The 141833-nt window shown below is 39.3% G+C and overlaps 11 protein-coding genes and 3 long non-coding RNA genes across 25 annotated transcripts; 10 read left to right on the top strand and 4 right to left on the bottom strand.

The window, feature by feature from the left end:
* Positions 1-594: 594 nt before the first annotated feature.
* On the bottom strand, positions 595-5601 carry LOC133717136 (uncharacterized). The gene is made up of 3 exons (XR_009849437.1): positions 2698-5601; positions 1259-1336; positions 595-957 (listed from the first exon to the last, which is right to left on the bottom strand). It is a non-coding gene; the product is annotated as an uncharacterized LOC133717136 (long non-coding RNA).
* Positions 5602-22248: 16647 nt separating this feature from the next.
* Positions 22249-26076, top strand: LOC133717269 (uncharacterized calcium-binding protein At1g02270-like). Of its 2 annotated transcripts, none has more exons than XM_062143950.1 (11): positions 22249-22513; positions 22623-22796; positions 22895-22999; positions 23119-23224; positions 23567-23787; positions 23886-23962; positions 24479-24587; positions 24694-24819; positions 25177-25287; positions 25400-25468; positions 25570-26076. In XM_062143950.1, exons 1-11 carry the CDS (start codon positions 22511-22513, stop codon positions 25798-25800), a joined length of 1332 nt encoding a protein of 443 aa, XP_061999934.1. In that variant the 5' UTR covers positions 22249-22510; the 3' UTR covers positions 25801-26076. The 2 variants fall into 2 exon arrangements, with proteins under 2 accessions (XP_061999934.1, XP_061999933.1); XM_062143949.1 differs by having other exon boundaries at positions 22255-22513; positions 25361-25468.
* A 1018-nt stretch (positions 26077-27094) lies between these two features.
* LOC133714622 (NAC domain-containing protein 96-like) lies at positions 27095-30114 on the top strand. 2 transcript variants are annotated; one of them, XM_062140782.1, is made up of 6 exons: positions 27095-27438; positions 27519-27802; positions 28339-28479; positions 28589-28909; positions 29255-29617; positions 29707-30114. In XM_062140782.1, exons 1-6 carry the CDS (start codon positions 27246-27248, stop codon positions 29947-29949), a joined length of 1545 nt encoding a protein of 514 aa, XP_061996766.1. In that variant the 5' UTR covers positions 27095-27245; the 3' UTR covers positions 29950-30114. The 2 variants fall into 2 exon arrangements, with proteins under 2 accessions (XP_061996766.1, XP_061996765.1); XM_062140781.1 differs by having other exon boundaries at positions 28580-28909.
* An 11015-nt stretch (positions 30115-41129) lies between these two features.
* On the top strand, positions 41130-43321 carry LOC133714624 (protein NTM1-like 9). Of its 3 annotated transcripts, XM_062140785.1 has the most exons (5): positions 41130-41345; positions 41461-41753; positions 41970-42101; positions 42192-42432; positions 42665-43321. In XM_062140785.1, exons 1-4 carry the CDS (start codon positions 41168-41170, stop codon positions 42417-42419), a joined length of 831 nt encoding a protein of 276 aa, XP_061996769.1. In that variant the 5' UTR covers positions 41130-41167; the 3' UTR covers positions 42420-42432; positions 42665-43321. The 3 variants fall into 3 exon arrangements, with proteins under 3 accessions (XP_061996769.1, XP_061996770.1, XP_061996768.1); XM_062140786.1 differs by having other exon boundaries at positions 41461-41693; positions 42192-43321; XM_062140784.1 differs by having other exon boundaries at positions 42192-43321.
* A 1444-nt stretch (positions 43322-44765) lies between these two features.
* Positions 44766-48180, top strand: LOC133714623 (NAC domain-containing protein 45-like). The gene is made up of 5 exons (XM_062140783.1): positions 44766-45304; positions 45399-46027; positions 46138-46395; positions 46505-47500; positions 47623-48180. Exons 1-4 carry the CDS (start codon positions 45139-45141, stop codon positions 46760-46762), a joined length of 1311 nt encoding a protein of 436 aa, XP_061996767.1. The 5' UTR covers positions 44766-45138; the 3' UTR covers positions 46763-47500; positions 47623-48180.
* A 436-nt stretch (positions 48181-48616) lies between these two features.
* LOC133714627 (uncharacterized) lies at positions 48617-51964 on the bottom strand. Of its 2 annotated transcripts, none has more exons than XR_009848756.1 (6): positions 51767-51964; positions 51594-51659; positions 51385-51479; positions 49356-49422; positions 48994-49248; positions 48617-48883 (listed from the first exon to the last, which is right to left on the bottom strand). It is a non-coding gene; the product is annotated as an uncharacterized LOC133714627 (long non-coding RNA). The 2 variants fall into 2 exon arrangements; XR_009848755.1 differs by having other exon boundaries at positions 49180-49248.
* A 989-nt stretch (positions 51965-52953) lies between these two features.
* Positions 52954-57129, top strand: LOC133714619 (NAC domain containing protein 50-like). 2 transcript variants are annotated; one of them, XM_062140774.1, is made up of 7 exons: positions 52955-53239; positions 53324-54009; positions 54116-54367; positions 54662-54772; positions 54874-55104; positions 56163-56417; positions 56508-57129. In XM_062140774.1, the coding sequence occupies exons 1-7, from the start codon at positions 53074-53076 to the stop codon at positions 56817-56819; spliced, it is 2013 nt and encodes a 670-aa protein (XP_061996758.1). In that variant the 5' UTR covers positions 52955-53073; the 3' UTR covers positions 56820-57129. The 2 variants fall into 2 exon arrangements, with proteins under 2 accessions (XP_061996757.1, XP_061996758.1); XM_062140773.1 differs by having other exon boundaries at positions 52954-54009.
* On the bottom strand, positions 55425-132831 carry LOC133714625 (large ribosomal subunit protein uL3z-like). 2 transcript variants are annotated; one of them, XR_009848754.1, is made up of 3 exons: positions 132229-132831; positions 98441-98479; positions 55425-55685 (listed from the first exon to the last, which is right to left on the bottom strand). XR_009848754.1 is itself a non-coding variant. In XM_062140787.1 (2 exons), exons 1-2 carry the CDS (start codon positions 98693-98695, stop codon positions 55554-55556), a joined length of 387 nt encoding a protein of 128 aa, XP_061996771.1. In that variant the 5' UTR covers positions 98696-98895; the 3' UTR covers positions 55425-55553. The 2 variants fall into 2 exon arrangements, 1 of the variants encoding a protein (XP_061996771.1); XM_062140787.1 differs by lacking the exon at positions 132229-132831 and having other exon boundaries at positions 98441-98895.
* On the top strand, positions 66796-74760 carry LOC133717865 (NAC domain-containing protein 1-like). Its single transcript, XM_062144610.1, has 5 exons — positions 66796-67058; positions 67550-68289; positions 68394-68649; positions 68760-68916; positions 74302-74760. Exons 1-3 carry the CDS (start codon positions 66896-66898, stop codon positions 68493-68495), a joined length of 1005 nt encoding a protein of 334 aa, XP_062000594.1. The 5' UTR covers positions 66796-66895; the 3' UTR covers positions 68496-68649; positions 68760-68916; positions 74302-74760.
* LOC133715581 (NAC domain-containing protein 71-like) lies at positions 88278-90878 on the top strand. The gene is made up of 5 exons (XM_062142118.1): positions 88278-88486; positions 88601-88893; positions 89325-89432; positions 89545-89775; positions 90074-90878. The coding sequence occupies exons 1-5, from the start codon at positions 88309-88311 to the stop codon at positions 90176-90178; spliced, it is 915 nt and encodes a 304-aa protein (XP_061998102.1). The 5' UTR covers positions 88278-88308; the 3' UTR covers positions 90179-90878.
* LOC133714621 (uncharacterized) lies at positions 96042-99991 on the top strand. Of its 2 annotated transcripts, none has more exons than XM_062140780.1 (8): positions 96042-96413; positions 96501-97216; positions 97323-97574; positions 97686-97748; positions 97930-98049; positions 98151-98387; positions 98927-99181; positions 99278-99991. In XM_062140780.1, the coding sequence occupies exons 1-8, from the start codon at positions 96251-96253 to the stop codon at positions 99464-99466; spliced, it is 1995 nt and encodes a 664-aa protein (XP_061996764.1). In that variant the 5' UTR covers positions 96042-96250; the 3' UTR covers positions 99467-99991. The 2 variants fall into 2 exon arrangements, with proteins under 2 accessions (XP_061996764.1, XP_061996762.1); XM_062140778.1 differs by having other exon boundaries at positions 98927-99190.
* LOC133713597 (uncharacterized) lies at positions 125916-127110 on the bottom strand. The gene is made up of 3 exons (XR_009848140.1): positions 126408-127110; positions 126236-126320; positions 125916-126163 (listed from the first exon to the last, which is right to left on the bottom strand). It is a non-coding gene; the product is annotated as an uncharacterized LOC133713597 (long non-coding RNA).
* Positions 129655-133806, top strand: LOC133714620 (NAC domain containing protein 50-like). 3 transcript variants are annotated; one of them, XM_062140776.1, is made up of 7 exons: positions 129658-129952; positions 130037-130749; positions 130855-131070; positions 131365-131475; positions 131577-131813; positions 132838-133092; positions 133183-133806. In XM_062140776.1, the coding sequence occupies exons 1-7, from the start codon at positions 129787-129789 to the stop codon at positions 133489-133491; spliced, it is 2007 nt and encodes a 668-aa protein (XP_061996760.1). In that variant the 5' UTR covers positions 129658-129786; the 3' UTR covers positions 133492-133806. The 3 variants fall into 3 exon arrangements, with proteins under 3 accessions (XP_061996761.1, XP_061996760.1, XP_061996759.1); XM_062140775.1 differs by having other exon boundaries at positions 129658-130749; XM_062140777.1 differs by lacking the exon at positions 132838-133092 and having other exon boundaries at positions 129655-130749.
* Positions 133807-135355: 1549 nt separating this feature from the next.
* Positions 135356-139103, top strand: LOC133715899 (NAC domain-containing protein 101-like). Of its 2 annotated transcripts, XR_009849264.1 has the most exons (5): positions 135356-135650; positions 136145-136884; positions 136986-137228; positions 137339-138455; positions 138578-139103. XR_009849264.1 is itself a non-coding variant. In XM_062142589.1 (4 exons), the coding sequence occupies exons 1-4, from the start codon at positions 135398-135400 to the stop codon at positions 137639-137641; spliced, it is 1539 nt and encodes a 512-aa protein (XP_061998573.1). In that variant the 5' UTR covers positions 135356-135397; the 3' UTR covers positions 137642-139103. The 2 variants fall into 2 exon arrangements, 1 of the variants encoding a protein (XP_061998573.1); XM_062142589.1 differs by having other exon boundaries at positions 137339-139103.
* Positions 139104-141833: the final 2730 nt, after the last annotated feature.

The following is a 141833-nucleotide window of genomic DNA, read 5'->3' as shown; positions in this document are numbered from 1 at the left end:
TTAAACATACAATTTCACTACCACCACAATGCACATACCCACCATGAGCTTAGATTTCCTTGTAAACTTAAGTTTGTGTTTGTACATTTGCATATTCTAGTTCTCCTTAGGTTAACACCCTAGCTAATGAAATATCTAATTCTCGTGAGTTCGGCAACATTTCTTAAATCTCTATACTATTACTCGTACTCCTTATACTTAAGGTGGCTTCACTATTAACATATTTATGTCATATGTCAACAGATTTGAGAATTTCTGATACTGAAGTTGGTGTACACTAGAAAGAAAATAGGACAAATCTCGGTCACACGAGTGACGAGTCTGCCTCTAAAATCTTAATTAATGTTGTTTGCAGATAGTGATGTGGTAATAATTAATAACACTGTTGGATACTGAAGTTCTCTGTATCTCCAAATCTCACACGTTTCCTCCAGTATTATATTAACTTGGGCTTGTTCTTTTTCTGTCTGTATTTCTTTTGTCTTCCACATATATAGGCAACCAAAAATTGAAGCCGGACTATGAGAAGAGAAGAGATAGTGGAAGACGCCAAGAAAATGACGCTCCCTTTGAAAGCGCCAAGCAGCACATAAGTGATTAAAAATTTGCAACTAATCATTGGTCATGGATTACATAGAGAATATACATCAGACAAACAAAAGATAGTTATGAATAGTTATGAATAGCAGAAGAGATCAGTAGAGATGCTGGCCTACTTTGTTAATTTCAGTCTATGGACTATTTATATGTCACTCTTGCTTAATCAGACCTGGCCAACTATATCTGCATAGTAGTTGAGTGATTGAACAGAGTGTACGAGTCTGGTTCAGGATCAACAAGGAGCCAATTGACAATTTCTGTTAATTCGGGATCATCAGCTGCAATCGAAGAGTATAAGCAATTACAGTCACTATTAGGCGATGGCTCCCTTGCAAGCACTTCGGTGGAGGAAAAGTCCTGTTGTGAACAATAATGAGAAGAAGATTAAATCATTTTAAGAGCACATATGTGTGTTTGAGGGATTGCATGTGATGATTGATGTGAGACGGTACCCACTATGTATGCTTGCTTTCACAATCTGAACTTTTCGAGTTCAGATGGGTTTTGCAAATATGATATGTTTTTAGACATGAATGGTATGAATTGGTGAAATGAAATTGCATACTGCTATGTTCAACAATTCTTTAAATCAAACAAAATAACTAAATTCCTTGGTGAGAAAAGCTTTAGAGATAATATCTATGCTGGTGATTCTCACCTGTTGAATGTCCTTCGTATCAGACTTGGCCTCCTTGTCATCAGCATTGTTCCTTAGCTTGCACAAAACCACGTCCCCCTACATGATTAACTTGTAATTCACTATGGGATTCAAAGTAACAGCAATAAAAGATTACATAAACAAGTAAGCTACCTAGTATTTTGTTCAAAATGTAAACAAGTAATGACATGCATGGGAGCAATTTTGTGGATTGACTATCGACAAACAACGTTTTGACATAAAACGCTTATCCTTAATATGTCAGTGTACAAATTGAGAAACACAATGTATGTTTCTAGGTTATAATGAAGTTTAACACAATTTATTTCGTTATTGTTGGGATCTATAGCTTGATGCAAAGCATGAACGAATAAACTTAGCCACATCGAATACAATTGAATACAATTGGTAGTAGAGAGTCATGATATTATGTCGGGATGTTCTCTAGGTGCCTATTATAATCAGGGGTTTAGGCTCAATGTCCCCCCCTCCCCTCCTCCTTGTATTCGACAGTTTCATTAATCAAGGCTTGAGGGCAGCTGCATGATACGCTCAAAGCAAGCGCATAATTTAACCCTGAAAACATCGTTAGTAGTATAAGCAAATAGGGATCGTTCTATTCCGGGGATTGAGGGTACACCTGTCATTGTCAAACAATTAAACAATTAAAATTAAAACAAAGTATAATATTCACACATATACATCACTATTTACGAATTCAAAGGGGAGTTTTTTTTGGTTTTGGTTTTCGAAAAATAAACTAAGTTAAGAAAACAAATAAAACATAAGTAAACGAATGGAATGAGAAAACAAAGATCAAAACCGAAAATCATGATTAAAATCGATTCAAACTCTAACATTGTTCATCAAAGTCATGCAAGAGGAGTTGATCATGTGAAACGTTAAAAGCAAACAATTTCCCATATTTTACTTTTCAATGCTAATTAATCTAAGTGAAAGCACAAAGACTAATCCTATCAAACATGCATTCAAGCCCTAGAAAGCTAGTCAATCATAACATGTTCAACGCAATAAGCATCTAGAAAGGCTATCAACTCAAGTGTGCAACTTAGTATGAAAAAGTCCACCTAATTGCAATTCTCTTTGATTAAATCCGATTTTTGCACAAAACCTTTACTACTTTTCGATTTAAGAACACAAAACCAAAAAGTTGATTCATGTTCTTAAATTTGTAGCACCAATCATATAAAAACCCTAAAAGTTTCGAACCATTTAAGATTAAAATACAAAAGATATCTATCATGCAAATTTAATCAAACACTCACACAAAAGCAACAATGAATCGCAATATATGAATCTGAAAATTCTCAATTAATCATAAAAATTCCAGAAATAATACTTTGTTCAAACATATATGTCAACTAGTTCATAACCAACGAAATTCAAAGCAAAGGTTACAAAGGAGAATTGGATTACACCGTGGATGAAGATGAGATGGATGATTCACGTTGTGGATTCTTGAAACTCGAAAGCAAGCTTCAAGGATGGCTATGGATGGAAGTGCTCACGGCTTCTCTTCTTTGGCCTTGCTTGAACTCATGGAGATGACTAAACTTGAAACTAGAGGATGGAAAGGAAAATGGAAAGGAAATGGAGAGACAAAGAAGATGGATTAATGGATGAAGGAATGTTTGGGAAAATGGAAAGGAAATGGAAAGACAAAGAAAATGGAATGGATGAAGGAATGTTTAGAGTGAGAGGAGAAGGTGTTTATATAGGGAAGAAAAAGAAGAGTGAAATGATAAATGGAAGAAAAATAATGAAAGTGGTTTGTAAAATATGGAAAAGATGGAGTAATGATGAAATGAAAGCAAGGCATGAAGGTGTAGAAGTATGGAAGTGATGATGATCTATTGGAGCAGAAAAATATATCCAAGGAAAAAGAGAAAAGCATCTAGCTTTCTTCATGTGGGTAGGAAACATGAACATGTGATGTTGAGCTGTTTTTTAGATCAGTTTCTGCCCCTTTATTCCTTCAATTATTTCTCCAACAAGCATTCCCAATTTCACTATGACCTCTTCATAAAAAATGTTCCATTATGAGTGTAGATCACCCTGGTAAAATTTCAGATTTTTATTCCATGTGGTTGGGCCGAAAATGCTGCTGGACCTCTTACAGGTCCAGTTTTCCAGTTTTGCTTCTGTAGAAAATTGGGCTGATTGTTTGAAGGCCTTCCACTCAACAAAAGTTCTTGCACTCTTCATAAGAAATGATCCTTGGGCTGTCTAGAATGGATCTGGAAATTTTCAGCTCATTTGAAGTTCATTTGGTCCGGCGGCCGCTCCTTCTTCCTTGCTTGGCTTGGTTTCTCCTAGCCGGAGTAGGAAAATGTGTAAAATTGACATTTTAGTACATTTCCATTTTTCTCCACCATTTATAGGTAAGTGTGGACCTAATGCTTATTTCACCATCATTTACTCCAATGTACCTAAGAAAATAGAAATTGAGTTAAAAATCGATTCGTTAAGGAATTAACTAAGCAAAATGTGAGGAATTAACTATTAAAATACCACATTAAAATGCTCCTATCAAATTCCCCCACACTTAGCTTTTGCTAGTCCCTTAGCAAAATCAAAAACTAACAAACCAAAAAGACTATGACACAAAACAAAGAAACCAACGAAAAAAATGACTAAGTATGGAAACAAAAACACAAAGACTCAAAGAAACCAAAAACGTAAAACACAAAGCAAAACACAAAGAAAAAAAAAACGTCACACATAAAAGAGTAAATTCAAAGACAAAGACCAAGATGTTGACATCACAAAGACCTCTATTGCCCTTTAACATATTGTCTCAGAAATCTCTTACTTTCACAACACCAAGATTAGCACTCAACCAAGAATCAATGTTAAGCATTCGAGAGTTAATTAAAACATATGATCCACACATACACAAGTAGGACTTGGTTGTAACAATGGTGATTGGGGTTTAGCTTAGCATGCTTCAGACAAGTATGATTCATATCCTCACAAGGTATATCCACTCTTTCTTCTCTCAGATCAAGGCAATGCTTAAAAGCTTATAATCACTCATTTATATGTGAGAGAACATATTTTAAGGCAGTCAAATAGCTCACATATATACGAAACGAAAAGCACTTTGTGAATATAATTTTTTTTCAAAAGATCTCATGAAGGATATCAACTACTTGCACGAATGGACCCAAGCCATAGGTTCAACTCTTGTAACTCATCTCCACATCAAAGGCTGTCCCATCTTAAGGATCAAGAAGGTCCTCTCAAAGGTTGTAATGGGGCTAAGGCTCAAGGTTTAAAGAAATGAAAGGTAAGGATTATCAAAGTGTCCTAAAAACCTAGTAGAGCTCATATGAATGTAGAGATCTCGAAATATTTCACCAAGGCATTGCAAAAACGTCACTTCTCCATAGAGGTAATATAAGAGGGCCAAATGTCTTCATGTTGGGCCCAATCTTCAATATAAACTTCCCTTGAACTCTAGTGAAATGGACAAAGGCCAAATTTTTCTGTAGTGGGCCTTCAATTCAAAGCAAACTCCAAAATCACTAAGTATGGGGGATGAAAGTCCATAAACATATATTTTTTTTCTTTCTTTTTCTTTTTAGCCGTACACAATTTTTCTCTTTTCTTTTCATTTTTCACGGCTTCAACATATCTTTTTCTTTATGGACAAGTCTATCCCCACACTTGAACTTTCACCTCTTCTCAATCTTCATCCTTAGCACCAAACCCATGTAGTATGTCTCAAAAGATAGCTCCACTAAGTCCTTAGAACAAAGGGTAGGGTTGTAACTATACTAAGCTTCATGGTTAAGGATTTTAAGGGTGATGAACGAAAAGGCTTAATGTAGGCTCAAAGGGGCTTATCTAGGGGGGTCCCACGACGGGCACAAATGGGGACACAAGTTTATTTGGCAATGGTGGTAATTCCTAGAGAACCTCTATCCCTTCCAGAATCAGGGCCATGTATTGATATCACGTCTCAACAAGCACAAGAGCGAATTCTAGCATTCTCTAGTCCATTAAACTTAATCTATGGCAAGCAGTCAATCAAGATGAAAGAATAATGAGATCATCAAAACATCGCCAAGAAATTAAGAATATATTTTTCATTTCACTCCAAGAAAAAGGGACATGGTTCAATTATCTCACATGGGCTTTATGAATCACAACTCATCTTAACATGCTCATATTCTGTACCAAGGTCATGCAATCCATATCCACTACAAGGCACACATTTTTCATATATCTCAATTAACCAAAGAATACCATGTTTAAAATCATCTCAATGTTGTGATCCTCTTTTAGTCATGATTTCAGAGATATAGAATCATCCCAGACAGTTGAAAGGCATCCTAAGACTCAAAACAAAACAAACAAACTAAAGAACAAAGATAAACAAAAACCAAAACATGAATATAAAACCTAAAACAAAGTTAACGATTTTTTTTTTTTTTTTTTTTTTTAATTTAATTTTTTTTTTTTAATTTTCTGATTTTTCTGATTTTTTATTTTGTTTTCTTTTTATGACAAAAACTAACTACAAGCATTAATCCTTCCCCCCACACTTAAATCATACATTGTCCTCAATGTTAAACAAGTTAGAGCATGCAATGAACAATTATCATGTGAATGGAATGATTAACTCAAGAAAACCTAAAAACAAAAACTAAAAACGCAAATAACAAAGATACAATCAGAAAATAGTAATAGAGGAGATAGAGTTTAAGAGAGCAAATCTGCGTTGATGGCTCCTCCACAGCTACGGTTGAGATGGGTTGCCTCCCATGCAGCGCTTAATGTTTAAAGTCTTTCAGCCTAGACTTGTACCTCCATTTACTCCTTTGGAGGAGCGGTATGCGGGCGAGTGGCAGCCTTCTTGCTGGTTTCAGCCTTCGGAGGAGGGTTCTGATGGAGTGACATAAATAAAAAAAAACGGGGGAGGCAAGGTTCGAAACCTTAACCTGCTACACGAAACCTTTGTCCCCAACCACTGGAGCACAAGCTGTGCTTAATATAATGTGTACAAATTTTATACTTATTATGTCATAAACGAACATAATAAAAATAAACGAGAGGCGAGGTTCGAACCTCAGACCTCTTGTACACGAACTTTACACTCAACCACTCGAGCACGGCTGCTCACGTTATTATCCATACCAATCCTTTTATTTAAACCAACTGTTTCAACTGTTTCAACAATTCGGCACAAAACATCCAAGACTGTTGCAGAAACCCAGCCCAACTCATCCAAAACTGTTTCAGAAACTCGGCCCATCATGTCCAAAACTGTTTCTGAAACTCAGCCCATCAGGTCCAAAACTGTTTCTGAAACTCGGCCCATCAGGCCTCCACCCACAGCTACAGTGATGCCTTGATCCGAGACAGGCCCAAGTACGGCCCACTTGTGTCACGGCTTATCCCTTCCGTGATTTACGGCAGTCAAATCTGCTTTCGGCTACAGCTGTCTGCCACAGCGCCTCGAGATTCCCTCGGTCCCCTTACACGCTCTCCACGCGCCAACAACTTTTCCGGGTTTCAGGGCGACTTTAATCCAACGCGTAGAATGAATCACAGGAATCGTCCATCCAACGGTGGAGATCTGCTCACCTCGCTCTATAAATAGGTGCATTCTGAGGGCGCAACTGTTCACTCCAAAGGAACGAAAATCTCTCCTGAGTTCCAGCCCCTCTCTCCCAACTCTTCAGCTTTTCCTCTTCTTTCAAAACTCAAAATATTTCTTCTTCGATTCAATCCTTCTCTTCTGATCTTCTCTCCCATCTAGTTGATTCAATCCCATCTTTCCTCTGAACTTTCAGATCTCCAACACACCATCATCATCCTTAATCCCTTTAACAACAACTCCTTCAAACACTTGACAACTTTACTCTTCGATCTTCACATCCCCTCAACCCATCACCATGGAACCACGAACTCTGCAACTGATGGAGCTACAAACCCAGCAACAAATCGAGGATGGAGGAAACAACCAAGCAGCCGGGAGTAGTGCCAACACAGATTTCTGGCGAAGCCGTGCCAGGTGGGTTCCTACTCCAGATCAAATAAGGATCCTCAAGGATCTTTACTACGACAAGGGAGTTAAGCGCCCAACTACAGAGCATATTCACGAGATCTGTCTCCAGCTGAACCAGTATGGACATGTTGAGGGCAAGAACATTTATTTTTGGTTCCAGAATGTCAGGGCTCGAGAGAAGCAGATGAAGAGGTGCAATCAGGCTGCTCAAGTGCCCATGGGAACTAGTTCTCCTGGTACTGGTGGATCCATTGATCTCAATTTTGGGTCCACTGGTTCTACTGGTGCTGGTGGATCCATCGACATCAATTTTGGGCCAGCTGGTGGATCCATTGACATCAATTTTGGGTCCACTAGTTCTACTGATGATGGTAGATCCATTAATCTCAACTTTGGTTCCACCGATTCTACTGGTAATGAATGATTTCTTGATTTAAAATTTGTTTCATATTCTTCCTCACACTTCAACACTAATACCAGTACAACTCTTTTGGCACAACAGGAGGACAAACATCCCAGCAACAACGAGGAGGAGATCACCAGGAGATTGAAACCCTTCCATTGTTCCCCATGCATGGTGAGGACATCTTGGGCATCATGAAGACTACTTCCGAGGGAGGTAGCGGTTATGGCGGTGGCTCTCACATTTCCCTTGAGCTCAGCCTCAACTCCTACAGAGATGCAGACATGGCTTAGTATAGAGTATTATTATTATTATTATTATTATTTTTTTTATTTTTTTTATTATTATTATTATTATTATTTATTTATTTATTTTTTTTTTTTTTGTAAATAGCTGAAATTAATAAGACTGAATGAATGCATTTTTTTTTTTTTTATTATTATTATTTTTTTTTTAATTTTTTTTATTATTATTATTATTATTTTTTTTTTTGTAAAAAGCTGAATTTAATAAGACTGAATGAATGCATTTTATTTTATTTTTATTTTTATTTTATTTTTATTTATTTTTATTTTTTTTTATTATTATTAAAAATATAGGACTCAAAAATATTTATAGGACACAAAATGAAAGACAAAAATATTTATAGGATTCAAAATGAAAGACAAAAATATAAATCCCTTCCCCCACACTTAAATATTGCATTATCCTCAATGTAATCAATTAAAAGCATGCAATGAAATAAGTAAGCATATAGTGATGGAATTTACGAAAATAACTACTAAAACAAAAAGAAAATGGAGGAGTAAAAGGGGAAGAGAAAGCAAATCTGATTATATTCTGAATTGGGTTGCCTCCCAAGCAGCGCTTGTATTTTACGTCTTGCAGCCAGACGGTACCTACATTAAATAAAGTTAGTAACTTAATATTAACAAAGAAATACAAAAAAAAAATAAACAAGTAACTATGAATTACAAACTACAAGTATAATTAACAAGTATTTTGTACATATGACACAAGTTAAGTACACAAGTGAGTATAAAACGTAAAAAGTATTTTTACAAGTATAAAGTGTGAAACAACAAAATAATTTACACGTAAAGAGTATGCACAAGTATTTCTTTTGTTATAAACGTTATTGATATCAAATATAATTCCAAGCGGTAAATCAAGTGGACGTGCGGCCCAAGTATAGTCGTCTAGACACAAAGTCCCTCCTACATCCGTTGGGCAACCTTACTGAAATGGCCAGGTAGGGGAGGGTGAACACGAGAGGAAAAATCCATTTTGGCATGAGCTAAGCCCATTTATAAGCACTTCTGGATTCAAAAACCCGTCATGAACGTTATCCCCTTCCTAGACACCATCTCACATAGGATATTCTTACTAGGATGTAAAAGGTCCTAAGTGTGTTAGACAGTTCAATGAATGTTAATAAAGGCCGCCCTCAACCTTAAGGGACCTGAACTAGGTACCAATAAGGGGTTTAGGCCAATATTAATAAACACGACTTCACCTATTCCTTCTTTAATTTACAACTCACAATTAAACTCGTATTCAACAATAAAAAAAAACAACCTAGTTAATTTAAACTAAGTATCAAACAGTTTATATACAACAATTATAAACAAAAACAAGTGATTTTTCAATTCCCCGGCAACGGCGCCAAAAATTGATACGCTCAAAGCAAGCGCATAATTTAACCCTGAAAACATCGTTAGTAGTATAAGCAAATAGGGATCGTTCTATTCCGGGGATTGAGGGTACACCTGTCATTGTCAAACAATTAAACAATTAAAATTAAAACAAAGTATAATATTCACACATATACATCACTATTTACGAATTCAAAGGGGAGTTTTTTTTGGTTTTGGTTTTCGAAAAATAAACTAAGTTAAGAAAACAAATAAAACATAAGTAAACGAATGGAATGAGAAAACAAAGATCAAAACCGAAAATCATGATTAAAATCGATTCAAACTCTAACATTGTTCATCAAAGTCATGCAAGAGGAGTTGATCATGTGAAACGTTAAAAGCAAACAATTTCCCATATTTTACTTTTCAATGCTAATTAATCTAAGTGAAAGCACAAAGACTAATCCTATCAAACATGCATTCAAGCCCTAGAAAGCTAGTCAATCATAACATGTTCAACGCAATAAGCATCTAGAAAGGCTATCAACTCAAGTGTGCAACTTAGTATGAAAAAGTCCACCTAATTGCAATTCTCTTTGATTAAATCCGATTTTTGCACAAAACCTTTACTACTTTTCGATTTAAGAACACAAAACCAAAAAGTTGATTCATGTTCTTAAATTTGTAGCACCAATCATATAAAAACCCTAAAAGTTTCGAACCATTTAAGATTAAAATACAAAAGATATCTATCATGCAAATTTAATCAAACACTCACACAAAAGCAACAATGAATCGCAATATATGAATCTGAAAATTCTCAATTAATCATAAAAATTCCAGAAATAATACTTTGTTCAAACATATATGTCAACTAGTTCATAACCAACGAAATTCAAAGCAAAGGTTACAAAGGAGAATTGGATTACACCGTGGATGAAGATGAGATGGATGATTCACGTTGTGGATTCTTGAAACTCGAAAGCAAGCTTCAAGGATGGCTATGGATGGAAGTGCTCACGGCTTCTCTTCTTTGGCCTTGCTTGAACTCATGGAGATGACTAAACTTGAAACTAGAGGATGGAAAGGAAAATGGAAAGGAAATGGAGAGACAAAGAAGATGGATTAATGGATGAAGGAATGTTTGGGAAAATGGAAAGGAAATGGAAAGACAAAGAAAATGGAATGGATGAAGGAATGTTTAGAGTGAGAGGAGAAGGTGTTTATATAGGGAAGAAAAAGAAGAGTGAAATGATAAATGGAAGAAAAATAATGAAAGTGGTTTGTAAAATATGGAAAAGATGGAGTAATGATGAAATGAAAGCAAGGCATGAAGGTGTAGAAGTATGGAAGTGATGATGATCTATTGGAGCAGAAAAATATATCCAAGGAAAAAGAGAAAAGCATCTAGCTTTCTTCATGTGGGTAGGAAACATGAACATGTGATGTTGAGCTGTTTTTTAGATCAGTTTCTGCCCCTTTATTCCTTCAATTATTTCTCCAACAAGCATTCCCAATTTCACTATGACCTCTTCATAAAAAATGTTCCATTATGAGTGTAGATCACCCTGGTAAAATTTCAGATTTTTATTCCATGTGGTTGGGCCGAAAATGCTGCTGGACCTCTTACAGGTCCAGTTTTCCAGTTTTGCTTCTGTAGAAAATTGGGCTGATTGTTTGAAGGCCTTCCACTCAACAAAAGTTCTTGCACTCTTCATAAGAAATGATCCTTGGGCTGTCTAGAATGGATCTGGAAATTTTCAGCTCATTTGAAGTTCATTTGGTCCGGCGGCCGCTCCTTCTTCCTTGCTTGGCTTGGTTTCTCCTAGCCGGAGTAGGAAAATGTGTAAAATTGACATTTTAGTACATTTCCATTTTTCTCCACCATTTATAGGTAAGTGTGGACCTAATGCTTATTTCACCATCATTTACTCCAATGTACCTAAGAAAATAGAAATTGAGTTAAAAATCGATTCGTTAAGGAATTAACTAAGCAAAATGTGAGGAATTAACTATTAAAATACCACATTAAAATGCTCCTATCACTGCACCAGCCCTTTATTCAAAAAAAAAAAAACTTAGCCACATCGAACATCGAATACACAATGTTCTCCCATACTAGAAAGCCTTTTGAGAAGAGAGAGAAATTATTTATGATAATTTTTAATATATATATATATATATATATATTTTTTTTTTTTCTCAAGTTGGACAAATATATATAGTGCCCTTTTAATGAGAGATCCCTTTTCTTGGCCAATTTGAGGAATCGTTCATTAAACTCACTTTTCGATCACATATCCACATCTCAACCGTTCAGTTTTTACGTCTATATGAGTAGATCACCTCTGCAAATTTTCAGCCAAATTGATAATCATTAAGGCATTTATAACTGCAATTTACAATTATAAACATGAACGGTTCAGGTTGGACAGATTCGGTTTGTCCATTGATTTAATCTAGTCTAATATCTTAACGATCATAAATTTGGCTGAAAATTTGCATGAATAATCTATACATTAGGACCTAAAAATTGAACGGTCGAGATGCCGAAATACGATCAAACAGTGGATCCCACAAGGAATCCCTTAAAATGGCTAAAAGAAGAATCCCTTAGTGGAAAGACTATATATATATATACAAGGCCCTTCTAGTGAGGGATCCCTTTTTTGGTCTTTTCTAGGGATAAGGCATTAGACCAACTTTTCGATTATATTTTTAGCATCTCAACCGTTCAGTTTTTAGGTCATAATGTGTAGATTACTTCTGCAAATTTTCAGTCAAATCGGTGATCGTTAAGGTATCAAACTAGATTAAATCAATGAACGAACCAAATCTGTCGATCATATATATATAGAGGGCCCTTCTAGTGAGGGATCCTTTTTTTTTTGTTGTCTTTTTTAGGGATAGGGCATTAGACCAAATCTGTCGATTATATTTTGGCATCTTAACCGTTCAGTTTTTAGGTTCTAATGTGTAGATCATCTGCAAATTTTCAGTCAAATTGATTATCGTTAAGGCATTCAAAAATGTGATTTACAATTATATGTATGAACGGTTCAGGTTGGACAGATTCTGTTCGTCCATTGATTTAATCTAGTTCGATACCTTAACGATCACCAATTTGACTGAAAATTTGCAGAGGTGATCTACACATTAGGACCTAAAAACTGAACAGTTGAGATTATAAAATGTAATCGAAAAGTTGGTCTAATGCCCTATCCCTAGAAAAAAAAAACCAAAAAAGGGATTCCTTAGTGGAAGGCCCCTATATATATATATATATATATATACAGATCCTATCCAGAGCGATGCCTCGCTCTGAAATTTCAGAGTGAGGTTAGGGTTTATGGTCACTTTTCGGTCTCATATCCACATCTCGACCGTTTAGTTTTTAGGTACTAATGATAGATCATCTCTGCAAAATTTCAGCCAAATTGATGATCTATAAGGTATCTAACTCGTTCAAACCAATAGACGAACTAAATCTGTCCAACCTGGACCATACTAGCTTTAAGGCAGTTATCAATGCCTTAACGACCATCAATTTAACTGAAATTTTGCAAAGATGATCTATACATTAGTACCTAAAAACTGAACGGTAGAGATGTGGATATGCGACCGAAAAGTGACCCTAAACCCTAACCTCACTCTGAAATTTCAGAGCGAGGTATCGCTCTGGATAGGATCTGTATATATATATATATATATATATCCTATCTAGGGCGGAACTCCGCTTTGAAATTAAAGTGCGCATTTAGAGTTTATGGTTACTTTTCGGTCGCATATCCACATCTCGACCTTTCAGTTTTAGGTACTAATGCAGAGATTTTTGGTCGCATATCTACATCTCGACCGTTCAGTTTTTAGGTACTAATGTATAGATCATCTCTGCAAATTTTCAGTCAAATTGATGATTGTTAAGGCATTGATAACTGCCTTAAAGCTACTACAGTTCAGGTTGGACAAATTCAGTTCGTCCATTGGTTTAAGTGAGTTAGATAACTTAACGATCATCAATTTGGCTGAAAATTTGCAGAGATGATCTATACATTGGTACCTAAAAACTGAACGATCGAGATGTGGTTATGCGACCGAAAAGTAACCCTAAACTCTAAATGCGCACTTTAATTTCAAAGCGGAACTCCGCTCTGGATAAGATCTAATATATATATAACAACAACAACAAAAACAACAACATACTTAAGTGGAAGCAATATAAGTGTGCAAACAATTTTGGAAAGAGTGATCACCTGGTTCTTAGCACGAGAAAGAAGGGAATACTCATGCATCACCCAGCTCGTTTTAATCTGGCCACCCAAGTAGAATGTCAAAAGCTTCCTCTTCCCAATCACAGATTCCGAGTTATGCTCTTTGGTTAATTACATCACGCTCGTTACCATTGGACTTCCATGCACCTTCCTTTGTGGCTCTACTAATGTTCTTGGTGTTCTTGTACCGATTGAGTTGAGTAAAAAAGAACCACTCCTCGTTTGACTTGCTACGTGATTTTGCTGTGCACAAAAGCATTTTAGCAATCTACACATCCACCCTCATTGAAATGCATATTACAAGAAAAATATAAAAATAAAATATATCAATGTATTATTTACCTGGTAATTCCCAAGGTTCATACTTGTAGAAATCAATTTCAGAAATGATGGAATCAACTTGTTAGCTTCCAAAATCTAATAAGGGTCCTTGACCCAAAGCACCAAAATTGATCAAAATTAACCCACTTACCCCAACAACAGATTTTTATTCCCATTAACACAATTTAAACTAAATTGACATTTTTGCCCTCAACCTAATTAAAAAACTACATCCATGCCATTTAATTCCTCTCTCTCCTCTCTAACACCGGTCACGAGTCACGACTCACTCTCTCACGCTCAAGGACCAGATCAACCTCATCATCGTCGTCGCCGTCTTCGCTGTTGTCGCCGTCGTCGTCGTTTCCGGTCACCAAAACCAACCCTCCTTCACTTCTCTCTCCTCTCTCTCTCTCTCTCTCTCTCTCTCTCTCTCTCTCTCTCTCACACACACACACACAGAGATCCGATTGGGGAGCAGTATTGCCGTCACCTTCTTCTTCCTCAGCGGCGGAGCCACTCTCCACGGGCTGCTGACCTCCTCCGACACCGCCACGACGACGACGACGTTGATCTGGTGCGCCAATGGCAAAGGACAACGTTGATCTGGTGCCACCACGACGACGACGTTGACAATCTCCGATCCGATTGGGAATAGAGCGCAGGGTCAGGAGGTTATCTCCGGCGAAAGAGTTCGCCTCGATTCGACTGCAGCCCGCCGCAGATCAGAGATTGTCGACTGCAGCCTACCGCAGATCAGGGACACTCGCCTCTATTCAACTGCAGCCTCGGCGAACAACCACGATTTGGTGCCCAGAGTTTTTCTCTGGGTGCCCAAATCAATTTCTATCTTTCTTTGTTTTGGTTTTTTTTTTTTTTTTTTTTTTGTGTGTGTAAAATTGGGGCAAAAGGCCCAGAGTGAAAGAAAAATGAAAAAAAAAAGTTCTATTGGGGCAATAGAACTTTGCCGAAATGGGGCAGAAGAAAAGAAAAAAAAAAGTTTTAAATGTCTATTGGGGGGCAATAGACGTCTATTGGAGGGCAATAGACGTTTTTAAATTGATATAATCTCTTTATTTTTTTATTTAATTAAGGTTTTATTTGTCTAATTTAGGAAGATTAGTTCCTATGTCGGCTAACGAAAGTTCTATTAGAGGGCAATAGACGTCTATTGGGGGGCAATAGTCGTCTATTGGGGGGCAATACATGACTGATAGACGTCTATTGGGGGGCAATACATGGCTGATAGTCGTCTATTAGGGGGCAATAGAGGTCTATTGGGGGCAATAGATGTCTATTGGGGGCAAAAAAACCTTTCCGGTGAGATTTTCAGCAAATTCCGGTGGGCGGCAGCCGGTGACCGGAATCCGGCAGCCGGTTGACCGGAATCCGGCGACGGTTGACCGGAATCCGGCGAAAGTTGACCGGATTCCGGCGACTGTTGACCGGATTCCGGCGGCCGGTGACCGGATTCCGGCGGCCGGTGACCGGGCTCCGGCAAAGTCTCCCATGGTTTCTCTCTCTTCCATTTTTTTTTCTCTCTCTAAGTAACAAAGGGGTGAGGGTAAAATGGTATTTAAAAAAATTTAAAAAAAAAAAAAAATCTTAATGGGGTATTAGGGAAGACCTCCTTAGAGTGTTTTGGGTAAGAGGGAATTAAAAAAACTTAATGGGGTAAGTGGGAAAAAAATCTCTAAAAATGGTGTAAATGGACAAAAACCCATCTAATAACCCTAAATTAGTTTGGCTTTTTTCTAAAAAAAAAAATTTGGTTTTTTTTTTTTTTTTTTTTTTTTTTTTCATTTTCCCTTTTCATTACACTCATGCTTTGATTTAAACAACAATTTTTTTTTCTTCAATCAAGAACAGAAAAAATTTCATGTAATTCAATCAATAGATTTGCACATACATTCGAACAAAAGATTTGCATAACACATGTATATAAATTCAACCTTTATTGGGTTCCTGCAAATTTTGAAAATATAATGTACGTGAAAAATACATATTCATATGATTATTATATATTCTTTTGTTCATTTTTTTTCTCTTTATGTAGCGAGGGTTTAAACGTTAAAATTGAGTTTATTATTTTTTGTTTGTTTTTTCCCTAATATTTAGATTGTAGATGATAATTAATGACTGCTACTAACATGGACTTTTTTCTTACCTCTTAATTTAGACATACATATTTTCCAAATTCAATTTATTAATGCTTTTTTTTTTTTATGAAATTAATCAATATTTGGAAAGAAAATTTAATGCCTATTTCTTGACACCTAATTCAATATATTAATGCTATTTGGAAAGAAAAATTATAGGAAAGAATTTAATTAAATGAAGAAAAATATTGGTCAAATAATTTGTAGACATATCTCTAAATTAGTACATAATTAATAGTTGATATTTTTTTCATCACCTAATTAAATTCATTAATGTAATTGATTCACCCCCTAACATCTAAAAGGAAATATAAAAGGGTAAAGTTGGCGTTGCAATAATATGATGTGGCAAGATATATTATGTGGAATTAAAAAAAAATTTGCATTTGCTTACATGACATGACACCTAGGATTTGAGGCCACAAATCTTAGGCCTCATTGAGGCCCCATATCATTGCCCCTTTTTGTTTTTCGAAAGAATCCCTAGTACCAACTCACAATAAAATTTTCATAAAACATATATATATATACAGATTTTATCCAGAGCGGAGCTCCACTTTGAAATTAACGTGTGAAGTTCGAGTTTTGGGTCACTTTTCAGTCGCATATCCACATCTCGACCGTTTAGTTTTTAGGTACTAGTGTATAAATCATCTCTGCAAATTTTCAGCCAAATTGATGATCGTTAAGATATCTAACTCGCTTAAACCAATGGACGGACTGAATCTGTGAACCTGAACCGTACTCGCTTTAAGGCAATTATCAATGCCTTAACGAACATCATTTTGGCTGAAAATTTGCAGAGATGATCTATACACTAGTACCTAAAAACTGAACGGTCGAGATGTAGATATGCGACCGAAAAGTGACCCAAAACTTGAACTTCACACGTTAATTTTCAAAGCGGAGCTCTGCTCTAGATAGGATCTGTATATATATATATATATATATATATATATATATATATATATATATATATATATATATATATATATATATATATATATATATATAAACTCCCAAATTGCGCCCCAAATTGTTTTGTTCTCTCTCTCTCTCTCTCTCTCTTAATTTTCTTTAGTTTCCTATCAATTTCGTTTTTAGATCTCCATTTCATAATCAGGTTTTTAATTTGTCTTTTGTTGAAATATTTATCTGGTTTGATTTTGCACTTTTGCTTGATCCTTCTATTCTTTTTTGAGTTTAGTTTAGTTCTTTTTTCTTTTCAATTTTTTAAAAACAATTTGTTGTCGATCTTGTTCATATTTTACATTCAGCCCATAGTTTGCAAAAGATATTTCCCCACCAAGGAAATGAAATTGAACGAAGATTAAAAAATGGGAATGGATTTCAGAGTGGATGCTAGAGAAATAAAAAAGAGATAAAGAAAGATTTGATTGGACGAAGATTAAAAAAGGGGAATGGATTTCAAAATGGATGCTAGAGAAATATAAAGAAATAAAGAAAGATTTGAGAGAAAGGGACGATAGGTGTGGGGAAGTTTGACTTAGATGAACCCAGAAAGAAAAAAACCACAACCCAGATTCTCAAAATAACAATTAGAAAAAGCCAAATTATTTAAAAAAAGAAAAGAAATGCAAAATAAATTAAACATCCTACAAAGTCAAAGTAAAATATAGAAAGAAAAAAAAATGTGAGACATTTATTAGAAGGGCAGACATGGAAAAAATAGAATTAGCTATTTAATGTAATAAATATTAAATTTAAAGGGGTAGTGGAATCCACATGTCATTTATTGAGTGGGGAATGTTGAAAGGGAAAGGTAGAAAAGGAAGGTAGCTAGCATTCCTCTTCTTCGAAATAGGGAAAGTTTTGATTAGGGGTGGGCGTTTTCACCCGAGAGTCCGAGAAACCGGCTTGATCCGGACCGAAACCGACCATTCGGGTCGGTTTTCAATACTAAATTTTCCGGTTCGGGCTAAACCGAACCGATTAACCCCTCTTTCGGATCGGTCTCGGTTTCTATATTCTCCGACCCGATTAGGACCGATCCGGACCGAGAATATGTACGTGTGCACGTGTCTAATTTTTATTGGTTCTCAGACAAGCCTAAGAGCATAGCGTAGACCCTCTTGCAGGCAATCACCCAATTTCATTTAGTCTTCGACCTGAACCTGAAAACCCCATTCCAAGCCGTCCTCTTCAGTTCGAGAAAACCCCATTCCAATTTCTTCATTTCTTCTGTCCTTCTTCACTCTCGACTGAGTCGACTCTGTGTTGATCACTCTGTGTCTCGATCAATCACGGAATCACCCATGGATTCCTCCACTGGAAACACACCACAAACCCAATCTGAATCCCAATCTCAAAGCCACTCTGAACCCAATTCAAATTCCGATTCAAGTTTGCTCACTTGCTAGTTGCTGCTTTGCTTCAGTTTGGACAGTTTGTTATTTGGATTTTGGATTGCTTCATTTTGCAAGGATGTGTTTTTGGCATTTTTGCTTCAGTTTGCACTTTGTAGTTTGTACTTTGTTATTTGGAATTTTGGATAGCTTCAGTTTGCAAGGATGTGCTCATGTGCTTTTGCTTCAGTTTGCAGTTTGCACTACTTTGTAGTCTGTGAATCTGCATTCTGCAATTCTGCAGTTTGCAACTTTGCATAGTTTTGCAGATTTTCTGTTTTCACTTGTTTTGTGCAGCTCCGGCAACTTCTCTTTTGAATTAGTCATTTTTGTTTATGTACTGAGGCTTCATGTCATCATTGTCATGTGGAATTGCTTAAAATTTATATAGCAGGTTACCTAAGGTCCTAAACAGCAGTAAAAACTGAAATCTGGGAAAACAGGTTTCTTGGCCCGAAAAACCGACAGACCGGACCGATTGTGTTCGGATCGGTTTCTAATCGGTTTTGACATGTAAAAAACACCAATCCGGACCGAACCGATGGTGTCGGTTTCGAACTCGGTTTCCAACTTTTTCGGACCGGACCGATCCGAACCCAGCCCTAGTTTTGATCATGCTTATAATTCCACCAGTGGAATGATCCATATCAAACTCTGCTGCAGTTTTGGACTTGGTATTTATTTCACCTTTATGAGAAGTGGTTGAAATGTTATCAACCTTCCCATCATCTGGCTTTTTCTTTAACTTGCACAAAACCAAGTCCTCGGCCCCCTACAAGATTAAGTTGCTGTTCACTTTTAAAGTAACAGCAATGAAATATTTATGACAAAAGAAAAAATTGGCTCTGCATGATGAATATTACTAAGTTTCTGTACACACATGCCATTGCAGTGTAAACTAGAGCGCCTACGATATTGTTAGAATTAGATGGGAACAATTCTGTGTGTTGACTATTGTTGATACTCCAAACGTTTTAACATATATACAACCCTTTTTCTTAATTTAATTATCTGTGTGCAAAATGAGAAAAATGCAATTGCAAAGTATGTTCATAGGACATATTTAGACATAATGCTGACGCTTAACACAACATGTAGTCAGTATCATTGGGGTCATGTAGCTCGATGCAAAGCACGAGTGTAGAAAATAGAAGTCCCACATCAAAAGAAAACCCTTACAACATATATAAGCTAGGTGATTGACTTTTAGTGAGTAGTTCTTGTACAATCGTATTTACACTCTCATGATCTCCGACCGGTTGCACTTTAAGATGGCCAAATCTTAAATCCAAAACCAAAAACCCATTATGTGCGATTCGTTAAGTTATTTGAGTTGCATGCATCTTCAGATCTTCTATATTTCATTAAATATGCACTGTTATAATTTCAGGTGCAGTGCATATGAAGCTTAATCCTAAATGTACCTAATCAAAATTAAATTGAGGTCGATCCTCCAAGAGAATCATACCTAAAAATTAATACAAATGCTCCAAGAAAAGAAAACAGGTGGATCCATACGCTTTAAATACGTAGCGGACTAGACAAACATAAAGCATATACATTAATACAAAGCATAATGGTGGCAGATGGATACACACAGACATATGGATCGAATTGACTAGCATAAAAACTTTCCCACTTGTAGCCATAATCAACACTATCTAGATGCTACTATCTTTTGTAATATGGTCTTACATTCAAATTTGGAGGAATAAGTATGTGGATGTCTTTAAAGATTCACCATGCGGGCACTCAGAGATAAGATTTAAATTATTGATATTTATATTTTTCATCGTTTACTGATATTGAATATTAGATTTTTTTTTTTCAGAATTTTGTTTTAGTTGAATCTACATGTTTTCTCCAAACTTAATTTTTGTATAATTTTCATCAATATCTAATGTTTTCTTGATAATGTCCATTATAATCAATGTTTTCTTGGATCTTGATATTTTTTTATACTCGATATTTGCACATAGATCCTATAAGTTGGAAAAGTAATTGATCTCCCGAGCATTATTTAGAATGTTCAATCAGTCCATCAAATTGTTTAGCTACAAGCAGAATTATTGAGTGTACATATTACTTTACCAGTACCGACATCTGGATATATTCGTACAATTCGATCATTATAAACTTCTATCGAAATATGTAAGCAATCACTCCAAAATTTCTAAATATACTAACATTTTGACAAATCATGCACCAATATCATGTAAAATATAGGGTTGACGATCAATAAAGAAGTCATTGCTTTATAAGTTGTTACGCACCAGTCCAAAGACTTCACATTCTTTATGAATAATACATATACAGAATGCTCCAACTTCTGCACTACGAAATGAACTAAGAATATAATTCTTTGCATTTGTGGTATACTGCTATGTGATGCAAAAAAGGAGGCCTCCGGAATTGCCATATATAAGGGTTTAACCAAATTAACTTCGCATTTGGCAAAGAAGAAAATTTGGTGCACCGACGTACACGGTGGTCTCTTTGCTTAGTTTTTTTCCGATTAAGTTTGCGCGTTTGATCTCCAATGTCATGTGACATGCTTCTTGGCTATAGGATGTCAATCATGTGATAGAATCTGTCCGTTTTCAAACTCTCAAACTACACATAGGATGCATGGTTATGTTTCAAGATAGACACTTGCCGAAAACAAGACTACTACTTAAGACACACTTAAAAACATGTAAGTTTTTATGATAATTGGTGATGCTGGTGTTTTTTCCTGATGCTATCGGTGTCCATCAGTGGTTATGGTCATGACTCATGCGATAATGCGAGTGCCGAGCCTCGCTGGAGCCGGCCAGCAGTTATTGGAGCGGATCGTCCCTTATGTATTTATTTTCGGTCTTCAATCTAATTATTTCTCGTACTGAACTTGTTTGGAGCAAAAGATTAAAAATTCTTCGACTCTACTTCATCAATAAAGGCTTCTCAACCCATATGGGGTGGATTACTTATTGCTATTTAAAAAACAAAAAACTTACATACTTTGGGCAAGAATCATGATATGCTCTTGACCTAACTACACATGGTTTTCATTTAGGTAATCTAAGATCCTACTTTAGATTTTATTTTTCTTAATGCCAACTTGCCAAGGTATTCTTGCTACTCAAGTTTATTAGCTAGTCGTGTTACCATTTGGCACATTAGAATCAGAAAAAATCTTTTCGATAACTTTTGATGTGCAATGTTACTCAATTCATATAGCTTTCGGTGACGAACAAGTAAAAACAAGTAGGAAAGGAATCTTTTATATATAATTGCTGCGAAGATAACCTCGTCGACAATTTACTTTATTATGTAAAGCTCCTTTTAGTTGGAGTAGGAAGCAATCATGCAAAATCCTAGTATAAGTAATCAACATCATGAAATTTAAATGGCAATCATATATTGCAATACGATCAAACTAAACAACAACGTATCATTTTATTTCTTTTCTTAGTTACTCAATAATTATTTTATATTTTAGATTATAATGGTTTAGGTATCAATAAGATCTCAGAGTTAATATACGTTATAAAAAGAAAAAAAAAATTAAATTATTCGTCATACGAACTACCTCCACAACTCGTGCAACGAGTAAATCAATATTAACAGAGTCGGCGAGGTTCACGACCTTGCTTTTGATCATAGTTAGGGTTTAAGAACTAGATACTAGTCATTATATAAACAATGAAGATTGAAGATGGCAATTACAGCGTAAATCCTAGCTGTACCTTACAAACCCCTTCTCATATTCTCATCGAGTGATGATAGAAGCATAGAAGCTTCGCCTTTGGACCCTACCACCACTACAAAGACTAGATTCATTTCTATCCTTACCCTGCACGACAAAAAGTCTCAACCTTATTGTTCTAATCCCTTCTCTATAAACAAACTACATGTAAGTGATGAAATCCAAGCATTGCTTTTAAACCTCCACACCCACAACTACATCCTTAGCAAAGATTGCAACTTTTTCCAAAACCCGTCGCACTTTCTCTCATTTTTTCTCAGCAAATTTAGCGACTTTATCATCATTAAGAACAGTTGCAAGGAGTTTTAACATGGTATGTGAATAATGTCAATCTCTTTGTTTCTGTACATAGATTTGGTTCTGTTTTGTTGGGTTTGGAATCTTGGAGCTCATTTTTGAGTTATTGGGTATTTGAAACACAGGTGGCAAACCGTAGTATGAGAGACAAAGACTCCAATCCTAATGTCCATGAGAGCCTTTCAAGAAGCTTTGTATCAGTGGAGGAGCCAAAGCCAGAGACAAGGGCAGGGCCTGGCTTGATTTCTTGTACTACTTTTAATATTCTGGCTCCAATCTACAAACGACTCGACCAACAGGTCCCCAATCTCTCCCATTTTGCTTATGAATCTGTTGAGTTGCTTATTGTTTTTGATTGTGTTCTGAAGTTTTTCATTGTTCTTGTGGTATGGAACAGAATCAATTGCTTCGTGAGAGTCAATTCAGCTCATTCTGGGTGACTAGGAATCAGAAGATTTTGGATTGGTTACTGTATGAATCGTCTACTATTATATGTCTCCAGGTGATCTTTGTGTACCCTTCTGCTCTTTTGTGCTGAATTTCTGTCTAAACTGAACAAAGTGAACTTTTCAGTTTCTGTCCAACTATATGTGCTGAATAGACCCTTTTTTGTAAAATTAGGAGTTCTGGGTTGGAAATGAAGAATTTGTGAATATGTACCTGAAGAGGCTTGGTGATGCTGGCTATAGTACCTTCAAGCTTGCCCGAACTAACAACCGTGGAGATGGTATGTTACCTTTAATCGGTCCCTTCCCTCTCGGTTCAAACTTTAGACACATTGGACTTGTTTGGCATCATTCCTTTTGCTGTTAAATTTGGTAAACTTATAATCTTATTGCTTTTTCAACTTTAGTTTAGCTGTATAAGTAACGGGAAGTTCTGACCAAACATGTACATAATTGTTGACACATGTAGTTTAAGTCGATGGATTCATGTTTTATGCAGTTACATATAATTCATTTATTTCTATGATTCTTGTCATGAACTGATGACTGAAGTGAGCTCCTGTAACTCCGTTAGTACTGCTGCATGCTGTATGGGGTTGACTTGTTTTATGTGCTCCATACAGGTCTGCTGACTGCCGTTCGAAGTGATTGCTTTAGAGTTTTAAACTATCGAGAGTTGCACTTTAATGATTTAGGAGACCGTGTTGCTCAGCTATTACATGTTCAGTTAACTGCTCCATTCTCACAAATCCAGAGAGGCAACCTTCAACAAGAAATTCTTATTGTGAACACTCACTTGTTATTTCCTCATGACTCCAGTCTTTGTATTGTAAGATTGGATCAGGTATTAAAAATATATCCTTTATCATGTCAAGTTTTATGCATATCATGGTTCATTGCTGCTGTAGGCTTACCTCAGTGTCCTATCCTTTCTTTGAATAGGTTTACAAAATTTTGCAATTTGTGGAGGCTTATCAAAACGAAAACAAGCTAAACCATATGCCCATCATACTTTGTGGGTGAGTTTCGCTTGTCTTTCTCAATTAATGTTCCGTTACAAAGCTCTTCCATGTAATAACTTTAACCTGGTGAGAGGTACTACTAGTGAACCACCCACTATTGTAGATAATTGTCTCTTTTCCGATGTGGGAATTTTGCATGCCCAAGAAGTAATTGGAACCAATAGTCTGCTTTATTTTACTGTCCCAAAATCAATTTATGTACATCCACCAGGTGAGGGTGTGTTATCTTAAAAGGTCTCACTGATGAAAACTTGTACATTGTTGCCACTTTTCTGATGTGGGACTCTTGCATTCAACATATTGAATCAAACCTTTAAAATGCATATCCTTTTGAAGGTGCTAGTTTAAAGGATATACCTCTTGGTGTTGCACCAAAGACCTGGAATCAAATTCTCACCTTCACATACAAAAGAATTGTAAGATTGAGAGGTCATCTCTAGTTGTATAGCCTCTGTTGAACCAGAGAATCGAATGTTCATTCTCATTTATGTATTCATGTATTCTTTTCTGCAGTGACTGGAATGGAAGCAAGCGTGGTCATGTGTACAAGTTTCTTAGATCACAGGGGTTTGAATCAACATATGACACTGCTCATCAATATACTGACAATGATGCCCACAAGGTTGGTTTTTCTGGATATCAATTTTGAACTCATTGAATTACTTGGTTATATCTGCATAGTGCATATCATTTATACTCATTGCAGATTTCTTCTTTATTTTCTACAGTGGGTTAGCCACCGCAACCATAGGGGAAACATCTGTGGAGTCGACTTCATTTGGCTTTGTAATCCAAACAAGTCCCGTAAACCATTAAAGACCAGTTGGTGTGAAGCTGTTTTTGGAATATTAAGGGTAAGCATTTCGTTCACCCAAGTCTCTAGTGTAATATTGTACCATTCATCTTTTTTTTCCCCCATCTACTGTATAATTCCTTGGTGCATAAGATGAGAACTGATTTCATGCAAGTTGATTTAATTGAAAAATAAAATAAACAGGCAAACCAGCCAGACATATAGTGCACATGCTCTGTTCAAAATACTTCCAGAATGTTGCATTCTGGCAGATTTATAGTGCTCATAATCTGTTAAAACTGTTCCAGGATGATGCATCTGATCTTAAAATGCAAGCAAGCTTTGATGAAATGTATAGATTATCAGCCCTTCTGATCTTTCCGCATCTTATGCTGATTTATCTATTTTTTTTTTTCAGCACCAGCTTCGAAAAGCTTCGATGGCTGAAAATGATGCATTTGCCTTTTTGAAGGGCGACAACCATGGTGATTTTATTACTTCCTCTGCTTTCTGTGAAGCACTCCATCAGGTTTGCTCTATTCACTGTCACTATAATGAAGTTCAAGTAGAAAGATAAGACTTGCTTATATAAGAATTTTCAGGTTAATTTAATTGGTCATCCATCTGGACTGGGTTTCCAGGAGACGAGGGATCTCTGGATCCAAGCAGACACAGATGCAAATGGTGTCCTTGATTATGAAGAATTCAAGGTAACGTTATCATCCATAACTTCTGGGATTTTGATTTCCTATGGTTTCAGCTTTTATCTTGCATAAGCTTTGTCCTGATGTAATAGTCATTGGCATTGCAGAATATGATCTGGAGTTGTACAGGGTCAGACCAAAAGGAAAGCCTCACTGGGAGTAGAGAGGAGTCTGAGGAAGGCACCAAGGAAGCCCTTGGATTCAAGGTTAAGAATGCAGTTCTTTACCCAAGTGAGGCGGAGAGGGGAATATGGCCTGAAAGTTATACACTTTCGGATCATGCTAGACTGACTGTTGTACTTTCACCAGAAAACATGTGGTGTTGTTCTCAGTCATAAATCATTCTCAAGAGACTTGTGGATTGGTGGAACAGAAAGGGATTTGTAAATCTGTAGGAACCTTGTATAGCCGACAGAGACCAATCCCTTTCGGGCTCATGATTAAAGTGTTTCCATGAAAAAAGAAGAAAAAAAGAGTCGGTAGAGAATTTTCTTTCTGTACGAGTCTTCATTCCAATGTACTGTTTCTCGCTAGCCTTGGCCAGTTTTATTTAGGCAAGGAGTAGAAACAACTGGATTTTGAAGGACCCCTATTAAAGCATTTTTCTTCCTAAATATCCAGTTTTTGATTTGATGGTTGTTATTTACAAGTAGATTATTGATTGATGGAACAGATCACTGAAGCAACTTCCTCATGAACAAACTCTAAACTACTATTACCGGGGACAGAAGAACAGATAACGACCTTTCACCTCACTGCACTACTGCCTGTCTACTTCTTTTTGTTGCCATGCACAGAACGGTCTAAATTGAAAAATACATACCAATACTAAATCACTTGCTGTGGAGATCAAGTAAAATCACCATGGATGGTTCATCCAACAATCATTACCGATGATCATCTATCTAGATCTCAACCAAGGGTAGTGATTCACTTCAAGCATTCGCAAACAATCATTCGCTCTGTAAGTGTAGGCTAAGAGACAAGAGAGTTTTGAGGAGACTTGTTGGTGAAGAGAATTGCCGGGACACTGCTTGGGTCAAAGTTTAACTTTATATTTCGTGTCAAGTCAACTACTCATTTTTGTACGTAATCCAACTGCTACATATGATTACCGACCTGAAATGAGTATATGAATGAAATAAATGATTTTGCATACGTATCTTCCACTATCTTTACCAACACAAATCGAATCAAAATGCAAGCAGAACCCAATATAAAAAAGTTAATAAAAATAGATCAATTATCTCGTATTCCTACATACGATGTATATAACATGTATTCGACTCGGATACTTTTTTAAGAGTTTGTTCCTACTCATCTCTCTCCATTTTATGCAAGTAAACGACACTCTTTTTCCGTCTCATTTCAAAGTAGAATGAAATGTTTTGGAAGTACTGAAATAATTACATACATTTGACATGGGAATAGACTCATTCATTTGCCCAATGCATGAATCCACGCAATGCTTTCGTGGAAGAGTTAAGCTTCTGAGAAGGAACAAAGAACGCGGGAACATCCTCACTTCCAGGAAACCCCAACACCGTTAAGGCTATGGTGCGCGGGACCCACCAAACTACGAGGTAAAATAATCCAACGTAAGGCGTAAAGCCAAAGACTTTGGACCAAATATTTAACGTTTTCGTCTTCAAAGTTCAAACCCAAACCAAGCATCACAATTCTTCTGATCATCCATGACTACTGAGCTAGCTGAGTAACAGTTTCCACAGTATTTAAGAAGCTCAACATTCTCTGTTTTTTTTTTTATGAAAGCTAGCCGGTGATGGCTGCGTCATCCTCAAGACTTCGGGTGGGTTACCGATTCGACCCCAGAGAGCTTCCGGTGGGTTACCGATTCCACCCAACAGAGGAGGAGCTGGTCGGTTACTTCCTCAAGAAGAAGATACAAGGCCACGACTTCGACGACGTCATCCCGGAAATAGACATCTGCAACTACGAGCCTTGGGATTTGCCCGGTAATGAAACCGAACCCCATTTAGCTTCAATATATGTTTAATTCTGTGGAGACTGAAATTATGTAAATTGGGTTTGTCAGAGTTGTCACCGATGAGGCCGGATGATGAGGAGTGGTTCTACTTTAGTCGACCGGAGTACAAGTCCGGCAAGAAAGGGGGCCGGACCAACCGGACCACCCGTAGAGGGTTTTGGAAGATTACTGCGAAACAACCTGAAATAAAAGCTAGGGAGTCTAGGGCTGTGATTGGGAAGAAGAGGATTATGACTTTCTATACTGGGAAAGCTCGGAATGAGCAGAGGACCAGTTGGGGGATTCATGAGTACTACATACCTGAAACTCTGCTTCCTAATGCTGCTAGGCAGGTGATCACTCTGTGACATTTGCTTTTCTTTGTAATGTGATATCAATGTTGTGTTTATGTGGAAATTGAGTGATACAGTTAAGGGAATTGATAAGATTTCTTTGAGGATGGTTGGTTTTTAAGGGGTTTTGGTTTCGGATTCAAGAAATGACTCGAAATGGAACTTCTTTGGAGATAATGTGTTTTGGTTTATGTTCAACTACTAAAACCCTTTTGGGTTTTTGAATCTTTGATTGTTTAATAATGAGCAAACTCTATATGGGTTTTAAGTTCAGCACTGGAACTAAACCCAAAAGGGTTTTAAGTTCTCTTTGCTATATGATGTTAAGTTTGTGTTATAGATATGGAAATTTAGTCATACTATTTTTTGCAGCATTGTTTTCCTTGAGTTGGTTGGCTTGAAGGGGTTTTGGTTTCAGAATCAAGAACTGACTTGAAATTGAAACCCCTTTGGGGACAATGGGTTTTGGTTCAGCAACTAAACTCTTTGCGGTTTTGATTATTTACTAACACAGCCTGATGTTGTTTACTGTGTAGAGGGACTTTGTTCTCTGTCGCTTGAAGAAAAAAGATGAGAGTACTAATATTGGAGCCTATGATGAAGGTGAACCTAGCACTAACAACGCATCTGATTTTCAGAATCTCATGGAAGTTTTTGGTAGGCAAAGTATTCCAGAGGTGAGTGTTGTGCATGAGTCTTAATTTGAAGGTTTCCTAAATGACTTTCTTCATTTAATGGTGCAAAGAACAAACCTGCAACTAACACTTGCTTCTATAGGATTTGCAGATCACATTGCAGGAAAATACTCGGCGGCCTGAAGAAATTTTTGATACACTCTTTCCCTCTCTTGAGTCACCTCAATTACATAATTTCTCCTCCATGCTGGGAGACAATTTTCTGCATGCAAATGCCGTTAGTGATGACCACCTTGAGCTGCAATCTGCATTTCGACATGATGATTCGGAAGATGAGGAATTCAACGTGAACTCATATTTGGTTGACGATGGTGATTACTCCTTGGAAGAAACATCACGCACTACTCGGCTCAACCACTCAAGCGAGCCAAAGTCGGTGCTTAAGGTGTATGATGAGGGTATACATCAACAGGTAAAGAAGTACTTTCCATTGGCTATTGAAGAAGCAGTTCAGTTGGACTGCCTAATGGACTTCAGTATTTTTATCTATAGGAGGATATCAGGACTCTTTATAATGTGCTCGTCACTCACATTATTACACTTAATAATGTGTTTCTCACCCACAATATTGCATTCTCTTTCTCACCCACAATATTGCATTCTCTTAACTCTCAAGTGATATTCTCCTAAAGAAGCTGAAACTTGTGGTAAAGTCATATTTTGAGTTGTGTTTATAACTTGTGCTATAACCACTCAGGCTTTGCTTCACATTTTCGAGGCTTTGGAAACTTATTCATGTTTTAACACATTTCTTCAGAGCATGAGTTCACCTGTTGCTTCAAGCCTGCCCATACGAGATACAAATGTTATGCTTCTTAAGTTCTCGCAGAAGAATGCTTCCCCTGTCAACGTTGCAGCTAACTTACCTCGGAAAGAGCTGCAGGCTGACTTTGGCAATGATATGCTTTTGAGGACCTTGGTCACTGATAAAAGTTCTTTAAATGAAAGCGGGCGCAGGAAAGGTGGCATATTTATAACTGAAAGAGCAGAAAAACAATCAGGACCGGCAGCATTTCCTCATCAACCAGATGACTACATAACTCAGAGAAGGATGAGGCTTGCAACTGCACAATCAGATGCATCAAGTATAAAACAAGGACATAATCCACAGAAAGTCAAGGTGAGAAAATTAGAACTGCAGCTCAAAGAAGTAATTTCTTTTGAAGCTTTGAGCAAGCTATTTCAACAAACTTTGATTTCATTTTGCAGAACGAAAGCAAGTTGCCCGAGAAGCCTATGGCGCCTCCAAGCAATGATAAAGAAGAGAGTATGAAACAGAAACAAACTGGAACAACCATCAGCGATTGGAAGAGTTCGTTCATTGTCTGGAAGGAATCCCCATTAAGCCTTAGATCATATCCCCCAGTAGTATACACTTGTTACATGATAGTAGGCTTGATTTTGTTCATATTTTTTGTTGGGGAACTAATTTCATATGGGAAGTGGTACTAGACTCGCCAGAAAATAGTCGACTTTCGATTGTTCTGTCACACGTGTAGTCAACTAGTTATTCCAGTCTTACAGGGCGAACTTTTTTTAATTACGTCCCTATGGGTTAACTTTTGGAGAAAGTTTAGGGGACTTTTGTTCTTATGGATTAAGGACCCATTTCGTTTCCTGATGGAATTAGTTGAATATTACGTGTATGTGAAAGACTCTAAAAAGGAAGAAAACAGAGAAGATAGAGATGGTGGAGCTGGAGGAGAAGGTTGTCCCATTTGTGGTAACCTTGATCACTTTAACTCACAATGTCCATGGCTAGAAAATGTTCCACCAGGCGAACAAGTTGGCCCTCTCTATGACCTAGTTTGCAAGGGTTGTGGTAAGTTGGGACTTGCATGCTGTTCTGAGGACGACGTGCTGTCCTCAAGAGGTGTGGTCATTGTTATGATTTTGGTCATTAGTGGGAGGCCTGCCCCAACTACAAATATGCCCCTTACCAAGTGATCGATGACAAAATTAAGTTGTCTGTTTTCGGAGCCTCAGTACAGGCTCCAACTACGGTGTACTGAAGAAGTTACAGCTCCATTTTTTGTTTTCAAACTTAGAGCATCTACAACAGTAGAATTTATTTGTTAGTTAAATTTAGCTAAACTTGTGAAATATAGCTATTGATTTAACAATGTTGCTCCATCAATGATAGCTATTTGTAAGTGATATATTATGTTTCATCGAATCGTAAACTGACATGTGGACAAAAGAGGAGAGAGAAATATAACTTTTGCTTTAGCTATGTAGGATTCTCTAGCTAAATATAGCTAGCCAATTTAGCTAAAGTTAAATATAGCTAAGCTATAGCTAGTCTGTTGGAGTTGAATTTTGCTTCAAAAATAGTTAAATATAGCTAAAAATTAAATTTAGCTACTCTGTTGGAGATGCTCTTAAGATCCTAAATCATGTTGTTTAATTAGAAGAAGATTTAACTCACGATCTTCGTAAGTGTTAGAAGTAGGTTTCATGTGAGTCAAACTCATGATTTCCCACTTACGAAAGAAAGACTTATGCCACTAGACCAAATGTTACTAAGCCAATGAATTCATATTTTTTGTGATAAACCAAATTAATAGACAAATCAAATCTGTTTAAATTGAACTGTTCATGTTAATAATAGTAAATCAATAATTATGAATACCCGAATGACTATCAATTTAGCTGAAAATTTGCAGAAATGGTCTATACATAAGACAAAAAACTGAAGGGTCGAGATGCCGATATTGTGAGATCCCGAATTTTGAAGTTGCTCAAATTTTATTTTTGAAGTTAAAAATGAAAAGTAGTTGTTGCAATGAGTTCGCATCATTTTTTGGCTTCTCAAGTTATTTTAAAGAAATTTTTGAAGTCTACTAAGAAGGAAAATGTATGCTGACGTGGCGAGTTCCTATTAGCTATTAGGTGACATGTGGCATGTGAGTAGAGACCAGTTGGTCATGACGTCATTAGTGTGGATGGCGATGACATCAACAAGTGGATTAGTCACATGACAAGTGTCCAAATATTGGAATATTTTAATGTGTTGAAACAAGGCACCAAGTGTACACACCTTGTTGACACGTGTCAATTGGGGGGCCTATAAATGTTTGTGTTGGGACCAGCAGCTCTTTCTTAGTTTCTTTTAGGGCTGGCCTGGCGAACCGTAAAACCGAAGGAACCGCACCGAACCGCACCGAAAAACCCGGTTCGGTTCGGTTTTAGGGCATATGTATTCACATTTTTCTTGGTTCGGTTCCTGACGAAGTCTTATCGGTTCGGTTCCGGGTCTTGTTTTTAAAACCCCCTTGGAACCGAAATACATATGTCAGTGTATAAGTGGATATTAGGGCCGAGCTTATTTCTGTAAAATAGACCCATTCTCATTTGATCAGGCGCCAACATCCGATCCTATCCATTCGATCAAAAGTTCAAAACCCTAAAATTTCTCTAGTTCTCTCTATCGCTCACTGCCTCACTCTCTGTGTGTCCAACTCTCCATTCTCTAACCCAGACGACCAAGACGATCAAAACCCAGACGAGCAAGACGATCGCCCTCAAAGATCGGATGCAGCCCCGACGAGCAATACCATCGCGTCTGCGATTTGTGTTGGGCTGTTAGCCATCTGCGATTTGGTTGATGCATCCCCGTCTTCGACGTCCATCAATGTAAGTCTGGACCCCAGTCTCATGCTTTTCTTTCACTCCCTTTCTTATCCTTCTCCTTCATCTTCTTCTTCTTCTCTCTTCAAGTTTCAGTCTTTGATCTTTCAATTATTTTCCATAGCCGTTGACTTCAGGCGTTATCATGCATGGACCAATCGGTTATTGATGACATCTTCAGCCGTCTTCTTGAAGTCCAAGGCCGACCCGGAAAGCAGGTGCAGGCGTGCAGCTATCGGAGTCCGAGATCCGACAACTCTGCTTTGCCTCTAAACATATCTTCTTGCAACAACCCAATTTGTTAGAGCTTGAAGCACCCATCAAGATTTGTGGTATAAAAATTCAAACTCTGTTCTTGTTTGTTTCAAAGTTTCAATTTTTGATGGTTTTTGCTTACTGGGTTTTGTTTACTTGGTTGAATTTGGAATCCTATCATTCCTATGTGGTTAACTTGGCAACCCATTTATTCGATTTGATTAGGCAATTACTTGGTCATGGTTGGTACTTTGATAATTCACAAAGATCATATAATAATTTGCTGATACTAGTTTACCGTGGTCTAAATGGATATTATACGAGAAAAGGAACTGTAAGTTTACCATGCACTCGAGCTAGTACTAAAGTGTTAACTCAGAAAATGTCCTTTGCAATCATTATTTTCTTTCTGATACCTAATGAGATATGGATTGATCATACAAACAAAAAGCAGGTCAATGTTTGCCAAAATCTTGTTTTCTCTGAACATTCGCTTTTCTTCTGTTGTGGTTGAATATTATCATGCATTGATATCTGTTTTCTTCCTTTTAATGTCTGCATTTTTTATGAGATTAGTGCTATCTGAAGATTGCCTTTTTTTAAAAGATATGCTATATTGCTTTTGCAGAGTACTCTTGCTCTTGAGTTATACGTAGAGAACATGCTAAAGTTGGAGCGCGGTGCGCTTGGCTAAGTTGTTCGGGTCTCACAATAACTGCTGCTAGATTTGGATGTATGTATATTGAATGTTGAATTTGATTTAGTTATGAAAGAAATGTTGGCATTTATTTGTGATAACACTATCATCTGATTTCTGCAGTTGGAAATTGGATCATTGAAGAATTCTCACAAGATCATGGACTATTTCAGATGGAGCTGGAACACCTTTATCTGAATGATGGTAGTGAGGTATGACTGAGTTGGCTTAAACTAGGTAAATTGAAAACATGATGCATGTTAGCTTTGGAACTCTTTTTGAATTAAGGCTGTTTCTAAGGAACTCTTTTTGAGAAACATAGTGTGCTGTGTGGTTTTTGCTTTTTGAATTAAGGCTATTTCTCTCCTCATCAGCTTTTGGCTTTGAATTTATATTAACAACTGATTGAGTCAAAGGAAATGTAGAGGCAATTGCATTGCACTTGTTATTAGCTTCTCATTCGATGCAGGCTTGCGAAACTCATTTGATGTTTATATGGCACATTTTACTGTAATGTAGATCCAGTTGGATGTAGTTTTCTGTGCATATCAATGATTGATTTGGAGATAGACTTTCAATGATTATTTTCATATTTGAATGAATCAGTTATTATGTTTTAGTTGTATTCCAGAAGATACTACTGTTGTGGCTTTGATTTTTATATTTTCTGCTTGTTGCGATCCATACAGAAGTTGTCTCAAGTTTCAGCACTAGGAGAAGGGTAATAGATCCATACAGAAGCTCTTTAAACCCAAAAACAGTTGAAAAATTGATATGTCTACAAAATTGGTTGAAGTCTGATGCTATTATGGGGTTGGAGTACATTCCAACTATGGAGGAAATGGAGTCATACGAACAGATTGAAGCTGGTATGTATTTTTGATGTTTTTAGTTTACTGTTTTTGAATCTGGTACAACAACTTTGGGCAATTTATATGAGATTGACTGTTTTGAGTTTTGACATCGTGCAGACCATGAAAAAGAGGATAGAGAGAAAGCTGAGAAGGCCAAGAACGCTATTGCTGCTGCATCTGCATCTGCCCCAAGTGGCAAACCAACCAAGAGTTCTGAGGCTTTGGCTTCTGCCCCTACAACCAATAAGAAAAGGCATAAAAAATGATGCAATTCATCAACAATCCACTATGCATAAAGGTCTGAACATTTAGGCAGCTTTGAAGTTCAAATTTTATTTTTTAAATTATCCTAATATCATTGATTTCAGATTTGTTATTTTGTATGCAGATTTGGTATTGAATCTATTGATGGCATTGATGAAGAGGAACTGAGGAAGCCATGCTGGAAATGTTTGATTGTTTGCAGTAATGCACTTTGATGAAATATTGATCATTCATGAACTTTTTCAATTTTAGTTGGTTTGTTTCAATTTTAGATGGTTTGTTTCTGTTTGTTTCAATTTTAGTTGGTTTGTTTCAGTATTTTAGTTTGCTGCAAATTGATGCAGTTTCAATAATTTGTGTGTTTGATGGTTTAATGCTTTCATCAGTTTCATGCTTTGAGAGTTTGGGAGTTTGCTAGAAATTTCTAATTTGTTATGTTGATGTTGATTGTTGAGTTTTATGAGTGAATGGTATTTGCAATATTGAATCATTTGAATGTATGTATGGAAATCAGGAAAACTGGAAGCTGCAGACTAGAAAAGGCTGAAAAACAGTTTTTCTGTATGGAAAAACCGAGGAACCGTTAGTGGAACCGAACCGAACTTGGAACCGAAAACCGAAAAACCGACATAGGACCCGAACTGATCTTGGAACCGAGAAACCGAGAAACCGACCCGAATATGGTCGGTTCGGTTCTATATCGGTTCTTGATACAAAAAACACCATACCCGAACTGATTATGTCTTCTCGGTTCCGGTTCCGGTTTCTAGACTAGAAAGTGTAGAACCGACTCAGGCCAGCCCTAGTTTCTTTCATTTTCTCCTTTCTCTCTCTACTCTTCCCTCAATTTTTCTCACTTTAACTTTCTCTCTCTAAAACTTCAACGGATCATAACTTTTGATATGTAATTTCGATTCAGAATCTGCGAAAAGGTATGAATTCATTTTGATGCCTCTTTCTATCCATGGAGGTTTTAATTGTATCCAACTGTTATTTCTAGAAGGCTTGTTTTTTAAGAGGCTCGATTTACGATTGGTATTCTGGGAGGTGATGCGTATTGTCGAGGTGAGTGAGTTGTGTAATATGTTTCAAATATTCTTATTTGCTACAAAAATAGTGGAAAAACATAATTTTAGCTATTTACGAAATATCTTTATATTTTCAAGTGAAGCATGTCTATTTGCGAAGTATGTGGGGTTTATATATAATATGTGTTGGATCCATTATTTGACTAGTCATGGAACATGTAAACTTCTTGATTGATTATGTCAAGGTAAGGATGTGTCACACGGTGGTATAGGGCTAGAGAAAGCCATTAGGGTTCCCGTGAGGTGCACTAAATTGAAGGATGATCAATAAGAAAGGATGATGTGATGTGATGAATTGCAATGAATTGTTGTGTATACGATATACGAATTTCTAGCGTGTGTAAAATGATATGGCTTTACTGGCATATTACATGATCTACTTACTGAGCGCGTAGTTTTGATCATCCACCCATCTTTAATATTTTTTGCAGAGAAGTATTAAGAGTTTATCGAGCCGAAAATGGATTGGATGAGCCTAGACTGAAGAGCCTATAACGAAGAGTTTATTTACATTTTGTTTTGTAACACTCATACCTCAGATTTGGCGTTAGGTGGTTAAAATCCACTGACACTGAGTCTGGGGTGTGACAGATATGTGATCGAAAAGTGGGTCCTATAACTCTACAAGTAGTGGCATAGTTAGAACTTGTAATAAGAGCTAGGGGTCAAAAATTTAGTTCAACTTTCAAGTTAGAGTTTACATTTAAGTAATAAATTTATACTCAATAAAGAATGAAAGAAAAAAGAGAAAAATCTTAATTTCTTTACAAGGTGTGACTTAAATCTATAGCACATGGAGATTTTATTCAAAAACTAGATAAAAGAATAATGAAAAGCGAAAGAAATAACAAGAGCTAGAGGGGTCAACAAGAACTTCACAAACATGTTAAGCAAAAAATATAAGATGTTTATAACAGAAAAGCCTTGAAGAGGGTCAAATGACCCTCCTCGACTATAGCTAGCTACACTCATGCCTACAAAGTATCCCCTTAAAGGGAGGGTAAAGCTATGGTATGTTAACATTTCTCATACATCAACTATTTTTACCACTTTAAGGACTCATGTTACCACTTTGAGGACTAATATTACTATTTTGAGGACTCATATGTTAAACTAAGAAAATTTACCACTTTAAGGACTCATGTTACCACTTTGAGGACTAATATTACTATTTTGAGGACTCAAATTACCACTTTTAAGGCAATTGTATGCATGTCATACGTTAACATTTTGTAGAATTTTCCCCCCTTAAAATGGTTTTTTTTTTTTAAAAACAAAAAATTCTCTTGGAGGAAAGACTTTGTATTATATATAGACACACACTGACACACGTTATATGGGTATTTCTTGTAGTTTTGTTTTGCTTTAGAAAAGAATCCCTCCGTATATATAGTCACGAGTACCGTATAGTGTCTTCCATCGACTTTAGCTTCTCATGACTGATAATGTGAGACGGGGAATCAATCTAGCATATAGAAACCAACACTTTCACTGCTATAGTTCGTCAGGATTCACCAAACTATATAAACAGAAGCAGCAAAATCCAAAGTAATTAGCACGAAGGCAAAACATAGGTCGTTGATCACTTCCATTTTTGATCAACTGTGATTGAGTGTGAGAGTGAGTGAGTGAGACAGTGAGAGTAACCTCAACTCTACACATTGTCTCTTGATGAGAGCCAGAGATGGGCACAGTAGAACTTCGAGTGGGTTTCAGATTCCAGCCCACAGAAGAGGAGCTGGTCAATTACTACCTCAACAACAAGATACAAGGCCAGGACTTTAACGACATCATCCCCAAAATAGACATCTGCAGCTACGAGCATTAGGATTTGCCAGGTAACGAAGCCAGCCCCATTTTGCTTCCGTTCTCCTCCCTTTTTTTGTCTAAATGTTTAGTTTTGTCAAGATTGAAATTATGTAAACTGGGTGTGTTAGGGTTTTCATTGATAAAGTCTGATCAGGAGTGGTTCTACTTCAGTAAACCCATGATGTAGGACGAGAATGGGCCTGGTTTAGCCGGAAAGTTAGAAAAATAAAGAAGCGGCGTAGAATCAAGAAGAGTGATTGGAAAATAGGTAACTCACGCATAATGAGGTTATTAGCTGCTGGAATATTCAAGAAGATTAGGTTTTGGACTTTTCGGGTTTCTCATGCGAAAAGTCAGATTCTGGATTGTGAATCAGATTTGAGTAAATTTTGGCCAGAATGTCCGTTTGAGACGCATAGCTTTCCGGAATGGGAACGACGAGATCTTCAAGACTCACTTTTGTGAGCCCTATCAAATTTAGGCCAAAATGTATCGCCTTAATTATCCGATTCGTGATTTAGTATTTTTAGGCTAGTCTTACATTTGTTTTAGGATTCTTTTATTTTTGGGTTCTTAGTTTCCTTTTTAATTTGGATTCTTTAGGATTTCTTGTTAGATTATGATTTAGGGTTTTGGATGCCTATATAAGCACCATCATGCTATGTATGAAGATCAGTTTATCATATCAAATTTAATAAAATCTAGAGATTTTTCTCTATTTCTCTGGTGGACTCCAGAACTATGTCTTATAGGGTTTATCGCTTGTAAACCCAGGTTACTTCCGACTGAGTCAGGTGGTATCAGAGCAGGTCTTTCCTGTCTTTCTTATTTACCTCGATTATCCATGGGTGACAAACGTACTACCCCAGTTACAAGAGCGGATTTGGATGCCCTTACCGCTCAAATGACCGCTGCCGTGAACGCTCAAATGGCAGTCATGAACGCTCAAATGACAGAAGTTCGTGGGTTGTTGGAAGGAAGGAACAACAACAACTTTAGCAAAGGCGGAGAAGGACAATGTGCTAGAGCTCCACATGGTGGTGGAGGTGATATTAATTATGATTATGAGGATCTCATAGCCAAGGCTGATATTCCTTACTTTTCTGGTCACATGAACGTGGAGGATTTTTTGGATTGGCAGGTTGAAGTGGATAGATTCTTTGAGATCATGGAGGTTCCAAAACACAAGCAAGCTAAGATGGTTTCTCGGAAGCTAAAGAAGGATGCTGCTTATTGGTGGGATCAGTTGCAGAGTTCTCGTCAGAGGCAAGGAAAAGAGCGTGTTCGGACATGGCGGAAGATGAAAGGTCTTCTTAGCGAGTGATTTTTGCCTAGAGATTTTTCGATCAAGAATTACCCTCCTAAGGTTTTTGAGAAGAAGTTAAAGTCCAAAGAGTTTTCTTTGCCCGTTGAGATTAATAGTTTATCTGAAGAAATGCCAAAAGAATTTCTAATGGAAGAAGCTCCACAAGAAATCATCCATGATAACCAAGAAGAGGTTAAAGATGAAATTGTTCAGGTAGATATGGTTATTAATAATGAAGAAGTCTTGGAGCCTGAAATTAATCATTCAGAACCAGATGTCATTCAAGAATGCAACCTTGAGAGCCGAGAAGAATCTACTAAGTTTGTTTATGAAAGCCAAAATGCATATGACAGACTCATCTATGGTGTTGGGTTCATGATTGTGCCATCAGAATATGCAGAAGATCCAGCAAATAATCCACAGGTTCAAATGTCTAATTTTGTCCCAAAATTATGTCTAATGACTGATGTAGGACGAGATTTTAGCCAATTTCAACCAAAAATCTCAAAAAGAAAGAAGCGTCTTCACATTAAGAAGAATAATTTGAATATTGGATATTGGTATTCAAATAGACTTCTTAATGATGGAATTAATCATAAATGACTCTTTTGGATATATCGGGATTCTCGAGCAAAATCTTGATTGGGATTCCAAGCGTAATATTCTTTAGTATCTAGGATTTTATTTCCGATTTTTATTTAATCAGGTTTAATTAGGTTTCCCAATTTTAGTCTACAATAAATTCTTCTTTATGTTTTCTAGTTGTATTAGGTTTATGCTATGTGCCCTATATAAGGCACCTCTTAGATTGTAATTTTCATTCAAGTTATCAATAAAAAAACTAAATATTAGAGAAGTTTCTCTATGTTTCTTACGGCTGTGTCCGTAATTGCTAGTGGATTCTAGCCTATTTCATATGGCTTTCGACGCTTGACGGAGCCCCTTACTATCGTGTTCACGCTTCCCGCATCATTTGGTATCAGAGCGGGTATCGCCTGCTCCTTAGCAGACGACGATCCAAGGGAGAAGTTCACTACTACCAACCTCAACGACGCTGGTCGTAGAGTATCTATCAAAGAAAGTTTCGTTGAAGAGGAACATGCCAAGGGATTTGCCCTAGGACAACCTCATCAATCCAAAAAAAAAAAAAAAGGAGAAAAAGAGAAAAAAAGAAGAAACATGGAACGTTGGATATTCACAACACCGGATTACGACGACTTCCGAACTACATGTATCATCAAAGACAAGGTATGCTCTGTAATAATTGACAGTGGTCTACGAGAGAACTTTGTAGCAAACAAAGTTGTGGATTATTTTCAATTACCGACAGTGAAGCTGAGTGATCCATACTGGATTCCATTTGGGGAGGATGAATATGCACAAGTAACAGAGGTTTGTAAAGTTCCTGTCTCTATGGGAAAATTTTATAAAGAAGAGATTACTTGTCATGTGATTGACATGGACGACACTAATGTGTTTTTTGGAAGATGATGGCATGAAAGCGTCAAATGTGGTTATTGCAAAGACAACACATATTTATTCAGGTGGGAGTCGCACAAAATTAAAATCAAGCCTGGAAGGAAGAACATCAAGAATGACCATCCTGAGGTATGTGAAAAGGAACATGAAGAAGTTATTTTGAAGATTGAAGAGAAACTCATTAAAGACAAGGAAGCTGATTCATTCATCACATCGATATCCATGTCATGCATGCCTAATTGTGTTCAAGATCAACCCAAGGAGAAGTCAATGCCCACTCCTTTTCAAGTGGAGGAGTTCAAGTTTCAAGATGCTTATTCTAAACTTGTCTACGGTATTGGATTCATGGTGATACCTTTTAATTTCGAGAATATTGAAGTTGATAGCTTATCATGTTTTATTCCTACTAATGATCGAGCTGCATATAAGAGGAACTCGAGGTTGAGTTCTTTTCAAGTGGAGGAGACTGATGTAGGACGAGATTTTAGCCAATTTCAACCAAAAATCTCAAAAAGAAAGAAGCGTCTTCACATTAAGAAGAATAATTTGAATATTGGATATTGGTATTCAAATAGGCTTCTTAATGATGGAATTAATCATAAATTACTCTTTTGGATATATTGGGATTCTCGAGCAAAATCTTGATTGGGATTCCAAGCGTAATATTCTTTAGTATCTAGGATTTTATTTCCGATTTTTATTTAATCAGGTTTAATTAGGTTTCCCAGTTTCAGTCTACAATAAATTCTTCTTTATGTTTTCTAATTGTATTAGGTTTATGCTATGTGCCCTATATAAGGCACATTTTAGATTGTAATTTTCATTCAAGTTATCAATAAAAAAACTAAATATTAGAGAAGTTTCTGTATGTTTCTTACGGCTGTGTCCATAATTGCTAGTGGATTCTAGCTTATTTCATATGGCTTTCGACGCTTGACGGAGCCCCTTACTATCGTGTTCACGCTTTCCGCATCAATCGTCTACTATCGTGGTCAGCTGCATTTTCGTGTGAAGCAAGTCTGGAAACCCTATTGGACATTTCTCCATCCTCCAATCACAAACTCTGCAACAAATCTTTACACAGAAATGGAAAAAGGATAGATTCCTCACTTTTTGATCTAAACTTGCCAGAGGGGTTAGTCGCAATATACAAAGATGACACACAATCGGGTCGGGTCGTATGACATGTTGTGTTTACTTGAACTTCAAGACCATATATACACCTTCACTGTTCTCCTCTGCTTCTCAGAACTCACCATCGAGAGAAAGGAGATATCACAACAACAATATGAGCAGAGACAAAACGACGCCGCTTTCAGTGCCGGTAGGCTACAAGTTCCACCCCACCGAAGAGGAGCTTCTGACTCACTATTTGAAGAAGAAGATTCATGGTGGAAATGATTCCAAAATCAACCAAATCATCCCTGAAATAGACCTTCGCAAATACGCGCCGGCTGAGCTTCCTGGTAACTAAAGACTCAACCTTTCTCAATTCTAATCACTACCCATTTCTGAATATGATGCATTATGAACAGGGTTGGTTCTGATTTTCTTGTTTTTGTGTGTTGGTTTTTTGGGCAGCTTTGTTGGGGACTGAGACGGAGGCTCAGGACATGGAGTGGTTCTTCTTCACTAGAAAAGATTATAAATACAGCACCAGCTCTCGATCGAATTGGAGCACGAAGAAGGGATACCGGAAAATCACAGGCCAGGAGCGTGGGATTAAAGCTCGACTATCCAAAGCTGTGATTGGGAAGAAGAGGACTCTGACATTTTACCATGGCCGTGTGCCGAAATCGAAGAAGAGCAGCTGGGTGAGTCATGAGTACTCTCTGCCTGGAAATGAAGTGATTTCATATCAGAAACAGGCCCAGGTTGAGCTCTATTTTTGTTTCATTCACAAAGGGTTCATTGCTTTATAATGCAAATCTGTTATAGTGCTCATTGCTGTGTTCAGTCGATTAAGGTTTAGTATATCATAGATTGTCATAAATGAGTTGTGTCGTCAATGTGATCTTCATTTGCTGGTAGTTATGTAAGGGAAATTGGAACTTGCTTCTAGCCATGAACTCACCGAAAACTTAATGCAGGGCGACTTTGTTATCTGTCGCTTGAAGAATAAATCAGATAAGATGGATTTTTCAGTCAGTGACGAAGGGGAACCGGTTAGCGCGAGTCTGTACAATTGGAAAAATCAAGCTGTTGATGAAATGAATCAAGAGGTAAGAACCAACATGTTCTTTGTTGTCTTAATATGGAGCACGAGAAGTATGTTGCTGGCTTATAATTCTGAATCATGATTTTATACTCAGGCAAACGAAAATGATGAATCGTATTTTCATCAACCTCAGCCTCTGGATGACTGCTGCTCCTCAGCACTGCAGTCACCAACATCCCTAGAGCTGGAAGCTGTTCTGCAAACCAATGGCACTAATGATGATTGTAATGAGTTGCAATCACCATTTGGAGATAAAGATTATTGTCTTCTAGACTGGAATGAAGTTTCAACCTGTGATAAAGATAAGACTATATATGTATGATGTGTTTTCACTGGTAAGAAGGAACATGCTTTTTGTTGTTAAACATCTCGGCTATAAACAGAAATTGCTGATTCTTATGTTACAAGAATATCTTTCCAACCACTGATGATATAATGAACATGTCAACTACATCAAGTTGTAGATGATATATGAAATTTCATCCTGTTTGAACATCTTCTTATACTAACTCAATATGTGCATAAAAGTATGAACTAATGCTTGCTTTTTTATGATTGTCAATTCAGCAATGTGATCCGCTCGAAGAAAATCTAGATTCACTCTTTGGTCCACATCATCAGCCACAAGATTACTATCCCTCCATACTGCAGTCACCAATATACACAAAGCTGGGAAATGTTCCACATCCACTTCAGGCACAAGATTATTAGCCCTCAAAGTTGCAGTCACCAATGTACACAAAGCTGGGAAATGTTATAGATGCCAATCTGTATTATGGTGGATGCAATAATTGGCAATGCTGACCAAGATTAGTACTAGTCTGATCAAACAGCACAGACTACTTTCAAAAGTCATTGGGAAGGATCTATGATGAGGATAGTGGAGTAAGCAATGATACAAACAATAGTCCATGGACGGGCACATATTCGAAATACCCTACAATGTAGCTAATGAACTACCTGCTGGGGTATGATATTATCCTATGAAGATACAAAGATCTTCCAAGTAACACGAATTTTTAGCGTTAATTATGGTTTTGCTCTCCACACTTTGATTGTTAGGTAGAAAGGTAACGGACCTAATTCAACATTGTGAAGAGAATGTCAATGCAATAGCTAGTTGGTTATTACTAGAGCAGTGGTTATAATTATTGAACTGAAATGTATAGATGGTTGGCTGATAGGGCAGTAGTTACAAAAACATAGTGTATCAAATTGAATGGAATCATGTGAAATATTTTATCCTTATCTTGTAAAAATGTCATTGTTGATTAAGAAAAAAAAAAAAGTCTAATGGGCAGGACAAAGTGCAATATGTCAAAAGTCCAGCTCTTTATTTGGCAAAGGTTCTCTCATTTTCAGTTTAGGGCTCAGATGAAAAATTAGTATGCACTATCTAACCAATTTTAGGGATTTAGGTATTGTCATAACTACTAATACAGAACTGAAGAGAGGTATATATCACCTAAACTAAAGCTAGGAGATCCAAAACCTCTCACATCTGCTCAAGCAACGTTGATTTAAGATACCATTCCTAGTATTTTAGCCATTGTTCCACTGGTGGAATAAAGCATTATGTACAGGTGATGATGTGACTAATTTGTTCAACCCTTTAATCTATGTCTAGTTTAGCAAAAACAGAAAACAATAATTTAACATACAACTTGCCACAAAAAAAAAAAAAAATTTAATTTAACATACAATGACTTTATGAATTAAAATCTATCTTTAATCCAGCAATACTTTTTTTTTTTTTTTTTTATCGGGAGAGGTTAGCGTTGTTAGCAACACACGCACACCCATGGAGGGTATCCCAGCAAAGCTGGACTATTCCTTCCAACGCGAGGCCCACCAATAAGCAACAGGCACAAAGGCCCCGACCACCACTGGCCAGTAGACGTCACGTAGGAGAGAGGCTCGAACCCGGGTATGGGGGTTCCACACTTAGAGGTTCTACCACCCCACCATAACCTTGGTGGTTAGCAATACTTTTTCTATTGAATCTCTATTGAACAAAACGTGTTTTTATCTTTTAAGGGACATTTTTGGGTAGGGTAGCCCTATGTAGAGCTAACCAATGGGGTGCATTTGTAAGGGGTGGGAGGGGGTGTTTTGGTATTTACAATGTTAAATAGGTGGAACATATTTGCTGGCAGCCTTTTCTAAGTTTTATACTTTTACACGTCTACCATTTTCTGTCTTACTTTGTTGGTTTTCTTGATCAAAGAGTTTCAAATGTTCTTTTCTATAAGATTATATATCAATATTTCAAAAGGTGAATGTCTAAAGGGTGTGATCATACGGTGTTTATTCTGTCTTTAGAATAGATTTTTAGTGTACTTTGAGAAATGACTCTTTTTGACAACTCCTTGAAGGTTGGTCATTTTTGTATTGCTTGTTGAAACACTAATACAATTTTGACCACCTTTCCCTAAAAATAAAAATTTATATTTCGACCATGGATCACAAATTCTCATGCTTTTTTTGTGAAAAAAAAATGAATAGCCAAAGTAATTAAAAAGATGATCATATATTATTGGGTGTCTGTCTATATTATTTGGATAAAATCTTTCCTGGAAAATTTAAACTATCAATAAATAGAAGCATCGAAAGATTTACAATTACACTCTATTATGATCCACATCCATTAGCTGAGACTCTAGAACTTTCCCAACAAAATTTTCTCCAATTCTTTTTGGCCAATGTTCCTGAATAAACATTTTCCTAGTCTCAAATGGATAACTTCCGAGAGCGGGTAAAATATAAATCAGATTCCCTTAAAAAGACAAAGAAAATGCCAAAGTTAAAGCGGGATTGGTTATGAGTAGTGGGATCCCACTCAGGAGTCATGATGCAAGCCATTCCATTCATTGAGTTGAACTTGCTTGGGAAGCTCAGGACTTGAATAGCACCTCTGCTCATTGTTTACATATATAGTCTCTCTCAGCTTCCCCACCCTTTACAGCAAAACAACACAGATCAAAATTAATCAGCTACTCAGAGAGTGAGAGAGTGAGAGAGTGAGAGAGTGAGAGAGAGAGATGGACAGCAGCAGCATCCTCACAATTCCGAAGGGATTTCGATTCCATCCCACCAACGAGGAGGTGCTGAGCTACTTGGAGATGAAGAATCAGGGCAGGAATTCTGAAATCACAGCCATCATCGCCGAAATCAATGTTTGCGAGCACGAGCCTCGCGATTTACCAGGTAGATAATCTACCGATTCAAACATATGCATGTAACAAAAGCATAAATAAAATGTTGTGGAGGTCAAGGTTTGGATTGTGTTGCATTTTTGCAGCACTGGTGTTTTCACGGGCAGAACTATTGGACAGGGAGTGGTACATGAGGGCAGAGTCTTCGGACAGGCAGTGGTACTTTTACAGTCGGCGTGAATACAAGTACATCAAGAGCACTCGCTCCAACAGGACTACAAGGGAAGGGTACTGGAAGATCACAGGCAAGGAACGCGCAATCAAGGCCCCGGGCTCCAAAGGGAGAAAGAGGACCTTGACCTTCTACATTAAACGTGGAGTGCCGAAACCCCAGAAGACCAACTGGGTTCTTCATGAGCATTATCTCACCAAGGCAAATTCTGATGACCAGATAGGGGACTTTGTTCTCTGCCGCTTGAAGTACAAGTCAGACGAATCTGATCATGATAAGCAGGTCTGCGATGGAGGTGAAACTGGTACCGGTATGGCCTCCAATGTTGAAAATCAGGCTGCAGCAGAGGGTATGATTGCAGAAGCAGGAGAAAACCTGGCATTCAAGGAGCCGGGAGATGCTGTTTGGAAATTTGATGGCAATGAGCATCAACTTAAAGGCTTGCAAACTGTTCCTTGTGGTAAAGATAGGAATGATCTTCCGATCTCTGTTGAAGGTCAAACTAATAGCTGCAATTCGTCTGATTCTGATATGATTGAAGAGGTGAGAACAATTATGGTGTTTGATTTCTTTGAAATTTTCAATTTGGAGCAAGACAATTATATTGAAAATGTAACCTAACACTATCTTGTTTGTGATTCTTGATCTAACAGCAACATGATGAGCCAGAAAATCTGGACTCACTCTTTGATCAACCTCCGCCACCTCAACCGCAGTCACCAAAAAAGCTGGGCAATGTTTCACACACCACCAATGCCCATATTGATGAATGTCGCAAGAGGAAAGATCAATTTGGGGATAATAACCCTTCTCCTACTAAACAGAATCATATTTCAACCAATGACGTTGATGAACTAGCTAGCAACACTGCATCTAATTCTAAAAATCAAGCTGCAGATGTAATTCCAGAGGTGAGAATAATCATGCTCTTTAATCCTTTCTTATTTAAACAACTAAATATGCAGCAGCACCAGAATTGTATCCAAATTTAACTTTTTCTTTCTGTGATTGTTAATTCAGGGGTGTTCTCAACCAGGAGAAAATCTGGGATCTGATCCATTTCAGTCACTGGAACCACTATCAATAAACAGAGAACGGAGAGATTTTTCCCATTACAATAATTCTATTGGATGGGATTATATGCCAATTGAAGGTATTGACTCTTCTCTCGATACATTTATTGATGGATGTAGCAGTGACGGACACAACAAAGTCGCCTATGGATTGGTAAATGATTGTTCTGCATTAGCCATTGGAGCAACACTCCAATGTAGCTAATCAAAATTATTTATAGGAGAATATCAAAGGACGCCTCGGTAATAATGTGTACTCACATTATTGCTGTCGGTGATATTCTCCTACAAATGGTTCATGAAATGTTCAGATGTGTTGATTGGCATACAATCGCATCTTTTCTGCATTTCTTGTACTGGAGTCTTTGTACCTGTTTTTCTTTTCTTTTTCTTTTGGGAGTGGGGAGGCATCTCTGTGTCACAGCATCCCCCAGTGAACTTTTGGTTGAAAGAGAGACCAGCGAATGCATATGGTTCAAATGTCATCCGGAAGTCTACCCTTCTCTGAGTGTGACGAGTCCAGGCATATAAAGATGTCTTTCCTCATAAGCAGTTCCTTGGAGGTGGAGCTTCCTCTGTCAACATTACTACCTATATTCATTCCTCAGATCATCTTGTCAATTGAAGTACCAATATTCCTTTCCTCTGTCAACATTACTACCAACATCGTGTCAACTGAAGTACCAATATATGTTCCTCCTATCCATACTTTTCAAATGTCCTAAAATCAAAGGACATAACTATCCACATCCATTTCTTTAGATCCCCAATAGTGAATCCTCAGAATCATCAATAGTCGTTCATCAAACAAGTAGTCTGCAATATGTCCTTAGGATCAAAGGACATACGCAAAACCTCAATATCATCCAATAGCCAGTCATGGAGTCATACATGGGAGGTGCTCCTACAAGAATCCGACTGCAGAGCAGCATCACAAACCAAGGTGAGATAATCAATCCAAAAACACTAATGGAACCCTTTGTTTCTCAAAGTAAATACTATCTTACACTGAAGCTTTGAGGCTATTTGCTACATTTCTTAACTAAATATGTTTTGTGTTTACAGGTCAGTGAAGCTGCAGAGGCATTATATTGCCATTTATCTTGCCAGAAAAAACTGAAAGTCCTGGAAGCAGACAACAGTTTGAAGCTGGCAGCAATTTTAAAGGGTTCTTGCATTCCCCTGGATGCATCTCCTTTCAATCCGTAAAGCATATCTATCGGAAGTCATAGTTCTAGCCTTAAAGACCATTATGAGCAACGCAACTGTTGCATAGTCACTCTGATCTGGAAGCGGTGTTACATAGGACCTGCTGCAACATAGCTGCTGGAGTCTCAAAGACATATTAGTAATAATCAGACACCAGTATTCTCACTCTTCTGTCTGGTTATTAATATAGGAAGTTTTGGGGTTCCATCCACTAAAGTTACAACCATGTCCAAGATGTATGAATACAATTAAAGGTCATAGAGAGGCCTTCAGACTGAGTCTGAAACATCCCATGCCTACAACCAAAAATTGTATCGCTGTTCATATCACTCTTATTTGTATTAGCCTGATATTCTTGTACATATAGTTTATTATGAAGCTCTAATGTTTAATGGAATTCTGTGTATTTCATTCCCTCTTTCTAGTTTAACTCCCAATGTATTAAATGATGGGGTTATTGCATTCAGTCAGCAATGAACATCTGTGATAGTCTTCCATAAATTCTCAAGAAGGATAAAACTAAAATATCATCCTAGAAGAGGGAAAGTCACTATAATGGACTGGGCATTTGGATATGTCATGTCATCGCTACTTGAGCAGAAGAAACTAGGATGTATCTTGCTCATTACTAAGGTCTAAGACATCATTAGCAGCTTAAGCTTATGTTTAAAAGAATTAGATTATGCTGAAACCCAGAAAAGAAACTGAAAGCTGCAAATGTTCAATTGCAGAAAACCTAAATGGATTGATCAAACTATACAAAATTCTATTTCATAACAATGACCAAACTTGTAAGATGTTGACAACATAATGTAAAATGCTCAAAGATCAAGGAGAACTGAATGGCATGGATTCAATCAACTATATCACAAATCTATTTCTTAAAGGACGAACATTGTATATCTTTACTACATCATATTTTACAGCACTCATATTGAATACTTGTCTCACTGCCCCTGCCTTTGGAGGACATAATTAACAAAAATACTTGTTCTCAAAGAAGGACTGTCTTATAACAAACAAAAAGTGATAAAACATCTAAAAGTTCGCAAAGACTTTACAACATAAGCACTGAAGAAGGCTGCGATACATCTACTCATAGCTGACCGAGTTATCACTGTTTCACCCAAAGAAGAAAAAGAAAGATGTTCAACTGCAGTCATCATCCATAGTTGCAAATTCTTGCACATGGAGAATATAAGAAATAATACGAAAACATAGTCGTACCTAATGCACACCTTCACATCATCAAATCAAGGAAAAGTATCCATGCACATCATGAACATATTCCACAGCACTAAACTTCATGGATATATACATTTAGCAGATACCAGCAGGAACAAATAATGACCTAGATATGGAATTGAAAAATGTAAAATGATGACCAAGACTGTAAATACTTTATCATCTGACCTTTGAGTGCCACTGTGTTGGAGGATAACATAAATCAATGTTCAAAGTCATAGAAGGACATTCCCACACCTGTAGAAGGGGTTGCTTGAATCAGATACAGCCATTGAGTCTAATCAAGTATACTAAAGTAGAGTAAAAATATGCAAAAACAAAACAATTAGATTTGCAAACCATACCAGTATTGCAAATAGAAACATCTTGAAGTAACTTGAAATAAGTAGTGCCAGCAGGTCGTCTTTGTATCTATGTCAGAGTACACAGAATCATATTATATCTACATTAAAAGTTGGATTAAATTCTGTTTAGTCCTTGTACTATGACCATTTTTTCGTTTCAGTCCCTAACATTCTCAATTAATCTGAAAAGTCCCTAACGTCAAAATTTCCGTCTGATTGGTCCCTCCCGCGTCAAATTAGGAGTTGGCCTTAGGTGAAATGTCCAATATACCCCTCTGTTATTTCTTTTTCCTTTTTAATTTCTTTTTCTCCTTTTTTTTTCTTTTTCCTTTTTAATTTTTTTTTTTCTTTTTTCTTTTTTCTTTTTCCTTTTTAATGACCATCGTATCCTACTGCATCGGTAGCGCCACGTCAGCGAACCAATCCAGATCGACCCGAAACCCCAATTCTTGTTCTCCATGCCGGCGGCCCTTTTTTTTTTCTTTTTTCTTTTTCCTTTTCTTTTTTTTTTCTTTTTTCCTTTTTAATTTCTTTTTCCCTTTTTCCTTTCTTTTTTCTTTTTCCTTTTTAATGACCATCGTATCATGCTGCATCGGTAGCGCCACGTCGGCGAACCAATCCAAATCGACCCGAAACCCCAATTATTATTCTCCACGCCGGCGGCCATTTTCCTTTTCCATCACTATTCTTCTTCTTCACTTCTGGTTTTGGTCAACTTGGCCATCAAAAACCATCATTTCAACCAGACCCAAAATCCAAATCACCATTTTGAGCAAGACCCAAAAACCTCAGGGTCTGAAAAAATGGTAGTTTTCAGTGAAAAGTTTCCAGATTGAGGCTTGATGTGGAGAGAGAAAGTGAGATTTGAGTGGGAGAGAGAGAAGTAGGCTGTGAAAACAAGAGGGGAGTGGTTTAGCGGCGAATTTCAGAGCTGATTGGGATCTGCTTGTGTTTGGGAGATGGCGTCGGCGATGATGGAGGCAAGGGCGGATCCCAACAGAGGGAGATGGCTTCAGAGAAGGTGAAGAAGTGATCGATCAGCTCCTAGCCTCTTGCTTTTGCTCGATGTCCATATCTGCACCGCCAAGCTAGGTCTTTGCTGGGTTTGGTTTCAATTTCGGGAGAGAAACAGATGGATTGTGGAGTTTGATCGGAATGGGATTGGTGGGTTGAGGAATGAGAAAGTAGGCAAAATGAAAAGGAAAAAAAAAGATAAAAAAGAAATTAAAAAGGAACAAGAAAAAAAGAAGAAAAAGCAAAAAAGAAATTAAAAAGGAAAAAAAAAATTAAAAAGGAACAAGAAAAAAAGAAGAAAAAGCAAAAAAGATATTAAAAAGAAAAAAGGAAAAAAGGAAAAAAAGAAATTAAAAAGAAAAAAGAAAAAAAAAGGAGAAAAAGAAATTAAAAAGAAAAAATAAAAATAAAAGGAGAAAAAGAAATTAAAAAGGAAAAAGAAATAACATAGGGGTATATTGGACATTTTACCTAAGGCCAACTCCTAATTTGTCGCGGGAGGGACCAATCAGACGGAAATTTTGACGTTAGGGACTTTTCAGATTAATTGAGAATGTCAGGGACTGAAACGAAAAAATGATCATAGTACAAGGACTAAACATAATTTAATCCTTAAAAGTTTGTGTTATGTACGAATGGATACAAAACAAAGCCTTATCACAACATTAAAGGCAGGCTAGAAGAATACTTGTTATGATTCTTTTAAGCCATGACACTGAGTGATGATAAACCATTGTCCTTACATGTTCTATATTACTTTCCATTCAATAAACTTGAAACTATGTCCTTTTAGACTTTCCTTTTAAACCATATTGACTTAAGCCTGACCAAATTCTAAATATTTTCCAGTGGTCGCAAATCAATGATCCTAGCTAGAAGCAGTTATCCAGTTCAAACTTCTATCTTATCGAATGATTAAGCATGCATGCTTTCTGAACTAGTTTCCAAAAAGATAGGTAATAAAAGGACGCCACAATTTCAATTCATCCTGAGAAGAATTAATAGGAAACATTACCCAAGTGATCTAGGGAATGTGCTGAAAAGAGCCCTCGGAGCAAACAGAAAGGTAGATAGACACATGAAACATCCGAATACAACAACCATCAGCATCTGAAATGAAAACATTTGCGAGTTAGAAAACTAAAACACTAAAACACATGCTGCCAATAAAAATACCAACATTTTGAAATCTCCAAAGCAACGAAGCGAAGCTCATGGACAAACCTCATTGGATCTCCACCCTTTCCAGTAAGAGACTCCTATATCAAATCAATCACAATAATCTGGAATCTGGCAGTGACCAACAAAACAAAACAACAAAAGACAAACAAAAAAGTTTCAATCTTTGATGAATTTCGAAAACAAAAAGGAAAGAATAAACCAAGATAAGAACTAACCATGGGCTCGGACTCTACGTACTAGTCATCTGCAACATCCTTGGAATTACCCTATTCACAGAAGTTGAAACGAAGTCGTTCTGCCTATACATGAACAGGAAGAAACGAAACAAACCAACCCCTGCTTGGAATTGATATATAGTTGGGCTTGTCTATTGGACCAAGTCCTATTGTATAGGTGCCTGGTGATGATATAGTCCGAACTCATCTTTGGCACAAGAAAAAAATAGTGTCATACACTCATACTCAACGAGGTCCTGATTGTTAGATAAAAGCAGTTCTTTGTTAAGAAAATATAAACAAATTACAAAAATTGTCAAACAAAACAAATCAACGTGTAATGTAAAATAGGGTTTCTACTTTCTACTAGAAGTGTACTGTTCGAAGTTTTAACCTAAATATGCATGCACCTTCAGACCAAAAAAAAAAAAAAATGGATGAAATGTACCGATTTCGACTCATCTCAGACTCCTTCGAGAGGAAGGTCTTGACTACTTGTAAAGCCACGTCTCGAAACCCTATTGAACATCTCCCTTCTCCAATCACAAATCTTTACACAAAGTTGGAAAAAGTTTAGATTCCTATCTCTAAAACTGAACTAAATTGCTAAAGAAGTTTAGTCGTGAGTTCACCCAAAAAAAAAAACTTCTGAGTTTAGTCGTAACAGACAAAAATGACGCGTAGTCGGATGACATGTGGGCTTTACTTGAACTTCAAGACCATAAATACACCTTCACTTTGCTCCTCTGCTTCTCAGAGCTCACATTGAGAGAAAGGAAAGATCACGACCAATCATTTTGAATTTTACATAATCCACTTGGAAATATAAACCTATCCAGCAATATGCATTAAAAAGATTTACAATGACATAGGGAGATATGCATTAAACCTATCTATATATCATATTTTTTTATAGATGGGTTTAATGCATATTTATAAACCTATCTATAAATATGCATTACACCTATCTATATATCATGTTCCAAATCCCACTGGATCTAGAATGTTCCCAAGTTCCCAACAAAATTATCTCCAATTTTTTTGGCCAATTCCTGAATGTTCCGGGTGTTTTTTTCTCAGTAACAAACCTGGGAAAGACAAAGCAGATTCCAACGCGTTATTAGTCGTCAGTGGTAGGATCCCACTCATGATGCAATCCATATATTCCATTCAACTGAACCTGCTTGGAAACTCAGCGCTTCCAAAACCACTTGGATAAATACAACCTCACTCCTTCCTCTGCACTTCAAAATCAGCTATACTTTAAAACTGAGAGCAGAAAAACAACACTGATAAAAGTGAAAGCGATGAGCTGCGAAATTTTCCCAATTCCACCGGAATACCGATTCCGTCCCACCAAAAAGGAGCTGCTGTGTGACCACTTGGAGAAGAAGAATCAGTGCAAGGACTCCCAAAGCATGTCCATCATCCCTGTAATCGATCTGTGCAAGCACGAGCCTCATGAGCTACCAGGTGATCCATCTCAAAAACCAGAACACCATCAATTTCAATTATTATTAGTGATCCAATCATGTGTATTGTGTTGCGTTTTTGCAGGACTGGCGTTCACAGGGCTGGAAAATCTGGGGAGGAAACTTTTCTTCTTTTTCTTCTTTTGGTTTACAAGGGCAGAGTCTTGGGATAGTCAGGGCAAGTGGTACTTCTTCGCTCCGCGTGATTACAAGTACCCTAACAGCAGTACTCGCTCCAACAGGACTACAGGGGAAGGGTCCTGGAAGGTCACAGGCAAGGACAAAGACATCAAGGCCCCGGGCTCCGAAGCTGTCATTGGGAGAAAGAGGATCTTGACCTTCCAAAAACGTGGAGTGCCGAAATCCCACAAGAGCGGCTGGGTTATTCATGAGTATTATCACATTCAGCCCCATTCTGACCCTCCTAAGCAGATAGGGGACTTTGTTGTCTGTTGCTTGAAGTACAAGTCAGACAACTTTGTTGTCGGTAGCGGTAGCTGCAGTATGGTTTCCGATGTTGCAAATCAGCTGGTTGAAGAAAATTTGGCGTCCAATGAGCAGTTTAATGGCACTGATGATGAAGCTGAAACTGGTGGCGGTAGGATTACTGAAGCAGAAGAATACCTGGCATATAAGACGCTGAGAGATGAGCTTCGGATTCCCATCGGAAATCAGAATGAATTCCAAGGCTCGCAAACTGATCCTTGTAATCTTTGGACCTCTGTTGAAGGTCAAGCTGATAGAAGCAATTCGTCTCATATGATTGAAGAGGTCAGAACAAACTTTCATTTTGATTTCTGCTATGAAATTTTCAATATGAAGCTCAAGAAGTATATTGGAAATGTTAACCGACACTTTCTTGTTTGTGATCAAACAGCGACTGGATGATCCAGAAAATATGGATTCATTCTTTCATACACCTGCGCCCCCTCAACTGCATCAGCTACATCAGTCACCGATGAATACCACCAATGTCCATAATGATGAATGCCGTAAGAGGAAATATCCATTTGAAGATAATGACTCTTCTCTTACGAAGAAGAACAATATTTCAACCAATGATGGTGATGAACTAGTCAGCAACACCACATCTAATTCTGAAAACCAAGCTGCAGATGTGATCCTAGAGGTGAGAATAGGCATGCTCTTTTAACACTTACTTGAACTGCTAAACCTGCAGCAGCACAAGAGTGTACCTATCCAAACTAAACTCTTTCTTTCTGTAATTGTCAACTCTTTGTTTTCTGTGATTCTCTATTTCTCTTTTGGTTTTGTTATCGTGATGTGTTCAGTGGATTAAGGGTTTAGTATATGTTATGTGTTTGTGTGTGTCCTCAATGAAAAGATTTTCAATTGCTGGTTATTGCATAATATTATAGAGATTCCTGCTTATTAACCATGGCATCGCCTCAAATTTACGCAGGGTGACTCTGTTATCTGTCGCTTGAAGAATAAATCAGATAAGAAGGATTCTCTCGTAAGTGATGAAGGGGAACCGGATAGCACGGGTGTGTCTAATTGGAAAATTCAGGCGGTAAGAACCAACATGTTTTCTGTCTTGATATGGAGCACCAGAAGTATATCAACATTAAGATCTTGCTTGCTTATAATTCTGAATTTTGATTTTATGCTCAGGCACACAAAAATGATGAACCACTTTTTCATCTACCTCAGCCTCTGGATGACTGCTGCTCCTCTGCAGTGTGGGCATCCCTAGAGCTGGAAGCTGTTCTGCAAGCCATTGGCACTAATGATGATTGTAATAAGTTGCAATCACCATGTGGAGATATTACTTCTTGTCTAGAAGACAAGAATGAAGTTTCAACCTGTGATGAAGATGAGAATATGGATGGTGTGTTTCCACAGGTAAGAATGAATGTGCATTTTGTAGTTAAACATTTTGACTATGAAGCCCAAGAACTGTAGCAAAACGTGTTTTTTTTATTTATTTGAAAGTTGAATTTTAGTCATTTAAATTTAAAAATATCTGCTACAAAATAAAACTTGAGATATAGTTTAAAATCCTCAGTACTTGAAACAAAGATAATAACAAAACTGTTGCAACATAATCACTCTCATAGATAGACATAAATATCATGTCTAATTTTGTACATCAAGCAACAGATTCTAGGATTCTAGAGGTGAGAATGGTATGCTATATGAAATTAATCTCAACCAAGTGTAAACCAGTTACAGCCCTGGCAACTGTAAATGAAACTCTGGCAGGATGCCATGCACCAATACAAGCAACCTTATGCAGACCCCTATGGGTCTTACGGGGAAGCTGGGTGACACCCCAACGAGTAACAACACCTTCATAACCCACCCTTTGTCACACCAATGATCTCAATCATTTCATCTGTCTGGAAGACGGCATCAATAGGGATTTGCTTCTCAAAGAAGCTCTTTGCAAATTCAACATTTTGAGCAATTGTGCCACCATTCACCTGGATCTCCATCAGATGTGCTTCTTCTGCTTCAAACCCTTCATCTTCCTGATCTGAGTGTGAGCCAAAACTCGAATATCAGTAGTATATTTAATCAGTTTCTCAAACTGTCCTTCAATATTCTTCTTTCCTTCGTCAGTTTCATAGGTCTTGGAGTACTTTGCGAAAGCCTTCTTCTTGGACTTGCACCATTTCTTGTAAAACCTCCTCTTAACCTCCTCACTATAGCAAAACTTAAATCGCAAGTCACGAATATAAACAGAAATTGCTGATTCTTATGTTACAAGAATATCTTTCTAACCACTGATGATATAATGAACTTGTCAACTACATTATGTCCAAGTTATAAAATGAAGTTGTAGCAGATGATATGTGAAATCGCATCCTCTTTGAACATCTTCTTATACAAACTTATCATGCGCATAAAATGTATGAAACTATGAACTAATGCTTGCTATTTTGTGATTGTTAATTCAGCTATGTGACCCACCAGATGTAAATCAAGATTCACTTTTGCGTCCACTTCAGCCACAAGACTACTGCCCCTCCATACTGCAGTCACCAATATACCCAAAGCTGGGAAATGTTCCAGATGCCAATCTCTGTTTTAGTGAATGCAATGATTGGCAATCTGCATTTAAGAAAAAAAATTCAACCAATGAAGTTGACATACCAATTAGACATATCATGTCTAATTTTGAACATCAAGCTACAGATTCTAGGATTCTAGAGGTGAGAATGGTATGCTATATGAAATTAATCTCAACCAAGTGTGTTCAAGTTTCAAACTAAATGCTTGTTTGTTTATGATTCTTAATCCAGGTGCATCGTCAATCCAAAGAAAATATGGAGTCAGCGTTTTATCCATTTCAACCACAAGATCCAACTCTGCATTCAATGATATACACAATACCTGGAGATGATCTGCATAATATTGAATGCAATGAGTTGCAATTTTACTCTTCTGATCAAACAGCTCAGACTCCCTCCATAAACTCCAACCTACCGAAGTCATTGGGAAGGGTCTACCCTAGGGATAGTGGAGTAAGCAGCTATGATACAAACATTGAAGTAGCCCATGGATGGGAACAACATACATCTACATTAGCTATTGGAAACCCTCCAATAATGTAGCTAATGAACTACAAGAGGTCTGATATTATTGTCCAAGGGTATGGCAATCTTCCAAGTAACACGAACTTTTTTAGCATATTGATGGTTTGCTCTCCCTACTCAAATTGTTCGGTAAGTGGTCACGGACCTCATAAAGAGAAATGTCACCAAATTAATAGCTAGTTGGGTTATTGTTGTAGTAGTAGTTACAGTTACTAAAATGTAATAACTGGTTGGTTGATGGAGTAGTAGTTACAAATGTGTATGATTGTTATTGTTTAGAACCTTGTAAGTAATTTATCAAGCTTAATGGAATCTTGTGTATCATTTCCTCCCATTTTTCATTTGAGGGATCAATAACAAAGACAATAATTCACTATAAGGCTGAGTTGGGCGATTTGGGTATTTCATGGCTACAGAACAAAACAATCTAAAAGGACATGTAACCTCTTAATGGCCATCTGCTCAAGGAAGCTTAAAACCAATATATAAACTGAAAGCTGAATATTTTCCCAAAAAAAAAAAAAAAAGCTGATTGGATTGATTTAACCAACATAAGTAGATAAATTCTGCCAAACATCTTACATGTTCACAACAATTTACATTCCCGGCCACTGCCTCTGAAAATAAGTTGAACTAGAGTTGAGCAAAAATGTTGCCTTTGAATACAAATAGAGAATTTGACAAGCAACATTACTGATTTAAGATAGTGCTTTTGCCCTCTTTTACTCCACTGGTGGTATATAAAGCCATCCAGATTCCCAGACTGATGATCACTTTGTTCAACCCTTTAATATGTGTTTGGTGTAGCACAAACGTAAAACAATAATTAAACGTACAAAGATTGTATCTATTTCTTTCTTCTTCTTCTTTTTTTATAGAAAAATGTTAGTTCAACCATAAAACAACATAACAACTCATCCATGGGGGCTGACAAAAAGATTCTCTACCTAAGTGATCTCATCTTTTTCTAAATGAGACTTAGAGCAACCATCTACTCCATGTATGATTTAAAATCCAAGTCATAAAAAATGGAGAACATGATGAATGGCTAACTTTCATGCATGTAGTAATAGTGTATAGAGATTGTCGGAATCGCTGAAAAACAACACAAAATCATAGGGAGAATAATTAGTTTTTGAGGCTCGATATGTTGTCATCACCGTTGTATGGACGATCTATGAGCATGGTTAGGCTCGCGTTGGCAAGAGTGACACAACGACACTGGGTTGCTTGTTTCTGTGCCTCTCTTTGGTTTATTTGGCAAACAAGGAATAAGGTGAGATATGATGACATTACTCCAGATGTTGCTATGGCTTGCAGGTTAATTAATGGCCATGTTTATGCTTCTAGTCGCATAGCTACTGGACATATGTTTGACAACATACAGGAGCTTTGTGTCTTGAAGAGGTTTGGAGTTACTTGTAGACCGCGTTGTGCCCCAAAAGTTTACGAGGTGAATTGGCAACCACCCATTATTGGTTGGTTCAAAGTTAACACGGATGGTGCCTGGAAGAGAGGGGAGGATCATTCAGGTTATGGTGGAGTTTTTTGTGATTTCCATGGGGAGGTTGTCGGTGCTTTTTCATCATCCCTTGACATTCCTAGTTCCATTGCTGCGGAGGTTATGGCAGTGATCAAGGCAATCGAGCTTGCATGGATTCGGGATTGGAAACATATTTGGTTTGAAGTTGATTCGTCCCTAAACTCTCCCCAAATGGTACCTTGGCAATTACATGTGGCATGAAAGTATTGTGTGCATTGCATTTCAATGATGCAATTTCGTTGTTCACATATATTTTGTGAAGGAAACTAGGTGGCTGATGCATTGGCCAATTTTGGCGCTTCAGGTACGGGCTTTACTTGGTTTGATTCATCTCCAAGCTTGGTTAATCAATTTTCGTTTTAGATGATTTCTTTTGTTTTGGAAGGCAGGATGTTGTCTGTTATTCTTCATCAGTAGTACTTTATTTCTGGAATGTGTAGAATATGTCTTCTCCTCTTACTTGTATTTCCCTTTATTTTTAATAAATCTTTTTCCTCGCATTTGCGAGGTTTGATTAAAAAAAATAATACATATTGCGTGGTCGAATTTAACTTCAAAACGAGTTAGTGACTTTTGGATCGTGTAGTAACTTTTTTAGATAGCAGCAAGTTTTCTAGAGAATGACATTAATTTTCTGGAGGCATTTATATTTTTCGTAAATAATGAAAATTGAAATTATGTGACTTTTTTTTTTTTTTGTGAAAGCATTATGTGACAATTTTATAAACAATGAAATTTCTTCCTAATAATAAACAAAATGACTTTATATGTAATTATTATTTTTATATAAAAATAGTTTCTTACACACTTTAAACGCCATACACTGGAAATATAAAAGATTTACAGTGAATAAAACTTTGATCCACTAAGCTGAGACTCGAATAGAAACTAAAATATCTCCAATGTATTTCCAAAAAAAAAAAAAAAAAAAAATTTCTCCAATTATTTTGGTAAATGTTCCTGAATGTTCCCAGTCTCAAATGAGAACGTCTTCCGTGCTCGGAGCATGCGGTGCTCGAAGTTTTGGGGTCCACCTACGTGATTTCCACGTGACTGTTTATTAAAACAAAATGCATATAGGAAAGGTTTAGCCGGTTAGTCGGTTCCCAGTTCCAAGTTTTACAGAGACTGGGTTTTGTGTGTGGGGAATGAAATTAATGCAGACCATGGTGAATTGATTTATGAATTTATCTAGGTAGAAATGGATCTTGGATTGAGTTCTCTTGCGAGTGTTCATCACCATGCTCCTCACCGTCAGTATAACCATATATCTCCATTCTTCCAAACTCATTTTCACCGTCAGCTGCAGAATTCAACCGGGATTTGACCGACTCAATCACTCTGATCTTGAATTTTCACACCAAATTCAATTCCCTATTCAATATTTGACCTGCAAATCGAATTTCGAACAGGCAGAGGGAGAGAGGGTGGCAGAAGGGAGAGAGAAAGTCAGAAAACTAAACGTAGATCGATGCTGCCAAGCTTGTTTAATCAACTTTTGTTTGATTGATCCGTTGTCCATGATCTCCGATAATGCTCTGGGTCTTTTCATTTAGAGCAAACTTTTTCTTGTTTTCTATTATTTTGTTGGAATTAATTATAAGTTACTATTAATTGCAGAGGGTTGAATTTGCCGAAGGTTGAAATTGGAGGGGAGGCTTTGAAATCTATGTTTTTAATTCTCTTAATTCTTGCTCTTGATGCTTCTCGGAGATTCGAGAAATCGGGAAGGTCTAGAAAACCGTTTGGAGGCCAACGTGGTTCAGGTAATTATAATAAACAACCATGGCGGCATGGCCGATGGTGGACATTTCCTTCACAGAGTCATGTCATACCTCGTCAATGAGCTTCTGGTCGATAGCCTCGCCAACAGCAGATCATTCCATGGGTTTGCTCTGAGGACATCAAAGCAGATGGATGAGCTTTCAAATTTGGTTGCCAAGAAGAAGGAACAACTTGCCGAGCAGATGAAGGATATCTCCAGTGTGGTTGTCATCACACCATCTGTATACATCCTTCTTGATACGCTGTCTTTGAGAGCTATTGAGAGAAAATAGTGTTTCTGAGCTGGGTTTCTTTTTTTCTTTTTTCTTTTTTCTTTTTTTGTTGCAAAGTGTGCTTCTAATTGCACATTAGTTTGTTACTAAACCACCTTGTATACTTGAGTAGTTTATGACCTCCCTCTCGAGTTCCACAAAACAAAAAATTTAAAACAATCTCTTGCTCTTGATCTTACTTTTCCGAGCCATTTGTTGTTTCTGAAATCTCAATTAGTATCTTTTAATAGATATTCATTAAATTTAGGTTAAAGAGTTACTTAAGAGAAAAAATAAAATAAACTGTTATAATTTAGAACTTTGCATTGGGTCTATTGCAAAGTAAACAAGACTTTGGACACTGACTATTGGAAGCAAAAATTAATTACATTATTTTAGGCTTTCTATCCAAAATTGATCCAATTTGGTATATGTTTCGACCCTGATCTCCTAGGTCAACCGAAAGTCTTTATAGCCATATTTTTATTAACTAGACACTTCAAATGGCAAGATCGTTAACGGATACAAGGCTTAAAAAAATTACCGTTGGATGTGAGCATTATATAATTTTAGGCTTCTAGTGCAAAATTGATATGATTTCATATATGTTTCGAACCTGATCCCCTAGATCAACCAAATAAGGCTTTATAACCCTATTTTTTATTAACTACACCCTTCAAAAGACAAGACCATTAATGGAAAATAATGGATATGAGAATTACATTATTTTAGACTTCCTATCAAGATCCAATTTCATATATGATTCAACCCCATTTATAACCCTATTTTTATTAATTACACCCTTCAAATGGCAATACCGTCAACTAAAACAAGGCTTGGGACACTGACTGTTGGATGTAAAAATTACATTATTTTCAATTTCGATTTTTTGGATCGTACAAAATTCTTATATGTCTACTAATTTTTTGGTACAACTAGTTTATTAGTTGTAATGAAAAGTATATCTTCCATGAGCAACAATGTGTAGGAAATAGAATTTATCAAAATTGACCGTATGATGTTATCATGATAAGAAGGAATGGTTATGGTCAAAATTTCAGCTATTTTCGTCGTCGTTAGGGTCTCGATCTAGTAGGTCAATCCTAAACCTTAAATACCACATTAAACTAATATGCTCATAACCGCTCACTCGTAACTTATTTTTTCAATCTGTCAGCTCTCATGCTCTCGTGGGTAGGAGCTATATCAACTAATGTAAAAATTTTGGCTTTAGGGAAGTAAAAGCTTTTAAAGGGTTGACCAGTTCATTTCATGTCGAAATGAAGGCGGATCGGGTTAATTTTTTTACACAATACCTATTAATACACTATAAATAGATGGGTAATGTCAAATTTATTGATTTCTAATTTTAATTTTTTTGTATTGCACAAAATTCTTATATGTCTACTAATGTGGTATAAAGTATACCTTCTATGAGCAACGATGTGTAGGAAATAGAATTTATTAAAATCGACCGTAGGATGTTATCATGATAAGAAGGAATGGTTATGGTCAAAATTTCAGCTATTTTCGTCACCGTTAGGGTCTCGATCTATTAGGTCAACCCTAAACCCTAAGTACCACGTATAACTAATATGCTCATAACCGCTCACTTGCAACCTCTTTTTTCAATCTGTCACCTCTCACACTCTCGTCTCTATGAGCTATACCAACTAATGTAAAAATTTCAGAAAGTTTATCTACTCGTGATTAAGCTCCCCTTAGGGAGTTATATGTGCATAAATGTTTGACCGCTTTATTTGACATCTAAATGACAGCGGATATGCTTAAATTTTTTATACAGTATCTATTAATACACTATAAGTAGATGGGTAATGTCAAATTTATCGATTTCCAGTTTCAATTTTTTGGATCGCATGAAATCCTTTTATGTCTACTAATGCAGTTTAACTTTGTTTATTAGTTGTATAGAAAAATATACCTTCCATGAGGAACAACATGGAGGAAATACAATTTATCAAAACCGACCGTTGGATGTTATCATGATAAGAAGAAATGATTATGGTCAAAATTTCAGCTATTTTTTGTTGTCATTTGGGTCTCGATCTATTAGGTCAACCATAAACCCTAAATACCACATAAAACTAATATGCTCATAACAGCTCACTCACAACCTCTTTTTTCGATTTGTTAGCTCGCACACTCTCCTGGGTATGAGCTATATCAACTATTGTAAAAATTTTGAGAAATTTATCTCATCGTGATTTAGTTCCCCTTAGGGAACTATAAGCGTATAAATGCTTGATCGCTTTGTTTAATGTCAAAATGACTATGGATCAGGTTAACTTTTTTACATAGTACCTATGAATATGCTATAAATAGATTAGTAATTTTAAATTTATCGATTTTCAATTATAAATTTTTAAATCGCACAAAATCCTTACATGCCTATTAATGTGGTCTAACTTGTTTATTAGTTGTATAAGAAAATATGCTTTCCATAAGCAACAAGGTAGGGGAAATAGAATTTACCAAAATCGACCATTGGATGTTAACATAGTAAGAAGAAATGGTTATGGTCAAAATTTAAGCTATTTTCATCGTCATTTGGGTCTAGATCTACTAAGCCAACCCTAAACTCTAAATACCACATAAAACTAATATATCCATAACCGTTCGCATATTTTAAATCCTAATTCTGCCCTTGTATAAATAGTTTTTTTCATTTTCATGGATTATATTTTCTCAAAACTTGATTATCAGAAAAGAGAAAATAAAATTTAATGATAAAAAAGTTCTTATATTTTAATATTTAATTATTTATTAATTCAACTACCCTAACCCCTCGAGACCCAAAAAAAAAAAAGAAGCAAAGAGCTGCCTGAATCCCTTTCGTCTTCTTTACATCTCCATCACCCTTCTACTTTAGTTTTTTTCGTTCTCTCCAGTTCACCCTCACAGATGCTGCATCTTCTAGTTTACTTTTATAATAAAACCTAACCCCAACTCCATCTCAACTTCCTACGACGTCGAAGAAGACGGTCTTATTTGATTTTGTGAGGTTGGAGACCGTTTGGCTTGGACTTTAGACATCGCCGGCGGCGTTAATCGAGGTAGAAGAGGGTAGATTCCGGGATCTTTTCGGGGGTGATATAGATGGATTAGCCATCAGTTGAGTTTGAAGGGAGAGAGGTTTTTCGCCTTTGGTGGTATTTGAGAGGTAGAAAAATGCTCTACAAAAAAAGTGTTGTAATAGAGAAACAAATTCTCTGCCTAGCTCCTCTCTCCCCAACTCTGCCACGACAACAACAAACCCAATTCGCAGAGAATTAGAATCTGAAATCTTGGATCAATAGTAGGGAACTCATATCCAACAATAATCACATGAGCAGCTCCTAGTCCATTTGATCAATTTTATTCCATAACTCGTCTCACACCTTTTGAGATCTATCTCTTGCACTGAATTTCTGTTTTCAACCCACACCAATACTGGTTATCTAATTTCTTTATAGGGAAAATCGTCCAAACAGTGTCTGAACTTTTCCAGACTATTAATTTTCATACCTATACTTTGAAAAACATTAAAATGGTACCTGACGATTTAAGCCCGACTCAATTTCCATACCTAACAACAGTAAAAACGTTAACTCCGTTAACTTTTGAGGGGTAAAATCGGTACTTCATATATTTTGGTACAGTAAATCAATTTTAAATACAATGAAAATCCAAAATAATCTCAAAATTTTGATGTTGCGGAGACTCGAACCCATCCCAACATATATGCAAACCAAAGCCCCAACCACCAGAATACTTGCACAGTATTAGAATAAGGCAACCAAAAATTGTATATGTATATCATTTTTTTTAAAAAACACTTTCTCTTTGACCATTTTGTATCTTCCTTCTCGTACGTGTTTTGCAGTCTCTGAAAGTATCTCTCTCTCTCCTCCTCCTTCATTCTAGATCTCCAGCCACAAAGTTTCTTACCATTAATTGGAGAAGGAACACATGTACATCCATTTCAACTCTTCGATCCAAAACCAGTTCTTTCCAACACCATAAATCAACAACAATAACAAATCCTTGACAATTGGATTCTTCAACAAAAACCCAAAACTCTTCATTGATCTAACCACACCCAAAGTACGACGAGATCGGCGCCGCGCCGGAGGAGCGCGCGCATGGCATCACCATCAACACCGCAAAGCTCGTGAAGCCCTGAATCCAGTGGCCGGAGCACCAATCTCAGCTTGCAAAGCCCAAACCCGACTCCACCACTCTTCTTCTTCTTCCCAACCCAACAATCCCAGCCCCACTGCTTCACGAATACATCAATCCACACACCTCCGGTCAGAGAGAGAGAATTAGAGAGACCATCTTCTTGATTAAATTGTCCTTGTCCTCGTCCTCGTCCTCTGGCTGCTGCTGCGTTTCGAAGGCCAGACCACTTCTCCCTTCAAGGCCACAGCACACCAGCCCACCACCGTCCCACCACCAAGACCAACGCATCGCCGCCGCAACCAGAACCCAACCGCCAACGAAACAAACAACGTTGACAGAGAAAAGCAATCCCCACCCCTCCAAACCCGAACCCGACCACCCACACCATGAAGATCGGTGCCAGACGCCGTCAGCAACTCCGACCAAACCCCGAACAGAACTCATCCCCCACGACCTCCATCTCTATCCACGCAAGCCCAACAAACCAGCGCCAAAACACGCGCCACCGCACTGCTACGACACCGGAGACTAACCGCCGCCAACAACATGCCCACCACCCATCCTCCCCACGAATCCACACCGGTCCAGCCAACCAAAACTAGTCCCAGAACAGGCCGAAGAGAGCCAACCCAGATCGGAACGATCCGGAGAGAGCAGATCTGCACCACTATGACGACGACGCACCCCCCAAAACAGCAACCTTCCATCCTTGCCATGCCATGGAATTGCACGATCACCGAGCCACACCACCACTGAACTGGACCACCATCGATCTGGACCTCCACCGATCAGGGCCCTCCCAGACCGGCAAGACACTAAAAACGAAGAAAACTAAGAACACTAAGAAAACAAAGACCCGATAAAAATGCTTTACTGTGTTTTGGTGATTTCTATTGGGATTCTTGTACCCTGTGTTTTCTTGACGAATGTAAGTGAGTCAAGGAAAGACTAATGGAGGGAGTCTGCTTTAAAAGGTTGAATTTTTTTCAATCAAACCAGCACACTCTGGATTTGATATGGTTTGACCGTTTGAGCGTGGTGGGGTGATCTGGAGTTAATTGTGTTAAGTTAATCGTCAGGTTTAATTTATGACATATTGATTGAAAAAAGAGAATGATTAATTGCCAACAATTGTTGACTCAGTGGCTGAGATATGAGAAGTGAATTATTCTGCCCGAGTTCGAACCATTGCAAGCTCATTTTTTTTATTTCTCTATATATTTATCAGGTTTGGAGAAGATGAATAGTAAAATGACGAAAATATCCTTCAAAAGTTAACGGAGTTAACGTTTTTACTGTTGTTAGGTATGGAAATTGGGTCGGGCTTAAATCGTCAGGTACCATTTTGATATTTTTCAAAGTATAGGTATGAAAATTAATAGTCTGGAAAAGTTCAGATACTGTTTGGACGATTTTCCCTTCTTTATATTCATGAGCTAATGATTCGTGAATCTTCCTCTCATCTAATATTGTGTTTTTCATGTGGAACAATTCAGTAAATTTGGTCTATTTAAGAGGAAAAATTAAATGAATAAAAAATTTGTTGGCAAAATAAAGATCAAAGGATCGTTGGCTCTGCTCTGATTCGACTCTGTTGGAGTGTCTTCGATGGAGTATTCAACCTTGATTGTTTCGATGGATGGTGATATCACCACGACACCACTGACACAAGGGAGGTGAGCAAATTCATTTCCTCCTTCACTGTGTGTGTTGCGTAGACAAATTGATTCGACTGCCACCAGTAAATTTCCGTGTGTGTTGGTTGTATAATTTTATTACTGACTCACTTTTGCAGTAAAACAATCAAGTCCATGTGAAAAGTATGTGGGACCGGTGTAGTGTTATTAAACTTCTTTAGCAGGTTACCAGTTTATCAAAATATGTGGCCATGATTACACAATCAAAACTGACCATTAGATTGGCTGCTTATGTGGCCGAGCACTCCATGCTTGGAGCATGGAAGAATTTTCGGTTTCAAATGGATAAACAAAGAACGAAAGAAGGCCAGCAAGGCACTAAAGGCTGAACTTCCATGAGCAGGTAACGATAAATCTGGTTCCCTTGAAGAGACAAAGAAAAAGTTAAAACTCCTCAAAAAAAAAAATGTTAAAACTAAAAACTAACGCCTGATTGGTTGTCACTCGTTACTGGTGGGATCAGATTCCCACTAATGATGCAAGTCATTCCATACAGTTGAACTTGCTTCCGAAGCTCAGGACTTTCAGTTCAAAGCACTAGACGTGAAGTCACGTACATACAACCTCACTCTTTCCTCTGCACTTCAGAGCAAAAAAAAAAACACCGATCAAAATCAGCTATTCAGAGTGAAAGAGATGAGCTGCAGCGACTTCACAGTTCCGCCGGGATACCGATTCCATCCCACCGACGAGAAGCTGCTTAGTGACTTGGAGAAGAAGAATCAGTGCAAGGACTCCGAGATCACCACCATCAGCCCTGAAATCGATGTGTGCAAGCACGAGCCTCGCGAGTTACCAGGTAAACCATCTCCGGAACATTATTTTTGAAATGAATTGAGCTGATATAATTTTTTTGCCTGATGGAGTTGTCATTATTTGAAATGAATTATTGACGTCATTTTTTATTCCCCATGAGAATTGTGCTTGTAAACTAGGGGTTCTCTGGTTGTCCAACTAATTTCAAATCTTCAAATGTTCTCAAGTACTATAGATTACTAGGTCTGGAACTTGCATTGTTGTTTTATGAGATTTGATATGAAGTTATTAGCAATTTGAAGCAGTTACTGACTAACTGGAATCTTGCTAGTATCTTGAACTTGTGAGGTTTAGGTATTGTTGAGTTCCTGGTCATTACAATGGAGGGGAGAGAGTAAGAGACAGGAGAGAGAGGGATAGGGTTAAAATACTGATGATGCAAAGCCAAGTTTTTATCTTTGTGTAGGTGAAAGTAGAGTTTATCTATTAATGATCTGGACGAACAGTCATGTGTATTGTGTTGCATTTTTGCAGAACTGACATTCACAAGGGCGCAAAATCTGGGCAGGAAGTTTTTCTCTTTTTTCTTCTTCTGGTTTGCATGGGCAGAGTCTTGGGACAGTCAGGGCAAGTGGTACTTCTTCACTCCGCGTGAATACAAGTACAATAACAGCAGACGCTCCAACAGGACTACAGGGGAAGGGTTCTGGAAGATCACAGGCAAGGACCGCGACATCAAGGCCCCTGGCTCCAAAGCTGTGATTGGGAGAAAGAGGACCTTGACCTTCTACAAACGTGGAGTGCCGAAACCCCAGAAGACTGGCTGGGTCATTCATGAGTTTTATCTCATTGAGGCACATTCTAATCCTCCTAAGCAGATAGGGGACTTTGTTGTCTGTTGCTTGAAGTATAAGTCAGACAACTCTGATCATGATAAGGATGCCCCATTCTTCGATCGAGGTAGCACTAGCTGCAGTATGGCCTCCAATGTTGAAAATCAAGCTGAAGAAAATTGGGCATTAATTGAGCAGGTTAATGTTGTTCCAATTCACAATGGAAATGATGATGAAGCTCAAACTGGTGGTGGTATTATTACACAAGAAGAGGAATACCTGGCTTTAAAGGAACTGCAAGATGCTCTTCAGATTCCCATTGGCAATCCTCATGAATTCCAAGGCACGCAAACTGATCCTTGTCGTATAGATAAGAATGATCTTTCGACCTCTGTTGAAGGCCGACCTGATAAAAGCATTTCGTCTGATGTGATTGAAGAGGTGAGAACAAACTTGCATTTGACTTTTCTATGAAATTTTCAATATGGAGAACAAAAATTATATTGAAAATGTTACCTCACACTTTCTTGTTTGTGATCAAACAGCCACTAGATAACCCAGAAAATCTGGATTCACTCTTTGATCCGCTTGCGCTGCCTCAACTGCATCAGCTACATCGATCAGTCACCAATGTATACGACCAATGACCATAATGTTGAATGTCGTAAGAGGACATATCCATTTGAGGATAATGACCCTTCACTAACGAAGAAGAATAGTATTTCAACCAATGATGATGACGAATTAGTTAACAACACCGCATCTAGTTCAGAAAATCAAGCTTCAAATATGATTCCAGAGGTGAGAATAAGCATGCTCTTTTAAAACCTTTTTATTTGAATTTCTAAATATGCTGCAGCAAAAGAAGTGTATCCAAACTTAACTCTTTATTTCTGTAATTGTTAATTCAGAGATATTCTCAACCAGGAGCAAATCTGGGATCAGACTATGATTCATTTCTGCCAAAGGATTACGTTTATACACTACCATCAATAAACGGAGGACCGGGAGATTTTCCCCATGACAATAATTTTATTGAGTGGGATGATTTGCCATCCTTATACGAAGGTATGGACTATTCTCCCGCAAAGTTCTCACATACAGTTATTGATGGTGGTAGAGGAGTAACCAGTGACGGAAACACGGAAGTAGTAGATGGATCGGTATTATTCTGCATTAGCCATTGGAGCGATGCTCCAGTGTAGCTAATGAAGAGAAATTGAAAATTGCTGATTGAAGTTGATTTTTTTTAAATCATTACAGAAGAGAACACATAAATACTCCTAGCTGCTATCATACAATAAGATCACATATGATTGTTAAGAGAGATGTCAGATGTGCAGTTCAATATGTGGTTGTGCTTGGTCTTCTTGGCATGCAATGTAGCAACAAGCTTTGTCTATTGTACTTGGGTGAGAGAGCACGAGTTGTCCCTAATTGTCTTGTGCTGGAGTGTTTCTCTTGTGCAGCCTTGTAATCTTATGTTTTTCTTCTGATAATGATTTCATCTTATCATCCCCCCGCAAGCTGATGCGCGATGTGAAGCAATCAGCTTGGAAGTTAGATGACGAGAACTATGCCTTGGAAGACTGTGTGAAGTATGTTGGCTAAGTTTGGCATAGAGTTTTGAACAAAGCAAAAAAGAGCAGAAAACAAAAGCATGGAACAGAGAGACTAATCCAAGGTTAGCAAGAGAAGAGCAGGATACAAAGTCCTGACAAGAAAGGAAGAGAGAGTTTGCAAGCATGGGAAAAGGAAACTGTAAATAAAGGAAATAGAGGATGTGAGGAGAAAGAGGGAATAGAGATTTAAAAACACAGAAGATGAGAAAGGAGATGGACTTGATTATATAGAAGATGAGTAATGTTTTTGTTCTTTTGGGGTGACGAAGAAGTGACTGCCATGGTAGGTATGAGAAGAAAACCATGAGTGAGCAGGATGAAGAGAAGAAGAAAGAGATGGAGAAGCTTTTAAAAGAGAGGTAGAAGAAAATGGATATAAGATTGCTGAACAAGATGATGAAGGAAACTCATAACTAGGTGAAGATCGAGGAAACATAGGAGAAGCAAATACGAAGTAGAAGATAGATGCCGTTGCAGAAGAGAGGCTAATGAAGAAGATAGATATGCAACGACGCTGTGCAATCGAAAAGTGAAACTAGGTCACTATTGTTATGCAGTGCGAGGTAGAAGAGAGAGCATTAGGAGAAGATCGTTCTCTGGAATATGGGGAGCGCTTGGATGCAAAAAAGAAGAGCTTGATCAGCAGGAAACAACAAACTGTTGCCAATGAGGGGTATGAGAGGCTTCAGGAGAGAGAATAATAGGTTGAGAGGAGGAGGACCCCTTGGAGGGGATTAGAGAGCTGTTAAGCAAGAGTCTAAATGAATAGGATTTTCTTTTGTAGAGAGATGAAAAAGAGGTAGCTTGTAGGAGCAGAGGGAGTAAGAGAGCAAATGAACAGAGAGATCGGTTTGCTATTCTCCAAACAACAACCTAAGCTTAATTGGAAGGAAGCTATGGAGGAGAAGGGATGTCGGGATACGGTGGGGAATTGAAACATGGTGCTTCTGCCATGATGGTGCTAGAAAAGATATCAAGGGAAAAGGGAATTGAGACTGAAAATTAAGTGAAAATTAAAGATCTTAACTTGAGGACATAATAAGAATGTGAAGAAGAAAGTAAACTGACTTGAATTGAAAATTGAACTAAGAAGAAGGATTCAGAGTGCTGCAATCGGTTTTAGACCCGTGGGTGTATGAAGAAATTTACTCTATACACCCAGGGAGAGTTTTGGAGTTCATAGGATCAAGAGCTGTTAGGCAGATTGCTCTGATACCATGAAGAGAAATTGAAAATTGCTGATTGAAGTTGATTTTTTAAAAATCATTACAGAAGAGAACGTATAAATACTCCTAGCTGCTATCATACAATAAGATCACATGTGATTGTTAAGAGATATGTCAGATGTGCAGTTCAATATGTGGTTGTGCTTGGTCTTCTTGGTCTGCAATGTAGCAACAAGCTTTGTCTATTGTACTTGGGTGAGAGAGCACGAGTTGTCCCTAATTGTCTTGTGCTGGAGTGTTTTGTTCTCTTGTGCAGCCTTGTAATCTTATGCTTTTCTTCAATCAACCTTTATTTATAGGAGAATATCAAAAGGACGCCTCAGTGATAATGCGTCTCTAACTCACATTATTACAGTCGGTGATATTCTCCTGCAAATGATTCAATGATCTCCGAGTTATATGAACCGCTCAGCTGTGTTGATTGGCATAGAATCACAGCTATTCCGCATTTCTTGTACTGGTGGCTTTGGAAACTTCTTAATCGTTTTGGCATTCAATTACAACTTAGGACAGCTGCAATTATTTTGTACCTGTTTTTCTTTTCTTTTTCTCTTGGGAGCGGGGGAGGCATGGTGTCACAGCATCCCCCAGTGAACTTTTGGTTGAAAGAGAGACCCGCTAATGCATATGGTTCAAATGCCATCTGGAAGTCTACCCTTCTCTGAATGTGACGAGTCCAGGCATATAAAGATGTCTTTTCTCATAAGCAGTTCATTGCACTACTAGAAAACAGGCCAGAGGGCACCGACTTGGGCACACCGATTTGGGTTGGTGCTCTTAGATAATAGTATGACACGGTCGAGAGTAAACGGTGTATTGCTCTGGAGATGTCACTGAACTTCAGTGCCCATATACTCTATTTCAATATATTACTTTTTTTTGGTCTGATATTTCAATATAATACTTTAGTTTTTGGTACAATTTTGACATAATAATCGATAAGTTGCGTGTGTGGCACACTTTCTGTTGCTGGTATTTACCATTTTGACCCCGACGTCAGTTAAAAGGACTGAATTTGACGTGGGTGAGTGAGTCTGTAGAAAAGAGCTTTCAAAACTCAAATAATTCCTTGGCCTTTCCCTCCCTCATCGTCTCCATTTCTTCTTCTATCTGAAATGATGTACGGATGCCGAATCCGCTATCACCTTAGATATGGTTGCGACACCGCCTACACCAATGGCTCGAGGGTGAGCCGATCTACAAAACCCATATGGTCGTGCCACTATCCATCGCCGTTGCCAAAGTTCATCACATCACACTCGCCGATCCGGATCCACATGAATGTGCTCCGAAGTTCATTGTCTCGATGGTAACGGAGTAAGACCGGTTATGTGTATGTTTTCTCCATGCCTTAACAAATTTCTCTGTTTTATGCGAATTTCTTCGTTTGACCCATATGTGGTGATTTTGCAGATATAGAGTAAAATAACAACCAAGGTAGTACAAGCATTGTTTTTCCAGTGGCTATTTTTAATCAGGCATTCACATTTTCTAGTGTGATACATAAAGGTAAACATAATCTAGCAAAGCAATTGATAAACGACCCAGCAATTTATAAAACTTGTATTCAGCGTTGATGCATTAAATCTGCACGTCGAGGATTTTTCTGAATCCATAGAATAGAGTCAACTGTGCAAGTTGAGTTCAATGTTTTTGCAATGCAGGAAACACAGTTTGAAGCCGCTGCATCCAAAGTTTATGAGTCATATTTGAAGAGGTATGCTGCCAAAAATTTATATATTTCGTTTATCATGTTTTCAACATCTAAGTTTTATCTAAGTGTGCGAGCAGAGTTTAAGAACATGGGGTGTTAGAGGTTCCAGCAATAGGAGCCAATGTGAAGTCACTAAATTCTCAATTTTTGGCAATTTTCTGTCCTTGGGCATTGTGTTGTGTAGTTACCCATGGATATATCTAGGAATGTAATGATCTATATGCTTGGTGGGAGCTGGTTTCAATGCCACTATGTCTTTTAACGTTTTGGGATTCTTCTATCTATTCCTATTGTTATGAAATTGTCTGATTATTATTTGGGTTCAATTTTATTTCATACCCTGATTTCACAACAGTTTTGTTATTACCAGCTAAACGGAGATTTTAGTTTTTGGTTTACTTTGTTTGAATATTCAATATTCTGCGACATAGTAGTCCCATAGAAGGTTTTTGAGTAGTGTAGTTCAATTTGTATTGATTTACCCAGATACCTTTTGATCTCCCAATTACCAAATTCTAACAAGTACTCCTTTAATATTGAAAGGGTTAAAGTTTCTTCACTTCCTATCGTACCCTACGATGATGCAGATGAATTTTATCAAGTAATCATATAGTAGAATGTTATTGTGTGCTCTTTGTTGCTACAAAACTGTGTCCTTTTAAAATGTCTCCTATCCTTTAAGCTTTTGGATTTCTGGTATACATAATTATGACCTTGGAATTTCTTTTTTAGCTCTTCACTCTTTTTTGGCTTTGTTTTTGACAAGCTTATAAAGAACTTTGCTATTGCAACCAAACCAGAAAAAGAGTGAATAAAGATGGGGAGGTTGTAGGGTTATAGCTTAGTTAAAGCTTGAACACAACACTAGATTAATTGTTAACTTTTCACTCTTCTGGAATCATAGGTTCATATATTTGAAAAAAGAATGGTTTCTATATGAAACCATGTTCATGTTGTAGTCGGCTAATTGTTGTTCATATTGTTACCAACTCTTTCCTCTGATGACATCTATTATCATTTGTTCTTTTTTCTATGTTATCCAGTATGGTCTAGTAATATTCAATTTTGCCTACCCTCTACTTAATCACCTGCTACAATCTGATGCTTATTTCACTGTATGCAGAGTGAGCTTGAAGATTATTCGAGGACATAAAGCCCCACTATACGGCTCCAAAATATTTGCATTGAGCGTGTTGTACTGGGTCGAGAACATATAGATGCCAAGTGTAACCATCTATTATTGATTTGATGTAAACTTATGGTTTCAATACAGTACTTGAACAGCAATACGTTTGCAGATATTCAATGGATAATTCATAGTTTAGTTATTACATTTTGATGGAATGCAAATCATTTTGTGAATTGTGAGCCAGGAAAGAAATGTAAAGCTCTTGTTTGGTGCCAAATTGGCGCTACTTTTTTAAAAACAGTACGAGTAATTTAGACACCGTTCTAATAGCTGCCAGTTAATGATATAATTGGTGTGAAAGAGGTGGCAAATGACAAGACATAATTGATGTGACAGATTGTTTGTCAAGTTAAAAGTTTTGCCACCGATTACTTATTGGTGTTCTATGCTGCATTAGAAACTGGAGCAATGGGGACTGACATTGGATGGGTGGCCGCATGGTGGCTAATGAAGAAAACAGTGGCCTATGCACCATTAAGCACCCTTAACTGATGGTGTCCTATAGCCAATTTTGTGGTAGTGTTGGAGGTGGAGCTTCCTCTGTCAGCACTACTACCTATATTCATTCCTCAGATCGTCTTGTCAATAGAATTACCAATATTCCTTCCTCTGATCAAGCATCGTACAGTAAATAAAATCTTTACACTAAAGCTTTGAAGCTATTTGCTATATTCCTCAACTAAATCTGGAATCTGTTTATAGGTTGGTGAAGCTGCAGAGGCATTATATTGCTGTTTACTGCCCCAGAAGAAACTGAAAGTCCTTGAAGCAGACAACAGTTTGAAGCTGGCAGCAATTTAAAGGATTCTTTCATTTTCCAGGATGCAACTCCTTTCAATCCGTAAAGCAGACCAAAGTCATAGTTCTAGCCTAAAAGACCACTATGAGCAACGCAACTGTTGCATAGTTAGTAATCTGGAAGCAGAGTTTCATAGGACCAGCTTCTACACGGTTGCTGGGGTCTCAAAGACATATAAGTAATAATAATCAGACAGCAGTATTCTGTATGGTTACAATCGTTTCCAAGATGTATGAATACAATTACAGGTCATAGAGAGGCCTTCAGACTGAGTCTGAAACATCCCATGCCTACAACCAAAAATTGTATCGCTGTTCATATCACTCTTGTTTGTATTACACTATTACCCTAATATTCTTGTAGATATCGTTCAATTTGAAGCTTTAATGTTTAATATAATTGAGTGTACCCTGTTTCTGTTGAACGCACAATGCATACATGCCTTTAATTCATAGGAAGGAAGAAAACTAAACATCATGAACATTATATTACACAACACTAAACTAGTTGGATATATGCATTTAGCAGATACCAAGCACAAATAGTGACGTAGATATTGAAATTGAATCTGTAAAATGATGTCCAAGACTGTTAAATACTTTATCATCTAACCTTTGAGTGCCACGGTGTTGCAGGATCATACAAATAAATCAATGATCAAAATCACAGAAGAACATTTCCAGACCAGTAAAAGGATCAGAATAGAAACAAGCATTCAATATAAGAAACCCCAAAGCTGACTTCCCAAATAAACCCTGCAAATTGTATCAACAAATCGAAATTACTCAAAAACCCATAAACAAAAATCTGTTCTACAAAACTATAAACAATGGATAATAAGCAAAACTGATTTCAGTACCTGAAAGGCGGAAGCTTGCGAGTCAAGATAGAAGAAACCAAGATAGAAGCTTACTATGGGCTCGCACTTAGCCTATTCACAGAAATTGAAATCCTTTTTTCAGCTCACTCGGTCTCTCTGCCTCACTCGCGTGCGCAAAGTTCTCTGTTACCCCCAGTTTTCTTGAAATCTTGGGTTAAACCCAAGTCTCTAGGCCCATTAATTTTCCCATTTCCATTTTCTGGCCGACTTGACCCTTATCTTACATTATTGGGTTATTGCATATTCGCCCACTATTTTTATTTTAAAAAGGATGGTTCTTCTACTATTAATAACTCATTATATATATATATTGTGTATCAAGTAAGTATTAAAATATTGTGTCAGCTCTCTGTGCGACGCCTCCAAGCCTCAGTGCACGCAAACTCTCTTGCCGTTGATCATGTGGCAAGGCAACATCCTCGTGTGGAATTGTCGAGGAATTGTTAATCAGGAAACACAAAGAGCACTTATTGATATGGTTCAAGCAAAGCGCCCTCAATTAATCTTTCTATCAGAAACCCTAGCCTCTCAGAAACTAATTGATAACATCACGGGTCGTGTAGGCTTCGTGGGAAACTTCTGTTTTCCAAAACAAAGGGATTCTCAGGGCCTAGCTCTTCTCTGGGGTCCTGAAGTGCATGTGGACTTTCGTTCTTCTTCTCCAAATCATATTGACGTCGAAGTGTGTGAGTGTGGAGCTACTGCATCTTGGCGCTTCACAGGGATCTATGGTGTTGCGTCAAGGACTGCTCGCAATCAAACTTGGTCCATGATTGAAGCCCTAGCTCAACAAAACTGCTCTTTGCCTTGGCTTATGGCAGGGGACTTCAATGAAATCATGTCCCATACTGATAAATCAGGTGGAGTTCCTCGTGCTGCAATAGCAATGAATAGGTTTTGTCAGACTATGGTCTTGGCTGGACTACTAGATATGGGTTTTGTTGGCTGCAAGTATACGTGGTCAAATAAGTTCACGAAGGAGCGCTTAGATCGTGCTTTTCAATCTGTTCAGTGGCGAGATTTATATCCTTTTAGCAGAGTCATAACTCTTCCTCCCTCGGACTCTGATCACAATCCCCTCCTTGTGGAAGTTAAAATGGAAAAAGATGCTCTTAGGAAGTATACAAGGAAATTCCGGTTCGAAGAAGGATGGTATGGAAATGAACACTGTTTTGAGATCATTCACCGAAGTTGGGCAGTACCCCTTACAGGCAATGTTCTACGCCAACTTGGCACTAAGATAAAGAACGCTGGGTCTGAACTTATGCAATGGCACAGGGTTGAGTTTCAAAAACAAAGAACTGAGCTGCATGAAATTCAAGGGAAGCTTTTTGATATTATGAAGCAACCCTATTCTCCTATGCAATATGAAGTGCAACGGAATCTCCATGTCAGGCAAAGCCAATTACTTTCACTCCAAGAAAAATATTGGAAGCAACGATCACGTGCCCTTTGATTGAAGGAGGGCGATCGTAATTCTGCGTTCTTCCATAGAAAAGCTTCCAACAGGAAATGTCGTAACACTATAAAGGGCCTTAAAGATGCTAATGGTGAATGGCAAAGTGATCAAAGAACTATCAAGCACATGCTCTTGGAATATTATCAGAAAGTTTTTGCAAATGAAGGAGTGGATGATGAGGCCATTTCAGCAGTGTTTCGTGCCACACCAATGAAGGTTACTGCCATCATGAATGCTGACCTAACTCTGCCATACTCTGATGATGAAATAAAGGCCGCCCTTTTTCAGATGCATCCCTCAAAAAGCCCAGGCCCTGATGGTATGTCTCCATTCTTTTTTCAAAAGTATTGGCATATTGTGGGACTAGATGTGTGCTTGGCCATTCGTAATTTTTTGGAGAAGGGAGAGAGTTGGGATGAGTCTAATTTCACTCATATATGTCTCATTCCAAAGATTAAAAACCCTACTGATGCTTCACATTTTCGTCCAATAGCACTTTGTAATGTGATTTACAGAATTTGCTCAAAGGTGATGGCTAATAGACTTAAAAAGTGGTTGCCTGAAATCATCTCACCTCTTCAGAGTGCCTATGTACCAGGCAGATTGATTTCAGATAACACTCTCGTAGCTACAGAAGCTGCTCATTTTATGCACAAGTTGAGAACACAAGCAGACGGTTTCTTCTCTTTGAAATTGGACATCAGCAAGGCCTATGATCGTCTCGAATGGTCTTTTTTACAGGCTATACTCACAAAGTTGGGTTTTGCTTCCAACTGGATCAGTATGATTATGAAGTGTGTTACCTCAGTTAGTTATGCTATTCTTGTGAATGGTGAAGCTACTACTACCGTGAGGCCAACAAGGGGTATAAGGCAGGGAGATCCTCTCTCACCATACTTGTTTATTCTGTGTGCTGAAGGATTATCTGCTTTAATTTCTCAAGCAGTTCAGGCTGGATCTATTCAAGGTTTGAAGATGAGTCCAGAAGCTCCTACCTTGCATCATCTCTTTTTTGCAGATGATAGTCTATTATTTGGTGCAGCTACTCCTGCAGAGTGCTCTACTTTTCGTGATATTTTAAACACTTATGAAAGAGCTTCAGGTCAAAAGGTAAATTTTCAGAAAAGCAGTGTTGTTTTTAGTAAAAATGTGCATACAGACACACAAGCTGCCCTTGCTGCTATTCTGGAGGTGAATTGTGTAGAAGAACATGATAGATATTTGGGTTTGCCATTGAGGGTTGGCAAGGCCAAAACACAACGTTTTCAATACATCAAAGAGAAGTTATCCAAGAAATTGGTTAGTTGGAAGTCCAAGATTCTAAGTTGTGCAGGAAAAGAAATACTAATAAAGGCTGTTGCTCAAACCATGCCTTTATATGCAATGAATTGCTATCTTCTTCCTAAGGGCCTCTGTGATGACATTCATCAGTTATGTGCCTCATTTTTTTGGGGAGACACAGATGAGAAGAAACATATTCATTGGAGAAGTTGGGATAACTTGTGTCTAACAAAGCATGAGGGTGGTATGGGATTCAAGAACATCTATGCCTACAACTTGGCAATGTTAGCCAAGCAAGGGTGGAGGATTATCACTAACCCTCACTCTTTAATTGCTCAAATATATAAGGCAAGATACTTTCCCAATTGTTCCTTTTGGGAAGCTGAACTAGGGGAGGCTCCTTCGTTTTCTTGGCGGAGTATACTTGAAGGACGACCGGTGTTGAAAGCGGGTACTAGGTGGAGAATTGGAGATGGTTCAAAGGTTCACATTTGGAATGATGCTTGGATTCCCAACTGTCCTTTGTATCTCATCCAAAGACCAGCAACCACTATTTTTGAAAGAGTGAGTGATCTCATTGATCATTATCATCATACATGGTGTCATTCCTCTGTTAATACTCTTTTTAGTCCCAATGTTGCTGATCACATTCTGAGCATTCCTTTGCCTCGGAATTCTATGCAAGATGTTTTAACTTGGAGCTATGAGAAAAGAGGTCTCTTCACTGTCAAAAGTGCATACTGGGTTGCAAGAGAACATGTTCTTGGTTCGGCACTAGCAACCACATCATCAGGTAACCCTTTCAAGGAACTTTGGAGAAGGCTTTGGAAGACTAAAGTTCCAGGTAAAGTTCATATTTGTGTTTGGAGAGCTTGTAACAATTTACTTCCGACACGAGAACGGCTTCTTTCTAAGGGTTATCAGGGAGATGTTCACTGTCTTCTGTGTAATCACGGCTGTGAAAACACAGCTCATCTATTCTGTAAGTGCCCTACTGCTCTTGAGATACTCTCGGCTGCACCCTTTTCTTTACAACATACACTTCTACCTAATTTAAACTTTAAGGAATGGATGTTAGAACAAGCGCTTCATCTGAAGGTGGAAGTGTTTGAGAAACTGGTCATGGTTATTTGGGGATTGTGGAAAAACCGAAATGCACAGTTGTGGGAGAATAAAATGCACACAGCAATTGATATTCAGCTTGGCTGCTTTACTTGGCTAGAGGATTTCCAGAAAGCCCGGAACCCTGCAGTACAGCCTCCAAAACGAACAGTAAAAGCATGGAAACCTGCTTCTACTCTGAAATTAAATGTTGATGGTGCCTACTTAGAGCACAGGCAAACTGGAGGTGTTGGGGGAATTTTACGTGACTCATCGGGTCACTTTATAGCTGCCTTTTCTACACCAATAATGCATATTAGCTCAGCTCTACATGTTGAGTTTCTTGCCATCAGAGAAGGAATTGACTTGGCTCAAAAGATGAAGCTACAGCAAGTTGTGATTGAAACCGACTGCTTACAAGCAGTACATGACCTCTATAGTTCAGCTCCTAACTTGTCTTCCCTTGGCAGTCTAATAGTTGACATTCAAGCTGTAATGAAGAGTACTCCGGGTGTCCAAATCAATTTTGCTCCTCGTTCTTGTAATAGAATAGCTCATAGACTTGCCAGTATGGCTTATGAATCTGCTCAAGGGACTGTGTGGTCTGAGTATATTCCAGACTGCATTCGGGACCTTGTGCAACAAGAATGTACTCCCCCTTAATCTTAAATACATTTCTTGTTTCTTGCTTCAAAAAAAAGTATTAAAATATTGTTATAAATATTATATAAATGTGGTTGTCCACTGTAAATATTTATTAGTTATGTCCTTATGATGTAAACATTACTCCTATATAAAGGGGTCTAATGAGAATGAAATACACACTTCTACCTCCTCCTACATTTTGTTTCTCTATTCTATCTCTCTCTAATTCTCTAGTTTATAACACGTTATCAGCACGAATTTGCTCTTATTTTTCTTCTTCTTCTTCTTTGAACTCCATGATGATCCGCAAGCCTTATGGTACAACATAGTTGCTTATGACCAAGGCTAATGATCTATGAGTTTTTCTTCTTTCTCTCCTAGATGAATATCAATTTTCTTTATGCGATCATTTACATATATTTGTATGTATCTTTTATATAATATAATTGTTGAAAATTTATATTTCATATACGACAATGAGAACTACATGTTCCATTGCTCAAGACTCGAGTCCTCTGACCGAGTAGTCTTAGAACCTATGGTTCTATAGACATCACACGAATGTTTTTCTTGTGTGTTCCCTATGGGATCCATTGTTCATATTTATGAACTCTTCGAAACCTTTGTTTCGTATATGAATTTATAGAACATACTGTTCTAATAATTATGGATCCTGATATATCTCATCTTTTCTCTTTGTAGAAAGATGACGCATCTAACAAAATTGGACTTTGATCCTCTTAAAATTTCGGGTAAGAACTATTTGATGCTGAAATTCACCTTATGGCTAAAAACCTTGGAAATGCCATCAAAGTTGACAATAAGTCATTTGTGCAAGATCCCGCCAAACCTATGATTTTCTTGCGTTATTATCTTGATAAGATCCTAAAAGATGATTACCTTACGGTGAAAGATCCACTTGAGATTTGGCAAGCATTGGTTGATCGATTTGCTCACCAGAAACCATTGTTCTATCTAGAGCACGATATGAATGGACGCATTTTGCTCCTTCAAAACTTTAAATTTGTCACTGATTTTCAATTCCGCTATACATATGATTACCTCCCAACTAAAATTATGTGGAGAATCTGTCAGTAAAGATAACAAGCTCAAAGTCTCTGATTTTTTTGTGGACAATGGAAAACATATTGATTACATGATCAGCGGCGGTTTTCTTGACACCGATAAATTTTAAGCCTATATTTAGGCGTTTTTTTGTCTCTATTTATTTTGTTTAGTCATTTTAAGCCTATGTTCTAGCACCGATTAAACGTAATTATGTTTTCTTATCTTCATTTGTTTAATCACATTTATTATGTTTAAATTATCTTTATTACAATTCTTTCATAACCGAATTTGTCATGAGAATTTGTTGCAAGAGTTACAATTATCATGATAATATTTTTAAAGTTATTGTTATTAATAACTCATTTTATTATCAATTTTATCACCATTCTCTGGTAATTATTGTTATAAGTAACTCATTCTATTACCATTATTCGATACTTATTATAGTTATTTATTTTATTCGATCATGATGTCTTATGATTGTTTTTGTCATATCTACCTCATATGATTATGTCGTTTGTGAAAAAATAACAAAATTATTTTTCCATCGCTAGGACTTAAACCCAGGTCTTTTTGGATGCGAACCAAATATCCTAACCAACTAGACTACAACAAATTTATGATTATTTTGTTATAATGTTATATTAATGCATGTATCAATTATTGACTCTAAAAGAGTACCCCTCTATTTTTGGCATATGGTACTCACATATTGGTATCAACAATATCAATTATATTTTCAACAAAATTGAGGTATGTATTTTCATGAGTTTGACAACTTCAATTTAATTTCCTCTTATTATCTTATCTGATAATTTAATATAAAATTGTTACTTTATAATGAGATCGAAACTACATGTTTCTTGATCCAATTACATGTGGACTTAAAATTCCTCCACTGATTGTTATACAATCAAATAGATCGAAACCTCTTGTTTCTTGATCTCCAATCATGTCAGGACCTTTGTCCCTTCTCTTTATGAGTACATGTGAACCTCTGTTCACTCCACTTTTAGAACATGCTTCTAATTGTGAAGACTCAAACCAAATATTTTGAGTATGAGGGCTATGGTCCCTAAATCTATTATTATTGGAAGTATATGCTTAATATGAACCATGTGTTCATTAATAAATTCAATTTGAACCATGAATGTTCATGATAAATATAATGACAAACATAGTTGTCTTGCATGCATATAATGCAACTATGGACATGATCCATTGCAATTGTTGATAATTTTTCACAATTGATGCTTCCAAAAGCTAAGGTAACAATCATTTCAAGAGCTGCAGATCTTGATTGATGGCCGACTCCAACTGAGCTCATATTATGTTACATATATGGAATACCATTGCATATATTGGTGATGAAATTTCCACCTACTTTATGTTGTATTAATCAACTATGAGTATACTACTGTATACTATATCATGAATTAAAAATTTCATTGAGCCAAATAAAAATTATTTTGGCGTGACCAATGTGTCTTTATTTTATCTACTATGTCATAAAGACTCATCTACATACATACTTTACATTGTTGTATAATACAACAACAGTTGCATACCTTCCTAATAAGGGCATTATAATTTATCGCATAGTTGCGAGTTGTCACTATAATGGGACAATCCTCCCGCCATTAGGGGAGAAATATCGTTTATAAAAAATGTGAATTGGTGTGAGATTTTATCTACCATATCTCATTTTAATTTTGAGAAAAAATCTCCATTCATTATCTTCTTGACCTAAAAAATGGGTTTGGGCCCGCCACCCACCAATGGATTTTCAATCCAATATTTATGAACACATATTGTGTGGTCAAATCTAATAGTCTTCCCACCGTTAGGGGGAGGAAAGACTAATGTAACGGCGCGAATTTATGTGGAATATATCCACCAAGTCCAATGTTTCAAGCTCCCTATAAGGGAAGATTATACAAACCCTACAACACTCTTCATGAGGTTATACAAAGATCCACATTCTTTAATTATTTTGTCCTTGAGAGACAACAAATGCCCTAAAAGAGGCAAGGGTACCTGATATCAACAAAGCTTATTATAGCTAATGCATGCATATATTTTGAATGTGTGATAGATCTCTAATTGATGATCATTGATGATATCTCATCTGTTGTAGCTACTAAATATCATCAAGGGTTGTATACTACCACGTTTCATTGTGTCGACAAATTATACTATTGGCCAAATTGGAAAGAGACAATTCCAATGAATTTGAATATTGTAAACGTGATGATCTATTTGGATTTTATAACCCCTAAAATACAAGAGGGTGTTCATTCCAGTGAATTAAAATCACTATGACACAAGTCTCTTTATAGAGACATGGGCTTATCATTCTTCTCCAAGCGACAACTTTTCTATAAGTACTGTGTTATATTGACGAGAGACTTATGGCATGTTGTCTTGGCTAATATGAAGATCTTAAAGGAAAATTGCTAAAAGCAAATCCCCAAATCCTATGTGTCATTATAAGCATATTGCTTAATCAAATCCTTGACCAATTCATATTGCCAAAGGCAAATCCATGAATGAATGAGCTTAAAGCTCACTCATGGAATCAAAAGTCTAAAGCTCATACATACTCATTCAATTATGGTCAAAGTGACTTATTGCCTCAATGAGTACTATGATAAGACTAAGAAATCGAATTCGAATCATACTCATAATGTTGCAACATATTCTAACTTTCGCGAAGTTATGAATTTATCTAGAGCTCATATTGAGCCTATATGAAATTATCAATTACACAAATTGATATTTATGGCTAAGTATGTCATACTTAAATTTCAATGCTCGGATAAAGGTAAATGTGTCAATTGTTGTTCATTTATATTGTTATTCTTTAACTAATATCTTTATCTATAATTTGAGCATATGAAATTGGTTCTACTCTTATCATGTCAGGTAAGATTCATGAAGAACATCATAGTTTTATTGGTAATGCCCTAACTTTTGCAGGAATTGCAATTCATGATGAGTCCCATTTATGCAAAGCACACATAGTCTCACCTATGTGATCGACACACCATATCTAATATACATGGTGCATGTATTTTATTACATACATGACTGAAGCTTGCAACAATCAGGGGGAACATTCAAAATTATGCTACCTAGGACATATGCGCGTTGTACTCTTTTTCTCCTTCGACCAGTGTTGTTTTTGTCTCACTGGGTTTTTGTTACTTGGCAAGGTTTTTGACGAGGCAACATTAAGCGCGTCCAACACCATATCATTTAGTGGTGGACATCCAAGGGGGAGTGTTATAAATATTATATAAATGTGGTTGTCCACTGTAAATATTTATTAGTTATGTCCTTATGATGTAAACATTACTCCTATATAAAGGGGTCTAATGAGAATGAAATACACACTTCTACCTCCTCCTACATTTTGTTTCTCTATTCTATCTCTCTCTAATTCTCTAGTTTATAACAAATATCAGTTTGTACATATTTATCGAAATTTTAGAAAAAGAAGATTATCAGAAAATTTTTTAATTTTTTTTTTTTAAAATTCAAGTTATTGGATTTACATATAAATATATATAAATAATAACTTCATTTACATCCAAAAAGAGCCTCTAGGTGGTTAAAAAAAACAGAAAATTACATATAAGTAACAGACCAAAGATTGAAAAACAGAAAACTCACCTTCTGTAAGTTTTATACAAATAAGGAAAAGGAGCGCAGGCCCAAAGAAAATAAAGTAGGCTTAATTCCTGATGTTTCATCCGCAATTACAAATTTGAACAATTTTTCGTTAAAATTACAATGATGCCACTATTGATAGAATAACCCAAAACAGAGATCTGATATGCAGAGTACCGTAAGCCAGCGATGAGCTCCCGCATCGTCTCCTCAAGGAGTCAAAGAAGTCCGCCTCGTCCAAGCGCTCTTATGCCTGCGACCGGAACAGAGGGATGGCGGCGTCGCTACCGATGATGATTACGTCGTTTCGGATGATTTTGAACCTGGTTGTGATATGTGAGAAGCTCTGATTGGTTTCGATCAATGAAGATCAACTGAATCGACGGCCGAGAACATCAAACCTCTGAAATCCGATGAGGAATTGGTCAGCTGCTGTTGGGCTATCACTGATGTTTAGTTTGCTGTTGATTTCGGTTAAGCACCTAATCTGCTAAATATGGGTTGAGCTCGAGTCTCTGGTGTGATTTCATGTTCAAGTTCTAGGACTAATTATTGGTTTGGGTTTCTCTACTTTTCATTGTGTTTATTCAATCTGGGTTTTGATCACTAAGAAAGGGAAGAGCGGCGGCGAAAATGCCGAGTCCACTGAGAAAGACGCCGTGCATGCCAGAACTAGGCTCGCCAAGATCAGTAACATCGGTGCAGGTTTCGAACTTCATGGCTGACTCAGACCTTGCGACTCCGGTGAATTCTGAAGAAGACGACGGAGAAAGATTTCGTCGCGGTTCCATGTGGTGATGGAATTGTAATGGAGTTCCGGATTCTGAAACCTCTGAGATCGAAGAGTGAGAGTACTGCCGGATTCGCCGAGAAATTATTAACCTTCGATTTCACTGCAGAGACCTCGGCCATACTATACTCATGATCATCCAACATTCACCGCTGTCACTGTAATCTACCACGAGATAACAAGCTGCACTATATTGAAGCTCAACAATGGAAGGCTGAAATTTCACATGGGCATTTTCTCGAACACTGGGTGTGCATGGCTACTCGTTATTATTCTTGGGCTACCTTGGCAGGTAATTAAAGAGACTAGAGCTGTGGCATTGAGTTTATAAATCTGAGACAAAGCTGCTGTAAATCGCTATGACATTGTAAGAATGATCGCAATTGGAGCAATTGGGAATGCACAATACTGCACTAGTAGTATGAGGTCATAACAGTAGCAGGATTGGACGAGTGCAGTAGCAAGATTAGGCGATGATGAGTGCAGTAGCAGAACACAAGTACAAGGGCAGTAGCAGAACTGGACGAGTATGAGTGCAGTAGCAGGATTAGGCGATGACGAGTAGCAGAACTGGACAGTATGAGTGCAGCGAGTGCAGTAGCAAGATTGGATGAGCGCAGTAGCTGAACACGAGTACAAGTGCAGTAGCAGAACTGGACGAGTATGAGTGCAGCGAGTGTAGTAGCAGGATTGGACGAGTATGAGTGCAGCGAGTGTAGTAGCAGGATTGGACGAGTATGAGTGCAGCGAGTGTAGTAGCAGAATTGGACGAGCACAGTAGCAGAATTAGGCGATGACGAGCGCAGTAGCAAAACACGAGTACAAGTGCAGTACCAGAACTGGATGAGTATGAGTGCAGTGCAGTAGCAAGATTGGACGAGTACAGTAGCAAGATTAGGTGATGACGAGTGCAGTGGCAGAACACGAGTACAAGTGCAGTAGCAGAACTTGACGAGTATGAGATTATTCTAAAAAAAAAAAAAACAAAGATAGCATAAAGGGATTAGAAGTCAAAAGAAGTAATTAAGGGTAAAAAAGTAAATTAACTCATGACATGTGGCAAGTGGAGAGAAGATTGTCCTTATTTGTAAGATTTAATCCTAATAAAGGAATTAAAAGTCAAAATAAGTAGTTAAAGGTAAAAAAGTAAATTAACTCATGACATGTGGCAAGTGGAGAGCAGATTGTCCTTGTTTGTAAGATTTAGTCCTTATGTGTTTAATTCAATCTTTAAATGATGTAATTGTTAAGTCATCTTTTGTCAATAACTTATATCTAATTTGTTATAAAAAAAAACGCTCGTCATGACTCATGGAGTCATGAATTATAATATATGATGAATATGATAGTTATAAATCTCTTAAGTTGCCGACTATTTCTTCTATAAAAGAATAGTAAGGATGAATCTAATTAGATGACTGGTCATGCACTTCTCTACATTGATTATATCCATAAACGTTATAGCTAAATTGACTGTTGCATTCATGATATTCATATGAGATCCCACTACGCTCTGTGTCTAAACTAATAGAGTTAAAATTTAAGGCAACTAAAGCAACATCAAATGGAGTCTTTGATCGTCAGTTGCATCTCTAATCCTCCTCCCATATATAATCTTCTCTTGAGCACCATGACTACCTATTTTAGCTCCGTAGTCTTCGTCTTGGGTAGCATAATCAAAATTAGTTTCACAGGTAAATTGGTTCAATCCTCCACCCATAGAATATTGCCCATATTCATGCCCTTTACCTCCACCACTTTTTCCACTTCCACCATCTTCATCATCATCTAGTGAGTGAGTTACTTTTTGAAACATGGCTCCATTAGGTTTGTTTTATTTTGCTAAGATTGCTCCAAGGGGATTTATTCTCACCCAAATTTCTCTTGAGGGGATTACTTCTTACTCAGATTCACCTTAAAGGGATTTTTCCTCACCCAGATTCCCCTTGAGAGAATTACTCCTCACCAATATATTCACCTAGAGAGAATTTATGCTCACACAGATTCGTCTTTAGATAATTACTTCTAAGTTCTCACTTATATTCACCTTCACGAGATTTCTCCTCACCAAAATTGACTTTGAAAAGATTTCGCCTCACCTAAATCTGCCTTGAGAAGTTTTACCTCGAGGCATTTTTGTCAAACAATTAAGTTGCGCCACTGCCTCTCACAAATATTTCAAGCCTTGGTATTAAGTATGTATATAGTATATTGTTATCCTAAAACATGAAAATCAAAAAACATGTGTCATAAGATCTCATATTTGAACAGTTGGGCGTATGTGGAATTCAAATAACATTTATCACAAGTTTAGGAAACATAACACAGAAGAAAAAAAGGTGAAAGTAAGGAATGGTTGCTATGACTTGGTTCAGAGTTTGCTGGGTTTATAGTTTTGTTCCATTTTAGGAATTTTGTTTTGTTTTAATAGTGAAAAACTCACAGCTTCTCTTAACAGAACCAAAATCTAACAAATCATGGCACAAGACTGGAAAGCCAAAAGAAGAGAGAGAGAGAGAGAGTAATTCCAGCTAGCTATATTCTGTATATATCAAAAATGAGTGACCGCATCAGGAAGTTTTGCTTCTCTCCAACTGTGCTTGATATCGACAAAAAGAAAGAGATCTGGTTAAATACTTAAATGAATGAAAGCACCCATTAGGAATAGAATAATGAGGACCCCACTTGGACTCCTTCCGGCAGAAGGTCTTGACTACTTGTGAAGCACGTCTGGAAATCCTATTGGACATTTCTCCATCCTCCAATCACAAACTCTGCAAACAAATCTTTACTCTTTACACACAAATGGAAAAAGTTTAGATATATTCCTCACTTTTCATATAAACTTGCTAGAGGGGTTAGTCGCAACAGACAAACATGACACGTAATAGGGTCGGGTCGTACGACATGTCGGGTTTACTTGAACTTGAAGGCCATATATACACCTTCACTCTTCTCCTCTGCTTCTCAGAGCTGACCATTGAGAGAGAAAAGAGATATATCACAACAACAATATGAGCAGAGAGAACACGACGCCGCTTTCAGTGCCGACAGGCTACAGGTTCCATCCCACCGAAGAGGAGCTTGTGAACCACTATTTGAAGAAGAAGATTCATGGTGGAAATGATTCCGAAATCAACCAAATCATCCCTGAAATCGACCTCTGCAAATACGAGCCGGCTGAGCTCCCTGGTAACTAAAGATTCAACCTTTCTCAATGTTGATCATTACCCATTTCTGAATATGATGCACTATGAACAGAGTCAGTTCTGATTTTCGTGTTCTGTGTTTTGGGCTTTTGGGCAGCTTTGTTGGGGACTGAAACAGAGGCTCATGACATGGAGTGGTTCTTCTTCACCAGAAAGACTTACAAGTACAACAAAAGCTCTCGCTCGAAGCGAACCACGAACAAGGGATACTGGAAAATCACAGGCCCGGAGCGTGGGATTAAAGCTCGACGATCCAAAGCTGTGATTGCGAAGAAGAGGACATTGACTTTTTACCAGGGTCGTGTGCCGACATCGAAGAAGACCAGCTGGGTCATTCATGAGTATTACCTTCCTGGAAATGGAGTTATTCCGTATCCGAAGCAGGCCCAGGTCAGTCTCTATTTCTCTTTGTCAGTTTTCTGTGATTGTGCCATGGAAGTGTGAAACAGGGCATGAGTTTTCTGTGATTGTGCCATGCATATACTAATTAACAACTCAGAAAAGTGAACAGGGTCATATGCGTATACTAATTACACGTGATGTAAAAGCCCAACTGGTTGAGCTCAAAGCAAGATAGGAACTAAAACATTACTGAAAGCAATTATTAACTTCTCTTTGAGTTCATCTTGCTATGACAAACTCATGCCCTGTTTCAATGTTTTAACAGTGTTACAGATTGTCCTGAACCCATTAGCCACATTTAGTGGATTGAGAGCTTAGTATGTCATAGACATCAGTGGAGTTATAAATGGGTTATGTGTTTGGTGTGTGTCATAGATATTCATACTCGTTAACCATGATCTCGCCTCAAATTTACGCAGGGTGACTTTGTTATCTGTCGCTTGAAGATTAGATCAGATAGGAAGGATTCTTCGGTCAGTAATGAAGAAGAACCTGGTAGCGCGAGTCTGTCTGAAATGAATCAAGAGGTAGTAACAAAGATATTCTTTGTTGTGTTGATATATGGAGCATGAGAAGTATATCGAAATTAAGATCTTGCTTGCTTAAAATTTTGGATCCTGACTTTATACTCGGGCACAGGGAAATGAGGAGTTGCTACTCCATCAACCTCAACCTCTGGATGACTGCTGCTCCTCAGCACTGCGGTCACCGGTGTCCCAAGAGCTGGAAGCTGTTCTGCAAACCAACGGCACTAATCATGATTGTAATGAGTTGCAATCACCATTTGGAGATAGTGAGTCCTGTGTTCAAGATGGGAATGAAGTTTCAACCTGTGATGAATGTGAGACTGTGTATGATGTGTTTCCACAGGTGAGAATGAACATGCTTTGTTGTTGTTAAACATTTCGGCTATAAATCCCAAGACCTATAGCAAAATTTAAGTCGGCGAGACACGAATATAAATAGAAATTGCTGATTCTTATGTTACAAGAATATCTTTGCAACCACTGATGATATAATGAGCCTGCTAACTACATTTAGTCTAAGTTAGAAATGAAGTTGTAGATGATATGTGAAATCGCATCCTGTTTGAACATCTTCTTATACTAACTCAATATGCACGTAAAAGTATGAACTAATGCTTGCTTTTTTGTGATTGTTAATTCAGTTACGTGATCTGCCAGAACAAAATCTGGATTCACTCTTTGGTCCACATCAGCAACAGGAGTACTGCCCCTCTATACTACAGTCACCAATATACACAAAGCTGTGAGATGTTCCATATCCACTTCAGCCACAAGAGTATTGCCCTTCCATACTGCAGTCACCAATATACACAAAGCTGCGAGATGCTCCATATCCACTTCAGCCACAAGACTACTGCCCCTCCATACTGCAGTCATCAATATACACAAAGCGCATGTCTACTTCAGCCACAAGAATACTGCCCCTTCATACTGCAGTCACCAATATACACAAAGCTGTGAGATGTTCCACATCCACTTCAGCCACAAGAGTATTGCCCCTCCATACTGTAGTCACTAATATACACAAAGCTACGAGATGTTCCACATCCACTTCAGCCACAAGATTACCAGCTCTCAAAGTTGCAATCACCAATGTACACAAAGCTGGGAAATGTTTCACATCAACTTCAGCCACAAGATTACCAGCTCTCAAAGTTGTAGTCACCAATATACAAAAGTCACCAATATACACAAAGCTGGGAAATGTTTCAAATGGCATTCTCTATTGTGGTGAATGCAATAATTGGCAATCAGCATTTAAGAAAAAAATTTCAACAGATGAAGTTGACATAACAGTACGTTAGACAGATCATGTCTAATTTTAATAGTTTGAACTGTAGCTAGTTGGTTGATGGAATAGTAGTTGCAAATGTGTGTGATTGTTAATAGTTTGAATCCTTGTAAGTAATTTATCAAGTTTAATGGGATTTTGTGTACTTTTATCTCCGTTTTTCTGTTGATGGCTCAATAGTAAAGACAAAAAAAATCACTATAAGACTGAGTTTGGGGATTTGAGTATATGACATAGCTACGAACAAAATAAGTTGAAAGGCATTTAAACCTCGCACTGGCAATTTGCTTATGCAAAATTAGAGTTGAGCAGCACTGATGCCTTTGAATACAAAGAGAGAATTTGACCAGCAACATTGTTTTAAATTAGTGTTGATCTTTAAGTAGTCTTATACTAACTTTACCTTATGGTAGACTAGTGCATGTATCACTTTTGTATTCTACTTTGTTACTTTCTTTCATCAAATGGGTTTCAGATTTTTGTTGAACATAGTGTATAACTATTTTTCTTTTTTGAATGCAAGGGGTGTCAATCCATTATAGTAAAGTAGGAAACATTACAAAATATGACTCACTTGGAATTTGGGCAACAACAGGAAGAGTCATGAATGAAAAATGTAAGATAAAACCTAGACTAATCAAACATAATGACTTCATGAGATGAAGCTCAAGTGCTGTAGAAAACCAGTTTCAACACTACTAGGATGATTTTTTACTACAATAAAAAAAATCATCTCAATTTATTCATGTTCCCAACGAAGCAACTCTACTCTAGGGCACCCTCGAGAGTGCTTTCCTCTGGCACAATTTCTTTACCAGAAGACATGTGCTGCTCCCCAACAGTAGGGGTGCTTTCCTATGATGCATACTTTCTGAACTAGTTTCCAAAAAGACAGGTGATAAAAGAACGCCACAATTTCAATTCACCCTGAGAAAAATTAATAGGAAACATTCTACCTGAGTGATCTAAGGAATGTGCTGAAAAGAGCCCTCGTCGCAAGCAGAAAGTTAGATAGACATGTGAAACTTCCGAATACAACAGAACTCCAAAACCAACTAGGGGCCCAAGAAGCCTATTGAGGCCCAAATCTAGCAGCCCTGCTGAACAACACCATGACGGTGTTGCCAACATCATCTTTGGTCGATCAGACAACCACTACATCAAGAGAACCCTTGCCGTCGAAATCCCCCAGAACCGGGGTTGAACTTGGGTCCAAACACAACCCATATACACAGCAAACCATATTGATATGGACACCCAAAACCAAATATGATCCCTAGCGTCGCCACTTCGAATCATCGCCCTATCGGGCCGCAATGAGCTGACATCTAGCCGAACCGATGTCGTTGAGATGTCGGAGGTCGTGTCCGGCGGTGCCCAAACAGCATTAGAGCAAGTCCACCCGTTGAGATTGGCAGGTCAATACTGTTCACTGCTTTTTGCCTTTCATTTCCACCATCTAGGTTGGCTAGTCAGATACTGTTCACAAAAGGTCACCAATTGTCAGTTGGCAGGTCAAGGTCAAGAAATTGACCCAGAAAGTGACCCAGAGTGACCTTTTGTGAATAATATCTGACCAGTCAACCTAGATGGTAGAAATGAAAGACAAAGCAGTGAATAGTATTGACCAGCCAACCTCAACGGGTGGACTTGCTCTTAACATCAAGCTTGATGGCCGCATTAAAGCTGTTAACACCTATTTTTTCCGGCATCCTCTGCAACTCCAACAACTGCAGTCTTGGCCAAGGCTGGACCCAGCCCATTTTGACAAACATCGATGTACAACCACAAAGCCGCCACCATCCAACATCACCTACAGCAATAGCAAGATCAAAGCAATCTGAACCCGGCTAATGAAATTCAACCAAGCCCAATCCCTTTCGATTTGAAATTTCCAAAAAAGAAAAACCAGTTTGCTATAGAGCCCAAGACTGAACCCTCCGATCACCACCGCAACCGATCATATCGTGAACCAATCTGCCAACAAACATGAATGTGGAGCATGGTTCTAAAAAACGGCCTAGGCGATTGCGTTAGGCGCGGGGCTTCTTGACGGCCGCTGGGCGCTAGGCGCTGCTCCTCGAGCTTTGCAATATCGGCGTGTTGTCGTGAAACGTGGCCAGAATGGATGGGTTAGGAAGAGATCGGGTCAGGGTCTGGATCTCCTCGATGAATCCGGCGCTGCAGTCGGAGCAAAAGATCGAGTCTTAGCCCAATACCTAACCCGAATCGTTCTGCTGCATGTGTAGCACCAGTAGGAAGCGCCCATGGAATCCATCTGAGATGAGCTAATCCCTAATTTCACAAAGGGGGCCAAATTTAGCGAAGAGGCAAAAGAGCAAAAGGCTCTTGCTTTATGGACGAATTGAATCCGGTAAAGTTAAATTAGAGGTCAGAAATCAAGAATGAATTGGAATTGAATGGGGTTGAGCTTTGTGAGAGAGAGAGAGAAAAGAGAGAGAGACGAAAGTGAAAAAGAAGAAGAGAAGCAGAATGATGATTTAGAATTAATTGTTAATGAATTATCAATGAATTGGTTATTAACAATGTTCTTTTATTAGCTCAATATTAATCAATGAAATAAAATTGATTGCTAATAAATAATTAATAAACTATTTTATTTATATAATTATATATTATAGAAATAAAATAATTTTTTAAAAAAAACCGCCTAGTGCTCTAGGCGCTAGGCCCCAGACCACCGCCTGACTAGCGCATAACGTTTTTTAGAACCTTGATGTGGAGGTGACGAGAACTTCCATGGAAACAGCCGAAAGCCGGGCGCTAGAGTTTAGAGAGAGTTCAATCTTGGTTTTCATCATTTTTGTTAGGGTGCGGCTATTGCCACCCTACTATTTTCTTAGTTCACCTTACAAACATTTGAATTATTGAAAGACTATATTACCCAAGTGCAAAATGTCTAATAAGTACACTAACTTTTTTAAAATCCTAATCTGTATGGAAAATTAAATACATAACTAATTAATTAAATACAAAGACTACTTAATTTTTCATTGAATAACATTAATCTTTGTCTTCACCACCCAAATTTGAATTTATTAATATTTTTTTCAATCTTTTTGTTGCCTCCACATTGTAATTCGTGTATCAATTCACAAAACTATTAGTGTTAACTTCATTATCTTTGCAATACCCTTTGTAAAACACAAAGAAAAAAAAATCAATCTCTTCTCCGTTGCTCATATATAATTGTTAACTTACTAATCTTTTAACATGAATTAAAATAGATGAACATTGAAATTGAAAGAAAAAAAAATTTAAAAAATAGAAGTGAATCAGATTATAATTTTATTAGGAAATTTAATATATTTTATTTTATTTATTGGTATAAATTAAATGAGAGATTTTCGTTAAAAAAAAAAATTCTTTAATTGGATATGTCATGTAATGATATTTCTGGAAAGAGAAATAGTTAGTAAATATAAGGAAAAATTTTAGTTTAGTACCCTGAGGTTTGGGGGTAACATCATGTCAGTCCCTGCTGTTTCAATTTGATCAGCAACACCCATGTGCTTTCAATTTCAATCAGCCGTGTCCAAATTTTACTGTTCTGTCCAAATCAAATGTTAAACGATGACCTGGCAACGACCAACTGATTAGGTGGGTCCACTTAAAGGGCTAAATTTGACATTTCACACAATTTTCCTAACCAAAAAAAAAAAAAAAAGGATCGAATGATCCTAAATTTTGGAAGAACAACAGGAAGGTACTAAGCTACCGAAAGTATACTCATTCGGTTGCAAATCAAAATCCACATTATCCTTCTAAGAATTCCAAATCCTTACAGTTAGGAGGCCTCCGAGCGGTGCAGTTTCCTTGGTCGGCGACGTCGGTGGTTGTTCTGGGGATTGTTTCAACGGCCCATTTTGAGGCGGTAAGGCTACGATTAGCTGCGGCTTTTGGCGGAGGCGATAGAGGGTGTGGACTCTGAGCGCGGTGCGTTTGTGCCAGGTTTAGTGACGTCGAGTTTCGTAGTGGCGATAACGGCAGCGGGGTTCGACAGTCGATTCGAAGAGGACAGTGGAGACTTGAGTTGAGTTAGGGTCGGGTCGGGGGTTTCTTCCCAGACCGCGACGATGGGGGAGAGTCGAGGACGACCACCAGAGGAATGGACGGTGCGCTGCCTTCTGGCTCCGATAAGAACGACCTGACAGAAGAAGGGAAGGAGGTGGGTGATGGGTCGTGGGCCCTGTCTGGTTGGGCTGCAGAGCGGCGGGGAGAGATGTGCTCTCTTCCATCTTCAACGACCTGCGCGTTGGTTCTTCCAAAATTTAGGATCATTCGATCCATTTTTTTTTTTGATTAGGAAAATTGTGTGAAATGTCAAATTTAGCCCTTTAAGTGGGCCCACCGAATCAGTTGGTCGTTGGCAGGTCATCGTTTGACGTACGATTTGGACGGAACAGTAAAATTTGGACACGGCTGATTGAAATTGAAAGCACAGGGGTGTTGCTGATCAAATTGAAACAGCAGAGACTGACATGATGTTACCCCCAAACCTCAGGGTACTAAACTGAAATTTTTCCAAAATATAATCATTGAAATTAATATGTAGGGTGTAATGAGCAAATAGGGTGAACAAAGAAAATGATAGGGTGACAATAGCTGCACCCTTTTTGTTAACATCACAACCCAACGTGTAATGTAAAACTAATGGGTTTCTACTTTCTAGTAGAAGTATTGTTCCAAGTTTTTAACCTAAAGATGAATGCCCCTTCGGACAAAAAAAAAAAAAGAAAAAAAAAAAAGGATGATATGTATCAATTAGAAACTAATGGGTCTCCCTAATTTTCGTTTTCATTAATTTGTTCTTCCTCTTTTGTGTTAGTGGTATTGTTTAAATTTGATGTCATTCTCATTGTTCTCCAGGGGTCTGGCTTTTGTGCCACCCCATTAGATTGTACATTATCTTTTTTTTCAATAAATTTGGGGGTGGGAGAGCACTTGCTCTTCCCGACTCCTATCTTAACCAAAAAAAAAAAATTGATATGATGACCCATCTTAGACTCCTTCCAGAGGAAGGTCTTGACTCTTGACTCCTTATGAAGCCACGTCTCCAAACCCAGTTGCACATCTCCATTCTCCAATCACAAATCTTTACACAAAGTTGGAAAAAGTTTAGATTCCTCTCTCTAAAACTGAACTTGCTAAAGAAGTTTAGTCACAACAGTCAAAAATGACGTGTAGTCGGGTCGGTTTACTCGGGTCTTCCAAACCCGGGTGACATGCCGGGTTTACTTGAAGACTAAATACGCCTTCACTCTGCTTCTTAGACCTCACATTGAGAGAAAGGAAAGGAATTTTCGACAAAACATTTTGAATTTTACATAATTCCCTTGGAGATATAAACCTATCTATGAACATGCATTAAAAGAATCCCTTAAACGCGTTATTGGTCTTCAACTAGACATTTTAAATACAACCTCAGTCTTTCCTCTGCACTTCAAAATCAGCTATACTTCTAAAACCAGAGCAAAGAACAATAGTACTGATCAAAGTGAAAGAGATGAGCTGGGGCCTTTTCACAGTTCCACCAGGATACCGATACCGACCCACTGACGAGGAGCTGCTGAGTGACTTGGAGAAGAAGAATCAGGGCAAGGACTCCCAAATCATGTCCATCATCCCTGAAATCGAGGTGTGCAAGCACGAGCCTCGTGAGCTACCAGGTGATCCATCTCCGGAACCAAAACACCATCAATTTCAATTATTATTATTAATGATCCAGTCATGTTTATTGTGTTGCGTTTTTGCAGAACTGGCGTTCAGAAGGCAGCAAAATCTGGGGTGGAAGCTTTTCTTTTTCTTCTTCTTTTGGTTTACAAGGGCAGAGTCTTGGTATAGTCAGGGCAAGTGGTACTTCTTCGCTCCGCGTGAATACAAGTACCCTAACAGCAATCGCTCCAAGAGGACTACAGGGGAAGGGTCCTGGAAGGTCACAAGCAAGGACCGAGACATCAAGGCGCCGGGCACCAAAGCTGTGATTGGGAGAAAGAGGACCTTGACCTTCTACATTAAACGTGGATTGCTGAAACCCCAGAAGACCGGCTGGGTTATTCATGAGTATTATCTCACTCGGGCAAATTCTGATGAGCAGATAGGGGACTTTGTTGTCTGTTGCTTGAAGTACAAGTCAGACAACTCTGATCATGATGAGGATGCCCCATTCTGCTATCGTGGTAGCTGCAGTATGGGCTCCAATGTTGCAAATCAGGCTGAAGAAAATTTGGCATCCAATGAGCAGGTTAATGTTGTTCCAATTCCCAATGGCAATGATGGAGAAGCTGAAACTGGTGGTGGTACGATTACTGAAGCAGAAGAACGCCTGGCATTTAAGAAGCTGGGAGATGCTCTTCAGATTCCCATTGGAAATCAGCATGAAGTCCAAGGCTTGCAAATTGATCCTTGTAATCTTTCGACCTCTGTTGAAGGTCAAGCTGATAGAATTAATTCATCTGATATGAATGAAGAGGTTAGAACAAACTTTCATTTTGATTTCTGCTATGAAATTTTCAATATGAAGCACAAGAAGTATATTCGAAATGTTAACTGACACTTTCTTGTTTTTGATCAAACAGCTACTAAATGATCCAGAAAATATGGATTCGTTGTTTCATCCACCCGCGGCACCTCTACTGCATCAGCTACATCAGTCACCAATGTATACCACCAATGTCCATAATGATGAATGCCGTAAGAGGAAATATCCATTTGAGGATAATCACTCTTCTCATACGAAGAAGAACAATATTTCAACCATTGATGGTGACGAACTAGTTAGCAACACCACATCTAATTCTGAAAATCAAGCTGCAGATGTGATTCCAGAGGTGAGAATAAGCATGCTCTTTTAAACACTTACTTATTTGAACTTCTAAATATGTCGCAGCACTAGAAGTGAATCCAAACTTAACTCTTTCTTTTTGTGATTGTTAATACAGGGATATTCTCAACCAGGAGCAAATCTGGGATCTGATTTTGATTCATATCCAAAGCAGGCCCAGGTGATTCTCTATTTCTATTTCAGTGTTGTTATTGTGATCTGTTCAGTGGATTAAGAATTTAGTATCTGTTGTGTGTTTATGTGTCTCCTCAATGAAAATAATTTCAATTGCTGGTTATTAATTGCATAATATAATAGAGATTCCTGCTTATTAACCATGGCATCGCCTCAAATTTACGCAGGGTGACTTTGTTATTTGTCGCGGGTGTGTGATGAAGAATAAATCAGATAAGAAGGATTCTTTGGTCAGTGATGAAGGGGAACCGGATAGTGCGGATGTGTCTAATTGGAAAATTCAAGCGGTAAGAATGTACATGTTCTCTGTCTTGATATGGAGCACCAGAAGTATATCAACATTAAGATCTTGCTTGCTTATAATTCTGAATTTTGATTTTATAATCAGGCACACAAAAATGATGAACCACTTCTTCATCAACCTCAGCCTCTGGATGACAGCTGCTCCTCTGCAGTGTGGTCATCGGCATCCCTAGAGCTGGAAGCTGTTCTGCAAGCCAATGGCACTAATGATGATTGTAACAAGTCGCAATCACCATTTGGAGATATTAATTCTTGTCTAGAAGACAAGAATGAAGTTTCAACCTGTGATGAAAATGAGAGTATGGATGGTGTGTTTGCACAGGTAAGAATTAATGTGCATTTTGTAGTTGAACATTTTGTAGTGCCACCATTCACCTGGATCTCCATGAGATGTGCTTTCTTCTGCTTCAAACCCTTCATCTTCCTGATCCGAGTGTGAGCCAAAACTCGAATAACAGTAGCATATTTAATCAGTTTCTCAAACTGCATGTCCTTCAATGTTCTTCTTTCCTTCGTCAGTTTCATAGGTCTTGGAGTACTTTGCGAAAGCCTTCTTCTTGGACTTGCACCAGTTCTTGTAAAACCTCCTCTTAACCTCCTCACTCTAGCAAAACTTAAGTCGCAAGTCATGCACGAATATAAACAGAAATTGCTGATTCTTAAGTTACAAGAATATCTTTCTAACAACTGATGATATAACGAACTTGTCAACTACATTACGTCCAAATTATACAATGAAGTTGTAGCAGATGATATGTGAAATCGCATGCATCCTCTTTGAACATCTTCTACAAACTTGTTATGCGCATAAAAGTATGAAACTATGAACTAATGCTTGCTTTTTTGTGATTGTTAATTCAGCTTTGTGACCCACCGGAAGTAAATCTAGATTCACTCTTTTGTTCACTTCAGCCACAAGATGACCGGCTCTCCATACCGCAGTCACCAATATACACAAAGCTGGGAAATGTTCCAGATGCCAATCCCTATTTTGGTGAATGCAATAATTGGCAATCTGCATTTAAGAAAAACATTTCAACCAATGAAGTTGACATACCAATTAGACATATCATGTATAATTTTGAAAATCAAGCTACAGATTGTAGGATTCCAGAGGTGAGAATGGTATGCTATATGAAATTAATCTCAACTAAGTCTGTTCACGCTTTAAACTAAATGCTAAATGCTTGTTTGTTATGATTCTTAATCCAGGTGCATCGTCAAACCAAAGAAAATATGGAATCATCATTTTATCCATTTCAGCCACAAGATTCAGCACTGCAGTCAATGATGTATCCAATATATGGAGATGCTCTACATAATATTGAATGCAATGAGTTGCAATCTTCGTTTGGGGACTATGACTCCTCTCACAAAGTTGTAGAATACAAGCATTGCTGACCAGGATTATTACTCTTCTGATCATTCAGCTCAAACTCCTTCCATAGACTCCAACCTACCAAAGTCATTGGGAAGGGTCTACCGTGGGGATAGTAGAATAAGCGGCTATGATACAAACACCGAAGTAGTCCATGAATGGGTCCAATATTCGTCTGCATTAGCTATAGGAAATACCCTCCAATGTAGCTAACGAACTCCAAGAGGTCTGATAGTATCCTCTAATGATACGACGATCTTCCAAGTAACACGAACTTTTTTAGCAGTGCTATTTGATGGTTTAGTCTATGCACTCGGGATGTTAGATAGGATGGTCCCAGACCTCATACATGATTGTGAAGAGAATTGTCACTAAATTAATAGCTAGTTAGGGTATTATTGAAGTAGTAGTTACAGTTACCAAAATGTAATAGTTGATTGGTTGATGGAGTAGTGGTTACAAATGTGTATGATTGTTGTTGTTTAGATTTTAGAACCTTGTAAGTAATTTATTAAGCTTAATGGAATCTTGTGTATCATGTTTTTCCATTTTTCATCTGAGGGCTCAAAAGCTGAGACAATAATTCACTATAAGACTGAGTTTGGGAATTTGGGTATTTCATGGCTACTAGAACAGAATAAAACAGTAAAGGACATGCAACCTCTTATTAGCCATCTGTTCAAGGAAGCTTAAAACCTAAACAATTTACATTCCCACTACCTCTGCAGGGATGAGAATAAGTTGAATTAGAGTTGACCAGTAATGTTGCATGTGAATACAAAGAGAGAATTTGACAAGCAACACTGATTTAAGATAGTGTTTTTGCCCTCTCCCCTAAGGGCATCTTCCACCATAGGCCAAAAGCAAAATGTTTTTAACCTACTAAAAATAAAATTCTCTTAAATATACATATTTGGCCTAAATGGTCAAGAGCCCTTAACAAAAAGCAGTGCTATCATTGAAGGCCAAATTCAGTAAGCCAAAAATCAAATATGATCATATCTATAATCTACCAGAATATTTGTTAATTTTATTTTTTTATGTGTATTTCAATAATTTGTAGTTTCATTGTTTTAATTTATGTTGTTGTTCATGTTTTAGTACTCGCATTCTAGTATTTTTTTTTTATCAACTCGAAATATATCTCCGAGTATAAATTTAAGGGGAAATTATCATTTACCCAATTTCAGCTTAAAAATTGCCCACTTGCTCCATTAACAGTTTTTTAACCCCATTTACCAAAAACACTGTAAGGGATTATTTCCCTAGGACTAAATACTGTTTAGTCCTTGAGCTTTTGACCATAAAACACTTCAGTCCCTGACCTTCTAATTTCACACGTTTAGTCCCTGTACTTCAAAATTTCAGACCAATAGGTCCTTGCCGTCTAAAAGTCGCGGCGAAATGTCTATTATGCCCTCAATTCTTTTTTTTTTAATAAATTTATTCCTTTCTATTTTTTTTATTTATTTTTTTTTCTTTATTTTATTTATATATATATATATTTTTTTCAAACAGAAAGAAAGAAAGGAAAAAAAAAAACAGAAAAAAAAAAAAACAGAAAAAAAGAAAGGGGAAAAAAATTCCTCTTAGAAAAAAAATAAAATAATTAATTAATTTTTTAAAAAAATAACTGAGGGCATAATAGACATTTCGCAGTGACTTTTAGACAGCAAGGACCTATTGGTCTGAAATTTTGAAGTACAGGGACTAAACGTGTGAAATTAGAAGGTCGGGGACTGAAGTGTTTTATGGTTAAAAGCTCAAGGACTAAACAGTATTTAGTCCATTTCCCTAATACCCAATTAATTCTTTTTATTTATTTTTAGGACTTTTTTGCCCTCTCCTTCTTTCTCACTTAGAGAGAGAAGTCATCCTCCACCTTGCTGTGCTCCGGTGACCAGTGGCCGGCCGCGGTCTCCGGCGACCAGTGACCAGAGTCCGGCGTCCAGTGACCGGAATCCGACAACCAGTCACCGGAATCCCGAATCCGACTGCCAGACTGGTGACCGGATTCCGGCGTCTGATTTTATTACCCCCCAATAATCATATTATTGCCCCCCAGTAACAAGTTCATTGGGGATCAATAATTAGTGAAAAATGAATATGTTTTTAATTTTGAATGTTTTAGTAGGTTTATCCAAATAAATAATCTTATTATTGCCCCCCAATAATCTTATTATTGCCCTAATAAACATTTTATTGCCCCCCAGTATTATTATTATTGCCTCCCAATAATCTTATTATTGCCCTCAAGTGAAATGCATAAACTCCCAAAACCAAAATGAATACACAGGCACAATTGATCAATTTATATGTTCAATTGTATAAGTTCACTTTTTTTTTTCCTTCCCCATTCTTGGAACTCAATAAATAAATAAATAAATAAATAAAGCTATGGGCACCCAGAAATTGCTTTGGGCACCCTCTAGAGTGTGAGGCCGGTGCAGGACTGGTTGAGGAGATTGTATAAGGGGATCGGAGTCCAGATGCAGTGCTTCGATTGTGAGGCCGGTGCAGGAGTGGTTGAGATCGTCTCTGATGGCGGACATCCAAGTCGAGAGAATCGACGTCGAACCCGGCATCGAAGTAGTGATCGAAAACGTGGCCAGGGGCGTCAATGTGGGTCCCCGTGTAGGTGGGGAGCTTCATCTCCGAGCCAGAACGGAGTCAAACACCGGCATGTCGGGGAGGAGATCGAGGGTGAATGAGTCCCTATCGCCGGTTTCTGCTATAGCGGTGGCTGATGTCGAAGATTCGGCCGTTTCTGTGGACTTCGCGGCGATGGGGGATCAGGTTGGTGGCGGTGGCGCTGGAGGAGACGTCGACGGGGGTGGTGCCCGGAATGGAAGGGTAGGCTGTGGTGGCGTGGGAGAGGGTGGCCTGAAGGGAGAAGAGGAGAAGGAGAAGGAGAAGGATTCATGGTGAGAATGCTGAGGGGAGTCGAGAGAGACAGAAAGAGAGAGTATGGGGGCAAAACTGTCATCAAATATTAGATTGGGTAAATAGGGTTAAAAAAATCTTAATGGAGCAAGTGGGCAATTGTTAGACTAAAATTGGGTAAGTGGTCATGGCTCCTAAATTTAACGAGGCTATCAATAAAACTAGTCTATTTACTTAAATGAAAGCTAGATGCCCAACACACTCTATGGGTGTGGATAACTACGTGGCAGTTATTTCACATAATGTGGAGTTTTATTTTTTATTTATTTTTTTGTTAAATTTCTTTTCTTTTTCTTTTAGTTTTGGTGAATTGGCCTTTTTGTCCTTCTCAAATATTTCAGTTCAAAAGTTTTTTTTAAATATTTGAGGGATATTTTGGTAAAAAAATTTTTGTTTTGGTTGACAAACTTTCTTCTCCTAATTATACTATAGATAAGTATATCAGAAAAATTAATGATTACACATTTATTTTAAAAATTCTAAACATATCAAATATTGGCCTCATATTGAAGATCTCAACAATATCTTTTCCAATGATATAATTTTAATATTTAGCAACATTATAAATAACACATGTATGTAAGAAAATTGGTTTTCCTTAAAATGTATAGAGAGGTTCTTGCGTGGGGCAGCCGCACCGCCACGTGGTGCGGCTGACCAATCAGTGCTCAAGCAGGAGGTATTTTGGGTATTTCACATTTAAAAACCAGGGAAAATTCCGGAATAAAGACAAAAAATTCTGAGACTTGATTGAGCAACCACACCGTACACGTGGTGCGGGTAGCTGCACCTAAGAATTAGTCAAATGTATAATACCTATTCATAAAGAAATAATAAAAAAATTAGCATGGCCCACTATTTGGCCTAACAAAACCCAGTGCAAATTTGGCCTACAAATTTTAGCTAGGCTAATTTTTTTTTCTTAAAGTTTGGGAAGTAGCTTACCGTGGGAAAAACTTTAATTTTGGCTAAAAATGTCTTTATAACCTATTGTGGGAGATGCTCTTACTCCACTGGTGGAATATAAAGTCATCCAAATTCTGAATAAATCATCACTTTGTTCAACCCTTTAATATCTGTCTAGTGTAGCACAAACATAAAACAATAATTAAACGTACAAAGACTGTATCTATTTTTTTTATTTCTTTTTGTTTTTCTTCTTTTAAAAATATCAATTCATTTATATTTCAACCAAAAAACAACTTAAAAACTCATCCACATGGGACTGACAAAAAGTGTCTCTATCTAAGTGGTCTCATCTTTTGTAAGTGAGACTTAGAGCAACCATCTACTCCATGTATGGAATAAAGTTGCAATCCAAGTCATAAAAAATGTAGAATATGACGAATGACTAATTTTCATAAATGTATTAGTATTAGAAATTATCGGAATCGCTGAAAAACAGCACAAAATCATAGGAGAATAATTAGCTTTTGAGGCTTGATATGTTGTCATTATTGATTGTATGGATCATTCATGAGCATGGTTAGGCCCATGTTGACAAGAGTGACATAACGACACCGGTCCATCATTAAATGTTGGTCGAACAACAGAGATATTGCCTTGTTGAATTTAACTTCAAAATGAGTCGGTACCTTTTTGATCGTGTAATAATTTTTTGTCAGATGGCAACATGGTTTCTAGAGAATGACAATAATGAAAGTTGAAATTACGTGACATTTTTATAGACGATGAAATTTTTTCCCAAAATAAAATAAAATAAAAACCAAAATGAATTTATATGTAATTATTATTTTATTTTTTTATGAAAATATTTGCTTACACACTTTAAACGCCATGCATACACTGGAAATATTTTTTTTTGAGATAATGGAAATCCATTGATTATCGCATGCCACGAAGGCCATTACATACCCATCCGCTGACACATAACAATGGTCAGACAAGAATTCGTGGAGGGGCCACAGTGGTACATAGGATAGACCAACTATATTCGAACTTATCGCTCACTGATCTAAAAGGAGCCTATAACTGTGACATAATCTAATACATAGTGTATAGGCATAGAAACATAAAAGAAAGCCAATGTCACTTATGTCAAACATAAGCGAGGCTGTTTGAATCCACCCACCAGGATCCCAAATACGATACCCTGAAGTAATCAAGCCCAACCTTGTAGTCCAAAACCAGGCCTGTACATACATGTACATTTGCAAGCATAATTAGCTCTAATGGGCTACGCTCATTGTACCGCCAAAGGCACTAATTCCAACCAAAGGAATGACATGCAGACACACCGCCAGGCGGGCTACAGCCCCAACGTCGAACCATCTCCAGATCGGCGGCGACGCGCCGCCACGCGCCGCGCCAAGATGGCATCAGAAGCTTCCGAAACTGGGAACTGAAGCATATCAGTCCCACATCGAAAACAAAGAGAAGATCAACCTCTTCCTCACCTATAAAAGGTCCTCTTCTCTCTCCTCATTAATTACGCATTCAATACTTACCTACTGTTACTTTGTCAACATAAATACATTGACTAACTTAGGCATCGGAGAGTCGAAGACCGCCCAACGCGGTCTCCCTCTAACGCCCTTTGTATTTTACTTGACAGGTAACGGAGGCTTTGGAAATATCACAAGTATCGATCCGCTCACCGGATCAGCGTTAACTAAGGTTCAGCTACCGCCGGACTTTTAGACATTAACATTGGCGCCGTCTGTGGGAAATCTTGAACAAAAGGTCATCCCATCACAACTACCATGACTAGCGGTAGCGGGGGAAACGCTGAGGAGCAGGCAGACCAATCTGCCATCCCCCAACCCCCCAATCCAGCGGTAGGTGTTAACCGCGCACTATTCAACACCCCAGCCAACCCCGGCGGTGAGGCAAATCCAAGCAGCAGCCGCCCACCAGGCCAGGACCTCGCCGCCATGTACGAGCTGGCACTAGCAGACCTTCACAAGGCAAACAGAGAGCGTGAAGAGGAGCGCAGAGAGAAGACTGAGGCCCAAAAACAGGTGGCTACGATGATGTCACGTTTTGATGACCTGAAAAGGACGTTGGAAAGAGCCGCCAATCCAGCGCAGAGCGAGCATTCACATAGCACCAGGTGTAGTCAGCCCAACACTGGCACAATAGCACCAGGACCAGTCATACAGATGCAGGTTCCACTGGACCCACCTGAACTATTGGGGATGGGACCACCGCCCATCCCCCAGCTAATGTTAGAGCAGGAGGCGGAGTCAGTGCCGCGCACCAACCGCTCGGAAGCTAGGGCAAGAACCAAGGGCAATCCGCCTGCGCCAAGGCGTAGGCAGGCCCAGCGGAGTACATATGCCGGATCCGCCGGCGACGCAACAGCCCAAATTCTGGAGAGGATGCAACAGTTGGAACAGAGGTTGGTCCGGGCGGAGTCGGGCGCCCCGGCGCCAACTCAAAGTCCACTTTTCACGTCCAGACCAGGGCCCGTCACCGCTGCAATTCTGCAAGCTATCAGACCGGCGTACGCAAAAACTCCAAAGATGTCACACTACAACGGCACGTCCGACCCCTTCGTCCACATGGACACCTTCAAGAAGGTCACCAACAACAAGGGATTTGACGACCCCACCCTGTGCCACTTGTTCAGCGAAACACTGGACGGAGAGGCAATGAATTGGTTCTTCGAATGTCCGCCGGGGTCCATTGACTCATTCCATGCACTATCACATACCTTCCTCTCTCGGTTCATCTTATTGTCCGCCGGACATCATAACACAAGTCAGCTGTTCAGCGTCAAACAGGGGGAAGACGAATCACTAAAGGCATTCGTCACAAGGTGGCGAGCGGCAGCATCTCAGTGCCGCGATCTAGACAAATCAATGGCATCGGCGGCCTTCAAGTAGGGACTCCTCAAGGGACCGTTCCTCTATCACCTCAACTACAACCATCCAAACGCGGCATATGACCATATCATGAGTGAGGCGGTCATTCACGCCCAGGCGGAATTCATTACATATGGAGAAGCCCCACCGCCGCCAGCAACGCCTGCAAAGACAACACAACCTACCTCCAGTCAGCATGAGACCGCTAATAAAGCACCCACCGCACCGCCAACTGACAAGAAGAGGGAATGGCAACAGGGCCACTACCAGAACAAGCGGCAGAAGGACCAATACCACAACAAAGGCAACCGCCCAACCCAGGAGGATAACCGCAACAAGCAAACGGAGTCTTCTCAGCGGTATGCAGTGTTCACGGTCCTCACAACCTCGTACGAGGAAATATACAATCAGTGCAAGGATCAAATCCCGCCACCACCCCCAGCAAAATACCCAAAGACGGGCAAACCTAAAAACACCGGCAGGTGGTGCAAGTACCATGAAGACAGCGGCCACAATACCAACAGCTGCAACGCACTGAAAACAGCCATTGAGACCTTATACCGTGAAGGCAAGATGGAGCAGTTCAAGGTGCGCCAACCGCCACCTGTGATCGCCAACGTAGAGACCTTGGGCCGCATTAACACCATCGACGGCGGTGCTCCAATCACGGGCATGTCTCACAGGGCAAGGAAGCGTTATGCACGCGCTAATCACCCAAAGGAAGTCTGCAATATCCGCTACGAGAGAGCCGCCAAACTCCCAAAGGCGGGTTGGGAACCTATTACATTCTCAGAGGAGGAGGAGCGCGGGGTGCATCTACCCCATGATGACCCCTTCTTGGTCGACGCCATTCTTGGCAGATTCTCAGTGGGGAGAATATTGGTGGATAGCGGGTCCGCTGTCAACGTCATCTTCAGCGGTTGCTACAGCCACCTCAGGCGGAATAACAAGTTGCTCCAGGACCATGAGCCACTGCTCAGCTTCTCCGGTGACGTCATGCAACCGCTTGGTTCTGACTACATGCGGTTGACTATTGGCGCTAGTCCATGTATGGCGGAGGTACATACAGAATTCATAATCGTTGATTGTTTCAGCTCGTATAATGCCATCCTCGGACGACCGGCGCTCAACAAGCTTAAGTGCATCATCGTCGGATACATGCTTCTCATGAAGTTCCCTACACCTAATGGCACGGGCTGTGTGAGAGGAAGCCAGCAGCTGGCACGAGAATGTTATTCAACGACTATAGCACGGTCAGCGCGCCGCCATGAAATTCTGACCGTGGGTGATGAGGCACCGCCACCAAACATCTTTGAGGATCCTAGAGATGAAGAGGAGAAATATGTAAAGAAGGAACCGGTCAACCCGGACACGTCGCTGAAGGCTATCTGCATCTCAGACGAACACCCTGAGCGGATAGTCCGCATAGGAGCCCAACTAGACCCAGACGTGGAGGCAGAACTCACTCAATTCCTACGTGATAACGCGGCCGTCTTTGCATGGTCCTACGCGGACATGCCAGGTATCTCTCCTGACATTATCACTCATAAGCTGACCATCAAACCCTCCTTTTATCCCATCAAGCAGAAACGGAGGGCCTTTGATGAGGAAAAATACCGGGCAATCGGAGAGGAGGTCGCCAAATTCCAGGACATTGGATTCATCCGCCAAGTCATCTATCCCCAGTGGATCTCCAATTTGGTAATGGTCAAAAAACCCAGCGGCAAGTGGCGGATGTGTGTCGACTTCAAAAATCTCAACAAGGCATGCCCAAAGGATAGTTTCCCGCTACCTCGTATCGATCAGCTAGTCGATTCAACTGCCGGTCATGAGCTCCTCAGCATGATGGACGCTTTCTCCGGATATAATCAGATCAAGATGCACCCCAGCGACCAGGAATGCACCACCTTCACCACTGACAAAGGCCTATACTGCTACAATGTCATGCCTTTCGGTCTGAAGAACGCCGGTGCAACTTACCAGCGGTTGATGAACGCCATGTTCGCTGAGCATCTGGGAAAAATCATCGAGGTCTACGTCGACGACATGCTAGTTAAGAGCATAAAGGCCAGCGGACATGTGGCAAACCTCAAAGTCATAGTAACCATTCTCTTGACCTATGGTATGCGCCTCAACCCAGAAAAATGTTTCTTTGCGGTCACCGCTAGCAAATTCCTGGGATACATCGTCAGCGAGCGAGGCATCGAGGCTAACCCAGACAAGGTACAGGCCATCCTTAACCCAGACAAGGTACAGGCCATCCTTAACCTGGCCATCCTTAAGGAGCAGAATCAAGATATCCTCCCTTGGAGCAGCTGGCCCTCGCACTTATCGTTGCCGCCAGGCGCCTCCTCCAATACTTCCAGGCTCACACGATCCATGTGTTAACCAATCAACCGTTGAGGCAAGTGATGCAGAACCCTGAACACTCGGGGCGCCTCAGCAAGTGGGCCATTGAGCTCAGCGAGTTCGACATAGAATACAAGCCAAGAACCGCCATGAAGGGCCAGGCAGTGGCGGACTTCATTGCTGAACTCACCAAGCGTCAACCTGAACCCGGTATTGAGACAGTGCCCGGAACGGAAGTGGTAACCGTTGGGGAGGCAATTCCCCTACAGTCAGATTGGAACCAGCATGTGGACGGCTCCGCCAGCGCCAAGGCCAGCGGCGCCGGAGTCATCTTAACAGGACCCGGGGGACTGAACGCGGAGTACGCGTTGAAATTCAACTTCAAAGCTTCAAACAACATGGCGGAGTACGAGGCACTCATCGCCGGCCTACTACTCGCCATTGACTCAGGTGCTGACAGCGTCAACATCTTCAGCGACTCTCAATTAGTCGTTAACCAGGTCAACGACAGCTTCCAAGCCAAGGACCAGCAGTTAGCGGCGTATTTGGGGTACGTCAAAACACTGCTGAAAAAATTCAAATTTCATACCATCACACAAATCCCCAGGGAAAAGAACGCCCGGGCTGATTCACTGGCAAGATTGGCTACCGCCCAACCACACCAAAGTCCAGCGGACACAAGGGTGGAATGTCTTGATAAGCCTAGCATCACAAAAACCCTAGCGGAGATCTTCAACATTGATATCAATCCCAGCTGGATGAACGAGATTATCGAATACAAGCGCAACGGGACATTGCCAGAAGACAAGGTCAAGGCACGACAACTTCAGCGGAGAGCAACCCGCTACAATATCCAGAATGGCAAGCTTTACCGCCAGGGGTTCACTCACCCCAACCTCCGCTGTTTAACCCCAGAGGAGGGAAAGGTCGTGCTGGCAGGAATCCACGGCGGGGAGTGCGGAAACCACTCGGGCGCCAGATCCCTGGCAAATCGCACAATGCGACAGGGCTACTTTTGGCCTACGCTCGGTGATGACGCCCGGCAGATATCAAGATCTTGCCACAAGTGCCAGCAGTTTGCTGATCTCCCACATGCACCGGCGGAACCACTTTCAATCATCATCGGTCCATGGGTTCACTCTACATGGGGCCTCGACTTGATGGGGAAATTCCAAACCGCCAAGGGACAGTTCAAGTACATCATCATTGCCGTCGACTACAACAGCAAGTGGATAGAGGCAGAGCCACTGGCGGCAATAACTACCGCCAAAGTTATTCACTTCCTTTGGAAGAACATTTACTGCCGCTATGGTGTCCCACATACAATCATTACAGACAACGGCACACAGTTCAACAACAAGGAACTCATCTCTTTCACCGCCAATCTTGGCACCAAGATGAGTTTTGCATCTGTCGCACACCCCCAAACCAACGGCCAGGTCGAAGCAGCAAACAAGATAATCAAGAAGCTGCTAAAAAAGAAACTCGACACCGCCAAGGGTTTATGGGCGGAGAAGCTTCCAGAAGTACTATGGGCCATCAGAACAACCCCGGCCTCCGCCACTGGTGAAACCCCTTTTTGTATGATGTTCGGCACTGAGGCTGTCCTGCCTATTGAGGTAACTCAACCTACCGCTAGGATCGAAGGCTACCGACCAGCAACCAACAGTGACGGCATCAACCTGGACAAGGACCTCCTAGAGGAAAAACGATACAAGGCCCATTTGCACAACCTGCAAAACAAGCAGCGGGTGTCACGTTTCTATAACGCCAGGGTCAAGGCCCGGAACCTCCAACTGGGGGACTGGGTAATGAAGGAAGTCATTCCACCGCCAACAAAACTCCGCCCAACTTGGGAAGGTCCATACAAAATAGTAGAAGTCGTTAGCCCTGGCACCTTCTACTTAATGGACAAGGGTGGCGTCACAACCACCCACCCTTCGAATACCGCACACCTTCGGTATTACTATAAATAGTCATGTCACTACCCAGGAGCATCTTGACTTAGCTAAATTTTTGTTCAATATTTAGCTAAGGGAAGCTACCCAACGGGTATATCCCCACTTTTGTAAACACTGATCCGTCAGTTATCAATGAAACGAGGAATTATTCAAACCATTGTTACCAAGTCTAGCACTGAGGGCAACTGGCAACGCCAGTAATCGTAAGCAGACTACGTCCGCTACGTTGTGCACTTGGACCAATCTTAATTCCTTTAATGTTTCATTGATTGCAGAAGAAAATTCTAAGTCAAACCTCTAGCGGTACAAGCATATCATCACTAGCCAAAATTCCAATTTCATTTCATATATTGAGGGCTGGGACTCCCCACCCAAAAATATTCTTTACATCCACACAATATTCAGCCTCAGCGGCTACACAAAAAAAAAAAAAAAAAAAAAAAAAAAAAAGGGGAAAGTTCAGCATCTCAAGGGTTGGCTTCCGCATCCTCTTCGGCGGCATGCGGCGGCGGCTGCGCCCGGCTTGTTTGTTCAGACTCTCGGGCAGTGGGACTTGGAGTCTCTATAGTCCCATCCGCCCGAGTATGCGCCGCCATAAAACCGGCACGGGACACATCCGACTGGGTAGGAGGAGTCCGCTGGGCACCATCCACCGGCCGAGCAGTATTTTCTCCGCTACCTGAGCCAGCGTCAAGGACATTCTGCACTGGCGGGGCATTCTTCACCGGCGGAACATTCTGCACTTGCGGCACGGCGGACTGGGACGCCTTTGCCCAGTCAATGGCACCCTTTTGGCGCAGCATCTCCACATTGGCTAGGGCGCCCGCCTTCGCCGCGTCATTCATCGCCTTTTTGTATTCCGCCGACTGTTTAAATTTCTCCACAGCGCCGGCCGCGGCACGGCTCCCTTCGTCCCTCAGGCGGGCCACCTCACCCTCTAGTTTCTTCACCTCCCCTTGCCTGGCGGCAGACTCCCGCTGCAGGATATCAATCTTCTTCTCCTTAGCGGCCACCCGTTCCTGCAGCAGGGCCCTGTCTTGCTCCAGCTTGGAGACGTGATCATTTCGCTCCAGATCCCGCTGGATGGCGACTTCCAGCTTGCCGCGAGCGTCCGCAACATCGCAGTCAGCCTTCATCAGGCGCCGCTCCACATCCGCCAGCCTGTCCTTGGCATCCGCAAGCTCCCTCTCGAGTCTCTTGACCTCCTCCCTGAGCTGCACCTCGATCCGGGGCCGCTTCGACGCCGCCAGGAACATTTCATTCAGCCCGACCGCCAGGTGACCAAAGGCCGAGCTGAAGGGCGACTTGTCAATCGCCGTTGGGCGTGAAATCCCCGCTAGACCGCCAAAGCCCAACCGCTCGCAGAGATGGAAGAGAAACTCCCGCTCACTGTCGGTCACGAACTCGGCATATTCGGCGAAGGAGTCCAGATCGCTCACAACCGCCTCTTTCTCAGAAACCGCAGGGGCCTTTGGCGGAGCTTGTCGAACCTTCTTTTGCTGGCGGATCCCGATAACCTCCGCCTCATCCTCATCCACCTCGGCGGAGTCGTTCTGCCGGCGCTTCCGCACGAGCACCCGTGTGTTTCCAGCGGGCGCCGTGGCAGTCCCCGCCGGCTGTCCCGCCCTCTGTGAGCCACGCTTGAGGGCAACCACCCTCTCTTTCTGCGGAGCAGGAGCAGCGGACCCCTTCTTCCCGCCCTCCACAGTGGCACCAGCCTGAACAACTGGCAGGCCGTCGGCGCCAAGGTGGGAGTGGTGCGGCATGGGCAACACCACCGGAACCTCGGATGGGCTCAGCGCCAAGGTCTCCGGGTTTACAACCGTCTACTGGGCCGCCTGCCCTGAGGCGTACATGGCCTCCAAGAAATTGTTAATCTCAGCACGGTCCATGGCCTTCTCGAAAGCGTCGCGGCTAGCTTTGTTCCCTGGCGGAGTCTCTACAACAAAATCAAAATGCGAACACGTCAGCCTCGAACAACCTAGCAAAAGGTACTGTCTGGCGGAGGTGTCTTACCAACGGCGCGAGTCAGTTGTTGATCGACCAACAACTCCCAACCGGTCAGCAGGCGGAAGTCCAGCAAATTGCGATTCCGCCAACAACCTCTGATGCGCGCCACGCGGCACTCTTCCTCACGAGTCAGGGTATACCGCAAGCCCGCTACAAAAACAGAATAATGGTCAGCATACGGTACAAAGGCTATACATAACGTAAAACTAGACGTGTTCAGCGGAGACCGCCAGACAACCTCGTATAGGCTGAAACTCCGACTTAATCCTAAACTTCGGCTCCCCCTCGTTGGACTCCGCTTGGTACTCCCAACCCGCCGTGGCAACGCAGAAGGTCCCCCGCCAGTACGACATCGAATCCCTCAAGTTCTCAATCAACTTGGGCGCTCCCTGGCGGCGACTCAAATTCACCTGCCCTCTGCAACCTTGGCGCTTCACGTACACCAGTTCGTAGAAGTGAAGTACCTCCGCCACAGTTGGCCCCTCGCAGCCGGACAGCCGCCACAGTGAGTTCATCGCCAACATCAACCGCCACATGTTGGGGCAGATCTGCCCAAAAGCAAGGCCGAACTCGCACACCAAGATCTGTAGATTGGGCACGAGCGGGAATGTCACCCCTTGACAAAATATTGCCTCGTGCACAGCGGCAAACCCCGCTGGCAGAATGGACGCCTTCTCATCCCCCGTCGGCGGACGCAGTTTCACCACGCCAGGCAACCGGTACACCCGCTTCAACCGATTGACGGCGACGACATTCATCCTCCCTCCAGCCTCATCAACGGGGGTCCCATCCTGGAGAACCCATGCCGACTCAGTATCCTCACCCGTCACATCTCCCCCTTCAGCGGAACCACTGGCGGCGCTGTTACTTGCCAGCCGCTCCTCACGTCTATTCTGCGCAGCGGCAGCCTCCCCCGCCCTAGAACTCTCCGGACGCGAACCACGACCCATGACTACTTCCTAAGGAATGGTTTGTAGCGGCTCAATCTCTAGCGATTCTGGCAGTGAGGTTCCTGCACGGGCAGACAGACGCAACGAGTCAATAAAAATTCTATCCGCCGCGCTGAATGACACGTCAGACCCGGAGTCCTCACTGCTCGAAATCTCTACGACGTTAGCCATCCCAAACCCTAAAACCCAAATCAGTTAGCTCAAAAACGGATCTAACCTATCCCCACACCAGTTATAGCCAAGAACACCAAGAACAGCTACCCAAAAAAATACCGAAACACGAACACACACTCAACCCAGATTCGACCATCTAGTAAAACCCTATATCCCAACTCTCTGTCAAACACCATAACCCAACCCCAAATCACACTCTACACCCTCCCAGAACAGCAAACAAGACACCAATCCCAGAAATAGCAAATAACCCAGAAATCGACAAAACAAATGAAACAAGACAGAGAACCAGAATGCTAACCTCAGCGCTGAACTTTGTGAGGTCGTGGTGCGCGTTGGTCTCCGACGACAGAAGCTTTCGTCTTTCCGAGCAAGAGAACTCCACAAAAACACAGCAGCCTCTTTCTTGAATCTCAGACGCGAGGAGCTTGAAGACGAGTAGGGTTTGAAGTTTTGCCAAACTGACAAAATTTCGCTATGTTCCCCCCCTTTTATGTCCCCTTCAGGGGATTCTGGGCCGTCGAAGTAAAAAACAACATCACCTACCGATCGTACACGTGTCCCACGTCTGCAGTAAACTCTCCGAATTAACGTTGCCTCGGTTCCGCAATCCATCATTACTCGCATTAATGGCGAGAAGACGGCCGGACTGAAGAGACCAAGCCTCCGGACGCTAACCCTCTCGCAGTTTGCCACGTGTCAGCCACCATCAGACGAAGCGTCTAATGGAAGCAACCACTTGGGCCAACTTCAACAAGTAACGAAGTCTCCGCTGAGCGAAACTCCGCCAGCGGAACTTCTCAGTTTTCATCTCGTGACGAAGTCTCCGCTGAGCGAAACTCCGCCAGCGGAACTTCTCAGTTTTCATCTCGTGACGAAGTCTCCGCTGAGCGAAACTCCGCCAGCGGAACTTCTCACTTTTCATCCATTGACGAAGTCTCCGCTGGGCGAAGCCCCGCAAGTCTCGTCACCATCAAAGTCTCCAACAGTGGAGCTTCTCCCTTGTCAGCCTGCAAACGAGGCATCTTCCGCCACACCACACACCACTAGCGGAACCCTCTTTCATCTGGCATGTCGCGTACTTTATTCAGCGTGGTACCGCTCAATAAAATACCGCCAAGCACGTCTACTGGACGCTGTTTCCTGCTCCATTCAGCGGGGGGATATCCGCCAAACGGCGAATCCCGAGGCCACGCCTCACTGACAACGACCGCCACGCGGCGTTACCGTCAGACCGTCCCTACGGGACACGGGGACTTGGCAACAGTCTACGACGGCCCTGATCAGGCACGTTGACCCCCGTCACTCGGGTACTAAGATTGAGCTCGCTACTCAACACCCTCTGCTCCGTGCAGCTCCCCCTCAACAAACAATTTGCCGACCATCCGGAGGTCTATCTTAGCCGGGGAGTGGGGGACTCCCTGGGGGGCCTAGCAGGGGCCCACCCGAAATGGTATAAAGCGTTTGCTCAGTAAAACCAACGGTTGACAACGCACTGACGCTAATTATGCTCTTGCAAGTCTAGCGGAAGAAAACGCTTCAAACCGCCGAACAACTCCCCAACCAAGATTGCCCTCCTTGACTGGGGACTTGGGGGACTTGTACATACATGTACATTTGCAAGCATAATTAGCTCTAATGGGCTACGCTCATTGTACCGCCAAAGGCACTAATTCCAACCAAAGGAATGACATGCAGACACACCGCCAGGCGGGCTACAGCCCCAACGTCGAACCATCTCCAGATCGGCGGCGACGCGCCGCCACGCGCCGCGCCAAGATGGCATCAGAAGCTTCCGAAACTGGGAACTGAAGCATATCAGTCCCACATCAAAAACAAAGAGAAGATCAACCTCTTCCTCACCTATAAAAGGTCCTCTCCTCTCTCCTCATTAATTACGCATTCAATACTTACCTACTGTTACTTTGTCAACATAAATACATTGACTAACTTAGGCATCGGAGAGTCGAAGACCGCCCAACGCGGTCTCCCTCTAACGCCCTTTGTATTTTACTTGACAGGTAACGGAGGCTTTGGAAATATCACAAGTATCGATCCGCTCACCGGATCAGCGTTAACTAAGGTTCAGCTACCGCCGGACTTTTAGACATTAACAAGGCCCTTAGCCAATTAGGCCTCCAGCTCCCTTTGGGCTTCCAATCTAGTGTGGGCCCCTGAACAGATTTTGGCACCCAACCAAAACTGGGCACCACTGCCTTTCTATCACCGGCGTTTGTCCCGTTCGCTGCCACCATCGCCGTCATGCAACGCTCACGACTATCAGACCCCTTTGGTGAGCCCGCAGATCGATACCTTGAGACCACTGTCTTCCGTATCAGATCGACAGCAGCAGCCAGTTCTAATCGCAGACCAGAATAGGTAAGCCCATGATCTGCACGTCGGTTTTCCGTCACCGGTAGAAATAGGTCATGGAGGAGGTGATCATCCCTTGATCTCGCTGTGTATTCTCCTCCACCAAGTCTCAGATCCGGTTTGAGTCGAGCCCGACATGGGCGAATCCAGAAATCCGTCTCTCCGGCAAGGCCCACCAAACCCGCCTTCAGTCCCTTCCTGCCTGGCCGGAATCTGACCGGATTATCTGCTATCACACGCGATAGCCCAGCAAAGGCAAACCCCCCAAACTCATCTCGATAATTCTCAGCGATGAGAACAATCGATTGGACATGCGTCGCCCAAAGTCGGTGTTGGATTGCCGTAAAGAGACAGCGAGAGGCAGAGACAGTTGATCTGCGTGGTGTTGGCGCCGTGCTCCATTGATAGAGTCCCAAGCCGTGGGGGCTAGGGTTTAGCAGAGAGAGAGAGGCGGAAGGCCCTCATTAGGTTTGATACTCACCGGCTAATATCCAAATTTAAGTAATTGCATACACTGGAAATATAAACTATCTGTATAAGTATTAAAAGATTTACAGTGAATAAAACTTATCCACTCAGCTGAGACTCTAGAACATTCTCAACAAAAATTTCTCCAAAAAAAAAAAAATCTCCAATTATTTTGGCCAATGTTCCTGAATGTTCCCAATCTCAAATGGATAAACAAAGAAGGCCACCAAAGGCTGAACTTCCAAGAGCGGGTAAAGATAAATGAGATTCCCTTTAGAGGGACAAAGAAAATGTAAAAACTAAAGCGTGATTGGTCGTCATTGGTGGAATTCCACTCATGCTGCCAGTCATTCTTTTATGCCGTACAGTTGAACTTGCTTCCGAAGCTCAAGACTCTCGGTTTCAAAGCACTTGACTTTATTATATACAACCTAGCTCACTCTTTCCTCTGCACTTCAGAGCAAATTAAACACCAATCAAAATCAGCTATTCAAATTGAAAGAGATAAGCTGCCGCGGCTTTACAGTTCCGAAACTTTTTAATTAACGAAGTAGTTCTGCATATACTTGTACATGAAGAAATGAAACAAACCAACCCTCTACTTGGAATTGATATATAGTTGGCTTGTTAGGGTCTAGAGAGAGAATGTCTCCCTTCTCTCTAAAGTGTGACTCTCCTTCCCAGCCTCTTCCTGGTGACTAATAGCTCCGACCTCAGGCTCCTTCCATGTTCTTACAGGTAATTTATAACACTGGTTTTTAGTAGCTATCAGTAGATTCATAGGGTCAAGCCCTTCTTGTTTTCCAAGGAGGGAAGCTATCTTCTCTGCGCTTTGGCTTTTCTCCAGATGGAATCTAGAGCCTACAAAAGAGTAAGATTCTTGACTCTTAGTAAAGACACTGATATCTACTTCCTGTACTAAATTTACTTTTGTCTGAAAGACTACTTTTCCACCACTCACAAATTATCTCCACCTCTCATCAATTACCTTTCACCTACTCTTTCTGAGTTAGGGTATTTTCCACGCTCTGTGGTATTAAAGAGCTTGTCTCTTGTCTCTTCCCTCATTTTACATTTGCTGTTAGCCAGATGGCTTCATCTTCTACCACTCAGTATGATGTCCCCTTTGAGGATGAAGGAATCATTGAGGCCATGTCAATCAATTTTGAGGATACGGTTGACTTTCTGGATCTGGAATATGGCATCAACCTGCTTGGCATCTTAATTGCTGATGAAGAGCCAGGATTAGGCGGTGTAAAGGCCAATCTTATGGGCATCTAGAAAACCCTTGGTCAGATCCGAATTAATCGTGTTAAGAGAAACACTTATTGCTTAACTGTTGGTTCAGAGAAGCTTGCTAGTAAGCTGTTGGATGAAAGCCCCTGGGTTGTAAAAGGGCATTGTTTCTCGATTAGGCACTGGCCTAGATACCAATCTATCGATGATATCGAAACACACAAAGCCACCTACTGGATTCAGGCCCATGGGATTCCGCTTGATCAAATTAGTGTTAAGAATGGGAGAAAGTTGGGTGGCTTGCTGGGTTCTGTTATTGAAGTGGAGGACCCTCTTACTGCAGGGAACCGGGGATATTTGAGAATAAGGGTTTATTTTGATACTAGGAAGCCCTTGGCTACCTTTGTGCAGCTACCCAGATCCAATGCCTCAATCTCTAAAATCCGCCTACAGTATGAGAAGCTCAGAAACTTCTGCTTCCATTGTGGTCGACTTGGGCATATGGTTACTTCTTGTAGACATCAGGTAAACCCTCTTCTTGCTAAACTGGGGGTGAAGTATGATAACTCTCTGATTGCTGAACCACCTCAAAGACCGGTTTTCACCCAGAAAGAATTTCCTCTAGAGTTCCCTTACGCTCCGACAACCGGAATCTTTGGCCGGAACAAGAAGAAGGGAGGAACGAGTCAAAATTTGAATTTGGAAGAGAGAGGAGCTACTGAAAGGGACAACACTAGTTTGGCTCACTGCACAAAGGCTGATAGTGACTACTCTACTGGCGTAACACAGTCCACAGAAGACATGTCACTATCTCCCTTAGTGATACAAAGACCAAGGCTGACAAAACAAGCTGTACAACAGGGCCCCAATATGTTTGATCCTGATGCCCATGGGGCAATGTTCAGAAATGGTAGTATTACACGGGCTTTGGATGGGCTAAAACTTCATCATGGGTCATGGGCTGATCCTGAGTGTATTCCACCTTGGGCCTTTGATAAGAAGGATGAGTTTTTCAATGCAAACCCCTTTTTTCCAATCCCGTTGTCTATGGACACTTTTAAACCGGTGAGTCAGCCATCATCAGTCAAAATTATGGAACTGGAAGCTGTTAGTGGGAAGACTGCATCCATAACATCTATTGCATCACCTTCTGTCCCTTCCTCAAACAAACGTAAGAAAAAGCTGGGGAGTGACTTTCAAGATGTGGCCAAGAGTACTACAAAGAAGGCTAAGATCACTCACAGCCCAAGGCTCCGACTTTCTGATAACTCTGGAAGGGGTAGGGGAAGGGGAAGAAGAGGAAGAGGGAAGGGGCGAATTGGCAATGGTAAGATGGAGGACCGGAATCCCCAAGCAACAGATAATACTTTGGATTCCTAACCTGGATTTCTCAATGAATTGAAGGCTTTTGTGAAATCGAAAAAGAGAACACAGGAATCAACTGCTCCCATTACTATTTCTGAAGGTATGGAGGATCTAACCCACCTCCAGGGCTGTGGCGGCTGGCCGAAATCAGCTGCAAGTACCCAATGAATTGTATTGCTTGGAACTGTAAGGGCTTGGGGAAGTCCTTGACAGTATAGACACTAAGGGAGATTACCCACTCCCATAGTACTAGTTTTGTTTTTCTCTCTGAAACTCATCAGAGTAAATCTTATGTAGAAAGAATTAGAAGTCAGATGGGCTATAGTGTGGGCTACACGGTGGATCTAATAAACTCCGCTGGAGGTCTTTGCTTATGGTGGAAATCTGATTTCAAGGTGGATGTGACCGATTTTTCAAAGTTCTTTATTGATACTAATATTACTCTTCCGGGCTCTACTGACATGATAAGAGTGATCTGGATGTATGGCCCCCCATATGGATCGGATAAAGACCAATTCTGGGAGTCTTGGTGCAGAAAGGGCAGGTTGGATGGGATTCCCTGGCTTGTGATTGGAGATCTGAATGAGTTAGCTTATCATTTTGAGAGAGAGGGTGGAGTTCCTTGGAGAACAAATCGCAAACAACATTTAAATAATTTCATCTCAGCCAACTCGCTCTTTGATATTGGCTTTAAGGGGCAGAGTTTCACTTGGGCTCGAAAGGAGAATGGGATGGTTGTTTTACAAGAGCGATTGGATAGGAGTTTGGTCAGTGCCAGTTGGCTTTTGAATTGGCCTAACTCATGTCTAACCCACCTTGCTCGGATTGGGTCTGACCATAACCCAATCTATCTAGACACTAACCCTATACAAGCCAAACACAAACCTTCTTTCAAATTCGAAGCTTCGTGGGCGGATGAGGCTGATTCTTTTCCAATCATAAAGGATTGCTGGTACAGGACCCCTTCCCTTCCTAATATTACACAATGGATTTCAAACCTTAATTGCTGCAGATCCAAGCTCAAGGATTGGAGTAAAAACAAATTTCCAAAGTGTAACAAATATGAGATTAAGGCTTGTTTAGTTGAGTTGGAGGAGCTCCAACTAAACTCACCCTTCACCAGCACAAAACACCAAGATGTTCTAGCCAATAAACTGGGTTCTTTGTGGATTAAGGAAGAAAAGTATTGGCACCAACGTTCTCGTGTTAATTGGTTGAAAACGGGGGATTCAAATTACAGATTCTTCCATCTCTCTACTCTTCAACGAAGACAGAGAAACTGAATTCTGAAAATTCAGAATGAGTCTGGTACTTGGATTGTGGGTGAAGCTCAGATTAGGCGTGAATTTGAAACTCAGTTCAAACAAATTTTTAAGAGCATTGGCCCAAGGCAGTGGGGAGATGTGTTCCGAGGGGTCGAACCGTGCGTAACACGAGAAATGAATCATGATCTTGTCTCTCCCTTCTCTTTGGAGGAAGTAAGAGATGTGGCTTTTCAATTGGGAGCGTTAAAGTCCCCTGGCCCCGATGGTTTTCCAGGCTTGTTCTATCACAAGTACTGGAAAATAGTGAATGAGGTGGTTGTGGACTCCTCAAAAGATTTTGGTGTTGGCCAGATAAGTCTCAGGAACTTAAACCAAACCCATATCGTTCTAATCCCAAAGATTCCCAACCCAGAAAAAACCTCCCATTTTCGACCCATTAGCTTGTGCAATAATTCCTATAAAATCTTGTCCAAGTTGCTAGCAAACCGGTTGAAACCCTTACTCACCCAGCTGATCACCCCAAACCAAAATGCTTTCGTCCCTGAGAGACTAATCCATGACAACATTATGCTGGCACACGAAACCTACCACTATTTGAAATTGAAACGAGAAGGTGGCAATCATGAATTGGGGCTGAAAATTGATATGAACAAAGCCTACGATCGCGTTGAATGGGATTTCCTTGAAGCTGCCCTATATCGATTTGGTTTCTCTAGTGGATGGATTAATCTGATCATGGGGTGTGTATCTACGGTCTCTTTCTCTATTCTTTTGAATGTGAATCCAGGGAGCTTCTTTCTTCCTAGTAGAGGGTTAAGACAAGGGGATCCCCTATCCCCCTATCTCTTTCTAATAGTCAGTGAGGTGTTCTCCCTTAGAATGACCAAAGCTGTGCGGATTGGTAGTGTCATTGGTGTTAAACTATCCAGGTCTTGCCCTACCCTCTCACACCTCTTCTTTGCTGACGATGCTCTGTTTTTCTTGAGAGCTACTCTCCTGAATTGCAGCCAACTTTCATGGTTACTTCAGGAATATTGTGTAGCTTCTGGGTAGCTGTTAAACCATGAGAAATCGAGCATCTTTTTCTCACCAAATACCCCAAATCAGATGAAGAGGTTAATGTGTGCTTTGTTAAAGATTAAGGTTGTTGAGAATCCGGGTACATATCTTGGCTTGCCAACTGTTTGGGGAAGATCAAAGAAAGAGGCCCTGGTTTTCATCAAGGAAAAGATTAACAGAAAATTGGAGGGTTGGAATCAGAAGTCTCTCTCTCTCTTGCTGGGAAAGAAGTTTTGCTCAAATCTGTAGCATTGGCTGTCTCATCCTATCCAATGGCCTGTTTCATGTTTCCTAAAGGAGTCTGCGAGGAAATTAACTCAGCCTTGAGTAACTACTGGTGGGGTTCTACAGACTCGGGTCCTAAGATTCATTGGAAGAGTTGGAGTTATTTAGGCAGGGCAAAGTCTGAGGGCGGAATTGGGTTCAGAGATTTACACCATTTTAATCTCTCCCTGCTGGCAAAGCAATGCTGAAAACTCTTGCAAGACCCGGATTCACTATGGGCCAAAGTGCTTAAGGCAAGATACTACCCTGATTGTGACTTCACTAAGGCTATTAAAGGTCACCGTGCATCTTGGGGATGGTCAAGTTTAATTGAAGCAAGGGATGTTCTTCTTAATGGTTCTTGCTGGCAAGTCATCGATGGCTCTTCTATTAATATCTGGTCTGATAGATGGATTCCCCCTCCTAATAATGGGTTGATAGTAGTTAATGGGACTGTCCCAAGTAGTGCTCCTACTCTGGTCAGTGAGTTAATCGACTGGGATACTAGAACGTGGGCTTTGGATCATATTCTTCATATCCTACAACTTGAAGTTATCATTCATATTCGAGCTATTCCTATAGGAAGAAGGGGAGGTCATGATCGCCTAATCTGGCCTTGGAACAAGTCTGGTTGCTACACTGTGAAATCAGGGTATCATTGGATTCATTCACTTGACTCTAAGTCTTCTTCTCCCAACATAGGACCATCTCATTCGGTGGACCCGAAATGCTGGAAGTTACTATGGAAACTTCCTACCCTCCCTAAGATTAGACTGTTCTTCTGGAGGATTTTAAATGGAGCTACTCCATCCTTCCTTAACCTCTTCCGAAGAAAACTAACTACAAACCCTCTTTGCCCTATATGTGGAGAGTTTACAGAAACTATGGAGCATGTTCTACTTCTTTGCCCATGGGTTGATGCTATCTGGTTTGGATCCCCTTTGGGTCTCAGAATTAATAAACAACAGGTCATTTCTATAGACATTTGGTTATTGGGAATTGTTGAACTTCATTCCATAGCTAAAGAGAAGAAAAGGGTACTGACCTTAATCTGTTTTTTGTGCTAGGCAATCTGGAAAGCCCGATGTCAATTCGTATACCAACATCAACAACTCTCCCCTGCAATGGTTCTTGACTTCGGCGTGAGACTTGCAGATGAGTTTTTAACTGCGATTACTCCCACCTCGGCTCTCTCTTCTGATTTCATCACAAAATGGGAACCTCCCCCTCCGGATTTGGTGACTGTTAACTGTGATGCGGCCTGGGTCGATCCATCAATTGGAGGTTTAGGTGTTGTGATTCGTGATCATAATGGCATAATGATTGCGGGTGGATCGAAGCAATCATGTCACGGATCGGTTGAAGCAGCTGAAGCTAGTACAATTCTCCTTGGAGTCGAACTGGTAATTGAACATAATCTGCAAAATGTTCGAATTGAATCAGATTCTTTGGAGGTTATAACTGATCTGAAATCCAACAATGACTGCAGAAACTGGAAAACCTCATCAATCATCGATGAGATTAGATGGAGAAGTACCTTGTTCAATCGGATCTTCTGGGAATGGATTCCCCGAGAAGCGAATATGGCAGCTCATACAGCAGCCTCGCTTGGAAAGCGGTAGGTGGGTCTCTCCAGATGGGCCACCAGGCCACCACCAGCCTTGACTATGGTGCTCAAGAACGATGGTCTTCCCTGCCCTCCAGTTTCCTTAAGCTAGTTGTTATGGGTTTCCTTTTGTGGGTTGTTTCCTCCTTTACTATATCGTTATGGGTAGAGTAGGAGAATTCAGCTTTCCTTATGAGATTGTATTTGGGTTCAGACTATTGTCTAACTTTGTTGGGGCCATGGCCTGGCTTAATGAAGTAATTGATTGATCAAAAAAAGATATATAGTTGGCTTGTCTATTGGACCAAGTCTTGTTGTATTGGTGCATAGTGATGATGTAGTCTGAAGACTCTAAACTCATCTTTGGCACAAGAAAATAAATTGTCTCATACTCAAATTTTTAGTTAAACAAACTACGAAAATTGTCAAACAAATCAATTCAATGTATAATGTAAAATTAACGGGTTTCTACTTTCTACCACTCTAAGAAGTACGTATACTGTTTGAAGTTCTCAGTTTGATTGAAATATGATAAAAGATAAGCTCTGCAACCGTTTAAAGTTGATAAAAAATAGCAATTTGACCTAAACCCTAACCCTATGGGAAAAGAAACCCTAGGGTGACTAACAATAAAATCCTAAAGCCCACGGGTTAAAACAAAACAGATCCAAATCGAACTATAAAACCTAAAATGCGGAAAAACAGTAAATTGCAGTTTTGAGACTCGAAACGATCCTGAAAAGTCCACATGTCATAGCAAAGCAATAAGTTTTGTTCCTAGCGTCGTTCTCTTTCCGAAAATGTATAACAATCAAAATTCTGACACCGAACAACAATGTGGCATCCCGTGGGTGAAATCCCGCAGCGCCGAGATCCCGAGCAAATGAGAAACCGACATGTCAAGAATGACATCTCGATAACCCATTAACCCAAAACCGCAAGGCCTTTTGGGTTTAGGTTGTTGGTTTACAAAACATTTTCCTTTGAGCAAATCATTATAGCAACCTAACAACATGTTTTCAATAGCGGAAAATGGGATATGAACTTTGGGCTTACAATCAGAGCCCAACTTTGGAAAACAGTTAGTGAAATTCAAGTATGAAAGACGCGCCCTAGGGTTACGGGCCTCTCAAATTTTTGATAAGTGAGTAGGAAATAAATAAAAATTAAATATATAAGTGACTTCAAAGTCCGATAAAGGACTGAAACCTTAATTTGATAAAGTCAAAGAGAAATACGTCAAGTCAGACCATGTGCCTCCTCTGCATGCTCCCTGAACACATACTCGAAACCTGCACACTGTTGTAGGGGTGAGCTTTCGTCCTCGCTTGCCCAATAAGGGTCGACCCTACCATGCTAGGTTTGAAAATAATATACTTGAAAATATTTACTACATATATCGTGCACGTTTGTCAAAAATACTTAAAACAAAAAACAAAAAAAGACAACCACAAACATTTGTTCTCTTTTATAAAATATAGGCAGTATGCTAAAACAACCTGAGCTCAGAGATTCTCACCTGCAGGATTTCCAACTCACCTATGACCGAAACTCTGGTTTCCTGTATCCGGTAAACCAGGTCAACTGCTGGTCAGGGCCAAATCCATCAACATTATCTATTCACTTTCCTTACCGGCTATGAGCAGCGAGAGTGTCTTTTTACTGGCCCAATACCATATGACATCACTGTCGATTCTCGACATACACTACTAAGGTGACACGGGCTCGACACAACATATGGTCATATCGCCCCTCCGGAGGTCCACGGTTTTGACATCGTAGAAAGCATCACTTCTATCACTCTCAGGTCACAACAATCATATCATATCTCATCATAACGAGCAATGTCTAGCCTCAGTTTTCATTTAATTTCAATAATCAACAATTCAATGCAATAAAATCATCGAGTCATCGACTATGGCATCCATAAACACTTTTGTCGGCAACATAATATATATAAGCATATACACACACACACAAGAAAACCACTAACAAGATAGGGACGGCTCACCCTACCTGGAATTGGAGTGCTCGTCCACATTTGGGTTCATTCCCACTTTCGATCTTTTGTCCAAATCTAAGTGCACACGCTCGAGTCCTTTATAATAAAATTGAATCAATGAGTAACTTAATGTCATTATAACTCAACTAACCGAGCAACCAAAGCATTTATTTAATTTCCTTAAAGTCCATCGGAGTATCCTTTAATCGAACAATGATCTAGATCTTGTGTTTGTAGAATTTTCCTTTAGTTGATAAAATCTATTATCCATTCCCAAATAATCCAAATGATGTAGCATTTGAATCATTTAGGATATGGTGATTATACTTAGCACTTTGACCAAAATTTGCTTATCATTTCTACTTTAAAAAAACAAATGACAATTACCATTCCCGAATGATTTCACCTTTCAAACTCATTCCAGGATATGGAAGCTTCAAAGAACTTTAATCGAAATTTTAACTCATTCTCAAAATTGTCATCCACCATACCGTTTTATGTGTCACAGGTGGTACATTCTTATTTACCAACTTCAAAGTGCTCACCGAATTAGCCATTTACTTCCCACATTACTTTACAAGGACCAAAATCCCAGTGACTTAGTAATTACCATGCATCAAGTCACACTTATTACCCATCTCTACAATTTCAATCGTGAATCACAATACCAAAACTTAATCGAGTTGCATATCTGGTACAAATAATTTCACACATTAACCACACTCATTCATCAATCAAACAACATATTTCAACCACAATAGTTTCACAAGCAGCAGATTTAAAACTCAGACCCTTACCAATTCTTCTTTTCCAAATTAGAAGCTAATTCAGCGTATCTGCATCCCACCATTGTCAACCATTCAGATTCCTAGCAAGCAAAACACAAGTTAACAGACAACCCTCATTCAGTTGCGTATTCAACAGAGTCTGTGATTCTCACCTTAATCGATTTTCAATCGAAACTGACCTAGTAGCTCTTTTCTCCTCCAAAGCATCAATCTTCTAGCTTTCACAAACCTCAATTCCTCCAAATCGAATAACACGAAATTAGGATTTCTGATTCATATCAGAATAAAGGCCTTAACCAAGGAGAGGTGACGAAAATTACCTACCTAGTTAAGCCAGTCTGAGAGACCGGCTGTTGTGGGCGGCAGAGGTACAAACTTTCACCCGCGAACAGCGGCGCGTGTGAAGTCTCGAGGTAGCGCCGGACTTTGGGGTTTTGAGGGTTGGAGGTTTTTGAAGTATTGATTCCATTTCTGAAGGTGGTTTAGCTTGCTTTGAGCTGGATATTGGAGAAGCTGAAACCCAGACCTTTGAGCTCTGGTGATCGCGCTTACGGGTTCCTCCGATGTCGGGTCGGTGGTGAGGCTTCTGAGCTTTGACAATCGGCTTGCCCCGAGCTCGTTGGTGGTGACAGTGAGCTAAATAAACGACCGAAAATCAAAGAAAGATGACGAGCAGTGATTTTGCATGTTTGGAAATCGAGTGTGGAGGTTGGAGCTAATGAATGGTTGTAATTTCTCTTGGGGGTCGGATTTGGATTGTGGATCGACTGGTGGTAGCAACGACGAGAGGTGGTGGCCAGACACTGTGTTTCCGGCGATGACAGAGAGGGAGGACGAGAGAGAGAGAGAGAGAGAGAGAGAGAGGGAGAGGGGATAGTTTTGGGGTTTATAGGGTTTTCTAACCCTTTTATTCCTAGTTCGTGTGGTCGGATTTGGATTGTGGTTCGACTGGTGGTAGCAGTGACGAGAGGTGGTGGCCGGACACTGTGCTTCCGGCGACGGCAGAGAGAGAGGGACGCGGCCAAGAGGGAGAGGGGAGAGTTTTGGGGTTTCTAGGGTTTTCTAACCCTTTTATTCCTAGTTCGTGCGAAAAGTTCATCTTGCACTTGCGTCAAATTACGAATTTCTCCTAGTTGTTTATTTCCGGACTTTGGGCTCGAAACTTTTAATCATCGCATGCCCAATTGTCGAAAGTTCGGTGTAAACTCAATTCGTTAATTTTCCAAGCCCAATTGGAAGAATCTTGGTCCAAATTTTAATTTTCGGCCCAATAGGTGGTCTCGACACTAAAACGATCTCCGAAATCGATTCCTTCACTTAAATCACCTTTTCTAGTGGTGAAAATTATCTCCAAAAATTAAATAAAATTTTTGAGGTTTTTCGATCCAAGTCCTTTTTGTTATATAAAAGTTGGATGTAGTCCGCGCATCTTTTCTTGTTAATTGCAGTCCATTTGCTTTTTTTAATAGTCCATTTTACCCTTATAACCAAATAAGGTAAATAATTCCAAGTTCACTAATTAAATCATAATTTTAGCTCAATTTTAAATTTCAAATTCAAATTCCAAAATCTAGAATTCATCAATGAATAATTTTCTGACATATAAGATTAAATGCATTCCTATGAAATCAATATACCTAAGATGTAGGTATCGAATACTTATATACCTATATTATAGGATGAAAAACTTTAGAACAAAAATTTAAACACTATTACTTTAGTTGTATCTATATAGTAGGTATTTAAAGTTGTATAGTAGAGATTTGACCTACCTAGACATACGAAGCAGGAAAAAGAAACATAGAATATATTACCAATCTAATCAAAAGGTACAAATATGTACATAAAAACCTATACCTAATTAAAAGATAAATGTATGAAAGAGAAAGTGAGAGATAATGAGAGAACCTTAGATATAGAGATATAGAGATATAGAGAAACTTGGAAATTTTTTAAACTTGTGAAATCTTACCTATAAATAAGGCATGTAAATGTGAAATAAAAATGTCTGATCAAATTCTATGTCAAATGTTACCTATAACACCATAATCGATTCTATATCAAACGTAAGCAAAAACTTCTTACCAAGTTTATAATAAAGGTAGCTGTGAATTGAAGAAATCATGTTAGTAAGACCTAAAAATGAATGAAGAAGGGAGAAACCACACAAAAAATATAGATATGAGAGAAAAAGAAATAAACAATAAAATCAGAAGTATGTGTTGGAAAGAAGAAATAATGCATGGAAGAAGGAGAAGAAAAAAGAGATGATTCGGTAGAAAAGGAGAAGAAGAAGAAGAAGAAGAAGAAGAAGAAGAAGAAGAAGAAGGAGTAGGAGAATGAGAAGGAGACAATATGTAATAGGCAATAGCAATGAAAAATAATGTCTTAATATATAACGATTCCTCTTTTGAATTCAATCAAGGATCTAATAATGTTAATTAAAGTCAACATATTAAATTTGCTAATTTTACATTAACAAAATTGCAATAATTTAGGATTTCAATTAATATATTTAGATTGCAATAATTTAGGATTACAATTAATATATTTATTTTTACTGTTTATTGTGTAGAATATATTAAATAAGGGTGTGTTAGGAATGAAAAATTTAAGTGTTGAATCAGCAAGATAGAAAATGAAACAAATCCAACGTGGCAGGTGAGTCATAGGACCGCGATTAATAAAAAAATTCATCCGAACTACATCCAATATGGGGTGTGAGATTTGTTCAAAAAAAAAAAATATATGGGGTGTGAGTTTTGGACTTGAATCAAATTAACTCCAAAATTTTCCGGGGCCTCACAAACAGATTTGCAACAAATTGGGTGTTCCCTTTTCACGTTCAACAAAGAGCATTTGTTGCCATCTGTTCTACGTCAAGTTTTAACTAAAGATGAAGGCACATTCAGACCCAAAAAAAGGAAGAACAGAATGGATGAATGTACCGATTTGATATGAGGACTCATCTCAGACTCCTTCGAGAGGAAGGTCTTGACTACTTGTAAAGCCACGTCTCGAAACCCTATTGAACATCTTCATTCTCCAATCACAAATCTTTACACAAAGTTGGAAAAAGTTTATTCCTCCCTCTAAAACTGAACTTGCTAAAAGTTTAGTCGCAATAGTCAAAAATGACACGTAGTCGGGTCGAGTGACTCGGGTCTTATGACATGCCGGGTTTACTTGAACTTGAAGACCATAATACACCTTCACTCTGCTCCTCTGCTTCTCAGAGCTCACATTGAGAGAGGAAAGATCACGACAAAACATTTTGAATTTTACATAATTCACTATAAACCTATCTATAAATAAGCATTGAAAGATTTACAATAACACTATCTATCATGTTCCAGAACAAAACTTTGATCCCACTGGATCTAGAATGTTCCCAACAAAATTATCTCCAATTTTTTTGGCCAATGTTCCTGAATGTTCCGGCCGGGGTGCTTTTTCTCAGTGAAAAAGCGGGCAAAGATAAATTAGATTCCCTTAACCGCGTTATTAGTCGTCAGTGGTAGGATCCCACTCATGATGCAATCCATATATATTCCATTCAACTGAACTTGCTTGGAAACTCAGAGCTTCCAAAACCACTTGGATAAATACAACCTCACTCTTTCCTCTGCACTTCAAAATCAGCTAACAGCTATACATTAAAACTGAGAGCAGAAAAACAACATTGAGAAAAGTGAAAGCGATCATGAGCTGCGAAATTTTCCCAATTCCACTGGAATTCCGATTCCGTCCCACCAAAAAGGAGCTGCTGTGTGACCACTTGAAGAAGAAGAATCAGTGCAAGGACTCCCAAAGCATGTCCATCATCCCTGAAATCGATCTGTGCAAGCACGAACCTCATGAGCTACCAGGTGATCCATCTCCGGAACCAGAACACCATCAATTTCAATTATTATTAGTGATCCAGTCATGTGTATTGTGTTGCGTTTTTGCAGGACTGGCGTTCACAGGGCAGGAAAATCTGGGGAGGAAACTTTTCTTCTTTTTCTTCTTTTGGTTTACAAGGGCAGAGTCTTGGGATACTCAGGGCAAGTGGTACTTCTTCGCTCCGCGTGATTACAAGTACGCTAACAGCACTCGCTCCAACAGGACTACAGGGGAAGGGTTCTGGAAGCCCACAGGCAAGGTCCGCGACATCAAGGCCCCGGGCTCCAAAGCTGTGATTGGCAGAAAGAGGATCTTAACCTTCCAAAAACATGGAGAGCCGAAACCCCAGAAGACCGGCTGGGTCATTCATGAGTATTATCTCATTGAGGCACAATCTGATCGCCCTAAGCAGATAGGGGACTTTGTTGTATGTTGCTTGAAGTACAAGTCAGACAACTCTGATCATGATGAGGATGCTCCATTCTGCAATCCAGGTAGCGGTAGCGGTAGCTGCAGTATGGCCTCCAGTGTTGCAAACCAGGCTGAAGAAAATTTGGCATCCAATGAGCAGTTTAATGGCACTGGTTATGAAGCTGAAACTGGTGGCGGTAGGATTACTGAAGCAGAAGAACACCTGGCATATAAGAAGCTGAGAGATGAGCTTCGGATTCCCATTGGAAATCAGAATGAATTCCAAGGCTCGCAAACTGATCCTTGTAATCTTTGGACATCTCTTGAAGGTCAAGCTGATAGAAGCAATTCGTCTCATATGATTGAAGAGGTCAGAACAAACTTTTATTTTGATTTCTGCTATGAAATTTTCAATATGAAGCTCTTGAAGTATATTATAATGTTAACTGACACTTTCTTGTTTGTTATCAAACAGCGACTAAATGATCCAGAAATGCATGAGCTACATCAGTCACCGATGCATACCACCAATGTCCAGAATGATGGATGCCGTAAGAGGAAATATCCATTTGAAGATAATGACTCTTCTCTTACGAATAAGAAGAACAATATTTCAACCAATGATGGTGATGAACTAGTCAGCAACACCACATCTAATTCTGAAAACCAAGCTGCAGATGTGATCCTAGAGGTGAGAATAGGCACTCTCTTTTAACACTTACTTGAACTGCTACACATTCAGCAGCACAAGAGTGTACGTATCCAAACGTAACTCTTTCTTTCTGTAATTGTCAACTCTTTGTTTTCTGTGATTCTCTATTTCTCTTTTGGTTTTGTTATTGTGATGTGTTCAGTGGATTAAGGGTTTAGTATATGTTATGTGTTTGTGTGTGTCCTCAATGAAAAGATTTTCAATTGCTGGTTATTGCATAACATAATAGAGATTCCTGCTTATCAACCATGGCATCGCCTCAAATTTACGCAGGGTGACTCTGTTGTCTTTCGCTTGAAGAATAAATCAGATAAGAAGGATTTTCTCGTAAGTGATGAAGGGGAACCGGATGGCACGGGTGTGTCTAATTGGAAAATTCAGGCGGTAAGAACAAACATGTCCTCTGTCTTGATATGGAGTACCAGAAGTATATCAACATTAAGATCTTGCTTGCTTATAATTCTGAATTTTGATTTTATGCTCAGGCACACAAAAATGATGAACCACTATTTCATCAACCTCAGCCTCTGGATGACTGCTGCTCCTCTGCAGTGCGGTCATGGGCATCCCTAGAGCTGGAAGCTGTTCTGCAAGCCATTGGCACTAATGATGATTGTAATAAGTTGCAATCACCATGTGGAGATAGTACTTCTTGTCTAGAAGACAGGAATGAAGTTTCAACCTGTGATGAAGATGAGAATATGGATGGTGTGTTTCCACAGGTAAGAATGAATGTGCATTTTGTAGTTTAACATTTCGACTATGAAGCTCAAGAACTACAGCAAAACTTTTTTTTTTTTTTTTTTATTTGAAAGTTGAATTTTAGTCATTTAAATTTAAAATTATCTGCTACAAAATAAAACTTGAGATACCCATATAGTTTAAAATCCTCAGTACTTGAAACAAAGATAATAACAAAACTGTTGCAACATAATCACTCTCATAGACATATCATGTATAATTTTGAACATCAAGCAACAGATTCTAGGATTCTAGAGGTGAGAATGGTATGCTATATGAAATTAATCTCAACCAAGTGTAAACTAGTTACAGCCCTGGAAACTGTAAATGAAACTCTGGCAGGATGCCATGCACCAATAGAAGCAACCTTACGCAGACCCCTACGAGTAACAACACCTTCATAACCCTTACCCTTTGTCACACCAATGATGTCAATCATTTCATCTTTCTGGAAGACGGCATCAATAGGGATCTGCTTCTCAAAGAAGCTCTTTGCAAATTCAACCTTTTGAGCAATTGGGCCACCATTCACCTAGATCTCCATGAGATGTGCTTTCTTCTGCTTCAAACCCTTCATCTTCCTGATCTGAGTGTGAGCCAAAACTCGAATAACTGTAGCATATTTAATCAGTTTCTCAAGCTGTCCTTCAATATCCTTCTTTCCTTCGTCAGTTTCATAGGTCTTGGAGTACTTTGCGAAAGCCTTCTTCTTGGGCTTGCACCAGTTCTGGCAAAATTCCTCCTCTACCTCCTCACTATAGCAAAACTTAAATCGCAAGTCACGAAACAGAAATTGCTGATTCTTATGTTACAAGAATATCTTTCTAACCACTGATGATATAATGAACTTGTCAACTACATTATGTCCAAGTTATAAAATGAAGTTGTAGCAGATGATATGTGAAATCGCATCCTCTTTGAACATCTTCTTATACAAACTTATCATGTGCATAAGACGTATGAAACTATGAACTAATGCTTGCTATTTTGTGATTGTTAATTCAGCTATGTGACCCACCAGAAGTAAATCTAGATTCATTTTTGCGTCTACTTCAACCACAAGATTACTGCCCCTCCATACCGCAGTCACCAATATACCCAAAGTTGGGAAATGTTCCAAATTCCAATCTCTGTTTTAGTGAATGCAATGATTGGCAATTTGCATTTAAGAAAAAAATTTCAACCAATGAAGTTGACATACCAGTTAGACATATCATGTCTAATTTTGAACATCAAGCTACAGATTCTAGGATTCTAGAGGTGAGAATGGTATGCTATATGAAATTAATCTCAACCAAGTGCATTCAAGTTTCAAACTAAATGCTTGTTTGTTTATGATTCTTAATTCAGGTGCATCGTCAAACCAAAGAAAATATGGAGTCAGCGTTTTATCCATTTCAGCCACAAGATTTAGCTGTGCAGACAATGATGTACACAATGCATGGAGATGCTTTGCATAATATTGAATGCAATGAGTTGCAATCTTACTCTTCTAACCAAACAGCTCAGACTCCCTCCGTAGACTCCAACCTACCAAAGTCATTGGGAAGGGTCTACCATAGGGATAGTGGAGTAAGCAGCTATGATACAAACACTGAAGTAGCCCATGGATGGGAACAACATGCATCTGCATTAGCTATTGGAAACCCTCCAATGTAGCTCATGAACTACAAGAGGTCAGATATTATCCTCCAAGGGGACGGCAATCTTCCAAGTAACATGAACTTTTTTAGCATATTGATGGTTTGCTCTCCCTACTCAAATTGTTCAGTAAGTGGTCACGAACCTCATGAAGAGAAATGTCACTAAATTAATAGCTAGTTGGGTTATTGTTGTAGTAGTAGTTACAGTTACTGAAATGTAATAACTAGTTGGTTGATGGAGTAGTAGTTACAAGTGTGTATGATTGTGTTGTTTAGAACCTTGTAAGTAATTTATCAAGCTTAATGGAATCTTGTGTATCATTTCCTCCCATTTTTCATTTGAGGGCTCAATAGCAAAGACAATAATTCACTATAAGACTGAGTTGGGCAATTTAGGTATTTCATGGCTACATAACAAAACAATCTCTAAAAGGACATGGGACCTCTTAATGACCATCTGCTCAAGGAAGCTTAAAACCAATACATAAACTGAAAGCTGAATATTTTCCCCAAAAAAAAAAAATGAAAGATGATTGGATTGATTTAACCAACATAAAGTAGATAAATTCTACCAAACATCTTACATGTTCACAACAATTTACATTCCCACTGCCTCTGAATAAGTTGAACTAGAGTTGAGCAGAACTGTTGCCTTTGAATACAAAGAGAGAATTTGACAAGCAACAGTACTGATTTAAGGTAGTGCGTTTGCCCTCTTTTACTCCATTGGTGGAATATAAAGCCATCCAGATTCCAGACTGATGATCACTTTGTTCAACCCTTTAATATGTGTTTGGTGTAGCACAAACGTAAAACAATAATTAAACGTACAAAGATTGTATCTATTTCTTTCTTCTTCTTCTTTTTTTATAGAAAAATGTTAGTTCAACCATAAAACAACATAACAACTCATCCATATGGGGCTGACAAAAAGTGTCTCTACCTAAGTGATCTCATTTTTTTCTAAATGAGACTTAGAGCACCATCTACTCCATATATGATTTAAAATCCAAGTCATAAAAAATGGAGAAGATGACGAATGACTAACTTTCATACATGTAATAGACTAATAGTGTATAGAGATTGTCGGAATATCGCTGAAAAAGGACACAAAATCATAGGAGAATAATTAGCTTTTGAGGCTCGATATGTTGTCATCATCGTTGCATGGACGATCCTTGAGCATGGTTAGGCTCGTGTTGGCAAGAGTGACACAACGACACTGCTCCATCATTAAAAGTTGGCCGGACAATAGAAATATTGCGTGGTCGAATTTAACTTCAAAATGGGTCAGTACCTTTTAGATCGTTTTGTAACTTTTTCAGATAGCAACAAGTTTTTTAGAGAATGACAATAATTTTCTGGACACATTTATATTTTTCATAAATAATGAAAATTGAAATTATGTGACTTTTTTTTTTAAAGAATTATGTGACATTTTAATAAACAATGAAATTTTTTCCTCCTAATAAACAAAATGACTTTATATGTAATTATTTTTGTTATATAAAAATAGTTTCTTACACACTTTAAACGCCATACACTGGAAATATAAAAGATTTACAGTGAATAAAACTTTGATCTTAGTGAGACTTGAATAGAATCTAAAATATCTCCAATGTATTTCCAAAAAAAAAAAATCTCCAATTATTTTGTTCAATGTTCCTGAATGTTCCCAGTCTCAAATGGATAAACAAAGAACTAAAGAAGGCCACCAATGCACCAAAGGCTGAACTTCCAAGAGCGGGTAACTATAAATCAGATTCCCTTAAAGAAAATGTAAAAACTAAAAACTAAAGCCTGATTGGTTGTCACTAGTTAATGGTGGGATCAGATTCCCACTTATGATGCAAGTCATTCCACACAGTTATGCTTGCTTCCGAAGCTCAGGACTTCTAGTTCAATGCACTTGACTTGACTTTATGCATAAACCTCACTCTTTCCTCTGCACTTCAGAGCAAAAACAAAAAAAACAAAACACCGATCAAAATCAGCTATTCAGAGTGAAAGAGATGAGCTGCGGCGACTTCATAGTTCCGCCGGGATACCGATTCCATCCCACAGACGAGAGGCTGCTTAGTGACTTGAAGGAGAAGAATCAGTGCAAGGACTCCGAGATCCCCACCATCATCCCTGTTATCGAGATGTGCAAGCACGAGCCTCACGAGTTACCAGGTAAACCATCTCCGGAACATTAATTTTTGAAATGAATTGATCGAGCTGATATAATTTTTTTGCCTGATAGAGTTGTCGTTATTTGAAATGAATTATTAACGTTATTTTTCATTCCCCATGAGTTGTGCTTGTAAACTTAGGGGTTCTCTGGTTGTCCAGCTAATTTCAAATCCTCAAATGTTAATAAGTACTATAGATTCCTAGGTCTGGAACTTGTGATGTTGTTTTATGAGATTGTGATATGAAGTTATTAGCAATTTGAAGCAGTTACTAACTAAGTGGAATCCTTGCTAGTATCTTGAACATGTGAGGTTTAGGTATTGTTGAGTTTCTGGTTATTACAATGAAGTGAGAGAGAGAGACAGGAGAGAGAGGGACGGGGTTAAAATACTGCATCATCAATGCCAAGTTTGTATCTTTGTGTAGGTAAAAGTAGAGTTTATCTATTAATTATCTGGACGAACAGTCATGTGTATTGTGTTGCATTTTTGCAGAACTGGCATTCACAAGGGCGCAAAATCTAGGCAGGAAGTTTTTCTCTTTTTTCTTCTTCTGGTTTGCATGGGCAGAGTCTTGGGACAGTCAGGGCAAGTGGTACTTCTTCGCTCCGCGTGATTACAAGTATGCAAACAGCACTCGCTCCAACAGGACTACAGGGGAAGGGTTCTGGAAGATCACAGGCAAGGACCGCGACATCAAGGCCCGAGGCTCCAAAGCTGTGATTGGCAGAAAGAGGATCTTAACCTTCCAAAAACATGGAGAGCCGAAACCCCAGAAGACCGGCTGGGTCATTCATGAGTTTTATCTCATTGAGGCACATTCTAATCCTCCTAAGCAGATAGGGGACTTTGTTGTCTGTTGCTTGAAGTATAAGTCAGACAACTCTGATCATGATAAGGATGCCCCATTCTTCGATCGAGGTAGCACTAGCTGCAGTATGGCCTCCAATGTTGAAAATCAAGCTGAAGAAAATTGGGCATCCATTGAGCAGGTTAATGTCGTTCCAATTCCCAATGGGAATGGTGATGAAGCTGAAACTGGTGGTGGTATGATTACAGAAGAAGAGGAATACCTGGCTTTAAAGGAGCTGGAAAATGCTCTTCAGAGTCCTATTGGCAATCCTCATGAATTCCAAGGCACGCAAACTGATCCTTGTCATATAGATAAGAATGATCTTTCGACCTCTGTTGAAGGTCGACCTGATAAGAGCAATTTGTCTGATATGATTGAAGAGGTAAGAACAAACTCTCATTTTGATTTCTTATATAAAATTTTCGATATGGAGCACTTGTATTGAAAATGTTACCTGACACTTTCTTGTTTGTGATCAAACAGCTACTAGATGACCCAGAAAATCTGGATTCACTCTTTGATACGCCTGCGCCACCTCAACTGCATCAGCCACCAATGTATACCACCAATGACCATAATGATGAATGTCGTAAGAGGGCATATCCATTTGAGGACAATGAGCCTTCTCTTGTGAAGAAGAATAATATTTCAACCAATGACGATGACGAATTAGTTAGCAAGACCGCATCTAGTTCGGAAAATCAAGCTGCAAATATGATTCAAGAGGTGGGAATAAACATGCTCTTTTAAAACCTTTTTATTTGAACTTCTAAATATGCTGCAGCAAAAGAAGTGTATCCAAACTTAACTCTTTCTTTCTGTAATTGTTAATTCAGAGATATTCTCAACAAGGAGCAAATCTGGGATCAGACTTTGATTCATTTCTGCCAAAGGATTACGTTAATACACTACCATCAATAAACGGAGGACCGGGAGATTTTCCCCATGACAATAATTTTATTGAGTGGGATGATTTGCCATCCTTATACGAAGGTATGGACTATTCTCCCGCAAAGTTCTCACATACAGTTATTGATGGTGGTAGGGGAGTAACCAGTGACGGAAACACCGAAGTAGTAGATGGATCGGTAAACGATTATTCTGCATTAGCCACTGGAGCGTTGCTCCAGTGTAGCTAATCAACCTTTATTTATAGGAGAATATCAAAAGGACGCCTCAGTAATAATGTATCTCTGACTCACATTATTACAGTCGGTGATATTCTCCTACAAATGATTCAAAGATCTCCAAGTTATATGAACTGCTCAGCTGTGTTGATTGGCATACAATCGCAGCTATTCCGCATTTCTTGTACTGGAGACTTTGGAAACTTCTTAATCGTTTTGGCATTCAGTTACAACTTAGGACAGCAGCAATTATTTTGTACCTGTTTTTCTTTTCTTTTTCTTTTGGGAGTGGGGGAGGCATTGCTGGTGTCACAGCATCCCCTAGTGAACTTTTGGTTGAAAGAGAGACCGGCGAATGCATATGGTTCAAATGCCATCTGGAAGTCTACCCTTCTCTGGATGTGACGAGTCCAGGCATATAAAGATGTCTCTTCTCATAAGCAGTTCCTTGGAGGTGGAGCTTCCTCTGTCAACATTACTACCTAAATTCATTCCTCAGATTGTCTTGTCAACAGAAGTACCAATATTCCTTCCTCTGATCAAACATCGTGTCAACCTAAGTATCGATATCTGTTCCTCATATCCATATTTTTCAAATATCCTAAAATCAAAGTACATACCTATCCACATCCATTTCTTCAGATCCCAGTAGTGAATCCTCAGGACCACCAATAGTCGTTCCTCAAACAATTAGCCTGCAATTAGTATGTCCTTAAGATCAAAGGACATATTCAAAACATCAATATCATCCAATATCCAGTCATGGAGTCAAACATGGGAGGTGCTCCTAGAAGAATCCGACGGCAGAGCAGCATCACAAGCCAAGGTGAGATAATCAATCCAAAAACACTAAAGGAACCCTTTCTTTCTCACAGAAAATAAAATCTTACACTAAAGCTTTGACGCTATTTGCTGCATTCCTTAACTAAATCTGGACTTTGTTTATAGGTCAGTGAAGCTGCAGAGGCATTATATTGCTATTTACTGCCCCAGAAGAAACTGAAAGTCCTTGAAACAGACAACAGTTTGAAGCTAGCAGCAATTTAAAGGATTCTTTCATTTTCCAGGATGCATCTCCTTTCAATCCGTAAAAAGCATATCTTTCAGACCAAAGTCACAGTTCTAGCCTAAAGGACCACTACAGGCAACGCAACTGTTGCATAGTCAGTAATCTGGAAGCAGAGTTTCATCGGACCTGCTGCTACACAGTTGCTGGAGTCTCAAAGACATATTAGTAATAATCAGATAGCTGTATTCTATATGGTTACAATCATTTCCAAGATGTATGAATACAATCAAAGGTCATAGTGAGGCCTTCAGACCAAGTCCGAACACCTCATGCCTAAAACCAAATAATGTATTACTCATCATATCGCTCTTGTTTGTATTACACTATTACCCTAATATTCTGGAAGATACTGTTCATTAGGAAGCTTTAATGTTTAATGGAATTGTGTGTGTATTATTCCCTGTTTCTGTTTGAACTCACAATGTATACATGCCTTTAATTCTTAGGAAGGAAGAAAACTAAACATCATGAACATTATATTACACAACACTAAACTAGTTGGATATATGCATGTAGCAGATACCAGGCTCAAATAGTGACGTAGATATTGAAATTGAAAACTGTATAATGATGTCTGTTAAATACTTTATCATCTAACCTTTGAGTGACAGTGTTGGATAATCATACAAATAAATCAATGTTCAGAATCACAGAAGAACATTTCCAGACCTGTAAAAGGATCAGAATAGAAACAAGCATTCAATATAAGAAACCCCAAAGCTGACTTCCCAAATAAACCCTGCAAATTGTATCAACAAATCAAAATTACTCAAAAACCCAGAAACAAAAATCTGTCCTACAAAACTATAAACAGTGAGTATTAAGCAAAACCGATATCAGTACCTGAAAGGCGGAAGCTTGCGAGTGAAATGGGTATAAAGCTTTCTTCTTGTGCAGAATCTAATCAATACAATCCGACAGTCCCAACAAAAAAAAAAAAAAAAGTTTCCATCTTTGTAGAATTGTGAAAACGAAAATGAAGAAGAAACCAAGACAGAAGCTTACTATGGGCTCGCACTTAGCCTATTCACATAAATTGAATCCCTTTTTTCAGCTTCATCTCTCTCGTGCGCAAACTTCTCTGTTACCCAATTTGGGTTTTTCGCTAGTTTTCTTGAAATCTTGGGTTAAACCCAAGTCTCTAGGCCTATTAATTTTCCCATTTCCATTTTCTAGCCAAGTTTACCCTTATCCTACATGATTGGCCAATTGGGTTTTGTTTTGTTTTTTTTTTTTTTTTGAGAATTACATGATTGGGTTATTGCATACAGATGAGTAAGGAATTTTTGTAAGGGGTTTTGTCCATTTACCCCATTTCTAGGGATTTTTTTTCCCCCTTACCCCATTAAGTTTTTTTAATTCCCTCTTACTCAATGCACTTTAAGGGAGTCTTCCCTAATACCTCATTAAGATTTTTTTTTTGTTTTTAATTTTTTTTAATACCATTTTACCCCTCACCCCTTTGTTACTTAGAGAGAGAGAGAGAGAGAGAAAATGGAAGAGAGAGAAACCATAGGAGACTTCGCCGGAGCCCGTCACCGGCCGCCGGAATCCGGTCATCGGTACCGGATTCCGGCCAACTTTCGCCTGAATCCGGTCACCGGTCGCCGGATGCCGCCCACCGGAATTTGCTGAAAATCTCACCGGAAAGTTTTGTTGCCCCCAATAGACGTCTATTGCCCCCCAATAGACGACTATCAGCCATGTATTGCCCCCCAGTAGATGTCTATTGCCCCCCAATAGACGTTTAGATTAACAAAATGGTAATTAATCTTCCTAAAACTACACAAATAAAAATTTGATTAAAGAAAAAAAACGAGGAGATTACATCAATTGAAAACGTCTATTGCCCTCCAATAGACGTATATTGCCCCTCAATAAACGTTTCGGTTACCGAAATGAAAACTAATCTTCCTAAAATTACACAAATAAAACTTTGATTAAAGAAAAAAATCAGAGATTGTATCAATTTAAAGCGTCTATTGCCTCCCAATAGACATGTATTGCCCTCCAATAGACTTTTATCAGACGTCTATTGGGGGGCAATACACGTCTATTGCCCACCAATACAACTTTTTTTTTCTTTTTTCTTTCCTTCTGGGCCTTCTGCCATCATGAAACTGGCCTCCATCTCATCAACTCTCTTCCCAAGGACCCCTTGTGCAGCTATTTCCACTGCCACCTCTTCAGACGCTTCATCCATCTTCATATCTTCCAACTACACCAAGATGCACAACCAATAATCAATGTAATCCAAAATTCTAATAACTAATTCATCATTCACAATTATGCTTATCCACTTGCTTCATTAATCAATTATTCAAATTGCAAACCGAAGATTTAAGAAAAAGAACAACTCCTGAACATAATCCAGCAACAAAAACCAGCTGATTCGGTCTATATCTAATTTCAATTTTGTTTTCCTTTGCTTCAATTTCACGGCAAATAAACAAAAGGTAAGCAAATTCCAGAAAGTGATAAACCGGAAAAAGGAAATTGACCTTGGAATTTGACGGTGAGGTGGCCTGGATCTGGAATCGCCTGCAAAATCAGCCAAGATTGATGAACCGGATCATGTACAGATCATATTTATATATAGGTGAAATTGAAAACTTACAGCGGGAACAGATCCCGAGAGAGAGCAAGCCGGCAATCTACACGGAGAGAAAATCACAGCGAGCAAAACCGAGGCGGAGACGAGGAGAGAGAGCAACGCCGGCAATCTGCGCGGAGAGAAAATCACAGCGAGCAAAAACACAGGCGGTGACCAGGAGAGAGAGTCCAGCGCCGGCGATTGCACCGAGGAGGGAGAGAGAGAGAGTCTGCGTCGTGTGTGGTGAGAGAGAGAGAGAGAGTGTGTGTCTGCGTGAGAAAGAGATAGAGAGGAGAGAAGGACATGTGGTTGTAATTCATTAATTAGACTAAGGGTGAAATTGTTATTTCAATTCAAATTGGGTTAGTGGGAATAAAAATCTGTTGCTGGGGTAAGTGGGATAACTTTGGCTCATTTTGGGGCTTTTGGTCAAGGACCATTTTTGTAATAATGAGCAGATCTTCTCTTTGAGACACAAGGCGTGTCAGGTGATATGGTTTGTCTACTATTTTTATTTTAAAAAGAGTGGGTCGTGTACTACT

Source organism: Rosa rugosa, chromosome 6 (genome assembly GCF_958449725.1).
Source record: "Rosa rugosa chromosome 6, drRosRugo1.1, whole genome shotgun sequence".
In the NCBI taxonomy this organism is placed as follows: domain Eukaryota; kingdom Viridiplantae; phylum Streptophyta; class Magnoliopsida; order Rosales; family Rosaceae; genus Rosa; species Rosa rugosa.
This window is presented reverse-complemented; position numbering and strand designations above follow the sequence as displayed.

Excerpts from the sequence above, each read along its gene's own strand:
- LOC133717269 (XM_062143949.1), top strand. Across the intron at positions 22,797-22,894 it reads ACAAACGACTCGACCAACAG|AATCAATTGCTTCGTGAGAG; the intron begins GTCCCCAATCTC and ends GGTATGGAACAG. Across the intron at positions 25,288-25,360 it reads TCTGTGAAGCACTCCATCAG|GTTAATTTAATTGGTCATCC; the intron begins GTTTGCTCTATT and ends AAGAATTTTCAG.
- LOC133714625 (XM_062140787.1), bottom strand. The coding sequence starts at position 98,695 with ATGACTTGCGACTTAAGTTTTGCTAGAGTGAGGAGGTTAAGAGGAGGT. Across the intron at positions 55,686-98,440 it reads CACATCTCATGGAGATCCAG|GTGAATGGTGGCACAATTGC; the intron begins GTGAATGGTGGC and ends ATGGAGATCCAG.
- LOC133714619 (XM_062140773.1), top strand. The coding sequence starts at position 53,074 with ATGAGCTGCGAAATTTTCCCAATTCCACCGGAATACCGATTCCGTCCC. Across the intron at positions 54,773-54,873 it reads CTAATTGGAAAATTCAGGCG|GCACACAAAAATGATGAACC; the intron begins GTAAGAACCAAC and ends TTTTATGCTCAG. Across the intron at positions 55,105-56,162 it reads TGGATGGTGTGTTTCCACAG|CTATGTGACCCACCAGATGT; the intron begins GTAAGAATGAAT and ends TTGTTAATTCAG.
- LOC133714624 (XM_062140785.1), top strand. The coding sequence starts at position 41,168 with ATGAGCAGAGACAAAACGACGCCGCTTTCAGTGCCGGTAGGCTACAAG. Across the intron at positions 41,754-41,969 it reads CATATCAGAAACAGGCCCAG|GGCGACTTTGTTATCTGTCG; the intron begins GTTGAGCTCTAT and ends AACTTAATGCAG. Across the intron at positions 42,102-42,191 it reads TTGATGAAATGAATCAAGAG|GCAAACGAAAATGATGAATC; the intron begins GTAAGAACCAAC and ends TTTTATACTCAG.
- LOC133714623 (XM_062140783.1), top strand. The coding sequence starts at position 45,139 with ATGGACAGCAGCAGCATCCTCACAATTCCGAAGGGATTTCGATTCCAT. Across the intron at positions 45,305-45,398 it reads CGAGCCTCGCGATTTACCAG|CACTGGTGTTTTCACGGGCA; the intron begins GTAGATAATCTA and ends GCATTTTTGCAG. Across the intron at positions 46,396-46,504 it reads CTGCAGATGTAATTCCAGAG|GGGTGTTCTCAACCAGGAGA; the intron begins GTGAGAATAATC and ends TTGTTAATTCAG.
- LOC133714622 (XM_062140781.1), top strand. The coding sequence starts at position 27,246 with ATGGCTGCGTCATCCTCAAGACTTCGGGTGGGTTACCGATTCGACCCC. Across the intron at positions 27,803-28,338 it reads TTCCTAATGCTGCTAGGCAG|AGGGACTTTGTTCTCTGTCG; the intron begins GTGATCACTCTG and ends TTTACTGTGTAG. Across the intron at positions 29,618-29,706 it reads ATAATCCACAGAAAGTCAAG|AACGAAAGCAAGTTGCCCGA; the intron begins GTGAGAAAATTA and ends TTCATTTTGCAG.
- LOC133717865 (XM_062144610.1), top strand. The coding sequence starts at position 66,896 with ATGAGCTGCAGCGACTTCACAGTTCCGCCGGGATACCGATTCCATCCC. Across the intron at positions 67,059-67,549 it reads CGAGCCTCGCGAGTTACCAG|AACTGACATTCACAAGGGCG; the intron begins GTAAACCATCTC and ends GCATTTTTGCAG. Across the intron at positions 68,290-68,393 it reads CGTCTGATGTGATTGAAGAG|CCACTAGATAACCCAGAAAA; the intron begins GTGAGAACAAAC and ends GTGATCAAACAG.
- LOC133714621 (XM_062140778.1), top strand. The coding sequence starts at position 96,251 with ATGAGCTGGGGCCTTTTCACAGTTCCACCAGGATACCGATACCGACCC. Across the intron at positions 96,414-96,500 it reads CGAGCCTCGTGAGCTACCAG|AACTGGCGTTCAGAAGGCAG; the intron begins GTGATCCATCTC and ends GCGTTTTTGCAG. Across the intron at positions 97,575-97,685 it reads CTGCAGATGTGATTCCAGAG|GGATATTCTCAACCAGGAGC; the intron begins GTGAGAATAAGC and ends TTGTTAATACAG.
- LOC133714620 (XM_062140775.1), top strand. The coding sequence starts at position 129,787 with ATGAGCTGCGAAATTTTCCCAATTCCACTGGAATTCCGATTCCGTCCC. Across the intron at positions 131,071-131,364 it reads CTGCAGATGTGATCCTAGAG|GGTGACTCTGTTGTCTTTCG; the intron begins GTGAGAATAGGC and ends AAATTTACGCAG. Across the intron at positions 131,476-131,576 it reads CTAATTGGAAAATTCAGGCG|GCACACAAAAATGATGAACC; the intron begins GTAAGAACAAAC and ends TTTTATGCTCAG.
- LOC133715899 (XM_062142589.1), top strand. The coding sequence starts at position 135,398 with ATGCATAAACCTCACTCTTTCCTCTGCACTTCAGAGCAAAAACAAAAA. Across the intron at positions 135,651-136,144 it reads CGAGCCTCACGAGTTACCAG|AACTGGCATTCACAAGGGCG; the intron begins GTAAACCATCTC and ends GCATTTTTGCAG. Across the intron at positions 137,229-137,338 it reads CTGCAAATATGATTCAAGAG|AGATATTCTCAACAAGGAGC; the intron begins GTGGGAATAAAC and ends TTGTTAATTCAG.
- LOC133715581 (XM_062142118.1), top strand. The coding sequence starts at position 88,309 with ATGAGCAGAGAGAACACGACGCCGCTTTCAGTGCCGACAGGCTACAGG. Across the intron at positions 88,487-88,600 it reads CGAGCCGGCTGAGCTCCCTG|CTTTGTTGGGGACTGAAACA; the intron begins GTAACTAAAGAT and ends GCTTTTGGGCAG. Across the intron at positions 89,433-89,544 it reads TGTCTGAAATGAATCAAGAG|GGAAATGAGGAGTTGCTACT; the intron begins GTAGTAACAAAG and ends ACTCGGGCACAG.